This window comes from Manis pentadactyla, chromosome 9 (genome assembly GCF_030020395.1).
Source record: "Manis pentadactyla isolate mManPen7 chromosome 9, mManPen7.hap1, whole genome shotgun sequence".
Taxonomy (NCBI): domain Eukaryota; kingdom Metazoa; phylum Chordata; class Mammalia; order Pholidota; family Manidae; genus Manis; species Manis pentadactyla.
In genome coordinates this window covers 19,814,145-19,948,428 of record NC_080027.1, presented here as the reverse complement: position 1 = coordinate 19,948,428, position 134,284 = coordinate 19,814,145, and the positions used below count along the sequence as shown (strand labels likewise).

Here is a 134,284-nt window from a genome sequence, read left to right as displayed (position 1 = left end):
ATATAGGTTGGTCATGGGGACAGTAGTACAGCATGGAGAATACAGTTAATGATCTGTAACATATTATGACATTGATGGACAGTGACTGCACTGGACAGGGTGAGGACTTGATAATATGGGTACGTGTTGAACCACTGTGTTGTGTATCTGAAACCAACATAAGGTTGTATATCAATGATACATTGATTTTAAAAATGCAAAAAAAAGAAAGATTTGTGTTTATATAATATGTACTTATATATATATATTATAGATGTTTTTCACAAGTTTTCTAAACTGCCTGAAACATAATTTACCCATAAACAAAATTCCCCATTAAGTACCTTAATATGCACATATGGTTTGAAGTGCTTTCAAAGCCAGCACAGAAATGTCAGCACAGAAAAATTAATTTCTCTGAGATTCAGGCTTTTCATCTGTAAGAAACAGATTTAATATCTATATTACAGGGATATTATAAGTGTTAAATAAACTTTATTTTTCCTTGATAATGAATATGGATATCTATTTGTAAATGCTTAGCCTTTTGTGGCTATTACCTAATAAACACTCAAGAGATGATAGTTGTAGGACTGAGACAGTCGCAAATGTGTGTGCTTTACCACCAGGTAATGTAAAGAATATGTGAAACTGTAGCTTTTAAAGTTCTTTGTAATTTGCTTTGCTCTTCTGCAGAAACCCAATTCAGCTGAGCAGAGAGATGGTAAACAGGATTTTTAATTATGTCTTTTATAGTAGAGCGACTTTAAAACCAATTGATCTTTTCAAATTTAGGAAAATCCAGGGATAACTTCAACTGCCGAATGATGACCTTAGAAGGTCATCAACGATGGGTCAATTTTCATAAGACTGGTGAACAAATTTTAAATTTCTATAATGAACAAAATCTATCACCTTATGTGAGGAAATAGAATTTCCTCAGTAACCATTAAAACATAAATCCTTCTAACCAATATATTTAATGAAGGATTTTAACAGCATCATGGATTTACAACCAAGTGTTATAAAATATGATATAATTATAATAGTACAGTACAGCTTTTATCCATCTCAACAAACTAAATAGAAATGCATATCTGAATGACAAAATAAAGAGTATATATGGATTGTTTTTGTATCGTTTTTAACTAGTGCGATTTTTGCCTGCCTGACAAGTTATTTTATTTATTCTTTGTGTGTTTATGGCAACAGGTGTATAAATACTGATTTCTCTGTTACATTTTCAGGAAAGAATTGTAATTATCAAATATATTTAATTACCGTATTACCTGGGTCCTATGTCAAGACATAATTATACATCATGTGGACTTGAGAAGTATGGCCTTCTTTTAAACACTAGCTTTGGACTTACAACAGTCAATAATTTCAATGAACTCTATTGGTTGATCTTTCTCATTATATAAATGCCCAGTCCTTCATATTTTAATCCTTTTTGCCTCTTAGGATTTATGAGACCGCCCACCACTGGAGAAGGGAGGCTTGGTTCTGTAACCATTGTCTCCATGCTTCTCTCTGGTCTTTATTGGTCTCCAGTCTGCATGGGTGCTGCTTGCTCTGCTGTCATCCACGTACACATGCATCTTGGGGTCATTGCTGTCTTGGCTGGACACAGCCTGCGAATCATTCCTGGTGAAGCAGCTGCATCTTGACACTTGAGGGACCTACAGATGCACCTTGGATCTGCCTCTTAAATTCTTTCCGACCTGGCCTGGGACGTCCACTGCGTAGTATTCAGTCCATGTGCTGGTGCAACACAGCCCCTCACCAAAGTCTCAGATATTTTATACTCCCCTATTAGGGCCATGCAGCAATTTGGGGATGTGGGTACTGTCCATGCCCCAAGGAGACTAAAGAAACTGTGGGAACATTAGCCCAAGTCCAAATAGGACCTGGACTTGAGGAGGTTGAGCCCAAAGTTTTCTCTGCTTTGGCAACTGAAGTTGATTCAGGGCCAAAGCCTAGAGCAAGGAGAGAGGGACGACCTGTCTCTGATTGACCTAACGCCTTAAATCATTTGTTTTCCTCTAGTCTCTCATCAGTGTGCCCTTGCCAAAAATCCAGGCTTTGATTTCTTTACTTTCTCTGTCATAATCTATCACTTTTATGTCAAGATGGACTTCTGGAAAGGAAGATTGTCTACTCATATGAAAAATATAACACTGTTATATTTTTTTATTATTCATAATGGTATTTTTATGAATTTGGTAGAGAAATACTTGGGCTTTACTCTGATATCAATACCGGTGTAGATAAAACCTGAAGAAAAATTATTATATGAGTCAGTATATATCAGGAATCATAAACTAAACATACATTTGTTTAAGTGGGCCATGCAAATAATTTCACTTAACCTGACTTTTCAATTACATCTGAGAGTCCTAAAAACTTATTCCCTGCAATTTATACTTTAATTCACAAGAAGAAATGATCTTAGATTACTCATGAAGATAAGATAAACTACCATTTGCATGAAGTCACTAGGTCACTAACCTCTGCCGAGCATCACTTGTCAATTATTCATGCAATAACTTTTCACTAAACATTAACTGCACCTAAAATGTTGTGCAGTTCTCCAAGGAGATATCAAATGAAACTGACATTAATTCTGTCCTCAGAGCCCTTACCACCCTGTAAAATAAAGAGAAAAGTTATAAAGGGAGATGGATAAATGACACAAGAAGAGGCAGAGAAAGCCACCATGGAAATTCAGAGGAAGGAAAATCTATTTCAGCTGTGAATATGATGAGACGAGTCATGGCAAAGGCCTTTTATTGTAAAAAGGCAACACCTTTTTATCTGCCCTCGAATAAATCCTGGTATCAAAATGGGTACTATACTTACTGTTTTTACATTTAATTAAAGACTCGGTGTGCATCTAATGACTAATCCGTAAATTAGGATCCAATCCATTAAGGTGTGACTTTTGAAAACACCTCCAGAGGAAAATCTAATGATGAAATCCCAGAAGGGATTTCTTGATGAACGCTTCAGGGATGAGTCTTTCAAAGTTTGCCTTTCAGGTATGAAGCCTCTCACTCTGGGGACCTTTGGAGATGTTAAGACATCTCCCTCCACAGATAAGTCTGACAGTTCTGAAAACCAAGAACTCATAAGAAATGTTGTTTGATTTCTTACTATCTCCTCTTTTCAACATAAAATGAAATTTGTAGTGATTATAAAAACTATCATGCTAAGACATCCAGAGAGAGACCCCAGACTCTTTCTGACAAAGACAGAAGGTGACTGTCTCAGGAGGTCAGACAGGCCTTGCAACCATCCCGACCTTACATACAGATGCATTTCACAGTACAACTGAGATCTGGAGTAAGCTCACATGTTGAGCTTTAGCCAGTTCTTGGAATTTGAAATCTCAGACATCCTACTTCCCTCTGATATTCTCCTTTTCCAAGCCTAAAGCTTTTGAATTTGGCACAGAGAAATATACTCTCACTCCCTTGGCACTCAATGATTTTATGCATTTATTATTCAGAGAAAATTTTAAAGGGATTCAGATAAATGAGTGTAAAGATAAGGGTGAGAAAGGAAAAATTAGATGTGAACCTTCCTCACTTCTCCCAGGTTTTTCCAGTTCAGGTTTGCATTGATAAGCGATGGCATTGCTGTGTCCAGGATGGCTGAAACAGGTTGTCACGTTTTCTTCAAAGGAAATGTACTTTTCTGTGCTGTGTTTCTATCCCTTCCCTCCACTGCCATGGTTTTTATTGATGTCTCAGCTGAAGCATCCCACTTAGTCAAACTTCTCAGAAAAGATTCTCTAGGACTTGAAGTGTTTTGATTTTTGTCCCCCTGTGTTGTACATAGATCTTTACTTTTTACCTGTGCTAAGCATTACTGTGGTTCTTTTCAATAATTGTATTATCTGAATGGTAATGACTTTGTACATGTAATCATGATCTTCTTTTGGATTACCCTTATTCCTCTATTATCTCACTCTCCTTCTTGAAATGAGAAAAGTCCTGAATGCAGAGCAGGGTCTCTCAATGATTTGGAATGTATACATCATCTGGTGGAAGGGACTGTCACTGTGGGCTATGCTTTGTGATGTGTGACTGCAAAACTCTCAGACACAAACAATCTGCCCTGGCATTTCCAAAACTCTGATCACTCTAGCGAGAATGACTATACCTGAGTCCTTTTCGCCCACTCCTTCACTTTAGGTCATAATTTGAAATGTTAACTTTATTATATCTACCTTCACAATAGGTGTTTATACATATATGTCAGAAGTCAAACCTGGACTGTGTGTAATAAATAATGGAAAGTTACAATCCTTAATGAGAAAGGTTACTTCCTTTTCCTTCTATTTCTTGAGTGGAAGGAGACTTGAGATAAGATATATGATTTCAGTAAATCAATAGGGTTATTCTTTAAAGGGTATGAGCTTTCTATGTCCTTCTGGTTTTGCAAAATTTGCTATAGTGATTAAAGCTTAACTCATTTTTTTCAGTCCCAACCTGTTTCCAACAGTCCAACCTGCAAGTTTTAACCATGGATTATCAAGGTTTTCAGCCAGGTAGCATTAGTACTAACCTGTGTTATAAAACAACCCCTAATTGTGCTCTTCTTGTATATTGTTTAAGTGGCAGCTACACTGTTTGTAGTAACTTAATCTCCAATGGTAATATCAAGGAGGTATGAAATCTAAGTTCCATGAAAAATCAGCTGATGTGTGTTGAAAAAAAATTACTTCATTGCTTTATCCACTTATTCAAATAATGGTCACTGTATACTGACTATGATTCAAGCATTGGACCAAGTTCTGGGCATATGGCACAAATAAAATTCTTGCTCTTATGTGGCTAACATTCTAATGAAAAGGGCAGACAACAAGCTATGTAAATAAATTAATACATTTAAATAAGGAATAATTTCAGAAGTGATACATGAAATGAGGAAAAATAAATCATGGTTTATAATTAAACTGCTATTTGGAATGGAGAGTAACTCAACCAGGTAGCCAGGCAATCCCTTTCAGAGGAGGTCTTATTAGAAGAGAGATCTAAGTAAAGTGATGAAATAAGTCACTGCAAACTGATGGGAGTACTTTCTAGGCAGAGAGAACAGTATATGCTAAGTCCATGCAGTAAGAATGTATGCGGCATGCTCAAGAAACAACCAGGTCAATTAGGCAGGAGAGGAAGGACAAAAGAGACAGTGGAGAAGGGGATAGGAAGATATCACTCAAGTCCTTCTAGACTCCAGTAAGAAATTGAGATTGAGCTCAGATGTGATGGAAAATCTTGGGCCATTTTACCGAGTCACTAACATGATGTGAGTGGTGTTTATAAAAGATCACTGGCTGGCCTTGGAGGATAGCTTTCAAGTGTGGAAGAAGGAAAATATTGTAGTAGCTTAAGCAAGAGACAGTTTTGTCTTAAACCTAACTAGGAACATTGGAAATGCTCATAAACTCTTTTAAGATTCAATAAGTAATATTCTGACAGTGCATCAGACAAGACTTCCTGATAGTGAAGATATAAGGGGTGAAGACAAAGGTATGAGATTACTTAAAATAGGAATGTGAAACATATATATGAAATATAAAATAAATTGGGATATTGTGAATAAAAAAAAAATGATTGATGAGATCAAGGGGATATTAAGTGAAGAAACAACCCAGACAATTAGTGGTTGATTTGGGATAAAGAGTAAGTGAAAAATAAGGAAGAAGGGGAACCTGAATAAATGCGCATCAGGCTCTCTAGAGTACATGCTGCTCTACTTACAGAAGGTTGGCCTCCCTAACAACGATAGAAACAGTCTACAGAGACTCTAGTCTCCCCATCCCTGGATCAAGCATTGATGTCCTGATCAGACCAGGGCAGAAGCCATGTTTGAGCCTCAGAGGCTCTGATTTCATAGCCTAAATGGGGGCACCAAAGAGCGAAATCAAATTCCATATGCCAGCCAAGGTAAGGTGGGAGTTGCAAAACATGCTAGCACAGTGTGGTAAAAGGACCTCAAAACATGTTTTTCAAATATATTTTTCATTTTCTTTTTTTTCCTTTTTTTTTTTTCCAAGGTAGAAATGCCAGGGTAGAGGCTTTTATTTAGAAATAAAGTGAGAGGAAAGAGTTCCTGGCTCACACCAGGAGGGGACAAGAGAGCCCCTATATTTTCCATTTTCATCAGCACCACTAACTGCCTGAAGGCATCTTTAAAACTCTTGAATCTTTAAAGGAAATATCAATTTATTTAAAATTCTCTTTTCAAAAACCAGTTTGTTTTAGCACCCATTTATTTTGTCTATTCTTTGATTGCATACAATGTTTCTCTTTCTATCTGAAAAATTATTCTGCTCTTATTAGAGAATATGAAGATGAAGAGAATTCCCTAGCAAAATGGCATAGAAGCAACTGAGTTTATTGTGCCGGGACTGACTAGCCAACAAGAGCTACAGCCCACCCTGTGGAGTTTCTCCTCATTTACCCCCATCACCCTCATGGGAAACTTCGAGATGATTATATTACCCAGACTTCCTCCATGGCTGCAAACCCCCATGTACTTTTCCCTCACCCTGTTAATGGATATTTTGTATTTCACTAATGTCTCTCCGCAGATGCTTGCTAATTTCTTATCTGAGAAGAAAAGCATTTCCTACCCAGGCTGTCTGGACAAGTGTTTTGTTTACACGACTCTGCTCCTTCCGGAGTGTGACATGCTCGGTGCCCTGGCAAGGCAGGCCCCCAGCAGTCCGCAGTGCCTTGCATTATAGCTGCAGACTGTGCAGGCACTTTGTGTCTGCCTGGTCACCCCTCTCCTTCTGGAGCCCTATGGTGGGCACAGTGCAGGTAGTACCGGCCTCTTGCTTGTCTTTTTCTGGACCCAACACCTCCAACCATTTCTACTGCACTGACCCACCCCTCCTGGTGTTGACATGTTCTGACACAGAAAGCAAACTGCCTTGGTTGTGTCCACAGGGATCAGCCTCCCGGGTTCCCAACTCATCATCTCACCTCCGACATCTTCAGTTTCATCACGATTACAAGGATCTGTTCCAGGGAAGGGCCACGACACAAGGCCTTCTCCACCTGTGGCTCCCACCCTAGACTTGGCACTAGTTCTCTGGGCCCTATTCTGCATGTATCTAAGACCAGCAAATGAGCAGGCTGTGGAGCAAGGGGAAATCGTGGCAGTGTTTTGTATTTCTGTGAGTCCTGTGTTGAATCCATGTATCTACAGCCTGTGGAACAAAAGTTTTTGAAAAGGGAGTTTATGAGAAATCTTGGAACAATGAAGAAAAGTTCTATTTCAACAGTTCCCCCAATTAAAATAAACAAACAACAAAAAAAATCTCAACCACAATAAAAAGTAACCCTCATTGGTTGTGCCTGAATGTAATTCTCTGGAGTAACTATAAAAATTTTTATGTACGCATAGCTTGGAACCAAGTGAGAACCTAATGGAAACAACGAATTGGGAAAGAGGTTTGGAACTGATGATTGACCCGGAAGATGACAGTAGGAGTCAATCATTTATGATTAATCAGGGTTGTGTTTTAAGTGTCACTTGAGAACTCATTTCCACTTGCTTAGTTAGCAGATAATTTCTTCCTTTCACTTCCTACACCATCAATGTTAAGTATTGCTGAGCTATTCTTCTCGGCAAAATGAAGTGCTTTACCATTTATTTCCTGAATATGAAAATGATTTACTCTCACACAATATATTATAGTTTCCTTCAATGTATGTGCTTGTTTTAACCCACCAAAAACCCTTATATTTCACATTTCAACAGCCCAGTTATTTCATTAGGTTCCTTTAATAAAAACAGATGCCCTAACTAATGGGAGAATGCATTCCTGATTTAGAATTCTCATTGCTTACGTAAGAGGTTTATATCATTTTGTCCAGACAATATTAGTTATTAGTTTTACAACTTTAAATATTATATTTTATTTCTTATCTACTCACAAACTTTATTTCAAAATAACAGCTACTCTAATAAGTATGAAAACTTGATTCAGTGTTTTGCTAAATTGTAGCATTAGCTCATTCTAGAGTGCTTGACACTCTGAAATTAGTCTTTACTTAGGTGTGTAATGTAGCTTCACATTTCAGTACATCCCTTCCTTTTGATATTTAGGGAGCTTTTATTTTTCCCTCTTTAGGAAAATATTTATGCACAGAAGTTACAGCTTCTGATGAGTTATTATTTAAGGAAGATTTCCATACTTTTATTTTTAAGACTTCTATTTATTTTTTTTAAGCACTGCTGTGTAAAATCGCTGTCAACAAATGGGGGCCCAAATTTCCTGCCATCTTCAAATGCATTTGGAGTGTTCATTGCATTATGTGGATGTGTAGACATAGTAGATATAAAATCGTCACAGAAAACATTGAACCATCAGGTTCATTCTATTGGAATTGAAATTTGTGCACTTCATATACTAGTTGCAGTGATGGTGGTGCCCCAGATAGAGAAGAAAGCTTCTTTTCTTGGAGGAAGTTTCTCTTGAGAAGTATACTTCTGAATGAAAAAAAAGCTTGTTTTCCTGATCAAAGTTGTGCAGATAGAGATATTGATATGCACTTTCCCAAAACCTTACTCCTAATAAACAAATAAACATAGCTTTGCTCAAATTAATCTGAAGGACAATATTTTTAAGAGGAACAATAACAGCAGCTTGAATTAAAAGGAACCAGGATGATCATCAGTTCAATGACTATTATAAAACAGATTTCGAACCCATGCTCTTCTATTTTCATATTAGAATTGTAACATTAATATATAAGATCTTCTAATTTTATATTGTGGGATCTGGACCATACTGGAAATACACAGCTTTTTGTTTGCTTGTTTTCTTACTTCTTAAAGAAATAATTACATATTATAGAGAGTACATTATAATATTTACCCCCAAACAAGTAAAGACATTAACATTTACAGAGAGTTTAAACCTATGGATGAGTCACATATTTATATAGTATGATATATAGTATTATTTACTACTGTATAGTATTATACAGAATTATAAAATACCATTTATTCTCAGAGTTTCTTTGACAGAGAAAATATTTTTCAATTTCAATACTAAAGTTATTATTAAAACAATTTGTCTTGAAGGGCTCAGTTTTGAGGAGAAATTAGCTAATGTCATCAAACTCTCATGAAGATAAAGAAATCGGACTATAAAGCAATAGTTTTATCCTTTGAAGGGAGTCACTATGTTATCACAGACACTTAATAGTTCCAAATAAACAGATCCCTACATTGCAATTTTATGAAAGAGATTTGCCTTCACCATTTGCTGCATGGCATGGAACACATCCTTGTTCCACAGGCTGTAAATCAATGGGTTCAACATTGGACTCAAAAAAGCATAAAAGACGGCAATTATTTTGGACTCCTCTACGGACTTCTCAGATGCAGGTCTTAAGTACATGCAGAAGAGGGTCCCATAAAATGTGGTGACAGTTGCCAAGTGGGAACCACAGGTAGAAAAGGCTTTGTGTCTGCCTTCAGCAGAGCAGATCCTCAGGATGGCCACAAGGATGAGAAGGCAGGACAGGAGGATGATGAAGAGAGAGCTTGAAGAAGTAAAGCCAGCCACTGCAAATATGGCCATCTTTTTGACATGGGCTTCGGAGCAGGCCAGCATCATCAGGGGAGGGTGAGCACAGTAGAAATGATTGATTTCCAGGGAGCCACAGAAGGACAAGTGGAAGGTCAGCAGCGCCTGGGACAGTCCATTCAGGAAGCCACAAGCGTAAGGGACCGTGACTAGACAGATGCAGAGGTTCCTGGACATTGTGGTCCTGTAATGTAAAGGGCTGCAAATGGCTGCATAGCGGTCCATTGCCATGGAAGCAAGCATGTAAAACTCGGTGATGACCAGGGCGATGAAGAGAAGACACTGTGAGAAGCACCCGGCATAGGAGATGGTCTTCTTGTCTGAGAGGAGGTTGGACAGCATGTTTGGAGTGATATTGGAGGAATAGCAAATGTCTACGAAGGAGAGGTGGCTCAGGAAGAAATACATGGGTCTCTGGAGGAGGGACGTGGTCCTGATCAGCACTATCATGCACAGGTTCCCAGCCAGGGTGATTAGGTAGATCAGCAGAAACACCCCAAACAGGATCTTCTCCAGCACTGGGTCATCTGTGAGTCCCAAGAGAATGAATTCCATCCCTGTGGTGCGGTTTGCAGAAGACATTTCTTATCCCTTGTGAACTGAAAGTGACGAAGAGATGGAGGATTTTTGTTTGATCCAGATTCCACATTTTTCCATCCATTTTATTATTTACTCTTTGATCTACTCATCTATGAGAAAATTAGTCTTTTCTTTTTAACAAACAGAAGAATGTGTACATAAATATTTTCACTATATATCTCTATGTTATCTATCTCTTTCTATATCTGAAACACACACACAGTCTCTTTTACTTGTACCTTATATAAGTGTGTATATCTATATGTATATATATACACATATATGTATACCTGTCTTCTTGATGAACTCCTTATTTGTATTTTTTTCTAATTTCGTGAAAAGAAAGAACAGGATATAAAATCAGACACAAAAAACAGCAGGTTATGGGGGATCACAGGGTGAACAGTGTATCACAGAGAAGGGACATAGTGGATCTCTGGCAACTTGCTGCACTGATGGACAGCGACTACATTGAGGTATGGGTGGGGACTTAATAATATGCGTAAATATAGTAACCACATTGTTTTTTCATGTAAAACCTTCATAATAATGTATATCAATCATACCTTAATAAAAAATTTTTAAAAACAGCCGGTTACTCTCAGCATTCAAATAGAAAACTGAAGGAAATTGGATTTCTAGGATCCTTCCAGACCAGTTATCCTATCTTTCAGATAACAAATAGAAGATAAACATTCAGTACAGCATTTTCACTTGAAACCCATAGTTATCTGACTTAATTTCATTCATTCTGAATTGAATTAGTAAGTTTATCTCTTGATATATGGCTATAAGGTACAGAATGAAGAATTGTTTGCTTTGTAAATTCACCCACTCTTTAATTCATAAACACAACCAAGATTGATATTTTTTTGTTCTAGATTCTGTGGTTACATCCAACAGTGAACATATTCCCTATTCTCATGAAGCATATATTGCAGGTGAAGGGACAGATATTGAACACATAGACAAAGATACATAACATAATGTCAGTTGGAAACAAGTACTCTGAAGAAAAGAAGGTAGTATGATTTTAGATGGCCATTCAGAGAAGACATAATTTCAACAGTAAATAAATAATCCAAGTATCTAGATAAGAATGCATTTTTTTGTTTCTATTTTTTGTGCAAGTAACTTATGTGAAGTATTTGCTTAGGGAAAAGCACAGATAATATTTAAACAAGAACTTAGCTTCTAGCTAGAATCTAAATCTCTCAAATTGTTGGAAAACTAAGATGTAACTGGAAAAATCATTTCTCAAGAATTGAACCCTAAGGTTATTTTATTTTTCATATGTACATCAGAGAAGCTTGCATATAATAATTGGGTTTTTTAAAGATATTATGAAATGTTAACATATAAATAGAAGAACAAAGCACAATTGATGAAAAGTTTTCCACATTGGTGAGATATTAATCTTCACACGTAGAAGCAAGCATATTTTTATTGAACAAATGCAGAAAATAACCTACCTAGAAAAGGTCACTTACCGTATTTTGTGAAAACAAGATGCAATGATTTATAATGTATTTCATGGGTATGTTCCTCAGGGTATTTTTAATATAATTGTAAAGAACCAGTAAAATAGTCTTTGTTCCTCAAAGGCATAATTTTAATTCTGTGCCTTGAGATCCTAGATTCTCTTTTGAGACCAAAATCTCTACCTAACATTGATGTACCTTGCTTGGTTCTAATACATGAGATATTAAACACAGAGAAATTAGCCATCTCTTTTGGTATATGGAAAGAACAAAGTATGGGTAGGTAAGTTTTGTATTTTTAGTATAGTAAGAAGGAGAGGATTCTCAACAAACGGCATCCAAGTTTCTCTATAAACACTGAAGTAAGGTCATTTAATAACATGAGGAAAAGGAAGATAAAGTCAGTGTGAAATCTGAGGAACAAAAAGATTTTAGAGAGCAGAAGAATGACACACCCAATAGAAGGAAGTAGATGCAGTGGTCAGAAGAGAGCACCCTTTGGAGGGTGGGCATTATGGATTTACACTGGAACCAACTTGCCTGCTGTTAATTTCATCAAAATGCTAGGAATCAAATATAGCTCTGAGAGCCAGATTCTGCACTTTTTTTTAATTGATAATACATAATATTGATGGTTCATTAAGTTGGTGAATTAGGGGGAGGGTTTAAAGTAGAAAAAATGATATTTTAATATTGGGGCCACATTTATTAGAGAATAGAGGAATCCAGAAATACTTTACTAGTCTGTATCTTCCACTGCACTAATTGTTCCAGGCAAGTACAATCAAATAGATCAAAGTGTAGACTTATTAAGATGAGAGAGCCATCTTACATTCTGCTAGGTCTCCAAATGATGGGTTCCACTGTGAGAAATCAGTAGATGAGATAAAGCTGTATATCAATATCAAATGGTAGATTATTATCAACGCACCACATTTGAGAATATTTGAGCATTACCATGTATTTCTTTTCAAAGTGAAATAGAAAAATTTCTCTACCTCAATTTTTATCTCAGTTTTCATCCTGATTCTTTGCCCTAATGAAATTTAAAGAATAAATTCTACTGTTTAAGTAATTCCATGAAATTAAAGATTTTATAGATTGTCAAGCCCTGAGTTTTTCCTCACCCTGTGATGTGGAGCCCCTTGTTTTACATAAAAATAGTTGAAGATGGGACCCATCTTTAAGCAGAATGTCAGCTTTTACTTTGAAGAAAATTTGTCCTAAAGTATTTTTATATTTTCTGATATATCTTAATTTTTTCTGATATATTTTAACATATAACATTAAAAATGATGACTTACAAAACAGACTTTTCAAACAAGAAATAAGACTTACTTAATGTAACTGAATGGGTAGGCAAAAAGTAGTGAATTAGCTCTTTCAGATCTGGAAAGGCAAAGTATCCATAGTTTTTACTATAGGATTAGTTAGATCAGAAGTCCACACATAAGAAGTTTATGTTCACTTATTCACACAACAACAAATAAAATTAGAGAGCATAACTTTCCCTAAATATATAATGCTAACACAAAGAACAGTTTTATATATTCTTATCTTCTTTCCTAGAAAGCCTTTAGAAGACTGTGTTTATACTTGAAAACATAAAATCGGCTTCAATTGCAAAGGTTAATTGATAAATATGTGCTAAAAGGACACGACTGACTTAAACTATACAAATGTACCAATAGAAGATATTGAAAAAATCCTGGCATTTTTGTGTAAGTTTTGTATTTCAGCGGAGATAGTAAAGTTTAATCCTTTGGGATCCAGAGGCAATATATACTCTTCATTTTCAATTAAACTGTGATACTACTTTTTAAGAAATGCATTAATATTAAACAATATTTTATAGTATAAATTATAGTTCAAACACTGTAGCAAAACAAGCTAATACAAAGAAACAAAATCTTTTCCATGGATTTCTTTGAATTTAAAAGAAAGGTGTTTTTCCAGGTCTCAAGTTTTTCTAGCAGTAGGCTGTTTTCCCTGCTCCCTGACTTGAGAAATTTAGGTCAATTTAGACTTCAGATTTTGCTAACCTCAAGAATTTTTTCAGAGCTTCTTTCACATCTTTATTCCTCAGGCTATGGATCATGGGGTTCAGCATGGGGAACACCCAGTGTGTAAAATGTAGACACTATTTTTTCCCTCCCAAGGGAATAGCTGGAACCGGGGTGAGAGTAGATGTAGAGAATGGAGCCGTAGTACAAGGTGACAGAGATCAGGTGGGAGGAGCATGTGGAGAAGGCTTTGAGGCGGCCCTGGGTGGAGCGGATCCTCAAGACGGCGGCTATGATGAAGAGGTAGGAGGCGAGGATGAGCACAGAAGGGGTAATGACATTGGAGGCCAGGAGGAAGAAGAGCACAGCCTGGTAGGTCTCTCTCACACCACATGCCAACTTTACAAGGGGTGGGACATCGCAGAAAAAGTCATCAATGACACTGTCACCACAAAAATCCAATGTAAATATGTTGCTGGTGAGTATGATTGAGTTAACAAAACTTCCAAAAAGGAATGTATAACCAAGCAGATGCACAATCTCTTTGACATGGCCTGAGCATAAAGCAGCGGCTTAGAGATGGCCACATAGCGGTCATAAGCCATGGCAGCCAGCAGGTAACACTCACTGTACGCCAGCCCAGCAGAGAAGAAGAACTGAGCTACACAGCCAGCAAAGGAGATGCTGTTGTCCTTAGAGATGCAGATCATTAGGATTTTAGGCGTGTAGACAGAGAAATACCAGAGATCCAGAAAAGACAGATTCCCAGTGAAAAAATACATGGGCGTGTGCAGCCGGGAGTCACTGTAGATCAGCACCATGAGGGTGATATTTCCTACCACGGTCACAGAGTACACGACCAGGAATACCACAAAGAGGACGCACTGCATCACAGGGTCTGTGCTGAAGCCCAGCAGGATGAACTCTGTCACCGTGTGGTTGCTCCTCTCCATGGCCTAAAGACACCTCATCTACAAATGTAAGAGTGAAGACTTTAATTCCCTCAAACAACACTAAATGAGGGCATTCTCTGTGATTGGCCCATGAGATGTGTTTGAGGCTATGGATACTGAGTAAGGGAGGTCTGAGCAGAAATCTTTCCTGACCTGGGGAGCTAATGGGAATTTTCTGAGCCTCAACATTCTTACTTCAACAAAATGCATTTACTAATAGGAAAGCTTGAGTGCTAATGGGGGGTTATTCAGTTTTTAAGATAATATTTCTTGAGACCCAGGTGCTGTCTAGTCATTAGAATACAGCAGTGCACTTGATATTCCATGTAGATTTTATTAAGAAGGGAGATATACATAATAAATAAGCAAGTATAGAAATATTTTCAGTTATTGTTAGATGATGTTAAGAAAATAAAATTGTGTAGTGGGGTGAAATGGAATAGGAGAGGTGCTAATTAAATTTAAGTACTGAGAGGAAAAACTCTCTTCCCCATTTCCCAGTAACAAATAGACAAGTTGCTCAAGGCCCATGAAAAATACGAAATTCTCTGTGAGTTAGAACATGGTGACATTTAATGGGAGACACAACATACCACCCCCAAAATATGCCCTTTTTGGCTTAGGATTATTTTGAGCTAGTAGCATTAAAAAAAAGACCAGCAGGCAGAACATGGACACTCTGAGTTACCTTTCTTCCTGAAAACAGGGGACAAAACTCTTATATGAGAGCTGCCTTCCTTATGCCAGGAGGAAAGAAGCAGTCTTATTATCTAGGACTGGAAGTTGAGATGAAAACAATTCTGCACAAACAAACCTTATTAATGTACTTCTTTTTATAAGTGTTGTAGTATATATTGTTACTTCATTCCCTTGTATTCCCAAATAATATTCCTTTATATGGATATACCATTAATTGTTTACTCATTCAGGGAACATTTCATTTCAAAACTATGAATATTCTTGTACAAGTTTTGTATGGACATATCTTTTAATTTATCTTGAGTAGGTACCTAGAGTACAATTGTTAAGTCACAAGGTGAATCTATTGAGGAACTGCCAAACTGTCTTTCTAATTAGCTGAACCATGTATCAACCCCACTACCAAAGAAGGAGGATTTTTCCTTATCATCACCACAAGTATTGTCTATCTTTTTTATTTTAGCAGTCCTAGGAGGTATGCAGTAGTATAATAATGTGCTTTTGATTTATTTTTTCCTAATGACTAATGATGTTGAGCACCTTTTCATGTGCTTATTGTCTATTTTCTTTGGAGAAATATGTATTCAAGTCTTTGGCTCATCTTTTATTAGTCATTTTTGTCTAACAGATTTTAATTTAATGAAGTCCAATTTATTCTTTTTCTTTTCTTGCTTTCTTTTGCCATTTGATTTAAAATACCACTGCCTTATCTAAGCTCACAAAGATTTGCTCTGTTTTCTTATAAGATTTCTATAGTTTCAGTTCTTACATTTAGTGCTATGGTCCATTTTAGTTATGGACCTGACATTGTGTCAGGTGGGAGTCCAACTACCTTCGTTTGTGTGTGAAGTCCAGTTATCTCAACACTGTCTGTGGAATAACTACTTTTTCACCAATGAATTATCTGGGCACCCTTGTCAAAAATCAGCTCACCATTGTTTTAGTTTCCCATTGCCACAGTAACAAGTTAACTCATATTTAGTGTCTTAAAACAACACAAATACAAAATCTTGCAGTTCTGAATATGAGAAATACAGCATGGGTCCAACTCTGCTGAAATAAAGATGCTGGCAGGGTTGTGTACCTTTCTGGAGGCTCTAAAGATGAATCCATTTCCTTGTCCTTTCCAAGTTCTATAGGTTCCCCCATTCCTTGTCATGGTCTCTCTTCATCTTCAAAGCCAGTGTCATTGTCTCTCTCTGTTTGTTCCTCAGTCACACCTTTCTCAGAACCATGAACTTGTTTGTCTCTCTTTTCAGATTCCAAATTGAGAATCAGGGTGAAATTTCAGAGTGGACCCCCAGTAAATTAATCCATCTGGTTATGCCACGTAGAAAAATATATGGTCATTTCATGCCTTTTATAATCTAAAACCCTGGGACTTAGCATTACTTTCCAACTTTTATAAATACCCTGTAAAAAAGACATTTATCCTGATTTGATATCATATGTAGTAAAGGTTCTCCATGTTATCACATTCAAAACTCCCACTTTATAACATTTTAATGCATCCTTCATAGTCCTAAAATGGAATTAAATATAACCTACCTACAAGCATGCATACACACACACACACAGACACACACACAGACACATAAACATCCCAATTCTAGTGTAAAGATGACATAAGGAAAAGTAGTACACAATACAATTTTTACATGGTAATAGTTACAGGATTTATTTGTAGAATAATGTGAATTTCCATATGTCAATGCTGGAACAATTAGTGAAATGGAGAACTATAAATGTAGAATCATAACCAGTGTGTTGGTAATAAATATGAAAAATGGTATTTACATTGGTAATAATATTTTCTGACAAGGTGAATAATTCTTGATAAAGACCCAAACAAAACAAAAGACATTTTTCCAGCAATTTTGAATTCCTAGGTAAGTTCATGTAGAATAAAGCCTTGCAAAATACACTTTAGTTAGTTTGTAAAGTGGTGTAGATTTTAAACTCACATAATTGTAAAGATGTGTTTTCAATGCGCACATGTCTATCAGAACACTGGAGGCAGAGGGTGGGACATTTTTCTCTGGATGGGACCATTCCTCGATGCAAAACATTTCATCCCTGTCTACTACATATTAAAGGGGAAGTAGGGTCTCCGATCTTTGTGGCAGTCAAAAATCCAACCACACAACTTAAAAATGTTCCTTAAGGATATTATCACTCTGTTAAGAAACTCTACAGGTTTGTATTTTATACTCAGACTCCATAGGATTCCTCTAGGAATTATGTGAAGGAATAAGAGATAGCAGGACAATATATCTGACTGGTAAAACCACCTGTGGTGATAGAGCATCCCATCCACATGTTCGTGGGTCTAAATATGCTAAGATGGGATGAAGCTAAGATACAAGCTAATTAAGGTCTAAACTTATGGAGGAAGGATTTTGTCTGTTGCATTCATTATTACATGCCCAGTGCCAAGAATAGTACCTGGCATATAAAAGACACACAATAAATCTTCCATGAATGAATGAATGCATTTTCTACTTGCAATACAAGGGAAATAAACCAGTAGAACTGATTTTCTGTGTGACTTCTAATGATGTCAATGTACCCTTAAATCATCAGCAGAATTGTTTGATATCCCACATGCATTTCCTGACACCTGTAATTGCTGCCCATTTGTGTTATGTGCAAACAGAAATAGGAAGATATAAAGAAATCTGCCTACAGAAGTTGTTTTTCACATCAGGGACAGATTTTCTGCCCTCATATGTCATGATGGGTAGGAAGTATGCCATTCAAATCACAGCTGACTGCTCAAACCAGACACCCGAGACGTCATAGAAAAGACATTTGACATTTAGGTAATTAACAATTGATCTGACAGTGTTCATTCTACTGGGCAGGATGATTAATCCCAATTACCAAAGATATATTAGTCAGTGTTACTAAATGAGATCAAGAAGAATTATGTTTGGAATCCAGAGGATTTAGCAGTATAGCTCTTAGAATTCCCTTAACCTTCCCTTTCAAAGTACTGCAATCATATAAACACAAAGTGACCAAAGACTCAAATCAAGCATTAAGGAAATTTGAATAGCTGCCCAAATAACTCACTCAACTGAGTTGCTATTAAAGAGTGAATGGACAGGACACCTGAAAGGAGGTAGGTAGAGACTAGTTTCCATTTGTGATTATACAATAAGAAGCTATAGAAGTAGTTGATTTGTAAATTTCTGCTCTACAGATCCTTGTTACTCCCCACTATTTTTTTATGGCACACAACTGATTGTGAATGTAAGAACCGTTATAGAATGATTTGGGGCATATCATGAGTCCTGCTACCCAGAAATGCCCACTGCTCATCATCTCTGCTATGAAATGCCAACAAGAGTTCATTTTTTAATTAAAAATGTAAGTCTGAGACATTTGCTGCAAAGAGGAGAACAACTATAAATATGTGTACTTTTAAAAAGTGTTTATTAGAATTAATTTGTCTAAAAGAAACAACTTTGTAGTTTCCTAATCAATATTAAATAACTGATTTTCTGCCACTAAGATACACCAATTAGATCTGTTAACATTACTTAATAAATACATTTTATAGGAATAATATTATTAGTGGGAAATATAGAGACATTTTTTAGAAAATGAGAGTCAGCACTGGCATAAATGGCTTTCTGCTCTAGGATGTTGTCTACGTCTAGCATCTTGGTTTTAATCAGCTGTGCCTGAGTCTACTAGGTCTCCATGTCACCCCTAGTACTGAGCGTTCACTTGGGATTTACTTTTCAGGTTAGTTGAACCACTACGAGTGCTGGTCATGCTTTCCTGCTCTGCCTGGAGCAACTACATTTTGGGAAACTACTTCCTTCAATTTCATTTTCTTCTGTATTTTTATTACTGTTTATACTGATAGAAACATGGACATATTTATGTTTTATCAACATAAATTATATAAACATTGCCTCACTTTTTAAAATCAAAATTAAATACAACTCATTACCTTTTGTTTACTACCTGTATATATTCGCTATATAGATTTTTCTCTTATAAGTAATGTGAACTCATAGACCTAATACGCTGATGGACAGTAACTGTAATGGGGTATGTGGGGGGACTTGATAATAGGGGGAGTCTAGTAACCATAATGTTCAAGTAATTGTACATTAAGATACCAAAATTAAAAAAAAATTCTCAGATTATTTCACCTCACTATAGTAATTACTTTTTATCACAATAATAGTGTTTTGATGCTCAGAATAATACAACTTGGGTGTGGAATTCCTCATAGGTTCACCCCTATAATGACAGAGGAACCTGGTAGTAAAAGAGTGATTCAGAAAATCATATATACCGAAACTACTCAGATTTTTTCTTAATTGAGAACATATGTAAGAGATAGAGATTGGACAGGTCATGTCCGTAGAAGGGGAGAATCATGATTTATTTGAAGACTTTATTCAGAGCATCCTTCACATCCTTATTCCTCAGGCTGTAGATCATAGGATTCAGCATGGGGAACACCACAGTGCAAAATAAGGAAACTATTTTGTCCATCTTGAAAGAATAGCTAGACCGGGAATGAGTGTAAATGTAGAGAATGGAGCCATAGTACAAGGTGACAGAGGTCAGGTGGGAGGAGCAAGTGGAGAAGGCTTTGAGGCGGCCCTGGGTGGAGCGGATCCTCAGGATGGTGGTGATGATGAAGAGGTAGGAGGCGAGTATGAGCACACAGGGGCTAATGACATTGGAGGCCAGGCAGAAGAAAAGCACAGCCTGGAAGCCATCTTTCCTGCCACAGGCCAACTTCACTAATGGAAACAAATCACAGAAAAAGTCATCAATGACATTGTCTCTACAGAAATTCAAGACAAAAATTTTTTTAGCAACGATGAAACAGTTAATAAAGCCACCAAAATATGAGGCCACTACCAAAAATGCACACAGCTTTATGGACATGGCCTGTGAGTAAAGCAGCGGCTTAGAGATGGCCACATAGCGGTCATAAGCCATGGCAGCCAGCAGGTAACACTCACTGTACCCTAGCCCACCAGAGAAGAGGAACTGAGCCACACAGCCAGCAAAGGAGATGCTTCTGTCCTCAGAGACGCAGATCACCAGGATCTTAGGCGTGTAGACAGAGGAATACCAGAGATCCAGAAAAGACAGATTTCCAATGAAAAAATACATGGGCGTGTGCAGCCGGGAGTCACTGCAGATCAGCACCATGAGGGTGATATTTCCTACCATGGTCACAGAGTACACGGCCAGGAATACCACAAAGAGGACGCGCTGCGTCACGGGGTCTGTGCTGAAGCCCAGCAGGATGAACTCTGTCACCGTGTGGTTGCTCCTCTCCATGGCTCTAGGGAATGTCACCTGGGAGGGGAGAAGAGGAGAGTTCAGCCTGAATCATTGGGCTGAAGTAATAAATGTTTGCTCAGTATATAACCTTGTACCACTAGTAAACCTTGAAATCTAGGATCCAACAATATAAGTGCTCATTTTAGAAAGAGGTTTCATTTTGCAGCAATCCATTTAGACCTCAGTTACATATTGTTAAAAGACACTTTTGATCATTAAATTTTTTCATGATTTTATTTGAGGAAACATCCATTGAAATCATGCAGGACCAACTGCTAGGAGCTGTCTACAGACAGGTGCAAGGGGAGAAGTTTGTATACAGAAATGAGAGCAAAGCAAAGAAATAATTCAATTTTCAATAACTTCAATGGTTGTCTTATTTGGGAGTGCCTTTTTGGCAGTTTTGAAGGGTAATTCTTAGTTTTCGTTTTCTGGATTTGTTGACTCTGGCTCAGGTTGGTTAGCTTACATAGGTACAAAAATATGAAATCCAGCTCAGTCCAATGGTCTCCTGTTAATGACCATAGCAATATTGAATTACAAATTTCAAGTTGATCATTTATATTTCCTTCTAGGAATGATTGGTGGTCTAAAGTATAGATCTACAATTAATGTTTTCTTGTTCTTTTGACTACTTCATAATGTCCGTTAGTTCTTTGCTAAATGTTTCTTCTCAGATTATATCGTTACTTGTCTGTATCTGAAATAGAGAAATTTTCCTATTTTAATATATTTTTAACGATGAAGTGTTTCTCCTTTCAGTTCTTCCATACACTGGGACACCCTACAGGCAGTTTAAATTCATATCTCATAATCAAATCTACACACAGAAGAAAATACTCAGAAGAGTAAAAAAAAAATACTTGATATGCTTGACACAGTCAAGTTTCAGGAAAAATATACACCAAAGGATGGAATACAGTGATGGAAATACAAAGTTCATGAGATTATTGTTAAAAAGAAGAAACCTCAACCTAAAATGGAGACTTTATTCCCCCCACCCCTCCGGGTGCCCCCCACAACTCTTATACACCCAAGACTACAAAAATAGCCTGAATTACCATTTTTAACATATCCAGGAATGTGACCATTTGGTGGGCAATTTGACATTTCATGACAGGCACTAGTGAGGGACTCTGCATAATAATACATTCTGCTGTTCCCTCCCCCTAAGGAAGATGCCCTGGCTTCCAATAATTCCTTCTTTTCTGTTGTTTATAACTTCCTTGTCCTTCTCTCTTGTCTACACACACCTTGCATTCTGTGCAGCATCTCGTGGGTATGTCTACTTGCTCATTAAATACTGCCATTCAGGAAAAACTTAACAAAGCCAGTTGAATTTTGTTATTTATAACTATACTCTTTCCCATGTGCTTTTGCTGGAAATCATGGATCAGTCCAATCTTTATCTCATCTTAGTGTGTTGCTTATTTTGAGGTGTTATGGGCTATTTATTTTCAGTGAATCGCTTCACACTCTCAGGGCCCAGAGCAGGCTGTCCTAATGTTGTGTTGTGATATGCAGAAATTTGTTGGTGAAACCATCAAAGGCCAAAAGCCCCAGGAGATGCTTTGATCTCCCCAGAGCACAATGTGTACAGAGAATTTAGATGGGGGAACTACTCCACTAGGAGGGCTTTCACCATAGATGGCTGTATTATAATGTACCCCTTATATACAATGATAGACAGGAAGATATGCCACAAAGAGTGTTTGTTAAAACTTCTCTCTGTGCCCCATTGTTCCTCTGTGACCCATCAAGTATTTTCTTTACCACACATTTACTCTTTTCATACTCCTGAGAATCACATCCATTTTCCTTTGAAACTCAGGCCCTTCCCCCTTCTCCTTAATTTAGGATTCCATATATATCTCATTCTCCCTGTCTTTGGAATCTATGGATTCTCCGTATGTATGTAATTAACTTTGATATTTTTCTCCTTTAATCCATCTCATGCCAATTTGAAGCTGAAATCAGCAGAAGAATCTTGAGGGGTACTGAAAGTCTTCCCTCGCAACAATATAAACAAAACAATTTTGTGCTGGGCAAAATTGTTGATAACAGGGATCCATGAGAACTGCTGAGATAGAGCAGGGAAATGGGACAAAGGTCATGACATTGTAAAAATCTACTTACCCTGCAGAACAGGACCCGCTTATTCTTTAATTTAGTCTACACGCTGTTCTTCCTCTTCTTCCAGGCCCTAAATCAATTAAGTAACTTTGTACATGACAAGAGACAGACCTCCAGGGTGTAAATGAATCTACATGGGTAAAGAAGGCAGAGATCCATATCAAAACAGTCACCTAAATAACCCTATTCTTAGGGCAGAACTTCAAAGGAATTATTAACCACCTCTATGCCTCATGCCTTATGCTGACCCCTACCTGAAAGGCCCTATAAAACCAAAACCTAAACAGTTACATGCACCTTGTCTCAGAGGTTGCCCACACTCCCATTTGAGTTTGTACTGTTTACCACATATTTATAGTGCTTCATAAGCCTATTACACTTTGTCTCTGAAGTCTTTTTTCATGATAAAGAAAAAACTTGCCAACCTCCACGTCTGGTGCTAAGTGTCTCACTTTACTATTCCCATTCAGCTTTCTAGTTTTAACATAATCCTTTTCTCTCTCCCCATTTTATTTCATACCAGTAGGGATATGGACATAATCTCACTCATGTGGTGCACTGCAACTCCCCCAAGTCCTGGGGAGGTAGGGACATAATGCCTACACCCTGCAGATGAAGTGGGTCCTGGACGTCAGGGGTCTCTGGCTTTATGAGTTGGAAAAGGGTTTGCCCTGTGCAGCCAGGGGTTCAGTGAACTTTCCTTTTCTCCCCCTGTTCTTCCTTGCTCTCTACTGCATACACAGCTGCTGACATGATCTTCTACTCTTGATTTTGATGAATTCCTTTCTTGCTGGCACTTGTTCAACCCGAGCATGAATTCTTTCCCAAGCTGGGTTGAGAGCCCTCCCTGTCCTGGTCAGTTTCCCCTCGTCTGCAGGGAGAGACGTCCCCATATGTGGCTACGTCGAAACACTGCAAGGGGCTTCACGTGGGAAAAAGCTGAAAACACCAGACCTCAGTCTTAAACTCAGTAACACCTGATCTGATTAGTCTCTGAATCTCATAATTATTCCTGAATTTGATTATTTATAAAAATAATGACTGAAAATTTTGAACAGTTTACTCAGACTCAAGCACCATGCTTAGTATTTCACAGGCATCATGTTAAGATTCCGCCCACATCCATCAAAACTATAGCTAAAGATTAAAAGAAATAATTTTGCAGATTTTAACAAATAACTAATAATTATATAATTTCCACATGGTCCTCTCCTACTCCAGAGACATGTTACTTAAGCATTATAGAACATCCTCTCATATCTGATATTAACCAATGCTTGTGGGCTCCATTGGGCCCTATCTTTTTGGTTATAACCTTCTCTAAAACCTAATGGAATAATTTTGAGAAATTCAGTGATGTTACAGATAAGTATCTTGTACATGTGGGCCACATAAGTGCTTCTAAGTAGCACCTAAGTCACCTTCTGGCAGAGTCTTGGGTTTCTTAGACTTACAACCAACCCTGATGATGAGAAGAAACATTGCTCACCTCTCCCAGGACCAGGACACTCACAGTTCCTCCCAGCAAAGCCACCCCTTGGATCCAGACAACTTATACCTGCTCAGGCTCCCCAGGGCATTTCCTGCCTTGGAGACCACAGGGGTTCATAGCTTAGAAAGTGTCTAAAAAGACAATTAACCAAAAATTGTGTTAACTTTATTCAAGAGAATCTTGCTCAATGTTGAAAAGGAGAATGATTTCAAAAGTAATGATAATAATTACTATATTTTACAACACTACTCCTTGCAAAACAACCTTTCCAGGAACTTTATTTAATTGTCAAACAACTCTGTGGAGCACATACTGCAGTTCTTATTATGGAAAAATAATAAGCTCACAGCATATCATTAATTTGCCCAAGGTAAACTCAGAAGTAAGTGCAGTCAGGAATTGAACTCAAAGCATTTTGAATGTAAAATTCATATTCTTTCCCCTACAGAAAGTGTTCTCCAGGGAGGCATAACCCTTGTGTGTCTATTCAATTTAACTGTAATTCTTTAAGCCTTCGACTCCCCTTGTCCTGAGTGCTATACAGGTTGATTTGGTAACAAACATATTCAATCTCCCTTTAATCATTTTCAGCTTATTTCCCAATTTTTAAATGACAAGAAGAGTATCATATTTCCCAATGTCCTTAAAAGCAATTCATCAAGCTTTGTTGTTATGATAATAATATTCACTGAGTGCTTAGTATGTGCCTGGCTGTCCACTGAGTGCTTTAAAAGAATCATCCCATTTTACCTTTCACAATAACCTTCTGAATGTGATTATTATACCCATTTTAAAGAAGAGCTGAATCATAGAAATAATTGACAGATAAGCTGAGATTTATATTATTCAAGGTCTAAAATTGTGAGGCTTACAGGGTCAAGATTCAAAAGCAGATCCCTCAGAGCTCATCCTCTGTCCCCCAGCCTGCACACTGATCTAACATTTACTGTGTCCTAGAGACTCTGCCAGGTGCCTTGGACAAGAGAGACAACTAAGGCATGGGGACTGACCTCCAGGTGGGAGAAACCAAACCTCTGTAAACACTGTAATAGGTTATGACAGGATTCCCTATGTACTTGCTGGTGGAGGCAGGCCAGCGGGAAGAGCTTGTTAGGGGCCACGAGGGAAGCGCTGTGTCTGCTCTGAGAGGGCTTACACAGGAGGGAGACACATGTACGCGTGCCTGAAGATGCCTGGGTAGGTACCATGTGGGAGGAAGGCCTCTCTGTCAAAGGAAAAGAAACTACAGGTGCCGGGGCACAGAAGCAGGAAATGGAATGAAGGGCCGAGGGACTGTCCCAAGTTTGTCCATCTGTCTGCCATATAGAGAGTGTTGACTGGAAGGATAGTTGGTGAGATTGCAGAGGGATTTTATGCCACACTCAGAATATTCTCAGAGACAATGGCTTAGCCTGGACCAATGTTAACATGCTTGAAAGGTCAGGGGCTGGGGCAAAAAGCATGGTGCTTAGGGAAGCAACTGGCTGTGCCTGAATCAGTTTTTTGCTGAAGGCCTGAGTAGTTAGCCCTGAACATGCTACTCCCCACTCCTCTGGGATCAGGAAAATGAGGAAAGAGGGACCCTCCTAATAGTGCAGTGGCACTACTGGGGATTGTAAGGAGAATCAGCAGGCTTGGCTGAGTCTAACCTCAGTGTCTCTGACCCGAAATCCTGTGCTCTTTCTATTCCAGCAAATTCCTCCTGCACCTTCTTCTGCTGACACATAAATACCCCCTCATTTATGTGTTTTTGCTGGTAGTCACATCCTGAAATAATCCTTGTCTTCCTGAGCCTCATGCCCTAATCCACCTGTCCTTGTGTAAGGGTGCACAATAATCTGGTGAGCGGGGAATATAAGTAGCAATGAGACAGCTGTGCAACACAATGGGACATTTTTTCTCCAGGAACCTCTTGGCTATAAATGCCTGTATTTCCCCACATGAACTCCACACAGTGTTATGTACACAACACATTTTATTTGTAGTTCAAAGGACATTGGCATTTGAAATATTTGCACTTGCTTTTCATTCTGCTGAAACATTTTGTACTTCCTTTTGTTGCTCAAAAATGTATCACCATCTTAAAGAGATCTTCCCCATGACCCTTCACAAATTTGTTCCTGCTTCACAGCACTCTCTGTACTTTTTCCCTGCCTTATTCTTCTCCAGAACACTTATCTTCTGGGTTACCATGTAATCGACTTAATTATTGCATATGCTCCCCATTACTAGGACATGCTTATAATAAGGGCATGTTTTGCTGTGTCTGTATTTTTTGCACTGCTGGATGCCTGTGCTTAGAACAGACTCTGCCTCAGAGGAGGCTCACGTGACATTTGCTGAGTGGGTGAACTGATGGACTGCCCTAATTCTCAAGGAGCATATCAGTCAAATGCACAGTCTGGTCTGCTCTGACGATGACACTGAAGCCTCAAAGGATTTGGTCATTATTCCACATTAGTTACTGTAACCAGAAATCAATGACCATTCTGTGCTACTTGCAGGCATGTACAAGAAAATCCACAGGCAAACATAGTCACAGAACACGCAGTCTCACCACTGAAACATACAGACAAATCGTATTTCAAAATAGAGTATATTTGTGAGGGAGGTAATTTCCATGTAAGCAGCATTCCTTCATGTGGAAGAGCTATTAGGCACCGTATCTTGGGAATTGAAGGAAGCTCTGATTAGAAGTTAGACAAACTAGAGGCAGCACTGGGCCTTCAGGCTGAGGACATGGATTCAAGTTCTCTCTCAATGCTTCTCAGCTGTCAGAAGACCTTACACAAATGACAGTTATGTTAAGTCTCGACTCTCTTACCTGTAAAACAAATGTAAGAATTGTAGCTACTACACAGGGCTGTTGTAAAGATCAGGAATATAATGTTTTTAAACTAATTAGGGGAGGGCTTGACAGATGGAAAAATTCAGTACATCAGAGGCCCTCTAACCCCGAGAACATAAGCACCACCTGACATCTGACTAAAAATGCAAGTTCCTGGGCCTCATCCTGTAGAGACTAAATTTAGCAGGAGTTCCAAGGAACTCTCCTAGAATGCCACACTTATCAGAATGATAGCAGTCCTATTTTACAGCATGTGAAGGTTAAATGAACTAATGTACAAATATCCAAAGGCATTTTGCAGGGAGATATGCAACGCTTGTTGGAAGGAATATGGACTATTGAGCATGAGATGTGGGGTCAGAAAGACCTGAACTGATCTGATTCCAATTCTTACTGACTTGGTCATCTTTGAAAACTTATTTAAGCCTCCTGAAAATCAATTTCCCCATCTGTAATATATTTCTCATTAGAAATAATGAGATGACATAATCTTAAAGGATTTTTGGTGTGTATTTTTAAGGAAATTAGAAGTATACTCGATGTCCAATAGACATTACATGTTGAACATTTAATATTATGTTGGATATTAATGTCATTTAATTATAAAGTTGTGTATTTGTTATTATTATGAAAAAGAGGGAGGATGGTAAACTTGGTGGTCACAGGGCCCCTTTTTACTGGGACTGCTTCCCTCTGCTAGTTAAGCACGCTCTCCTTTGGTGCAGAGCTTTCCTGATGAGTCCAAATTGTCCATTATGGTACCTTAGCCCATCTTCCATTGACTTCTATATATGTTTGTCTTATGTGTCATTAATTGTGAAATAATTATGAACTTTCTTTTTACATTTGCATGTACTTCATTGTTTTATTGTAAGTTATTTATTTATTTATTTATTTTTATCAAATAATCATTGATGTACAATATTACAAAGGTTTCACATGAGCAACATTGCGGTTTCAACAGTCACCAATATTATCAAGTCCTCACCCCACCAATGTATTCACTGTCTGTCAGCATAGTAAGATACTATAGAGTCATTTCTTGTCCTCTCTGTACTGTCCTCACATCCATGCTCCAGGGCTACGGTTAGGGTTAGGTGTTCAGTAAGGTGTACTGGGAGGAGAGGGATACGGTTAGTGTTAGGATCCCGCTCTGATGTGAAGGCAAGGATGAAATTGAGCTTCAAGTTTATGGTGAATCATGGGAGATGTCGATGGTGATGGTGAGGGTCAGGTCCAAGGTCCAGGGGTAGGGTTATGGTTAGGTGTTTGGTAAGTTGTGCAGGGGAGGTATAATTACGGTTAGAGTTAGTGTCCGGCTCTGATGTTAGGGCGAGTGCGTGTATAAACTTCAGGGTTATGGCGAAGCATGTGTTACATCAATAGGGGCATAAGGGTTCAGGTCCATGCTAAAGGGCTAGTGTTAGGATTCAGTGCTAGGTAAGGGGAACGGGGAGATACTAGTATGGTTAAAGTTAAGGTCTGGCTCTGAACTGAGGGCGAGGACGAGATTGAAATTTAGGGTTACTGTGAGGCATGGGTGACATCCATGGTGACGGTGAGGCATCAGGTCAAGGCTCCAGGGCTAGGTTAGGGTTATGTTTCCCAGTAAGGTATACTGGAACGATAGGGTTACAGTTAGAGATAGGGTCCAGCTCTGATGTGAGGGCTACAGAGAGATTGAGCTTCGGGGTTACGGTGAGGTGTGGGTGATGTTGATAGGGATGGTGATGTTTCCGGTCCAGTGGCTATGACAAGTGTTAAGGTTAGGTGTTCAATAAGGTGTATGGGGAGTATAGCATTATGGATAGAGATAGGGTCCAGCTCTGTTGTGAGTGCAACAGAGAGATTGAGTCTCAGGGTTATGGTGATGCATTGGTGATGTCGATGGTGATGGTGGGGAACAGTTCCATTGTACAGGGCTAGGGTTATGGTTAAGTGTTTGGTAAGGTGTCCGCGGGCTAGATTTCAATTCTCACTTATGGTGGGGCATGGCGGACGTTGATGGTGACAGTGATGCATCAGTTAGAGGGTCCAAGGCTAGGGTTAGGGAAAGGTGTTTGGTATGGTGTACTGGGAGGATAGGGTTTCAGTTACAGTTAGAGTCTGGCTTTGAACAGAGGGGAAGAGTGAGATTGAGTTTCAGGGTTATGCTGAGGAACAGGTGACATTGATGCTGACGGAAAGGTGTCACGTCCATGCTCCAAGGCTACGGTTAGGGTTAGGTGTTCAGTAAGGTGTATTGGGAGGAGAGGAATACAGTTAGTGTTAGGATCCTGCTCTGATGTGAAGGTGAGGATGAAATTGAGCTTCAAGTTTATGGTGAATCATGGGAGATGTCGATGGTGATGGTGAGGGTCAGGTCCAAGGTCCAGGGGTAGGGTTATGGTTAGGTGTTTGGTAAGTTGTGCAGGGGAGATATGGTTATGGTTAGAGTTAGTGTCTGGCTCCGATGTATAAACTTCAGGGTTATGGTAAAGCATGTGTTACATCGATAGTGACGTAAGGGTTCAGATCCAGGTGCCAGGGCTAGGGTTGGGGTTAGGTGTTTGGTAAGGTGTACAGGGAGTATAGGACTACAGTTAGAGATATGGTCCAGCTCTGTTGTGAGTGAGTGCGACAGAGAGATTGAGCTTCAGAGTTACAGTGATGCGTTGGTGATGTTGATGGTAATGGTGAGGGAACAGGTCCATTGTACAGGACCAGGGTTATGGTTAAATGTTCGGTAAGGTGTACATGGTGGATAGGGTTAAGGTAAGACTTATGGTCAGGCTCTGATGTGAGGGCGAGGGATAGATTGAGGTTCTGATTTATGGTGGGGTATGGGGGACATTGATGGTGATGGTGACAGGTCAGGAACAAGGGACAGGGCTAGGGTTAGGATTAGGTGTTTGTTAAGGTGTGCTGGGAGGATAGGGTTTTGGTTACAGTTAGGCTCCATCTTTGAATTGAGTGGGAGAGCGAGATTGAACTTCAGGGTTATGGTGAGACATGGGTGACATTGATGCTGATGTTGAGGGGTCAGGTCCATGCTCCAGGGCTATGGTTACGGTTATGTGTTCTTTAAGGTGAATGGGGAGGATAGGGTACCGGTTCGAGTTAGGGTCCGAATGTAATGTGAAAGTGAGGGCAAGATTGAGGTCCAGTGTTACGGTTAGGTGACAGTGACTTCGATGCTGTCAGTGAGGGGTCAGCTCCAGGGTCCAAGGCTAGAGTTAGGAATTGGTGTGTGGTAAGTTTTGCACAGAAGATAGTATTATGGTTAAAGTAAAGGTTCTGAAGTGAGGGCGAGGGCAAGATTGAGCTTTCGGGTTATGGTGAGGTGTAGGTGATGTTGATGGTGATGGTGAGTGTTCAGGCTAGGGGCCAGGGATAGATTTAGGACTAGGTGTACGGTAAGGTTTTCTGGGCATAAAGGATTTCGGATACACTAAGGGTCAGGTTCTGAAATGAGGGTGAGGGTGAGATTGAACTTCAGGGTTCTGGTGAAGCATGGGTGACATCAATGCTGATGGTGAGGGGTTAGGTCCAGGCTTCAGGGCTAGGGTTACGGTTAGGTGTTCGGAAAGGTGTACCAGGAGGATAGGGTTACAGTTTGAGTTAGGGTCCGGCTCTGATATGAGGGCAAGGAAGAGGCTAAGGTTCAGGTTACAGAGAAACGAGTATGACTTCCATGGTGACAGTGAGGGTTCAGGTCCAGGCACCATTACTAGGGTTAGGATTATGTTTTTGGTAAGGTGTGCTGAGAGGATAGGGTTTTGGTTAAAGTTAGGGTCCAGCTTTGAACTGAGGGGGAGAATGAAATTGAGCTTCAGGTTTAGAGTGAGGCATGGTGATGTCGATGCTGACCATGTGGGGTCAAGTTCAGTCTCCAGGGCTAGCATTAGTGTTAGGTGTTCAGTAAAGGTAATGGAGAGGATAGGGTTCTGTTTAGAGTTAGGGTCCAGCTGTGATGTGAAAGTGAGTGCGAGATTGAGGTTCATTGTTGCGGTTAGGTGGGGATTACATCATTGCTGTCAGTGAAGGTTCAGCTCCAGTGTCCAGGGCTAGGGTTAGGGTTAGGTGTCCGGTAAGCAGAACCAGGAGGAAAGCATTATGGGCAGAGGTAGGGTCTGGTTGTGATGTAAGGGCCCATGTGAGATTGAGCTTCAGGTCTATGGTGAAGCATGTGTGATGTCGATGGTGACTTTGAGGTGTCAGGTCCAGGGGCTAGGCCCAGGGTTATGGCTACTTGTTCTGTAAGGTGTATTGGGAGAATAGGGATACAGTTAGAGTTAGGATCTGGCTCTGATTTGGGCAAGGACGAAGTTGAGCTTCAGGTTTACAGTGAATCATGGGAGATGTCGATGGTGATGGTGAGGGTCAGGCCCAAGGTCCAGGGCCTGGGATAGATTTAGGTGCTTGGTAAGTTTTAAGGGGAGGATATGGTTATGGTTAGATTTAGTGTCCAGCTCTGATGTGAGGACGAGTGCATGTTTAAACTTCAAGGTTACAGTGTATCTTGGGTGTTGTCGATAGTGACATGAGGGTTCAGTTCCAGTGGCCAGGGCTAGGGTTAGGGTTAGGTGTCCGTAAAGGTGTTTGGGGAGGTTAGTGCTATGGTTAGAGTAGGATCCAGCTCTGATTTGAGAACAAGCATGAGACTGGGATTCAGGCTTATAGTGAAGGCTGGTTGATGGTGATGGGGATGGTGAGAGCTTATGTCCAGGGGAGACGTCTAGGGTTAGGGTTAGGTGTTCAGTTAGGTGTACAGGGAGGATAACAGTGCAGTTACAGTTAGGGTCTGCTTCTGATATGAGGTCGAGGGCAAGATGGAGCTTCAGGGTTACAGTGAAACATGGATGTAACTGATGATGACAGTGAGGGCTCAGGTACTGGGGCCAGGGCTAGGTGTATGGTTAGGTGTTTGGTAAGTTGTATTCAGAGGATAGGGATACTACTAGAATTAGGATCGGCTCTGATGTGAGGGCGAGGGTGAGATTGAGGTACAGTGTTATGGTGAAGTGTGGGCGATGGCAATGATGATGGTGAGGGTTCAGGTCCAAGGGAAAGGCTGAATTTAGAGTTAGGTGGTCAGAAAGCTGTATGGGGAGGATAGGGACCCAGTTAGGGTTAGGGTCTGGCTCTGATGTGAAGGCCAGTATGAGACTGAGGTTCAAGGTTAATGTGAAATGAGTGTGACATCTGTGGTGTCAGTGAGAGGTCATGTGGAGGGTCCAGGTCTAGGATTAGGGTTAGGTATTTAGTAACTTGTACGCAGAAGATTCTCTTACGGTTAAAGTTAAGGTCCATCTCTGAAGTGAGGACCAGGGCGAGATTGAAATTTAGGATTACTGTGAGGTACTGGTGATGTCGATGTTGATGGTGAGGGGTCAAGTCAAGGCTCCGGGGCTAGTGTTAGGGTTAGGTGTAGGGTTAGGTGTTTGGTAAGTTGTATGCAGAAGATACTCTTGTTGTTAAAGTTAGGGTCTGACTCTGAAGTGAGGGTGAGGGTGCAATTGAAAGTTAGGGTTATTGTGAGCCATTGGTTATGTCCATGGTGACAGTGAGGGGTCAGGTTCAGGCTCCAAGGCTAGAGTTAGAATTATGTGTTCTGTAAGGTATACTGGGAGGATAGGGTTACGGTTAGGGATAGGGTACAGCTCTGTTGTTAGTGCAACAGAGAGATTGATCTTCAGAGTTCCAGTGATGATTTGGTGATGTCGGTGGTAATGGTGAGGGAACAGGACCATTGAAAAGGACAAGGGTTATGGTTAAATGTTTTGTAAGGTGTACACGGTCGATAGGTTTAAGGTTAGACTTATGTTCAGGATCTGATGTGAGGGCGAGGGATAGATTGAGGTTCTGATTTATGGTGGGGCATGGGGACGTCAAAGGTCAGGTACAGGGAACAGAGCTAGGGTTAGGGTTAGGTATTTGTGAAGGTTTACTGGGAGGATAGGGTTTCGGTTATAGTTAGGGTACGTTTTTAAACTGAGTGGAAGAGTGAGATTGAACTTCAGGTTTTCAGTGAGGCATGGGTGACGTCGATCCTGACGGTGAAGGGTCAGGTCCATACTTCAGGGCTAGGGTTATGGTTATGTGTTCGTTAAGGTGAATGGGGAGGATAGGGTACCGGTTCAAGTTAGGGTCCAGCTGTGAGTGAAAGTGAGGGCGAGATTGAGGATCAGTGTTACGGTTAGGTGGGGGTGATTTCGATGCTGTCAGTGAGGGGTCAGCTCCAGGGTCCAGGGCTAGGGTTAGTGTTTGGTGTTTTGTAAGGTGATAGGGGAAGATTGTGTTATGCTTAGAGTTAGGCTCAGGCTGTGATGTGAGGGCATGTGCAAGATTGAGCTTCAGGGTTATGAGGAAGCATGAGTGATGCCAGTGGTGACTTTGAGGGGTCTGGTCCAGGGGCTATGACTAGGGTTAGGATTAGGTGTTCGGTAAGATGTATTGGGAGGATAGGGATACTGTTAGAGTGAAGATCCGTCTCTGATGTGAGGGCAAGGATGAAATTGAGCTTGAGGTTTACGGTGAATCATTGGAAATATCAATGGTGATGGTGAGCGTCAGGTCCAAGGTGCAGGGCTAGGGTTAGGGTTAGATGTTTGGTAAGTTTTATGCAGAAGATACTATTGTAGTTAAAGTTAAGGGCCGGCTCTGAAGTGAGGGCGAGGGCGAGATTGAGCTTCCGGGTTATGATGAGGCATAGGTGATGTCGATGTTGATGGTGAGGGGTCAGGCTAGATGCCAGGGATAGATTTAGGGTTAGGTGTATGGTAAGATTTTCTGGGAGTAAAGGATTTTGGATACACTTAGGTTCATGTTCTGAAGTGAGGGAGAGGATGAGATTGAACTTCATGGTTATGGTGACGCAGGGTGACGTCAATGCTGATGGTGATGGGTTAGATCCTAGCTTCAAGGCTAGGGTTAGGGTTAGGTGTTCAGTTACGTGTATTGGGAGGATAGGGTTACTGTTAGAGTTAGGATCCAGCTCTGATGTGAGAGCAAGGGCGAGATTGAGGTACAGTGTTATGGTGAAGTGTGGGGGATGACGATGATGACCATGAAGGTTCAGATCCAAGGGAAAGGCTGAATTTAGAGTTAGGTGTTCAGAAAGGTGTATGGGGAGGATAGGGTCCCAGTTAGGGTTAGGGTCTGGCTCTGATGTGAAGGCAAGTATGAGATTGAGGTTCAAGGTTAATGTGAAACAAGTGTGACATCTATGGTGTCAGTGAGAGGTCACAAGGAGAGTCCAGGTCTAGGGTTAGGGTTAGGTGTTTAGTAAGTTGTACACAGAAGATACTATTATGGTTTAAGTTAAGGTCTGGCTCTGAAGTGAGGGTGAGGGCGAGATTGAAATTTAGGGTTACTGTGAGGCATTGGTGACGTCAATGCTGATGGTGAGGGGTCAGGTCCATGCTCCAGGGCTAGGGTTAGGGTTAGATGTTTGGTAAGTTGTGTGCAGAAGATACTATTATGGTTAAATTTAGGGTCCGGCTCTGAAGTGAGGGTGAGGATGAGATTGAAATTTAGGGTTACTGTGAGGCATTGGTGATGTCCATTGTGACAGTGAGGGGTCAGGTACAGGCTCCAGGGCTAGGGTTAGGGTTATATGTTCTGTAAGGTATACTGGGAAGATAGGGTTACCATTAGGGATAAGGTCCAGCTCTGATGTGAGGGCTACAGAGAGATTGAGCTTCAGGGTTACAGTGAGATGTGGGTGATGTCAATGGAGACCCTGAGGGTTCCAGTCCAGGGGCTATGGCTATTGTTAAGGTTACTTGTTTGGTAAGATGTACGGGGAGTATAGGGTTAAGGATAGAGATACGGTCCAGCTCTGTTGTGAGTGCTGAAGGGAATTGAGCTTCAGGGTAACAGTTATGCATTGGTGATGTTGTTGGTGATGGTTGGGGAACATGTCCAATGTACAGGGCTAGGGTTATGGTTAAGTGTTCGGTAAGGTGTATGCAGTGGGTAGGGTTAAGTTTAGATTTAGCTTCAGGCTCTGATGTGAGGTCGAGGGCGAGATTCAGGTTCTGATTTATGGATGGGCATGGGAGACATCGATGGTGATGGTGATGGTCAAGTACAGGGGACAGGGCTAGGGTTAGGGTTAGGTATTGGTAAAGTGTACTGTGAGGATAAGGTTTTGGTTACAGTTAGGGTCCAACTTTGGACTGAGGAGGAGTGTGAAATTGAGCTTCAGGGTTATGGTGTGCATGGGTGTTGTCAATGCTGACTGTTAGGGGTCAGGTCCAGGTTCTAGAGCTAGGGTTAGGGTTATGTGTTGTGTAAGGTATACTGGGAGGATAGGGTTATGGTTAGGGATAGTGTCCAGCTCTGATGTGAGGGCTACAGAGAGATTGAGCTTCAGGGATACAGTGGGGTGAGGGTGATGTCCATGATGACAGTGAGGGATCAAGTTCAGGCTCCAGGGCTAGGGTTAGGATTATGTGTTCTGTAAGTATACTGGGAGGAAATGGTTACAGTTAGGGATAGGGTCCAGCTATGATGTGAGAGCTACAGAGAGATTGAGCTTCAGGGTTATGGTGGGGCATGGGTGATGTCCATGATGATGGTGAGGTGTCAGGTCCAGACTCCAGGGCTAGAGTTAGGGTTGTTTATTCGGCAAGGTGTATTGAGAAGATAGGGGAACTGTTAGAGTTAGGATCCGACTCTTATGTGAGGGTGAGGAAAAAATTGAGTTTTAGGTTTTACAGTGAATTGTGGGAGATGTCAATGATGATGGTGAGGGTCAGGTCCAAGGTCCAGGGCCAGGGTAAGGGTAAGGTGTTTGGTAAGTTGTGCAGGGAGGATATCATTATGGTTAGAGTTAGTGCCCAACTCTGATGTGAGGGTGAATGCGTGTTTAAACTTCAGTTTTATGGTGTAGCTTGGGTGACTTCAATAGTGACGTGAGGGTTCAGGTACAGGGGACAGAGATAGGGGTAAGGTTAGGTGTTCGATGAAGTGTTTGGGGAAGATAGTGTTACAGTTAGAGTAGGATAAAGCTCTGATTTGAGAGCGAACATGAGATTGAGATTCAGGCTTACCATGAAGACTGGGTGATGGCGATGGTGTCGGTGAGAGCTCATGTCCAGGGGTGAGGACAAGGGTTCGGGTTAGATGTTCAGTTAGGTATACGGGGAAGATGACATTATGGTTACAGTTAGGTTCTGGTTCTGATATGAGGTTGAGGGCGAGATTGAACTTCAGGGTTCTGGTGAAGCATTGGTGTAATTGATGGTGACATTGAGGGTTCAGGTACTGGGGCCAGGGCTAGGTGTAAGGTTAGGTGTTCGGTTAGGTGTATTGGGAGGATAGGGTTCCTGTTAGAGTTAGGATCCAGCTCTGATGTGAGGGCGAGTGCTAGATTGAGGTACAGTGTTATGGTGAAGTGTGGGGGATAACAATGATGACTGTGAGGGTTCAAGTCCAAGAGAAAGGCTGGATTTTGAGTTAGGTGTTCAGAAAGGTGTATGGGGAGGATAAGGTTCCTGCTAGAGTTAGGGTCTGGCTCTGATATGAAGGCAAGTACGAGATTGAGTTTCAAGGTTAATGTGAAACGAGTGTGATGTCTATGGTGTCAGTGTGAGGTCACGTCCAGGGTCCAGGTCTAGGTTTAGGGTTAGGTGTTTAGTAAGTTTTATGCAAAAGATACTATTATGGTTAAAGTTAAGATCCATCTCTGAAGTGAGGATGAGGGAACAATTGAAATTTAGGGTTACTGTGAGGCATTGGTGATGTCGATGCTGACAGTGAGGGGTCAGGTCCAGGCTCCAGGACTAGGGCTAGGGTTAGGTGTTTGGTAAGTTGTCTTCAGAAGATACTATTATGGTTAAAGTTGGGTCTGGCTCTGATGTGAGGGTCAGGGGGTGATTGAGGTTCTGATTTATGGTGTGGCATGGGGGACATCAATGGTGACAGTGACGGGTAAGGTAAAGGGGCCAAGGCTAGGGTTAGAGTTAGGTGTTGGTAAAATTTACTGCGAGGATATGGATTTGGTTACAGTTAGGGTCTGACTTTGAAATGAGGGGGAGAGCGAGATTGAACTTTAGGGTTATGGTGATTCATGGTGATGTTGATGTTGATGGTGAGGGATCAGGTCCATACTCCAGGGCTAGGGTTATGGTTAGGTGCTCAGTAAGTTGAATGGGGAAGACTGGGTACTGGTTAGAGTTAGGGTCTGGCTGTGACGTGAAAGTGAGAGCGAGATTGCGATTCAGTGTTACGGTTAGGTAAGGGGGTGACATCGATGCTGTTGGGGAGGGGTCAGCTCCAGCATCCAGTGCTAGAGTTAGGGTTAGGTGTTCAGTAAAGTAAGGGGAGAATTGCCTTACAGTTAGAGTTAGGGTCCAGCTGTGATGTGAGGGCATGCACGAGATTGAGCTTCAGGGTTATGGTGAAGCGTGAGTGACACTGATGGTGACTTTGAGGGGTCAGGTCCAGGGGCTAGGCCTAAGGTTATGGTGAGTTGTTCTGCAAGGTGTATTGGGAGGATAGGGATATGATTAGAGTTAGGATCTGGCTCTCATGTGAGGGTGAGGACAAAGTTGAGCTTGAGGTTTACTGTGAATCATTGGAGACATCAATGGTGATGGTGAGGTTCAGGTCCAAGGTCAAGAGCTAGGGTTAGGGTTAGGTGTTTGGTAAGTTTTACCCAGAACAGACTATTATGGTTAAAGTTAAGGTTCTGAAGTGAGGGCGAGGGCGAGATTGAACTTCAGGGATACTGAGAGGCATGGGTGATGTTGATACTGATAGTGAGGATTTAGGTCAAGGCTCAAAGGTGAGGGTTAGGGTTAGGTGTTCGGAAAGGTGTACCAGGAGGATAGGGTCACAGTTAGAATTAGGGTCTGGCTCTGATGTGAGGGCAAGGAAGAGACTGAGGTTCAGGTTACAGTGAAACTAGTGTGACTTCCATGGTGACAGTGAGGGTTCAGGTCCAGGGGCCAGTACAAGGGTAGGGTTGTGTGTACGGTAAGGTGTACTGGGAAGATAGGGTTTAGGTAAAAGTTCGGGTCCGGCTTTTAATTGAGAGGGAAAGCAAAATTGAGCTTCAGAATTATGGTTGGGTGTGGGTGATGTCGATGCTGATGGTGAGGGGTTAGGTCCAGGCTCAAGAGCTAGGGTTAGGGTTATGTGTTCTGTAAGATATTCTGGGAGGATAGGGTTCCTGTTAGGGATAGGTTCCAGCTCTGATGTGAGGGCTATTGAGTGATTGAGCTTCAGGGTTACAGTGGGGCATGGATGATGTCAGTGATGACAGTGAGGGGTCATGTCCAGGCTCCAGGGCTAGGGTTATGGTTAGTTTTTGGTAAGGTGTATTGGGAAAATAGGGATATGATTAGTGTTAGGATCCGACTCTGAAGTGAGGGCCAGGACGAAATTGAGCTTCAGGTTTTACAGTGAATCATGGGAGATGTCGATGGTGATAGTGAGAGTCAGGTCCAAGGTCCAGGGCCAGTTTTAGGGTTAGGTGTTCTGTAAGGTATACTGGGAGGATAGGGTTATGGTTATGGATAGGGTCCAGTTCTGATGTGAGGGCTACAGAGAGATTGAGCTTCAGGGTTACAGCGAGGCATGGATGATGTCCATGATGACGGTCAGGGGTCAGTTCTAGGCTCCAGATCTAGGATTAGGGTTAGGTGTTCTGTAAGGTATACTGTGAGGATAGGGCTATGGTTAGGTATAGGGTCTACCTCTGATGTGAGGGCTACAGAGAGATTGTATTTCAGGTTTGCGGTGAGGCATGGGTGATGTCCATGATGGCAGTGAGAAGTCAGGTCCAGGCTCCAGGGCTAGGGCTAGGGTTATGTGTTGTGTAAGGTATACTGGGGGGTTAGGGTTATGGTTAGGGATATGGTCCAGCTCTGATGTGAGGGCTACAAAGAGACTGAGCTTCAGGGATATGGTGAGGAGTGGGTAATGTCCATGATGATGGTGAGGGGTCAGGTCCAGGCTCCAGGGCTAGGGTTAGTGTTACTTGTTCAGTAAGGTGTATTGGGAAGATAGGGGTACAGTTAGCATTAGGATCTGACTCTAATGTGAGGGCGAGGGCTAGATTGAGATCATGATTTATGATGGGGCATGGAGGATGTCAATAGTGACGGTGGCAGGTCAGGGCCAGGGCTAGGGTTAGGGTTAGGTGTTTGCTAAAGTGTACTGGGAGGATAGAGTTTCAGTTACAGTTAGGGTCCTTCTTTGAACTGAGAGGGAGAGCGAGATTGATCTTCAGAGTTACGGTGAGACATGGGTGACTTCGATACTGATGGTGAGGGGTCAGATCTACACTCCAGGACTAGGGTTATGGTTAAGTGTTCGGTAAGGTGAATGCTGAAGATAGGGTACTGGTTAGAGTTAGGGTCCGGCTGTGATGTGAAATTGAGGGTGAGATTGAGGTTCAGTGTTATGGTTAGGTGGGGGTGACATCGACACTGTCGGGGAGGGGTCTGCTCCAGCTTCCAGGACTAGGGTTAGGGTTAGGTGTTCAGTATGGTGATAGGGGGGAAGAGCATTATGGTTAGAGATAGGGTGTGATGTGAGGGCACATGCGAGATTGAGCTTCAGGGTTATGGTGAAGTGTGAGTGATGCCAATGGTGACTTTGAGGGGTCAGGTCCAGGGGCTACACCTAGGGTTAGAGTTAGTTGTTCTGTAAGGTGTATTGGGAGGATAGGCATACAGTTAGTGTTTGGATCCAGCTCTAATGTGAGGGCAACAACAAAGTTGAGCTTGAGGATTACGGTGAATCGTTGGAGATGTCAATGGTGATAGTTAGGGTCAGGACCAAAGTGTGGGGCTAGGGTTAGGGTTAGGAGCTTGGTAAATTTTATGCAGAACCTACTATTATGGTTAAAGTTAAGGTTCTGAAGTGAGGGCAAGGACGAGATTGAGCTTTCAGGTTATGGTGAGGAGTGGGTGATGTCGATGGTGATGGTGAGTAATCAGGCTAGGGGCCAGGGATAGGTGTAGGGTTAGGTGTATGGTAAGGTTTTCTCAGAGTAACAATTCTGGATACACTTAGGGTCAGGTTCTGAAGCGATGGCGAAGGTGAGATTGAACTTCAGGGATACTGTGAGGCATGGGTGACGTCGATGCTGATGGTGAGGGGTTAGGTCCAGGCTCCAGGGCTAGGGTTAGGGTTAGGTGTTCGGAAAGGTGTACCGGGAGGATAGGGTTACTGTTAGAGTTAGGGTCCAGCTCTGATATGAGGGCAAGGAAGAGACTGAGTTTCAAGTTACAGTGAAACTAGTGTGACTTCCATGCTGACGATGAGGGTTCAGGTCCAGGGGCCAGTGCTTGGGTTAGGATTATGTGTTTGGTAAGGGAGGATAGGTGTTTAGTTAAAGTTAGTGTCCGGCTTTGAACTGAGGGGGGGAGCGAAATTGAGCTTCAGGGTTACAGTGAGGTGATGGTGATGTCCATGATGACAGTGAGGGGTCAGGTCCAGGGGCCAGTGCTTGGGTTAGGATTATGTGTTTGGTAAGGTGTACTGGGAGGATAGGTGTTTAGTTAAAGTTAGTGTCCGGCTTTGAACTGAGGGGGAGAGCGAAATTGAGCTTCAGGGTTACAGTGAGGCGATGGTGATGTCCATGATGACAGTGAGGGGTCAGGTCCAGGCTCCAGGGCTAGGGTTAGTGTTACTTGTTCGGTAAGGTGTATCGGGAATATTGGGATACAGTTAGAGTTAGGATCAGCTCTGATGTGAGGGCGAGGATGAAATGGAGCTTCAGGTTTACAGTGGATCATGGGAGATGTCGATGGTGATGGTGAGGGTCAGGTCCAAGGGCCAGGGCCAGGGTTAGGTGTTTGGTAAGTTGTGCGGGGAGGATATGTTTATGGTTAGAGTTAGTGTCCAGCTCTGATGTGAGGGACTGTGAGTGTTTAAACTTCAGGGTTAAGGTGTAGCTTGGGTGTCATTGATAGTGACGTGAGGATTCATGTCCAGGGGACAGGGATAGGGTTAAGGTTAGGGGTTCAGTAAGGTGTTTTGGGAGGATAGTGTTATGGTTATAGTAGGATCCAGCTCTGATTTAAGAGTGAGCACGAGTTTGAGATTCAGGCTTTCAGTGAAGACTGGGTGACGGCAATGGGGACAGTGAGAGCTCATGTCCAGGGGCGAGCACTAAGGTTCAGGTTAGGTGTTCAGTAAGGTGTATGGGAGGATAACTTTACAGTTACAGTTAGAGTCTGGATCTGATATGAGGTCAAGGGCGAGATTGAGTTTCAGGTTTAAGGTGAAGCATGGGTGTAATTGATGGTGACAGTGACGGTTCAGGTACTGGGGCCAGGGCTAGGTGTATGGTTAGGTATTCGGTAAGGTATATTGGGAGGATAAGGATACTGTTAGAGTTAGGATCCAGCTTTGATGTGAGGGCAAGGGCGAGACTGAGGTACAGGGTTTCGATGAAGCATGTGGTATGTTGATGATGACCATGAAGGTTCAGGTCGAATGGGATGGCTGTATTTATAGTTAGGTGTTCGGAAAAGTGTATGGGGAGGATAGGGTCCCGGTTAGGGTTAGGGTCTGGCTCTGATGTGAAGGCAAGTATGAGATTGAGGTTCAAGGTTAATGTGAAATGAGTGTGACATCTATGGTGTCAGTGAGAGGTCACGTGGAGTGTCCAGGTCTAGGGTTAGGGTTCAGTGTTTAGTAAGTTGTACGCGGAAGATACTATTTTGATTAAAGTTAAGGTCTGGCTCTGAAGTGAGGGTGAGGGCGAGATTGAAATTTAGGGTTACTGTGAGGCATTAGTGACATCGATGCTGATGATGAGGGGTCAGGTCCAGGCTCCAGGGCTAGGGTTAAGGTTGTGTGTTCTGTAAGGTATACTGGGAAGATAGGATTATGGTTTGGGATAGGGTCCAGCTCTGATGTATTACAGAGCAATTGAGCTTCTGGGTTACGATGAGGTATGGGTGACATCGATCCTGATGGTGAGGAATCAGGTCCACGCTCCAGAGTTAGTGTCGGCTCTGATGTGAGTACGAGTGCATGTGTAAACTTCAGGGTTATGGTGAAACATGGTTTACGTTGATAGTGACGTGAGAGTTCAGGTCCAGGGGCCAGGGCTAGGGTTAGGGTTAGGTGTTCGGTAAGGTGTACTGGGAGTATAGGGTTACAGTTAGAGATAGGGTGCAGCTCTGTTGTGAATGAGACAGAGAGATTGAGCTTCATGTTTACAGTGATGAGTTGATGATTTCAATGGTAATGGTGAGGGAACAGGTCCATTGTACAGGACAGGGATGATAGGGATACAGTTAGAGTTAGTATCCAGCTCTGATGTGGGGGCTAGGGTGAGATTGAGGTACAGTGTTACGGTAAAGCATGGGGGATGTCAATTATGACCATGAAGGTACAGGTTCAAGGGAAAGGCTGAATTTAGAGTTAGGTGTTCATAAAAGTGTAAGGGGATGGTATGTTTCTGGTTAGGGTTAGGGTCTGGCTCTGATGTGAAGGCAAGTACGAGATTGAGTTTCAAGGTTAATGTGAAATGAGTGTGATGTCTATGGTGTCAGTGAGAGGTCACGTGGAGGGTCCAGGTCTAGGTTTAGGGTTAGGCGTTTAGTAAGTTTTATGCAAAAGATACTATTATGGTTAAAGTTAAGGTCCAGCTCTGAAGTGATGGCAAGGGCAAGATTTAACTTCAAGATTACTATGAAGTATAGGTGATGTCTGTGACAGTGAGGGGTCAGGTCCTATGGAAAGGGCTACTGTTAGGGCTAGGTGTTCAGTAAGGTGGACAGGGAGGAAAGGATTACAGTTACAGTTAGGGTCTGGCTCTGATGTGAGAGTGAATGTGAGATAGGACTTTAGTGTTATGGTGAAGCATGGGTGATGTTGATGATGATGGTGTGGAGTCAGAACCATGGTCCAGGGCTAGGGTTATGGTTATGTGTTCAGTAAGTTTTTCAGGGAGGATAGGGTTATGGTTAGAGTTAGGGTTCATGTCTGATGTGGGGGCGAGGGCGAGTTTTAACTTCAGGGTTATGGTTAGGCATGGGTGACATCGATGCTGATGCCGAGGGGTCAGGTACAGTGGCCTTGGCTAAGTTTAGCAGTACATGTTCAGTAAGATGTACTGTGAGGATAGGGTTACACTTAAAGTTAGGTCCAGTTCTGATATGAGGGTGATAGTGAGAACGAGTTTCAGGATTATGGCAAGGCATGGGTCATATCAATGCTGACAGTGAGAGGTCAGCTCCAAGGTCCAGGCCTAGTGTTAGGTGTTTGGTAAGGTGTACAGGGAGGATAAGTTTACAGTTAGAGTTAGGATCCCTTTCTGATGTGAGAGCGAGGGCAAGATTGAGCTTCAGGGTTGCAGTGAAGCGTGGGTGACGTCAATGGTGACAAAGAGGGGTTAGGTACTGGGGCCAGGGCTAGGGTTAGGGTTAGGTGTTTGGTAAGGTCTATTTGGACAATCGAGATATGGTTAGAGTGAGGATTCCACTCTGATGTGTGGTCAAGGGCAAGATTGAGCTTCAGTGCTACTGTGTAGCATGGGTGACATCGATGATGACTGTGAGGGCTCAGGTACAATGGGAGGGGCTTAAGTTAGGGTTAGGTGTTCTTTAAGGTGTACTGGGAGGAAAGGGTTCCAGTTAAAGTTAGAGCCTGGCTCTGATGTGAGGTCTAGGGTGAGACTGAACTTTAGTGTTACAAAGAGGCATGAGGTACGGCTATGCTGACAGTGAGGTGTCAGGTGCATTGGCCTGGGGTAGAGTTAGGGTTAGGTGTTTGGTAAAGTGCATGGTGAGGATCAGATAATAGTTTGAGTTAGGGTCTGGTTCTGATGAGAGGGCGATATTGAGCAAAAGCTTCAGGGTTATGGTGAGCCATGGGAGACGTTGATGCTGACAGTGAGGCATCATCGCCAGGGGTCAGGGCTAGGTTTAGGTTAGGTGTTCCCTAAGCTGTAAGGGGAGGATAGTGTAACGTTTAGAGTTAGGGTCCGGTTCTGATGTGCAGTCAGTCGCATGTGAGATTGAGCTTCAGGGTTACAGTGAAGTGTGGGAGTCATCGATGGTGATGGTGAGTGGTTAGGTCCTGGTGCCATGGCTAGTGTTAGGGTTAGGTCTTCAGTAAGGTGTATTGGGAGTTAGAGTTAGGTTAGAGTTAGGATCTGGGTCTGATGTGAGGGCAAGGGCGAGATTGAGCTTCAGTGTTACAGTGAAGCGTGGGTCATGTTGATGATGACCATGAGGGTTCAGGTCCATGGGGAAGGGTTAAGGTTAGGGTTAGGTGTTCATTAAGGTGCATGGGGAGGATAGGGTTCCAGTTAGAATTAGGGTCTGACTCTGATGTGAGTTCAAGGGCAAGAAGGTGCTTCAAAGTTACAGTGAAGTGAGGTTGACATTGATGGGGATGATGGGGGGTCAGGTCCTGGAGCCAGGGCTAGGATTAAGGTTAGGGGTTTGGTAAGGTGTATTGGGATGATAGGCAAATGGTTATAGTTGGGTTCCACCTCTGATGTTTTGGTGAGGGCGAGATTGAGCTTCAGGGTTATGGTGAAGCTTGGAATATGTTGATGGTGATGGTGAGGGGTCAGGTCCAAGGTCCAGGGCTAGGGTTATGGTTAGGTGTTTGGTAAGTTTTATTAGGATTATAAGGTTATGGTTAGACTTAGGGTCCTGCTCTGATGTGAGGGTGAGAGCGAGTTTGAACATCAGGGTTCAAGCAGTGTAACATGCATGATGTCGTTGGTGATAGTGAGGGTTCAGGTACAGGGGCGAGGGTGAGGTTTGGGTTAGGTGTTCAGTAAGATGTACAGAGTGGATAGGGTTATGGTTAGAGTTTGGGTCTGGCTCTGATGTGAGGGTGACTGCAAGATTGAAGTTCAGATTTACTCTGAGGCATGGGTGACGTCGATGGTGATGGTGAAGGTCAGGCCAAGGTCTCAGGCCAGGGTTTAGGTTAAGTGTTCAGTAAGGTGTACTGGGAGGAAAGGGTTTCATTTACAGTTAGGGTCTGGCTCTGATGCAAGGGCTAGGTTGAGATTGAATTTCTGGGTTATGGTGAAGTGTAGGTGTCGTCAATGATGATGGTGATTGATCAGGTCCTGTGGAAAGTTCTAGGTCTTGAAATTTGATAAGTTGTATAGGGCATAAAGGTTTATGGTTACAGTTAAGGTCCTGCTCTGATGTGACAGCTAGGTCGAGATTGAACTTCAGTGTTATGGTGAGGCATGGGTGAAGTCGATGATGCCGGTGAGGGGTCAGGTCCAGGTGCAGGGATAGGGTAGGGTGTGATGTTTGGTAAGGTGTATAGGGATGACAGGGTTATGGTTACAGTAGGGTCCAGCTCTGATATGAGAGTGAGAATGTGACTGAGATTCAGGGTTAGGATGAAGCCTGGGTGACACTGATGGGGACTATGAGGTGTCAGGTACAGGGTCGAGGGCTAGGGTTTAAATTACATGTTCCGTAATGTGTATGGGTTGGACAGGGTTATGGTTAGAGTTAGAGTCTGCCTCTGATGTGAGGGTGAGGGCGAGATTGAGGTTCAGGTATATGTTGAGGCAAGGGGGACATCTATAGTGATGGTAAAGGGTCAGGCCACGGGCCAGGGCTTGTGTTAGGGTTAGGTATTCGGTAAGGTGTACTGGGAGGACAGGGTTATGGTTACAGTTAGGGTTCAGCTCTGATGTGAGGGCGAGGGTGAAATTGAAATTCAGTTTTATGGTGAGGTGTGGGTGATGTCTATGCTGATGGTGAAGGGTCAGGTACAGTGGCCAGGGCTGGGGTTAGGGTTTCATGTTTGGTCAGGTGTACACTGAGGATATGGTTATGGTTAGAGTTAGGGTCCAGTTCTCATGACAGACCAATAGCGGGAAAGAACTTCAGGGTTATAGTGAGGCATGGGTAACATCGATGCTGTCGGTGAGTGGTCAGCTCGATTCCAGGGCTAGGATTATGGTTAGGTGTTTGGTAAGGTGACTGGGGAGGATAGCATTACAGTTAGAGGTAGGGTCCGGCTGTGATGTAAGGGTGCATGTGAGATTGAGCTTCAGGGTTATGGTGAAGCATTCATGATGCTGATGGTGACTTTAGGGTGTCAGGTTCAGGGGATAAGCCTAGGGATAGCGTTAGTTGTTCAGTATGGTGTATTGGAAGGATAGGGATATGGTTAGAGTTCAGATCTGGTCTGATATGAGGGTGAGGACAAAATTGAGCTTCAGGTTTACAGTGAATCGTGGGAGATGTCGATGATGGTAAGGGTCAGGTCCATGGTCCAGGGCTAGGGTTAGGGGAGGATAGCCCTGCCCCCTAGACTGGACAACTCATCATCACCATCATCATCACTCATGCTTCACCGTAACCCTGAACCTCAAACTCGAACTCACCCTTACATCAGAGCCAGACTCTATGAACGTAACCCTATCCTCCCCATACCCTATTGAACACCACATCCTAACCTAGCCCTGGCCACTGGGACTAATCCCTCACCCTCATCATTGACATCACCAACGCCTCACTGTAACCCTAAAGTTCCATCTCACTGTCACCCTCACATCAGAGCCGGACCCTAACTTTAACCATAACCCTTTCCTCCAAGGACACATTAATTCACACTTAAGGATAACCCTAACCCAGGCCGCTGGACCTGACCCCTCACAGTCACCATCGATGTCACGCACACCACACCATAAACCTGAAGCTCAATCTCACTCTTGCCCTCAAATGAGAGCTGGACCCGAACTTTATCCGTAACCCTATTTCCCCAGTACACCTGAGCGAACATCTAACCCTAGTCCTTGCCCAAGGACTTGAGCCCTCACCATCAGCATAGACATTCCCCACCTACCATAACCCTAAATCTCAATCTCGCACTCACCCTAAAATCACAGCTGGATCCTAACTCTAATCATAACCCTATCCTCCCAGTACATCTTACCAAACACATAACCCTAACCCTAGCCCTGGCCACTGGACCTGACCCCTCACCATCATCATCGACTTCACCCATGCCTCACCACAACCATGAAGCACAATTTTACCCTAGCAGTCACATCAGAGCAGGACCCTAACTCTAACTGTAACTATATCCTCAATGTACACCTTACCGAACACCTAACCTTAACCCATGTCCTGTCCCCTGGATCTGACCTCTTACTATAACCATTGACATCACCAACACCTCACCATAACCTTGAAGCTCAATCTCACCCTCGCCCTCACATCAGAGCCAGATCCTATCTCTAACCATAACTATATCCTCAATGTACACCTTACTGAACACCTAACCCTAACACTAACCCTGGCCCCTGGACCTGACCCCTCACTGTCAGCATCGACGTCACCCAGCCTAACAGTGACACTGAACCTCAATCTCGCCCTCACCCCCACAACAAAGCAGGATCTTAACTCTAACCTTAACCCTCCCCTCCCCGAAACACCGTACCAAACACAGAACCCTAACCCTAGCCCTGGCTTCTGGACCTGACCCCTCACTGTCACCATTGATGTCACCCACGCTTCACCATAATCCTGAAGCTCAATCTCACCCTCACACTCACATCAGAGCCATAACCTAACTCTAACCATAACCTTATCCTCCCAGTACAACTTACCAAACAACTAACTCTAACCCTAGCCCTGGCCCCTAGACCCGACCCCTAATGCCACCATCGACATCACCCGTGCTTCACGGTAACCCTGAATTTCAATCTTACCCTCGCCAACACATCAGAGCCAGACACTAACTCTAACGGTGAACCTATAGCACCCATACACTTTACCGAATACCTAACCATAACCGTAGCCCCAGTCACTGGACCTGACCCCTCACTGTCATCATCAATGTTACCCACACATCACCACGAGTCTGAAGCGTAATCTCACCCTGCCCTCATCTCAGCACCTGACGTTAACTCTAACTGTAACCCTATCCTCCCTGTAAACCTTACTGAACACTTAACCCTAACCATAGCCGTGGAGCCTGGACCTGACCCCTCACCATCACCATTGATGTCACCCATGCCTCTTCGAAACCCTGAGCTCAATGTTGCCCTTGCCCTAGAGCGCTTCTAAGTCTTCCATTTATTCCTCAGGATTGACTGCCATCCTTGGCCTCCCTGTGCTCCGCTCCAGGAGACCCACCTGTACCAACCTTATCAGTGAATTGGCCAATTGGTAGAGGAGCCAAAAGGAGAGACAGGACTGGGTTCACAAGATTTATTCCACACTCTATGTGTGCACAGCCCATGAAGGCCACATTAACTTCCCTCAACACAAAGGGCTCTGATAACGGCCCTTCTCCCTTCTCCCTTCTCCCTTCAGGCCTGGATGTAGTAAGATGCTGTGCCAAAGCATCTGGTCTACCCTTTGTGGCTTTGCTATACTTGGTTCATGGCTTTTTAAAAAAATCCTGTATTAAGTTCTCCTCATGTTGCCCAGTTTGAGTGAACATCTGTTTCCTGGCAGGACTCTGCTTGATAGAGAGATTAATATTAGGAGTAGCCCTAGAGTCAAAACTTTATACTTGGCCTCTGGCATTATTTTGTTCACATATTTAAAGAATATTCAAATGTATAACTTGCTGGGTGGGGACACTGGTAAATCATGGCATGTAGTGGCATCTGATTAATTTAAATTGTCACCAGTACTATCCTAGCATGAAATGTAGCCAGAGAGAAAAGCAATGAAAGATCAATTATTAGCAGCACTGATCACAACCACTATAAGGGAACACAAATTGATGCTATGGCATGTGGATTATTTCAGACAGATTATTATTTTTTTTTCAGGCTGATTATTTTTAAGAAACAGAAGAATCAAGAAATTTTTCTTCTGTGCCTCCCTCTTACTGCCTAAAATAATTAAGTAAAATATCTGTTCCCGGGAGGGAGCTTTCACCATGGAGAACTACACTGCAATGTTAGGAGCACTCTGGGGGTTGTGACACCTGGTGGGAATCTAATCTGGGAGTCTCCAACTTTATCAAAGTCAAATAGAATTGGACATTCCAAAAAGTCTTAGATTGATATGTTGCTTCACCTTGGTGTCTGCTTCTTAGAGGACTCTGACAGCCTCTTTTATTATTACATGAAATAAATGACTAGGAGTTAATCCCCCTACCCACAATCTTTTATTCAGTATATTTGGAGGTCTATGTGCACAAGGGTAAGATGCTTCCCCAAAGGAACACCCTGAATGCTCTGATCATTTGGAATCTGGAATACTGGAGCCATTTGGGGCTCCTCATGCATTGATCTGCTAGTGGTCATTCCACTGTGCAGGGTGATTAATTCCAATCACTACAGAGACATTAGTCGGTGCTAGAAAATGACATCAAGAATTATTTTCGGTACCCAGAGGATTCAGCAGTTTAGCTCTTACAGTTCCCTTAGCCTTCTCTTTCAAAGTACTGCAGCCGTATAATCACTAGATGATCAGGACTGAACAATTAGACTGAACAATAAGAAAATTTGGACAGTTTACCAGGTATCCCACTCAACTGTGGTCCTGAGAAAGAGTCAATGGACCACAGTCATGCAGGAGGTGGGTGAAGAGTGATTTGTATTTGTGATTATCTAGTGGGAAGTTATAGTAGTAGTTACTTTCATAAGTTTCTACTATACAGATCCTTATTCCTATGACCTCTTGTTTTTTTCTAACTAGACACAAAGCTGAATGTGACTCTAAGGGCCCTTATAAACAGATTTGGGGCATATCACCAGTCCTGCTACCCAGAAATGCCCACCGCTCATCATCTCTGCTGTGAAAGACCACCAAGAGTTCATTTTTATAAGTTAAACATGTAAGTCCGAGAGATTTGTTGCATGGAGGACAACATCCACGAACACGTGTACTTTTAAAAACTGTTTATTAGAATTCATTTGTCTAAAAGATGCAACTTAGAGACAACTTTCCAGTTTCCCTTAACTGACACTAAATAACTGATTTTCTACTGCTAAGGGACACCAATTAGATCTGTTCACATTACTTAATAAACATATTTTATAGAAATAGTATTGCTAGTGGGAAATACAGAGATACCTTTTGGAAAATGAGAGTCCTCTCTGACATAAATGGCTTTCGGCTCCAGAACATTGTCTACATCAAGCGTCTTGGAGTAACAATCTGTTGTGCCTGTTGCCTGTGTCTGCTAGGTCTCCACGCCACCCCTGCTACCGAGTGTGCCCTTGGGATTTACTTTTCAGGTTAGTTGAACCACTGCTGGTGCTGGCCAGGCTTTCTTGCTCTGCCTGGAGCACCTACATTTTTGGAAACTACTTCCTTCAATTTCATTTTCCTCTTTATTTTTTTATTTCTGCTTACTGATAGAAACATGAGCATATTCATGTTCTATCAGCATAAATTACATTAACATGGCCTCACATTTAAAAATCAAAATTAAACACAACTCACTTTTTTTCACTAGCTGTATTATGTTTGCTATATAGATTTCTTTCTTTTAAATAATGTGAACTCATAGACTTATTTCTCAGATTGTTTCTTCTTAGTAGAGATATTCCTTTTTATCACAACAACGGTGTTGGGAAGCTCAGAATCTCACCACTTGGGCATAGAAGTCCTCATAGGTTCACTGCTATAAAATGAAAGGGGAACCTGTATTTAAACAGTGATTCACAAAATCATTACTATGAGAACTTCTTTGATTTTTCCTTAATTGAAAACATATGTAAGAGATAGAGATTGGACAGATGATGCTTACCGAGTCTAATTGCACAGAGCTGTTTTGTGGGTACCTCTGGGTCTTTGTCTAATGCTTCTGTTAGAAAAAATATACAAAAATTCTTAAAAGATTCTCTTAAGGGAATGGAAGTGGTGATTTCAAATAGCTAATAGTCATAGAAAAATATTAAAAGTTAATTCAAAATATTTGTTCCTATTTCTAAGAAATAACTACAAGCAACATTCTTATATCTATCAGGTAGCTAAAAATACTTTTATGATAAAGGAGTGCATCTATCAGTTTATGGAGGAAGGAGTAAGCATCAGATTTAAAGTTTGTTTTTAATCTAGAGTAACATGAAATTCAGTAGAGGTCCTTATGTTTTATGTTAAATTTCATCTTCTAAATTGCCCTTATGTTGTCAGTTTAGGTCTCTTGAATTGGATTGTAGGAAGGGTGTAAATTCTGTAACCAGCATTGTAAGAACTCTTGATCATGATGGAGCACAATGGCAGCTCTTCTTGAAATGTAATAACATGACCAAAATTATCTGCATGACCTTAGAAAGAGAATCATAATTTACTTGAAGACTTTATTCAGAGCTTCTTTCACATCCTTATTCCTCAGGCTATAGATCATGGGATTCAGCATGGGGAACACCACAGTGTAAAATGTGGAAACGATTTTGTCCGTCTTGAAAGAATAGCTAGTCCGGGGACGAGCATAAATGTAGAGAATGGAGCCATAGTACAAGGTGACAGAGACCAGGTGGGAAGAGCATGTAGAGAAGGTTTTGAGGCGGCGCTGGGTGGAGCGGATCCTCAGGATGGTGGTGATGATAAAGAGGTAGGAGGCGAGTATGAGCACACAGGGGGCAATAACATTGGAGGTTGTGAGGAACAAAAGCACAGCCTGGTAGTTATTTTTCCTGCCACAGGCCAACTTCACTAAGGGAAGCAAATCACAGAAAAAGTCATCAATAATATTGTCTCCACAGAAATTCAAGGCAAAAATTTTTTTAGTAATGATGGAACAGTTAATAAAGCCACCAAAGTATGAAGCCACTACCAAAAATGCACACAGCTTTATGGACACAGTTTGAGCATAAAGCAGTGGCTTAGCGATGGCCACATAGCGGTCATAAGCCATGGCAGCCAGCAGGTAACACTCAGTATACGCCAGCCCCCCAGAGAAGAGTAACTGAGCTACACAGCCAGCAATGGAGATGCTTCTGTCCTCAGAGATGCAGATCATTAGGATCTTAGGCGTGTAGACAGAGGAATACCAGAGATCCAGAAAAGACAGATTCCCAATGAAAAAATACATGGGCGTGTGCAGCCGGGAGTCACTGCAGATCAGCACCATGAGGGTGATATTTCCTACCACGGTCACAGAGTACACGGCCAGGAATACCACAAAGAGGACGCGCTGCGTCACGGGGTCTGTGCTGAAGCCCAGCAGGATGAACTCTGTCACCGTGTGGTTGCTCCTCTCCATGGCTCTAAGGAATGTCACCTGGGAGGAGAAAAAAAGGAGAATTCAGCTTGAATTTCTGTTCTAAAGAAATAGAGCATTTGCTCAATATATAATATTGTAACCCTAGTAAACCTTGAAGTCCAGGATCCAAGAATATAAGTGCTCATTTTAGAAAGTTTTTATTTTGCAGCAATCCATTTATACCTTACTTATATATTGTTAAAAGATACCAAGGCACATGGAGGTTTCCAATAGTTTATCTGAACAAACATCCATTCAAATCATGCAGCACCAAACTGAAGGAGGCTAGGAGCTGACAATGGACAGGAGCAAGAGGAGAAGTGTGTTTAAACATATGGGAGCAAAGCAAAGAAATAATTTGATTATCAGTAGCTGAAATGGTTGCCTTATTTGGGAACACCTGGTTGGCTTTTTTGATTGGTAGTTCTTAGGTTTAATTTTCTAGGATTCATTCACTCTGGTTCAGGTTTTGGTTAGTTTACATGGGTTCCAAAGTATGAAATCCAGCTCTGTCAAATGGTCTCCTGTTAATGACTATAATAATTTTGATTCATTAATTTCAGGTTGATTATTTATTATTATAGGAATGATTATTCATCTAAAGAAAGTGTAGATTTACAATTAATAGTTCCTTGTTCTTTTGTCTACTTCATAATGTCCATTTCTTCTTTGCTAAATCTGTTTCTTCTCAGCTTAAATTGTTACTTGTCTGTATCTGCAATACTGAAATTTACCTATTTTAATATATTTTTTAATGATCAAGTGTTTCTCCTTCAGTTCTTCTGTATACTGGGACACCTTACAGGCAGTACAATTTCATATCTCATAAGAATATCTATACAATTTCATATCTCATAAGAATATCTATAAGAAAATACTCAGGAGAGTAAAGAAAAAAACTTGATATACTTGATACAGTCAAGTTTCAGGAAAAATACACAGCAAAGGATGGGATACAGTGATGGAAATACAAAGTTCACAGTATTATTGTTAAAAAAAAAAAAAGAAACAACTGGCCTAAAATGGAGACACCATGCCCATCACCAACCAGGACTACAAATGGAGCCGGAACTACAGTTTCAACCTATCCCAGGAATGTGACCTTTTAGTAGTTAATTTGAAATTTCATGATTGGAACTAATGAAGAAATGGGCATGATAAAAATCCTGCTGTTCCCTCCCCCCTAAAGGAAAATGTCCTGACTCACAACAGTCCTTTCTTTTGTATTGTTCATAACTTCCCTGTCCTCCTCTCTTGTCTACACACACCTTCCATCCTGTACAGCATCTTTGGGTATCTGTCTACATCTCTGAATACTGTGCGTTCATGGAAAGCTTAACAAAACCAGTTGAATTTTGTTATTTATGACTATACTCTTTCCCATCTGCTTTTACTGGAAAACATGGATCAGTTCAATGTTTATCTCATGTTAGTGTGTTGGTTATTATGAGATATTGTGAGCTGTTTATTTTCAGTGAATCACTTCACACTGTAGGGGCCAAGAGCAGGCTTTCCCAGTATGTTGTGCTGTGACATGCAGATATTCTTGGTGAATAACATTCAAGGGCCAAAAGAACCGGGGAGACGTTTTGATCTCCCAGACCACATGTAAAGAAGGCCAAGACCCACACCAAAACAGTCATGTATAAAACATTATTCTTAGGATAAAACATCAAAGAAATTATTAACCACCTCTGTAGCTCATGCCTTACACTGACCCCTACCCCACAGACCCCATAAAACCCCAAACCTAAAACCTAAAGTGCTCCCTGTCCCTGAGATCACCCACACTCTCATCTGAGTTTGTACAATTTACCAAATAATTATTTTGGTGTATAAGCCTATGACACTTTTTCTCTGAACTCTTTTTCATGATGAAGACCAAGTTCTGTAACCTCCACCTCCAGGGCTAAGTGTCTCTCACTTGCTGTTTCATTCAGCTTTCTAGTCTTAACCCAACCTTTTTCTCTCTCCCCATTTTATTTCAGACCAGTAGGGATGTGGACATGATCTCACTCATCCAGTGCACTGAGGCTCCCCCCACTTCGTGGGAGGCAGGGATGTAATTACCACACCCTGCAGGTCAGTTGGGCACTGGGTGTCAGGTGTCCCTGGCTTTATGAATTGGCACAGCATATGTCCCGTGCTGTCAGAAGTTCGGTGAACTTGCCTTTTCTCGCTCTGCTCACCCCTGCTCTCTCCTGCATTCACAGCTGCTGATATTACCTTCTATTCTTGCTTTAATGAATTCCTTTCTTGCTGGTGCTTGTCTGACCTGATCACAGATTCTTTATCCATTAGGGTCGAAAGCCGTCCCTTCTCCTGGTTCAATTTACCTAGTTTGCAGGGACAGATCTCCCCAGACATGGATGCCTGACAATAGTATGAAGGGCTGAGTGTGGGGGAAACGCTCAATCTCAGTCTTAAACTCAATATCTTCTGATCTGTTTAGTCTCTGATTCTCATAATTATTCCATAATATGATCATTTATAAAAATAATGTCTAATAATTGTTAATACTTTCCTTGGAGTCAAGCACTGTACTTAGTATCATGTAATGCATTCACACAACATCCTTCATAGATATTTTTAAAGATCAAAAGCAATAGTTTTGCAGGTGACCAAACTGAGTTTTAACAAGTAGCTACTAATATAATATAATTTGTGCATGGTACTGTCTTACTCTAGAGTTCTGGCACTGAAGCATTATATCACCTCCTTTCATATTTGATATTAGCTTAACCAATGCTTGTGGGCTCCACGGGTCCATGTCCTTTTGGTTATAACACCTTCACTCAAAACCAACAAAATAGTGCTGAGATATTCAGATGGTGTTACAGGTAAGTGCCTTGTACATGCGGGGCCACATAAATGCTTCTAAGTAGAACCTAAATCATCTTCTGGCAGAGTCTTGGGTTTCTTAGCCTTAAAACCAACCCTGATGATGAGAAGAAACATTACTCACCTCACCCAGGACCAGGACACTGACCTGACCTGAAGCTCACAATCACACTCAACAAAGGGCCACCCCTTGGATTCAGACAACTTGTACCTGCTCAGGCTCCCCAGGGCATTCGGTGCCTTGAGCACCACAGGGGTTCAAAGATTTGAAATTGTCTAAAGAGGCAATTAACCAAAAATTATGCTACCTTTATTCAGGTGAATCTTGCTGTGTACCAAAGATGATAATGATTTCAAAAGTAATGATAACAATTATTGTATTTTGAAACACTACATGCAAAACAACCTCCCCAGGAACTTTATTTAATCGTCTAACAACTCCATGGAGTATATACTGCCATTCTTACTATCAAAAAAAAATAAGCTCACAGCTCGTAATTGATTTGCCAAGATAAACTCAGGAGTAACTGCAATCAGGAGTTACTGCAATCAGGAATTAAACTCAGAGCATTCTCATTTTAAAATTCATATGATTTCCCCTTCATGTACTTTGAAGAGACATAACTCCTTTGTATCAATTCAACTTTCACTGTAATCCTTTAAGCCATAGAGTCCCCTTGTGTCTATACAGGTAAATTTTTTTAACAAACATATTCAATCTCTCATTAGTCATTTTCAGCTTAATTCCCAATTTTTAAATGACAAGAAGGGCATCATATTGCCTAATGTTCCTAAAATCAATTCTTTAGGCTTCTCTTTTATTATGTTAGTATTAAATCTTGAACACTTAACATGTGCCAGGCTCACTGCTGAGTGCTTTAATGAGTCATCCCAATTTAACCTTCATAATAATCTTCTTAATGTGTTTATTATACCCATTTTATAGATGAGCTCTAACATAGAAATGATTTACAGATGAGCTGAAACTTACATTTTTCAGGGTCATAAGTTGAGAGGCTTATACAGCCAAATTCAAAAGCAGGTCTCTCAGAGCTCATCATCTGCACTCTAACCTGCTTATCAATCTAACATTTGATATATTCTGGATATTCTGCAAGGAATAACGGAAAAGAGAGACAACTAAGGCATGCAACCAACCTCCAGAAGGGTGTGGTTTATTGGAGAAACTAAACCTGTGTGAACACTGTGATAGGTTATGACAGGATTCCCTATGTACTTGCTGGCGGGAGGCAGGCCAGCGGGGAGAGCTGGTTAGGGGCCACGAGGGAAGCGCTGTGTCTGCTCTGAGAGGTTCTACACAAGAGGGAGACACACGTACGTGTGCCTGAAGATGCCTGGGTAGTTACCACGTGGGAGGAGGGCCTTTCTGGCAAAGGAAAAGAAAGTACCAGTGTGGAGGCACAGAAGCAGGAAATGGAATGAAGGGCGGAGGGGCTGTCCCCAGCTTGTTCCGTCGGACACGGTTAGAGAGTGTTTGTTGGAATGATGGTAGGTGAGACTGCAGAGGGCTTTTATGCCACACTCATAATATTCTCAGAGACAGTGGCTTAATCTGCACCACTGTTAAAATGCTTGAAAGGTCAGGGGCTGTGGCAAAAAGCATGGTGCTGAGGGAAGCAACTGGCTCTGCCTAAATCAGTTCTTTGCCGAAGGCCTGAGTAATGAGCGCGTAAACACGCTACTCTCTGCTCCCCTGGGATCAGAAAAATGAGGAAAGAGGGGACCTCCTAATAGTGCAATGGCACTACTGGGGATTGTAAAGCAAATCAGCAGGCATGGCTGAGTTCAAAACTGAATGCCTCTGACTCTGCATTTTGTGCTCTTTCTACTCCAGCAAATTCCTCGTGCGCCTTCTTCTGCTGAGACATAAATCCCCCTCATTTAGATGTTTTTACTGGTAGTCACATCTTGAAATAATCCTTGTCTTCCTGAGCCTTATGCTCTAATCCACCTGTCATCGTGTAAGGGTGCATGATAATCTGGTGAGGGGGGGAACATTAGTAGCAATGAGACAGCTGTGCAACACAATGGGACATTTCTCTCTCAGGGAACCGTTTAGCTAATAATAACCGTTTAGCATTTTTCTACACTAACTCTACACACTCATGTGTACACACACATTTTATTTGTAGATCAAAGGATATTCACATTTGAAAATGTGCACTTGTTTTCATTCTGCTTACAACATCCTTTTACTTCCTTTACTTGCTCAAAAATGTAACATCACCTCAAAGAGGTTGAGCCCCATCACCCTCGTCCTTTGTACCCCACACACCTGCCACCACCATTCTCTATTCTTTTCCATTGCTTTATTCTTTTCTGAGTTTCCATATAATTGACTCAACTATTATATTTGCTGTCTGTCCACAACACTAGGACATGCTTATAATAAGGGTGTGTTTTGTTTTTTTTGCACTGTTGGATGCCTGTGCTTAAAAAGGACTCTGGCTCAGCATAGGCACACATCATATTTGTTGAGTGGGTGAATAGATGGGCTGCCCTAATTCTCTAGGAGCATATCAGTCAAATGCACAGGCCAGTCTGCTCTGACGATGGCACTGAAGCCTTAAAGGAATTGGTCGTTATCCCACATTACTTACCATAACTAGAAATCTTGGACCATTCTGTGCTACTCACAGGCACATACAAGAAAATCCAAGGGCAAACATAGTCACAGAACACACAGTCTGACCAGTGAAATATACAGACAAATTTTATTTCAAAATAGAGTATATACGTGAGGGAGGTAGTCTCCATTTAAGCAGCAAATTCCCTCATGTGGAAGAGCTGTTAGGCACTATATCTTGGGAATCAAAGGAAGCCCTGATTAGAAGTCAGACACACTAGAGGCAGCACTGGGCCTTCGGGCTGAGGACATGGACTCAAGTTCCCTCTCGCCGCTTCTCAGCTGCCAGAAGACCTTACACAAATGACAGTTGTGTTAAGCCTCGACTCTCTCAACTGTAAAACAAACATAAGAATTGTAGCTACTACACAGGGCTGTTGTAAAGATCAGGAATATAATGTTTTTAAACTAATTAGGGGAGGGTTTGACAGAATGAAAAGTTCAGTACATCAGAGGCCCTCTAACCCCGAGAACATAACATATGGGTAAAGCTGCATCTTCGTGGGCCTTATCCTGTACAGACCAAATCTAGCAAGTCAGAGTTTCAAGAAACTCTCCTAGAATGCCACATTTATCAGAATGACAGCAGTCCCACTTGACAGCAGTGTGAGGTTTAACTAGTGTGTGTATGTCCAAAGGCATTTTGCAGGAAGGTACACAATCATTGTGGGAAGGAATATGGACTATTGAGAATGAGATGTGGGGTCAGTGAGACCTGAACTGATGTGATCCCAACACTTGCTGACTTTGTCATCTTGGAGAACTTACTTAATCTTCCTCAGAATCAATTTCCTCATCTGCTCATTTTTAAAAGTTAAAATGATTTGTTGCATCGAGGAGAACAGCTCTGAACTTGTGTACTTTAAAAATTGTTTATTAGAATTCATTTGTCCTAAACACAATGTAGAAACAACTGTTTTCCCATAATGATTTTCTGCCACTAAAGTACACCAATTTGATCTGTTAACAATTTAATAAATACATTTTACAGGAATAATGTTATTAGTGAGAAATACAGAGATACCTTTTAGAAAATGAGAGTCTGCACTAGCATAGATGGCTTTCTAGAACATTGTCTACACCAAGCATCTTGGAATTCATCTTCTGTGTCAGCTAGGTGTCCGTGTCACCCCTAGTACTGAGTGGGCACTTGGCATTTACTTTTCAGGTTAACTGTGAACCATTGCTTGTGCTGGTCAGGCTCTCTTGCCTGCCTGGAGCTTCTGCAGTTTTCTAAACTACTTCCTTCAATTTTATTTCCTTCCTCTTTTATTTTGATTAATGTGCATACTGATAAAAACATCGCCATATTCATGTTCTATCAACAGAAATTTTATTAGTATTGCCTCATTTTTAAAAATCAAAATTAAATGCAACTCATTACCTCTTTTTCACTACCTTTATATATTTGCTATATAGATTTCTCTCCTTTAAATAATGTGAACTCATAGACTTTTATTTTTCAGATTGTTTCATCTCAATGGAGTTATTACTTTTTTCACAGAAATGGTGTTTAGATGCTCAGAATCTCACAACGTGGGGATATAACTCCTAGGTTCACCTCTACACAATGAAAGAGGAACTTGTAGCTAAATAGTGATTCACAAAATTGTGTTTCTGAGAACTTCTCTTATTTTTCCTTAATTGGGCACAGAGATAGAGATAGAGATATGTCTGTCTCTTAAGACATAGAGACTGAACAGATCATGCTTACTGAGTCTAATGGCTCTGGGTTACTTCGTGGTGCCTCAGGTTCTTTATGCTAATGCTTCAGGGATAAAAATATATACATAAGTTCTTAAAGGATTCTGTTAAGAGAATGGAAAGTGATGCTTTCAACCAGTTAATAGTTATAGGAAAATATTAAAAGTTAATTCAGAGTATTTGTTCCTATTTCTAGGAAATATCTCTATAAATACTACTCTTAAACATGTGAAGCAGCTAAATATATTCTTATGGTAAAGGAGTGGTTCCGTCAGTTGTTTTAAAAAGGGGCAAGATCAGTTTTTCATCTAGGGTAACATGAAATTCAGTAGAAATATTTATACTTTATATTATATCTCACCTCCTAAATTTCCATTATTTTCTCTTCTTAGGTCTCTCAGGTTGTATTGTATTGAGGGTGCTTTCTATAACTAAATTTGTAAGAATGCTTGATCATGATGGAACACAATAACAGCTCTTCTTGAAATATAACCTGACAAAAATTGTTGCATGTCCTTAGAAGGAAAAAATCATGATTTATTTGAAGAGTTTCATGAGAGCATCCTTCACATCCTTATTCCTCAGGCTGTAGATCATGGGATTCAGCATGGGGAACACCACAGTGTAAAATGTGGAAATTATTTTGTCCCTCTCCAAAGCATTGCTGGATCGGGGATGGGTGTAAATGTAGAGGATGGAGCCGTAGTACAAGGTGACAGAGGTCAGGTGGGAGGAGCATGTAGAAAAGGCTTTGAGGCGGCCCTGGGTAGAGCGGATCCTCAGGATGGTGGTGATGATGAAGAGGTAGGAGGCAAGGATGAGCACACAGGGGGTAATGACATTGGAGGCCAGGCAGAAGAAAAGCACAGCCTGGAAGCCATCTTTCCTGCCACAGGCTATCTTCACTAATGGAAACAAATCACAAAAAAAGTCATCAATGACATTGTCTCTGCAAAAGTTCAAGAAAAAAGTTCTTTGAGTGATGATGGAACAGTTAATAAAGCCACCAAGGTATGAGGCCACTACCAAAAATGCACACAGCTTTATGGACATAGCCTGTGAGTAAAGCAGCGGCTTAGAGATGGCCACATAGCGGTCATAAGCCATGGCAGCCAGCAGGTAACACTCACTGTACGCCATCCCACCAGAGAAGAAGAACTGAGCTACACAGCCAGCAAAGGAGATGCTTTTGTCCTCAGAGATGCAGATCACTAGGATCTTAGGCGTGTAGACAGAGGAGTACCAGAGATCCAGAAAAGACAGATTCCCAATGAAAAAGTACATGGGCGTGTGCAGCCGGGAGTCACTGCAGATCAGCACCATGAGGGTGATATTTCCTACCACGGTCACAGAGTACACGGCCAGGAATACCACAAAGAGGATGCGCTGCATCACGGGGTCTGTGCTAAAGCCCAGCAGGATGAACTCTGTCACCGTGTGGTTGCTCCTCTCCATGGCTCTAGGGAATGTCACCTGGGAGGGGAGAAGAGGAGAGTTCAGTCTGAATCACTGTGCTGAAGAAATAGAAAGTTTGCTCAATAAATCACACTATAATCTTGCTTGGCAACTGAGCCTGGGAAAGAAAAGCACTGAGACAAGACCCAATAAACTGAGCAGTGTGAAGGTTTCATTTAAAAGTATGCACTTACAGGGGAGTGTGAGCAAATTCACAGGAGATGTGCAGTGAAAGATTATTGTAAAAAAAGAAACAGCTAGACTAAAATGTAGACATTGTTCCCCCAATGCTCCTCCACACACACCCAAGACTACATACAGAGCCAGAATTACATTTTCTACCTACCCCAGGAATGTAACCTTTTGGGAGGCAATTTGAAATTTCCTGACAGGTGTTAGTGACGGAATCTCCATAATAAAAATCCTACTGTTTCCCTCCCCCTAAAGGAAGATATCCTGGCTTACAACAATCCTTTCTTTTGTTTTGTTCATAACTATCTTGTCCTGCTTTCATAACTACAAACACCTTCCATTCTGTGCAGCAATTTTGGGTATCTGTCTACTTGCTTGTTAGATACTGTCCATTTAAGGAAAACTTAACAGAGCCAAGTAGAAACTCAGTTTTACTGGTTGAATTTTGTTTTTTATCACTGTGCTCTTTCCCATGTGCTTTTGCTGGAAAACACAGATTAGTTCAATGTTCATCTCATCTCAGTGTGTTGGTTATTATGAAGTATTGTGGGTTATTTATTTTCAATGAATCGCTTCACACTCTTGGGGCCAAGAGCAGGCTGTCCCAATATGTTGTGTTGTGATACGCAGATATTTGGTGGCAAAAACCATCAAGGGGCGAAAAACCCAGGGAAATTCTATGACCTCCCTGGACCACAGCTTGTAAAAAGAATTTCCATGGAGGAACTACTCCAGTAGGAGGGCTTTCACCATAGATGGCTTAATTATAATGTATTATAAATGTACCCCATTATATACAATGACAGACAGGGAAGGATGCCACAAAGCGTGTTTGTTAAAACTCCTCTCTGTGCCCCATTGTTCCTCTGTGACCCATCAAGTATTTTCATTACCACACATTTACTTTTTTCATACTCCTGAGAATCACATCCATTTTCCTTTGAACCTCAGGTCCCTTCCCCTTCTCCTTAATTTAGGATGACAAATATACTTCATTCTCCTGTCTCCAGAATCTATCTATGGATTCACCCTATGTATGTAATTAACTTTGATTTTTTCTCCTTTAATCCATCTCATGCCAATTTGAAGCTGAAATCAATAGAAGAATCATGACGGGTACTGGAAATTCCTTCCTCCCCAAAAATACAAACAAAACAATTTTGTGCTCTGCAAAAATGTTGATAACAGGGATCCATGAGAACTGCTGAGATAGAGCAGGGAAATGGGACAAAGGTCATGACGTTGTAAAATCTACTTACCCTGCAAGAACAGGACCCGCTTATTCTTTAACTTAAGTCTACACGCTGTTCTTCCTCTTCTTCCAGGCCCTAAATCAATTAAGTAACTTTGTACATGACAAGAGACAGACCTCCAGGGTGTAAATGAATCTACATGGGTAAAGAAGGCAGAGATCCATATCAAAACAGTCACATAAATAATCTTATTCTTAGGACAGAACTTCAAAGGAATTATTAACCACCTGTATGCCTCACGCCTTATGCAGACACGACCCCTATCCCAAAGGCACTATAAACTGAAACCTAGGCAGTTAAATGAGCCTTGTCTCTGAGGTTACCCACACACCCATCTGATTTTGTAGAGTTCAACAAATAACTGTCTTGCTGCATAAGCCTATTATACTTTGTCTCTAAACTCTTTTTCATGATAAACACAAAACTCGCTGACTTTCACCTCTGGTGCTAAGTATCTGTATCATTTTGCTATTCCCTTCAGTTTTCTAGTCTTAACACAATCCTCTTCTCTCTTCCCATTTTATTACAGACCAGTAGGTATGTGGACATAATTTCACTTAAGAAGTGCACTCAGTCACCCCAAACCCTGGGGAGGTAGGGATGTAATTACCACAGGCTGCAGATCAAGCAGACACTGGATGTCAGGTGTCCTTGGCTTTATGAATTGGCCAAAGGTTTGCCCTGTGCTTTCAGTAATTCAATGAACTTCCCTTTTCTCCCTCTGTTCTTCTTTGCTCGCTAATGAATGCACAGCTGCTGACATTTAACTTCTACATTTGCTTTAATGAATTCCTTTCTTACCGGCTCTTGTTCAACCTGGTAACATTCTCTCCCAAGCCTAGTCGAGAGCCCTTCCTGTCCTGCTTGAATTTCATTTACTGTGCAGGAAGAGACCTCCCCAGACGTGGCTGCCTCACAGCACTATGAGCACAATCTTAAACTGAATATCTTCTGATCTGATTAGTCTCTGATTCTCATAATTAATTCAGAATATGATTCTTTAAAAAAATAATGCCTGAACATTTTAAACAGTTTACTCTGACTCAAGTATTGTGCTTAGCATTTCACAAACATTATGTTATGCATTCCCACAAGATCCTTCATAGACATATTTAAAGATTAAAAGCAATAATTTTGCAGATGACCAAATTGAGTTTTAACAAGTAGTCACTAATTTTAAAATTTGTACATGGTACTGTCCTACTCCAGAGACCTGGTCCTTAAGCACTCTATCACCTCCTTTCATATTTGATATTAAAGTAACCATTCATTGTGGGCTCCATGGGGCCTCTCTTTTGGTTATAACACCTTCACTAAAACCCAATGGCATAATGCTGAGAAATTCAGTTGGTGTTACAGGTAAGTACCTTGTACATGTGGGGCCAGGTAAATGCTTCTAAGTAGCACCTAAATCACCTTCTGGCAGAGTCTTGGGTTTCTTAGTCTTACAACCAATGGTGATGATGATCACAGAAACATCGCTCACCTCTCCCAGGACCAGGCACTGACCTGAAACTCACAATCCCTCCCAGCAAAGGGCCACCCCTTGGATCCAGACGACTTATACCTGCTCAGGCTCCCCAGGGCATTCGGTGCCTTGGACACCACAGGGGTTCATAGCTTTGAAAGTGTCTATAAAGGCAATTAACCAAAAATTGTGTTAACTTTACTTAAGGGATCTTGTTCAATTGTAAAAGAGGTAGATGACTTCAAAAGCAATGAAAATAATTACTGTATTTTGAAAAAGTACTTCTTGCAAAACAACTTTCCAAGAAACTTAATTTAATTATCAAACACCTTATGGACTATATACTGCAGTTCTAATCATAGAGAAGAAAATAAACCCAGAGCACATAATTAATTGCCCAAGGTAAAGTCAGAAGTAAGTGCCATCAGGAATTAAACTCAGAGCATTCTGACAGTAAAATTCATATTCTTTCCCCTACACCAAGTGTCCTCAAAGGGACATAACCCTTCTGTCTCTGTTCAACTTTGACTGTAATTCTTTAATCCATACAGTCCCCTTATCCCGAGTGTCCATGGGTAAATTTTTCTAACAAATATACTCAATTTCCCTTTAGTCATTTTCAGCTCACTTTCCAATTTTTTTCCTTTTATTAAGGTATTATTGATACACACTTTTATGAAGGTTTCACATGAAAAAACAATGTGGTTACTACATGTACCCATATTATCAAGTCCCCCCCACCCCAATGCAGTCACTGTCCATCAGTGTAGTAAGATGTCACAGATTCACTATTTTCCTTCTGTGTGCTACACTGTTTTCCCTGTGACCCCCCACACCATGTGTACTAAACATAATACCCCTCAATTCCCATCTCCCTCCCTCCTGACCTGCCCTCCCAGACCCCTCCCCTTTGATAACCACTATTTCCTTCTAGGGGTCTCTGAGTCCGCTGCTATTTTGTTCCTTCAGTTTTGCTTCATTGTTATACCCCACAAATGAGGGAAATCATTTGGCACTTGTCTTTCTTTGCGTGGCTTATTTCACTGAGCATAATATCCTCCAGCTCCATCCATGTTGTTGCAAATGGTAGGATTTGTTTCTTTCTTATGGCTGAATAGTATTCCATTGTGTATATGTACCACATCTTCTTTATCCAATCATCTACTGATGGACACTTAGGTTGCTTCCATATCTTGGCTACTGTAAAAAGTGCTGCAATAAACAAAGGAGTGCATATGTCTTTTTGAGTCTGAGAAGTTGTATTCTTCGGGTAAATTCCAAGGTCACTTCCCAATTTTTAAATGACAAAATGGGCATCATATTGCCTAATGTCTGCAAAATCAATTCTTCAAGCTTCTCCTTCATTATGGTAATACTTTTTTAGTGCTTAGCATGTGCCAGGCTCTCTATTGAGTACTTTAATGAATCATTCATATTTTGCATTTATAATGATCTTGTGAATGTGATTAGCATACCCATTTTACAGAGGAGCTGAATCATAGAAATTAGTTACAAATGAGCTGAGATTTATATTATTCAAGGTCTAAAATTGTGAGGCTTGCAGGGCCAAGATTCAAAGGCAGATCCCTCAGAGCTCATCATCTGTCCCCCAGCCTGCACACTGATCTAACATTTACTGTGTCCTAGAGACTCTGCCAGGTGCCTTGGACAAGAGAGACAACTAAGGCATGGGGACCAACCTCCAGATCAGAGAAACCAAACCTTTGTAAACACTGTGATAGGTTATGACAGTATTACCTACATACTTGCTGGTGGGAGGCAAACCAGTGGGAAGAGCTTGTTAGGGGCCATGAGGGAAGCGCTGTGTCTGCTCTGAGAGGGTTTACACAGGAGGGAGACACATGTATGTGTGCCTGAAGATTCCTGGGTAGTTACCACGTGGGAGGAAGGCCTTTCTGGCAAAGGAAAAGGAACTACAGGTGAGGAGGCACAGAAGCGGGAAATGGAATGAATGAAGGGCGGAGGGGCTGTCCCCAGCTTGTCCATCTGTCTATAATAAAGAGAGTGTTTGTTGGAATGATGGTAGGTGAGATTGCAGAGGGATTTTATGCCACACTCAGAATATTCTCAGAGACAGTGGTTTAGCTTGGACCAATGTTAACATGCTTGAAAGGTCAGGGGTTGTGGCAAAAAACGTGGTGCTGAGGGAAGCAACTGGCTCTGCCTGAGTCAATTGTTTGCTGAAGGTCTGAGTAATGAGCCCTGAACATGCTACTCCCTGTTCCTCTGGGATCAAAAATGAGGAAAGCGGGACCCTCCTAATAGTACAGTGGGAATACTGGGGATTGTAAGGAGAATCAGCAGGCTTGGCTGAGTCTAAAACTGAGTGCCTCTGACTCCGCATTTTGTGCTCTTTCTACTCCAGCAAATTCCTCCTGCGCCTTCTCCTGCCATGACATAAATCCCTCTCATTTAGGTGTTCTTGCTGGTAGTCACATTTTGAAATAATCCTTGACTTCACGAGCTTTATGCTCTAATCACCTGTCCTCGTGTAAAGGTGGTTGATGCTCCAGTGAGAGAGGAACATAAATAGAAATGAGTAGCTTTGCAGCAAAAATAGACATTTCTTTCTCAGGGAAACTCTTCGCTACAAATGCCTAAATTTTTCCACATGAAATCTACACACTCATATGTACACACACATTTTATTTGTAGCTCAAAGCACATTCCCATTTGAAATATTCACACTTGCTTTCATTCTTCTGAAAACATCTTTTTACTTCCTTTAGTTGCTCAAAAATTATCACCATAACAAAGAATTCTTCCCTGATCACTGTCTTCAAATCTGTGCCACTCAGTCCCACCTCCAGCGCTCTGTATTCTCTTGCCTGCTTTATTCTTCTTCAGAGTTACCATATAATGGACTTAATGACATTATTGGCTGTCTGTCCCCACTCTCCAAGACATGCTTGTATTGAGTATGTTTTGTTATTTGTTTCTTGCATTGCTGGATGCCTGTGCTTAAAAGGACTCTGGCTCAGAGAGGCACACATCATATTTGCTGAGTGGATGAATAGATGGGGTTTCCTAATTCTCAAGTAGCATATCAGTCAAATGCACAGTCTGGTCTGCTCTGACAATGGCACAGAAGCCTTAAAGGAACTGGTCGTTATCCCACATTATTTACCATAACTAGAAATCTCTGACCATTCTGTGCTACTTGCAGGTACATACAAGAAAACGCAAAGGCAAACATACTAACAGAATGCACAGTCTGAACACTGAAATATACAGACAAATTGTATTTCAAAATAAGGTATATTTTTGAGGGAGGTAGTTTCCTTTGAGGAGCAAATTCCTTCTTGTGGAACTCCAATTAGGTACCATATCCTGGAAATTAAAGGTAGCCCTGATTAGAAGTTAGACTAACTAGAGATAGCACTAGGATTTTAGGGTAAATAGCATGGACCTCAGGTCTCTATCATTGCTCACCGGCTGTCAGAAGACCTTATAAAATGAATTAATTATGTGAAGCCTCGACTCTCTTATCTGTAAAACAAACATAAGAATTGTAACTACTAGGAGGTGGAGCCAATATGGCGGCGTGAGTAGGACAGTAGGAATCTCCTACCAAAAACATATATATTTTTGAAAATAAAACAAATACAACTAATCCTAAAAGAGAGACCAGAAGACACAGGACAACACCAAGAGTACATCCACACCTGTGAGAACCCAGCACCTGGTGAAAGGGGTAAGATACAAGCCCCAGCCCGGCAGGACCCGAGCGCCCCGCACCCCAGCTCCCGGCGGGAGAAGAATAGGCAGAGCAGGAGGGAGACGGAGCCCAGGACTGCCGAACGCCCAGCCCTAGCCATCCGGGTCAGAGCGCAGACACAGTGCATGCATGGGGTGCTGGAAACTAGGGAAACAGGGCAGCAAGATCTGTGAGCGGGTCCTGAAGCTGGGGCATGTGTGACAAAGAAAAGCGAGTGCATTTTGAAAGTCTTAAAGGGACAGGGACGCCACAGTTGGATGGAAACAACACAGGTCACAGTCCAGAGCTGCAAATTCCAGAGAACTCTGGGCACACTAATACCCTGGGCAACAGCTCTGAGACCCCTCACGGAGGTAAACAGCCAAACAGCCCCCCGTCCATTATCCCTCCGGGGCCCCGCCATAGCAGAGCAGCAGCCGGAGTCTGGCCACGCCCACAGCAAGGGAGCTTCCTTCATACCAGCTGCGCAAGATACAAAGACCCAGTCTACACACAATTGCCCAACACAAGCCACTAGGGGTCGCAGTTGTCCCAGTAAAGAAAGGCCAGGAGCAAGTGGAAAGCCTTGACTCTCCTAGCTGACAGAAAGTCAATAGCTCACCATTGCACCTATCACCGTGAGAAGGCAAAAAAATTTGACCCAGACAAGACTAACCCGGACAGCTTTGACATCTGCTACATCTTCCCCTGAGAAGGAACCTGCAAGATAGATCTAACCAGTCTTCCTGAAAAAGAATTCAAAACAAAAGTCATAACCATGCTGATGGACTTGCAGAGAAATATGCAAAGACTAAGGAGGGAGAATACAGAAATGAAACTAGCTCTGGAAGGACGTTAAAACAGAATGGACGAGATGCAAGAGACCATTAATGGACTAGAAAACAGAGAACAGGAACGCAGACAAGCTGATGCAGAGAGAGATAAAAGGATCTCCAGGAATGAAAGAATTCTAAGAGAGCTGAGTGACCTATCGAAACGGAACAATATCCGCATTATAGGGGTACCAGAAGAAGAAGAAGAAGAATGGAGAAAAAGGAATAGAAAGTGTCTTTGAAGAACTAATTACTGAAAACTTCCCCAAACTTGGGGAAGAAATGGCCTCTCAGACCACAGAGGTACACAGAACTCCCATGACAAGGGATCCAAGGAGGGCAACACCAAGACACATAATAATTAAAATGGCAAAGATCAAAGACAAGGACAAAGTATTAAAGGCAGCCAGAGAGAAAAAAACGGTCACCTACAAAGGAAAACCCATCAGGCTATCATCAGACTTCTCAACAGAAACCCTACAGGCCAGAAAAGAATGGCATGATATACTTAATGCAATGAAACAGAAGGGCCTCGAACCAAGATTACTGTATCCAGCACGATTATCATTTAAATATGAAGGAGGGATTAAACAATTCCCAGACAAGCAAAAGTAGAGGGAATTTGCCACCCACAAACCACATCTACAGGGCATCGCATCTTACAGGGACTGCTCTCGATGGGAGCACTCCTAAAAAGAGCACAGAACAAAACACCCAACATATGAAGAAGGGAGGAGGAGGAATAAGAAGGGAGAGAAATAAAGAGTCATCAGACCATGTTTATAATTGCTCAATAAGCGAGTTAAGTTAGACAGTAAGATAGTAAAGAAGCTAACCTTGAACCTTTGGTAACCACAAATGTAAACCTGCAATGGCAAGAAGTACATACCTTTCAATAATCATCCTAAACGTAAATGGACTGAATGCACCAGTCAAAAGACACAGAGTAATAGAATGGATAAAAAAGCAAGACCCATCCATATGATGCTTACAAGAGACTCACCTCCAACCCAAAGACATGGACAGACTTAAAGTCAAGGGATGGATAAAGACATTTCAAGCAAACAACAGAGAGAAAAAAGCACGTGTTGCAATACTAGTATCAGACAAAATAGACTTCAAAATAAAGAAAGTAACAAAAGATAAAGATGGACATTACATAATGATAAAGGGCTCAGTCCAACAAGAGGATATAACCATTATAAATATATATGCACCCAATACAGGAGCACCAAAGTATGTGAAACAAACACTAACAGAATTAAAGGAGGAAATAGAATGCAATGCATTCATTCTGGGAGACTTCAACACACCACTCACTCCAAAGGACAGATCCACCAGACAGAAAATAAGTAAGGACACAGAGGCACTCAACAACACACTAGAACAGATGGACCTAATAGACATCTATAGAACTCGACATCCAAAAGCAACAGGATACACATTCTTCTCAAGTGCACATGGAACATTCTCCAGAATAGACCACATACTAGGCCACAAAAAGAGCCTCAGTAAATTCCAAAAGATTGAAATCCTACCAGCCAACTTTTCAGACCACAAAGGAATAAAACTAGAAACAAACTGAACAAAGAAAGCAAAAAGGCTCACAAACACATGGAGTCACAACAACACGCTCCTAAATAATCAATGCATCAATGACCAAATCAAAATGGAGATCCAGCAATATATGGACACAAATGACAACAACACAAAGCCCCAACTACTGTGGGACACAGCAAAAGCAGTCTTCAGAGGAAAGTATATCGCAATCCAGGCATATTTAAAGAAGGAAGAACAATCCCAAATGAATGGTCTAATGTCACAATTATCGAAATTGGAAAAAGAAGAACAAATGAGGTCTAAGGTCAGCAGAAGGAGGTACATAATAAAGATCAGAGAAGAAATAAGTAAAACTGAGAAGAATAAAACAATAGCAAAAATCAATGAAACCAAGAGGTGGTTCTTCAAGAAAATAAACAAAATAGATAAGCCTCTAGCCAAACTTATTAAGAGGAAAAGAGAGTCAACACAAATCAACAGAATCAGAAATGAGAAAGGAAAAATCATGACGGACCCCACAGATATACAAAGAATTATTAGAGAGTACTATGAAAACCTATATGTTAACAAGCTGGGAAACCTAGGAGAAATGGACAACTTCCTAGAAAAATACAACCTCCAGGACTGACCCGGAAAGAAACAGAAAATATAAACAGACCAATAAGCAGCTACGAAATTGAAGTGGCAATAAAAAACTAACAAAGAACAAAACCCCCGGGCCAGATGGATTTACCTCGGAAATTTATCAGACACACAGAGAAGACATAATACCCATTCTCCTTAAAGTTTTCCAAAAAATAGAAAAGGAGGGAATACTCCCAAACTCATTCTATGAAGCCAACATCACCCTAATTCCAAAACCAGGCAAAGACCCCACAAATAAAGAAAACTACAGACGAATATACCTGATGAAAATAGACGCAAAAATACTCAACAAAATATTAGCAAACCGAATTCAAAAATACATCAAAAGGATCGAACACCATGACCAAGTGGGATTCATACCAGGGATGCAAGGATGGTACAACTTTCGAAAATCCATCACCATCATCCACCACATCAACAAAGAGAAAGACAAAAACCACATAATCATCTCCATAGATGCTGAAAAAGCATTCGATAAAATTCAACATCCATTCATGATAAAAACTCTCAACAAAATGGGTATAGAGGGCAAGTACCTCAACATAATAAAGGCCATATATGATAAACCCACAGCCAACATCATACTGAGCACTGAAGAGCTGAAAGCTTTTCCTCTGTGATTGGGAACAAGACAGGGATGCCCACACTCCCCACTGTTATTTAACATAGTACTGGAGGTCCTAGCCATGGCAATCAGACAAAACAAAAAAATACAAGGAATCCAGATTGGTAAAGAAGAAGTTAAACTGTCACTATTTGCAGATGACGTGATATTGTACATAAAAAACCCTAAAGACCCACTCTGAAACTACTAGAGCTAACATCGGAAGTCAGCAAAGTTGCAGGATACAAAATTCACACACAGAAATCTGTGGCTTTCCTATACACTAACAATAAACCAATAGAAAGAGAAATCAGGAAGACAATTTCATTCACAATAGCATCAAAAAGAATAAAATACCTAGGAATAAACCTAACCAAGGAAGTGAAAGACCTATAACTTGAAAACTACAAGACACTCTTAAGAGAAATTAAAGAGGTAACTAACAAATGGAAACTCATCCCATGCTCCTGGCTAGGAAGAATTAATATCGTCAAAATGGCCATCCTGCCCAAAGCAATATACAGATTCAATGCAATCCCAGTCAAATTGCCAACAGCTTTCTTCAATGAACTGGAACAAATAGTTCAAAAATTCATATGGAAACACCAAAGACCCCGAATAGCTGAAGCAAACCTAAGAAGGATGAATAAATTGGGGGGATCTCACTCCCCAACTTCAAGCTCTACTACAAAGCCATAGTAATCAAGACAGTTTGGTACTGGCACAAGAACAGAGCCACAGACCAATGGAACAGACTAGAGACTCCAAACATTAACCCAAACATATATATGGTCAACTAATATTTGATAAAGGGGCCATGGACATACAATGGGGAAATGACAGTCTCTTTAACAGATGATGCTGGCAAAACCGGACAGCTACATGTAAGAGAATGAAACTGGATCACTGTATAACCTCATACACAAAAGTAAATTCAAAATGGATCAAAGACTTGAATGTAAGTCATGGAACCATAAAACTCTTAGAAAAAAACATAGGCAAAAATCTCTTAGACATAAACATGAGTGACCTCTTCTTGAACATATATCCCTGGGCAAGGGAAACAAAAGCAAAAATGAACAAATGGGACTATATCAAACTGAAAAGCTTCTGTACAGCAAAGGACACCATCATTAGAACAAAAAGGTATCCTACAGTATGGGAGAATATATTCGTAAATGACAGATCCGATAAAGGGTTGACAATCAAAATATATAAAGAGCTCACACACTTCAACAAACAAAAAGCAAATAATCCAATTAAAAATGGGCAGAGGAGCTGAATAGACAGTTTTCTAAAGAAGAAATTCAGATGGCCAACAGACACATGAAAAGATGCTCTACATCGCTTGTCATCAGAGAAACGCAAATTAAAACCACAATGAGATATCACCTCACACCAGTAAGGATGGCTACCATCCAAAAGACAAACAACAACAAATGTTGGTGAGGTTGTGGAGAAAGGGGAACCCTCCTGCACTGCTGGTGGGAATGTAAATTAGTTCAACCATTGTGGAAAGCAGTATGGAGGTTCCTCAGAATGCTCAAAATAGAAATACCATTTGACCCAGGAATTCCACTTCTAGGAATTTACCCCAAGAATGCAGCACTCCAGTTTCAAAAAGACAGATGCACCCCTATGTTTATCGCTGCACTATTTACAATAGCCAAAATATGGAAGCAGCCTAAATGTCCATCAGTAGATGAATGGATAAAGAAGATGTGGTACATATACACAATGGAATATTATGGAGCCATAAGAAAAAAACAGATCCTACCATTTGCAACAACATGGATGGAGCTAGAGGGTATTATGCTCAGTGAAATAAGCCAGGCAGAGAAAGACAAATACCAAATGATTTCACTCATGTCTGTAGTATAAGAACAAAAGAAAACTGAAGGAACAAAACAGAAGCAGAAGCACAGAACCCAAGAATGTACAAATAGTTACCAAAGGGAAAGGGACTGGGGAGGACGGGTGGGAAGACAGGGATAAGGGTGGGAAAAAAAGAAAGGGGGCATTAAAATTAGCATGTATAGTGTAGGGGGGTCACGGGGAGGGCTGTGCAACACAGAGAAGACATGTAGTGATTTTGCAGCATCTTACTATGTTGATGGACAGTGACTGTGAACCAGTATGTGGGGAGGACTAGGTGAACTGGGGAGCCTATTATACATAATGTCCTTCCTGTAATTGTAGATTAATGATACAAAATAAAAATTTTTTTAAAAAGAGTAAAATAGCAAGGAATAAACCTAACCAAGGAAGTGAAAGAACCTATACCATGAAAACTACAAGAGACTCATGAGAGAAATTAAAGAAAATACCAATAAATGGAAACACATCCCGTGCTCATGGATAGGAAGAATTAATATTGTCAAAATGGCTGTTGTGCTGAAAGAAATCTACAGATTCAATGCAATTCCTATCAAAATACCAACAGCATTCTTCAACGAACTAGAGAAAATTGTTCTAAAATTCATATGGAACCACAAAAAACCCTGAAGAGCCAAAGCAATCCTGAGAAGGAAGAATAAAGCTGGGGGCATTATGCTCCCCAACTTCAAGCTCTACTACAAAGCCACAGTAATCAAGATAATTTGCTACTGGCACAAGAACACACCCATAGACCAGTGGAACAGACTAGAGAGTCCTGATAGAAACCCAACCATATATGGTCAATTAATATATGATAAAGGAGCCATGGACATACAATGGGGAAATGACAGCCTCTTCAACAGCTGGTGTTGGCAAAACTGAACAGGTACATGCAAGAGAATGAAACTGTATTATTGTTTAACCCCATACACAAAATAAACTCGAAATGGATCAAAGACTTGAATGTAAGTGATGAAACCAAAGACTCTTAGAAGACAATGTAGGCAAAAATCCCCTGAATATAAGCATGAGCAACTTCTACTTGAATGCATCTCTGGGGCAAGGGAAACAAAAGCAAAAAAGAACTCACAGTACTACATCAAACTAAAAAATTTCTTTATGGCAAAGGACACCATCAACAGAACAAAAAGGCATCCTACAGTATGGGAGAATATATCTGTAAATGACATATCTGATAAGGGGTTAACATCCAAAATATATAAAGAACTCCCATGCCTCAACACCCAAAAAGCAAATAACCTGATTAAAAAATGGGCAGAGTATATGAACAGACAATTCAGGTGGCCAACAGACAAATGAAAAGATGCTCCAGATCACTAATCATCAGGGAAATGCAAATTAAAACCACAATGAGATATCACCTCACACCAGTAAGGATGGCCAGCATCGCAAAGATTATGAACAACAAATGCTGGCGAGGATGCGCAGAAAGGGCAACCCTTCTAAACTGCTTGTGGGAATGTAAGCCAGTTCAGCCATTGTGGAAAGCAATATGGCGGTTCCTCAAAACACTAAAAATAGAAATACCATTTGACCCAGTAATCCCTCTCCTTGGAATTTATCCAAAGAATACAACTGCTCAGATGCAAAAAGACATATTCTCACCTATGTTTATCGCAGCACTATTTACAATAGCCAAGATATGGAAGCAACCAAAATGTCCATCAGTAGATGAATGGATAAGGAAGATGTGGTACATATACACAGTGGAATACTATTCAGCCATAAGAAAGAAACAAATCCTACCATTTGCAATACATGGATGGAGCTAGAGGATATTATGCTCAGTGAAATAAACCAGGTGGAGAAAGAGAAGTGCCAAATGATTTCCCTCATTTGTGGAGTATAACAATGTAACAAAACTGAAGGAACAAAATAGCAGCAGACTCACAGACTTCAAAAAGGGATTGGTGGTTGCCAAGGGGGAGGGGCGTGAGGGCAGCTGGGGAGGGAGGGATAAGGGGATTAGGGGTATTATGTTTGGTACACATGGTGTGGGCATTCACAGGGAAAGCAGTGTAGCCCAAAGAAGTCAAACAGTGATTCTGTGCCATCTTACTACACTGATGGACAGTGACTGCGTTGGGGTGTGGGTGGGGACTTGATGATATGGGTGAATGTAGTAACCACATTGTTTTTTCATGTGAATCCTTCATAACAGTGTGTGTCAATAATATCTTAATAAAAAATTAAAAAGAAAATCTATCTGTATAGACACTCAGGACGTAGAGTCTAAGTTGAACAGATACAGAGGTTATGTGTCTCTGAAGTATACTTGGTGTAGGGAAAAGAGTATGAATTTCATAATCAGAATACTTTAATTCCCAACTGTGCTTACTTTTGAGCTTACCTTGGGTAAATTAATTATGTGCTCTGGGCTTATGTTCTTCTCTATAATAACTGCAGTATATACTCCATAGAGTTGTTTGATAATGAAAATTCCTGGGAAGGTTCTTTTGTAAGGAGTAGTTTCTCAGAGTAATTATTCTCCTGTTTTTCACTGAGAAAGACTCTCGTGAATAAAGTTAACACAATATTTTGTTAATTGCCTTTTTAGACATTTTCAAAGCTATGAATCCCTGTGGTGCGCAATGCAGGAAATGCCCTGGGGAGCCTGAGCTGCTATAAGTTGTCTGGATCCAAGGGGTGGCCCTTTGCTGGGAGAGACTGTGAGTTCATGTCAGTGTCCTGGCCCTGGGTGAGGTGAATAATATTTTTTCTCATCATCAGAGTTCGTCTTAAGACCAAGAAAACAAAGACTCTGCCAGAAGATGATTTAGGTGCTACTTAGAAGCATTTATGTGGCCCCATATGTACAAAGTACTTACCTGTAAACCATATGAATTTCTCAGTATTATTAAATTGGTTTTAGTTAAAGTGTTATAACCAAAAAGAGAGGCTCCATGGAGCCCACAAGCATTGGTTAACTGAATACGAAATATGAAAGGAGGTGATATAATGCATAAATACAGGTTCACTGGAATATGATAATACCACATACAAATTTTATAATCAGTACTTACTTGTTAAACCTCAATTTGGTCACCAGCAAAATTATTGCTTTTAATCTTTAAAAAATATCTATGAAGGATGTTGTGGGAATGCATAACATGATGCCTGTAAAATACTAAGCACATTACTTGAGTCAAAGTAAAGTATTTACAATTTTCAGGCATTATTTTTATAAATAATCAAATTCTAGAATAATTATGAGAATCAGAGACTAATCAGACTGGAAGATATTGAATTCAAGATTGCGGTCAGAATCTTTCAACTTTTTCCCACATGAAGCTCCTTGCAGTGTGCTTAGGCAGCCATGTCTGGGGAGACAACTCCCTGCACACTCAGTGAACCCTCAGCCAGGAAGGGGAGGGCTCTGGACTGAGACTGGGAAAGAACTCATGAACAGGTCGAACAAGTGTCAGCTGGAAAGGAATTCGTTAAAGCAAGAGTAGAAAGTAATGTCACCAGCTGTGCAGGCAGCACAGCGCTAGGAAGAGCAGAGGGAGAAACGAGAAGTTCCTGGAACTCCTAACAGCATAGGGCAAATCCTTTACCAACTTGTAAAGCAAGGGACCCCTGACATCAGGTGTCCCCTTGACCGTCAGTTTGTGGAAATCACATCCTTACCACCCCAGAATAGGGGGATGCTGTGGTGCACTGGAGAGTGAGATTCTGTCCACATCCTTACTGGGCTGAAGTAAAACAGGAAGAGAGAATAAAATTGTGGTTAGACTAGAAAGCTGAATGGGACAGATAATTGATAGAGACACTTACAGGAGAGGTGGAGGTTGGCCAATTTGTTCTTTTTCATGAAACAAAAAACGCAGAGACAAAATGTAATAGGCTTATGCAGCAAGATTATTATTTGGTAAACTGTACAAACTCAAAGAGCTCAGAGACACATAATTTAGGTTTGGGGTTTTATAGGGTCTTTGGGGTAGGAGTTGACATAAGGCATGAGGAATACAGGTGATTATCAATTCCTTTGAAGTTTTGTCCGAAGAATTGGGTTATTTAGGTGACTGTATTTATACAGGTATCAGCATTCTTTAGCCATGTACATTGATTTACACTGTGCAGGTCTATCTCCTGTCGTGTATACCAATTTACTTCGTTGATTAAGGGGTAAAACAAGAGCATACAGACTAAGTTAAAGAATAAGCTGAGCTTTTTTTCACAGGGTAAGTAGATTTCAAAATGGCTTGCCCCTTGCCCCATTTGCCTGTCTATCTCAGTAGTCTCATGAATCCATTATCACCAATTTTGCCCAGCACAAAATTGTTCTCAGTTTGTGTTGCTGTGGAGGAAGCAACTTTCAGTGCCCCTAAATATTCTTCTGCCGGTTTAAGAGTCAAATGGACATGAGACTGATTACAGGAGAAAAAAATCAAAGCTTGTTACGTACATGTGGGGAATCCATAGACAGATTCCAAAGACAGGGAGAATGAGATATATACGTCATCATAAACTAAGTAGAAGAGGGAGGGGTCTGAGGTTCACAGGAAAATGGATGTGAGTCTCAGGAGTATGAAAAGAAAAAAAATGTTTAGTAAAGAAAATACTTGATAGGCCACAGAAAAACAAGGGGGCACAGGGAGAAATTTTAACAAACAGGCTTTGTGGCATCCCTGCCTGTCAATCACCCCTGGGTTACATTATGATATAGCTATTTATGGTGATTGCTCTCCTGCCAGAATAGTTCCTCCATCTGAATTCTTTTCACACATTGTGGTTGAGGGAGGTCCAAGCATCTTTCTGGGTCTCCTGGCCCTTGATGGTTTTCAACACCAAAATCTGCACGTTACAACACAACATACTGGGACAGTCTGTTCTTGGACCTGACAGTGTGATGTGATTCACTGAAAATAAACAGCCCACAATATCTCATAATAACCAACACACTAAGATGAGATAAACATTGAACTGATCCATGTTTTCCAGCAAAAGCACATGGGAAAGAGCACAGTGATAAAAAACAAAATTCAACCAGTACAGCTGAGTTCTACTGGGCTTTGTTAGGCTTTTCATGAATGGACAGTATCTAATGAGCAAGCAGGCATACCCAAAGATGCTGTACAGAATGGAAGGTGTGTGTAGACAAGAGGGTAGGACACGGAAGTTATGAATAAAATAAAAGGAAGAATTATTGCAAGCCAGGACATCTTCCTTTAGGGGGGAGGTAACAGCAGAGAGATTTATCATGCAAATTAACTCACTTGTGCATATCAGGAAATTTCCAAATGACTACCAACAGGTCTCATTCCTGGGATAGGTTGAAACTGTAATTCAGTGTCTGTACTTTTGTTGTGGGGGAAGGTGCACAATGCATCATTTTAGGGTTGTTGTTTCTTTTCTCAACAGTAATCTTGTGAATTTTGTATTCCCATTATTGTATTCCATTCTTTGGTATACTTTTTTTCCTAAAATTTGACTATATCAAGTTTTTTATTTAATCTCCTGAGTATTTTTTATATGTATTGATATTTCCATGAAATATGAATTTACAATGGCTGTAGGGTGTCTCAATATATGGAAAAACTGAAGTAAAATATTTGATCTCTAAAAAAGTATATTAAAATACATAAATTTTAAATTTCCAGATACACACAAGCAACACTACAGACTGAGAAGAAACACCTTCAACAAAAAAATAAATGGATATTACAAAGTAGACAAAAAAACAAGAAAATATTAATTGTAAAAAAAATCAATCATTCCTAAAAGAAATAACCAATAACCAACATGAAATTTATAATTCAATATTGCTATAGCCATTAACAGGAGACCATTAGACTGAGTTGGATTTTATACTTTGGCACCTATGTAAGCTAACCAAAACCTGAGCCAGAGTCAATGAATCCCAGAAAATGAAACCTAAGAACTATCAATCAAAACAGACATTTACTAATAAGGCAACCATTTAAGTTATTAATAATCAAATTATTACTTTGCTTTGCTCCATCTTCTGTATACAAACTTCTCCCCTTCCTCCTGTCTGTAGACAGCTCCTAGCCACCTTCAGTTTGATCCTGCATGATTTGAATTGGTGTTTGCTAAAAGAAAGTCTTGGAAACTTTCATGTGCCTAAGTATCTTTTAAGAGCATATAAATGGAAAATCTAAATGGATTCCTGCAAAATGAAATTTGTTTCTAAAACAAGCAATTACATTGCTGGATCCTGGACTTTAAGATTGACTAGTGGTACAATGTTATTTCTTGAGCAAAATTCCATTTCTTCAGAACAGAAATTCAAGATGAACTCTCCTTTTTGTCTCCTCCCAGGTAACCTTCCTTAGAGCCATGGAGAGCAGCAACCACACAGTGACAGAGTTCATCCTGCTGGGCTTCACCACAGACCCCGTGATGCAGTGGCTCCTCTTTGTGGTATTCCTGGGCATGTACTCTGTGACCGTGGTAGGAAATATCACCCTCATGGTGCTGATATTCAATGACTCCCAGCTGCACAGATGCATGTATTTTTTCATTGGGAATCTGTCTTTTCTGGATCTCTGGTATTCCTCTGTGTACACTCCTAAGATCATAGTGACATGCATCTCTGAGGACAAAAGCATCTCCTTTGCTGGCTGTGTTGCTCAGTTCTTCTTCTCTGCTGGGCTGACATACAGTGAGTGTTACCTATTGGCAGCCATGGCTTATGACCGCTATATGGCCATCTCTAAGCCGCTGCTTTATTCACAGGCTATGCCCATAAAGCTATGTACATTTTTGGTAGCAGCCTCATACCTTGGTGGCTTTACCAACAGTTGCATCATCACTAAAAGAACTTTTGACTTGAAATTCTGCAGTGACAATGACATTGATGACTTTTTCTGTGATTCATTTCCATTGCTCAAGTTGGCCTGTGGCAGGAAAGATGGCTACCAGACTGTGCTGTACTTCCTCCTGGCCTCCAATGTCATTATCCCTTCTGTGCTCATACTCGCCTCCTACCTCTTCACCATCACCACCATCCTGAGCATCCGCTCCACCCAGGGCCGCCTCAAAGCCTTCTGCACATTCTCCTCCCACCTGGTCTCTGTCACTTTGTACTATGGCTCCATCCTCTACATTTATGGTTGTCTCCGATCTACCTATTCTTTTGATTGGGACAAAATAGCTTCCACATTTTACACTGTGGTGTTCCCCATGCTGAATCCCATGATCTACAGCCTGAGGAACAAGGATGTGAAGGATGCTCTAAAGAAACTCTTCAAATAAATAGAGATTCTCTCCTTCTGAGGACATGGAAAGACAGTTTTGGTCAGGTTAACATTTCAAGAAGAGCTTCCTTTGTTTTCCGTCATGATCAAGAATTCTTATGATGCCAGTTAAAGAATTAGCAAATTTTGAGACAATACAATCCAAAAGATCTAAAATGACAATATGAGGACAATTTAGATATGAGAAATTTAAGCATAAAAGCTTAAGATTCTACTGAACTGCATGTTACTCTACATTACAAACAAACTTTAAAATGAAATTTTAACTCTGGGGCAAAATGTATTCCCATCCCAAGGCAAATAAACCTTTAAGCCAAAATCAGTCAAAGGGAAAAGTAAAGTAGGAGAGATCCGTTTATTACCTACAAGAAGTCGTCTACTCCTGTTCACCTGTGTCTCTCTAGACCCAGCTGTGAAGGGCCTCCAAAAACCTCTGTGGACCCTGCATACACTCACCTCTCCACCCCGTTATAATCTCCTATCTATATGGAGATGCACTCCTTCTCTTCACCCCTTGGACACACCTTTTGATATGGAGGTGCACTAAGGCCAGGGAAGAGATTCTGGAAATACTGCAATTTTACCCACACAAAACTTGCCCCTTTTTCATAAACTGACAGAACCACTTTTTTATCATAAGAATATATTTGGCTGTCAGATATATGTAAGAATAGTATTTATGTAGTTATTTCCTAGAAGTAGGACCAAATATTCTGAAGTAACTTTTAATATTTACCTATGACTACTAATTGAAAACATTACTGTGCATCCCCCTAACAAAATCTCTTAAGAATTTTTTTTGTGTTTTTTTTTTACCCAGAAGCATTTGCACAAAGACCCAGAAGCACCTGAAATAACTCAGTACAATTAGACTTAGTAAGCATGATCTGTCCAATTTCTAACTCTTACATAGGTTCTCAATTAAGGAAAAATCAGAAAAGTTCTTACAGATATGCTTTTGTGAATCACTGTTTAACTCCCAGGTTCCTATTTTCTTTCATAGGGGTGAACCTGTGAGGATTTCAGCACCCGAGTTGTGAGATTCTGAGCATCAAAACACCATTATGTGTTATAAAGTAATCCCTATAGTGAACTGAAGCAATTTGAGAAATAAAAGTCTATGATTTCACATTACTTAAGAGAAAAGTCTGTATACAGAATATATACAGGTAGTGATAAAAAAATAATGACTGAGATGCATTAATTTTGTTTTTTGAAAGTAAGATAGTGATAATATAATTTATGTTGATAAAACAGTAAGTCCTTGTTTCTGCTGGTAAAAGCAGTAATTACAAAATATGAAAGAAAATAAAATGGAAGGACATTGTTCTAAAAAATGTAGGCACTGCAGGCAGAGCAGGGAGCCTGATCCGCACCAGCAGTGGTTCACATGAACCTGAAAAGTAAATCCCAGGTGCACACTCAGCACTAGGGGTGACATAGATCGCTAATGGGACAGGCACAACTGTTTAATTCCTATATGCTAGATGCAGACAACACTGTAGAACAGAAAGCCATTTATGCCAATGCACTCTCATTTCCTAAAATAAATTTCTGTATTTCCCCTAATAATATTATTCCTATAAAATTTATTTTTTAAGTAATATTAACAGATCTAATTGGTCTACGTTACTAGAAGAAAATCAGTTATTTAATGTCAGTTAAGAAAGACTAGAAAATACATTATTTCAGAGGGAAACATCTGTAACTAATGTAAATTTGGTATAATGAACCTATCTTAAAATATCTTACTACCATAAATCCTAATACAGAACCACCAAGGAGATGATCAGCCTACTGGTCATGAACTCCTGTTTTGATTCTTTTTAGAGAATCAACCAAATCTCTTCACTAAATAATTATCAGCATATACCAGATACTGTAACTTTCATTGGCTTAAGTGTAGAGTCCTATTATTTTCTCTATGGAAAAGCTATCTCAACTCCAGAATCAAGTCTAGTCTAGTAAGAAGATAAAGTATAGCTAATAATAATTTCAGAAAGACAGAACAATCAATAAGAACATAATAAAGTCTAACTAAACATATTTTAGAAAAGACTTTACAATGTTGAAATGTAAGTTTGGCAGTAAGTTTTACTCACTGTTGGAAATATTTCACCTGCAGTTTATGGTTGGGAGGGATTCAAAAGAATCTTCCATATTAATTTGAAATTACACTTTAAAGTCCTAAGGGAATTTTATTACTCATATCATAATTTAAATTTAAAGTCTTAAAAGAAAGGTTTTTCTAAGGTGCCTTTTAGACAAATGAATTCTAATAAACATTTTTTAAAAATACATGTGTTCTTGAGTGTTCTCATTCATGCAACAAATCTCTTGGACTTTACCTGTTTAATTAAAGAAAATGAACTCCTGGTGGTATTACACAGCAGAGAGGATGTGTAGTGGGCATTGCTGGGTTAGCAGGGCTTGTGATATGCCCCACATAATACTATTAGGGTGTTTATATTTATGTTCGGCTTTGTGTCTAGAAAAAAAGAGAGGCGGGGGGTAGAATAACGATCTATATCGCTGAAACTTACAAAATTACTACTATAACTTCCCATTGGATAATCACAAACAACTCTCTACCCACTTCCTTAAAAGACTGTGGTCCATTCACTCTTTCTTAGCACCACATTTGAATAAGTTACCTGGTAAGCTGTACATTTTCTTATGGTTAGATTTGAGTCTCTGATCATCTTGTGTTTATGTGGTTGCAGTAATTTTTCTTTGAAAGAGAATGCTAAGAGAATTTTAAAAGTTATACTACTAAATCCTCTGGGTTCCAAACATAATTTTTCATCTCATTTTGTGTCACTGACTAATATCTCTCTGGTGATTGGGATTAATCACCATACCCAGTAGAATGACCTCTGTCAGATCAAAGCATGAGGAGCCCCAAATGTCCAGAGTATATCCAGATTCCAAATGACCAGAGCATTCGGGGTGTTCCCTTGGGGAAGCATTCCACTCTTGTGCACACAGACTTCCAAATGAGATTTTATGGGAATACAAGCTTATGGTTAGGTGGATCAGTTTACAGTAGACTATTTCATGTAATAATGAGAGGCTGTCAGAGTTCTCCAAGTAACAGACACCAAGGTGAAACGAAATCTGCAAGGGTTTTGTTGTGGAAAACCACTGTGCTGGAGGAAGAGAAAATAGAAAGGGAGCCAGAATAAGTAGCAGTACCATCAAATCATGATACAAGAATGACCGCAGTGAACAGTAGAGAGAAGGAAGGATGGGCAAAAACATACTAGACCATTGTTCAGTCTTAGATTGCTTCAACAAGGTCATCACTGGGAGATGCTGGAGCCAACATTAGCAATCAGGGGAGCCTAGTGTCTAACAGAAATGGTCCTGCCTTGATGTTCCTGGTGTAATTACTCATGAGTTGGGAATGGGGAAATGTGTTTCAGATATCACCACCTAAGTCCTTTGCACAAATACACTCTCTGTATTTAAAACACTGAAAGGCTCATTTAGCTGGCTGCCACAGGGCCCAAGGCCACATCATCCCCTTGGTTCATAGAGATATTGCTTCTTGATAGCAGGAAGATATAGTCATATTGGCTGCTGTTTTAAACCATGCAATATACTTAGTGGAAACTTGAGCAATCATGGTTGAGCATTCATATAGCTATTCCTTGATTTTATTAGGATAATTAACTTGTGAATGATGGGACGAGTAACAGAAGCAATCATTTATGTAGATTGGAGGAGACTGTTATGATGCCTTTGCCATCTAATGTATTTTTTCACAGAGGTAATGTTTTCGGGGATACCATGTTCATGAAAAGGATATTATGTAGATCTACATCCACAGACACTAGCAGAACCAAGTTGCTGTGAAAATGCTATGTAAACAAAATAAATCCCACAAAACGTGATTATTGCTGAGAGGAAAGTCAGTACCTCTGCTATTCTGGATTAATAAGAAGTACTCTCATTTAATCACTATATAACCCTCTTGTTCATAGTAATCCCAGAGAGTTATGGGTTATCAGAGGCATAGAGGCAGCCTCCGCTATTGACATGCGGCACACTGACAGTAGAAGTAGCCGACTTGGTCTTGGTGAGAAGAAAACCATGCTGCTGAGCCCAGTCCACCTGCTTTCTTTGTTTGTAGAAAAGCCCATTGAACATGAATTGGGTTTGTAGGGAAAGAGCCTGGCTAGTATTTAGAGTATGTCACTTCAACCACCTGGTTAGTAAGAGCCCCTTAGTATATGTATGTGTGGACACAATTGTGTGCATATGTCCGCACATAAGGAGGTTAGACATCTTCTAAACAAAGTCTCAGATTTTGAAGACTGAATAAAATGTAAGTCTTTCAGCCTCGTCCACACAGGCAGTGACTTCAAAGTAGATTATCTATCCCTGAATGGCCACAATGTCTTCATTTATTGTGATTCTGCTTAATTACACAGTTCTTGAGGGTATAAATTTGTTTTGGCTCCAATCTGATTCTCTCTACTTCATTTCCCAACATGAAAGTTACTATTCCTGGATGCTTTATCCAAGTTGCTTACCTGTAATACTTCTTCACTCCTGACCTCCATCTTGAAGACCCTCAATTCCTTTCCCCTCAGACAAAGGAATGAATGCAAGGTGAGGAATTGGGGTCCCACCCTTGCATCTTTCAAGTCTTTAAAGAAAACACCAATCTCTGCATATCTCCCCAGGGCTGTGATATTGCATTTTCTTTACTATCTCAGTTATGTTTAGGGGTAGCAGTTTAGCTTCTACTTGACCTTCTAACAATAATAGTCTTCCTTCCAAGGGTCAGGAATGGATAATTAAAATCAATATTCTGTATTTCTTAACCCATGTGATTTCTGTCCTGGTAAATAATGAGTGGCTACAAAGCCAGTCCTACTGAACCCTCCCTGGCCAAAAATATCTTTCACATCATTTCCATTAGCCTCACTGGAAAGTATGTACCTCTGGTGTTTTCTATCTCTGCAGTTTAATGTTGGCTCAGAGCCAGTATCCAGGAATTCACAGAAGATCTGGGTACTTCCCTTTTCCCGGTGTAGGTTTAACCTCACAAATATTCACAAGCCAACCACAAGAAGGATTGAAGGATGATGTACCTTCAGTGTCCCACTTGGCTAACTTTCAGGATTCTTCCTCAAAGAGAGACTTTGCTTCACCATCAGTCTATGGTCTCAATGGCTATGAACTAACTTAGGTCAGAAAATTATGTAAGAAGTTGAATTCACAACATCTGTAGCTAGTTCACATCCAAGAAAGATGTTACCTTGGTTGGTTTTCTAACTACTTCATTTGTAAGAACCAGCTAATGAATGAGACATTGCCACAAATATCTGGACAACAAAATACCTGGTAATATCTGTAGTACGTGGTATTTTGGGTAATTACTCCCATGCTGTCTCTGATAACTAGGCACTGCCATCTGTCTTTCTGGCTCTCTTTCAGTAGGGTAGTCCTGGTTTAAGTTTCACTAGAAGCCAACTCACCACATGGTATTTAATATATTATTTGCATGCATCTGTGCTGCAGAAAATTTATCACTAAATGCCTTCTCCTCCACCTGTCCTTTATTCCATAATGTCACTGTTGATCACTTAGGTAAGTTTTACACTGCTGGATGACATGAATTACCAGTGTCCCATTTCCCAGTACAGTGCATTTATGTGTCTAATCTTCAAATATGTAAAACATCCAATCCCACTTAAATAGTATTTCTTTGAACTACTTCTAGAAACAGTATCAGTTATGAACCTGGCAGATACCAGATGTCCACTTAAACAAGTTAATTTGAGGGGGATCTATTAAAGATAGTATTATGAAGGATTGTGCCTGTTATAGACAACTCCCAAGAAATAGTGTAATAACTGTAGAACTAATAACTTCTGAGAATTATTAACTCGTCTATTCCTGAAGATGATAGAAGTGAAAGAGGTTATGAGCAATGGAGATAGAGCTTTGAAGTGGGTCACTTTGCAGGAGCTAAGGTCTAGGTCCACGGTGGTATTTCAGTACTGTGATTTAATAACAATAACACAGTATTGTTTGCTTTAAAATGCAGATATATGCATATGAATGTGTATATATAATATGCATAATGTATGTGCACAAATGTTTACTCTACCTTCTATACAACTCAAGAGAGAATGCAAACGCAAATTATGAATGATTACATTTTCACCAGAGAATTGTAGTTAAAAATCTTTTTTTCCACATTATGAATTACTACACAACTTTGTCAACATTCAGTTTTATTTAATTGTCTTGTTAGTCATTTCCCTAGCCTATGAAATCCCATGAGATTTCAAGAATCTACAAACCCTGGGCGTCCAGAAGCAGATACAAAAGATCCTGGTAAAGGCAGATTTGAATTCTGTTGACGCTGTTGCTGAGAATTTTAGGTAAGATACCTAATTCATCTATGAGGGGTAGGGTGAAAATTTCACTTGTTCCTTATAACCAGTACAAAGGTCATTAGCACACTAAGGTATTGTAAGTGCTAAAGAAAAGACCTCTTGAGATATCTTCACCATCTTCCTATCACAGTGTTTAAACTTCTGAGAGTTCACAGGAAGAAGTAGCATTTCTCATTATTAGATGTGAAGAAGAGCGATTAATATTGCAGACGAGGATGTAGGAGGAGAAAAACTGCACAAAGAAACAAGCAACTCTCAGGAAGCACTTACGGAAGAAACAGCGTTGTGAATATCCAAAAAGCAACTGGGGCAGCAGCAGAAGGGATTACTGGAGGTTACTAGTCTAAAGTCCAAAAGACATCCAAAAGAGTTTAACTTTCTTTCAGTTTGATATTCTTTAGGAAAGCACAAAGGCAGATGATATTTTTGAGAAGAATTCCAGACAAGAGAAGCTTATCTCTAAATACAAAACATTATATTTTTTTCTAATATGGGATGGGAAATGAATTCTTTGACCTAAAAATACAAAAATGCCACCTTAGTTAGGAAGCATAACACGGTAACTGATTAGCAGGCCCAGCCAGGTTGCCATCATCTTCTGGCTCTGATGAACAAAAACAGAACTCAGTTCTTCAAGCCAGTCTCTGCCCAAGGATATGTGTGCCCTGTCGTTTCGGTGTTGGTGTTAGTATTCAAAGTAGATCTGTTCATAGCTCATCTTCATAATGTATTCATAGTATGCAACATATCCTTACATTTGTAAACTTGAGTTTTCACCACATTGTAATGCAGGCAAGATTCCTGTGATAAAGAATAAGAATACAACTGATGTTTATTTCAGTATTTCTCAGATGTGATCTATAGACAACTTACCTCATAAGCACTCAGAATGCTTTAATGAAAGCAGGTTCCTGGGCCCCACCCACAGCCTGATAAATTAGGAATTTGGGTATGGGTGGGTGATTCTAAGGTGCATGAATTTGAGAACAAAGGGTTGAATGTTTATGATGTGCCTGGTGTTGCCTTTAGTCCTTACTTAACTATCTCCTTACAACAACCCTAAGGAGAGGTAAGTTATTCTTGTCTTACATATGAAGAAAATGAGGCTTTACAATGTTGACTAGTGATGGAGAACTTGAAACCTTGTTAATCACCTGAATGTCAAATGCCTTTTCTATGACATCCTAGGTGTCTGGTTTGAGCAGTCAGCTGTGATTTGAATGGCATACTTCCTATCCATCATGACGTATAAGGGCAAAAATGTGTCGCTGATGTGAAGAACAACTTCTTACAGACCCCCTCCATTTGGGCAAAGATTTGGTAAGGCTGTTTTGTAGGCTGATTTCTTTATTTCTTCCTATTACTGTCTGCAAAGGATACAAATGTTCAGCAATTACTGGTGTCAGGAAGTGCGTGTGGGATATCAAACCTGCTGGTGGCTTAAGGGTAAACTGACATCATTAGAAGCCACACAGGAAATCGGTTCTACTGGTTTGTTTCCCTCCCATTGCAGGTAAAAATGCATTCGTTTATTCATGAAAGATTTATTGTGTGTCTTTTATATGCCAGGTACTATTCTTGGCACTGGGCATATAATAATGAATGAAAGTGATAAAAAAAATTCCTGCTCCATGGAGTTTACATCCTAATGAGCTCCCGTCTCTGCTTGATTCCAGTGACCTAGTAGACCCACAAACATGCGGATCGGATGCTCTATCACCACAGGTGGTTTTATCACTCAGGGATATTGTCTGATTATTTTCTATTCCTTCACATAATTCCTACAAGAATCCATAGAATCCCAGTGTAAAATACAAAGCTGTAGAGTTTCTTAACAGAGTGATAATATCCTTTAAGGAACATTTTTAAATTGTGTGTTCGGATTTTTTGACTGCCACAAATATCAGAGACCCTATTTACCATTTAATATGTAGTAGACAGTGATGAAATGTTTTGCATCCAAGGGACAATCCCAGAGAAAGGATAATGTCCCACCCTCTACATCCAGTGTCTTGATAGACATGTGTGCATTGAAGAAACATCTTTACAATTATGTGAGTTTGAAACCTACTCCACTTTACAAGTAAACACAAAGTATATTTTGCAAGGTTTTACTTTACATAAGCTTGCCTAGGAATTCAAAATTGGGGGAAGATTGTCATTTATTTTGTTTAGAGCTTTATCAAGAATCATTCACCTTGTCAGAAAAATCTTCTTACAATGTAAATACCACTCAATATTTATTACCAATACACTGGTCATGATTTTACATATGTAAGTATCCATTTCACTAAGTGTTCCAGCATTGATATTTGGAAATTCACATTATTTTACAAATAAATCCTGTGTCTATTACCATGTAATGATTATATTGTGAAGTACTTTTTCTTGTATCACCTTTACACTGGAATTAGGATGTTTTTGCTTACATAGACATACACAGTTTTGTAGGTAGGTTATATTAACTTTAAATATCATGTTAGGACTATAATAGTATAAAGTGGAAGTTTTGAATGTGATAGCATGGAGAACTTTACTACATATGATATCAAATTGGGATAAGTGTCATTTTAAGCATTGTACATGGCTAGTTATAAAAACTGAAAAGTAATGCTAAGTCCAAGGTTCTTAGACCCCAAAAGGAATGCAATGATATCATACATTCTTCAACATGGCATAACAAGATAATTTATTTAGGATCCACTGTGAAATTTCATCCTGATTCTCAATTTGGAATTTGAAAAGAGATGCAAAGAGTTCATGGTTCTGAGGGAGGTGTGACTGAGAAACAGTCATAGAGATACAATGATGCTGGTTTTGAAGATGGAGAAGACATGACAAGGAATGTGGGCAACCTCTATAAGCTGGGAAAGACAAGGAAATGGATTCTTCTTTAGAGCCTCCAGAAATTAACACAACCATGTCAGCATCTTTATTTCAGGACAACTGCACCCATGTTGTACTTGTAATCTACAGAACTGTAAAATAATATATCTGTGGTGTCTTAAGCCACTGAGTATGAGTTAATTTGTTACTGGGGCAATAGAAAACTAAAATAAATAGTGAACTGATTTTTGACAAGGGTGCCAAGATAACTCAGTGGCAAAAGATTAGTTTTTCAACAAATGGTGTTAAGATAACTGGACATTCACCTGCAAATGAATGAAGTCAGACCCCCACCTGACACAATGTACAAAAACTCAAAATGGATCACAGGACCAAATATAAGAACTAAAACTACAGAAATCTTAGAAGAAAACAGGACAAATCTTTATGTGCTTAGGTTAGGCAGTGGTATTTAAATAAGACACCTTTGAAAGCAAGAAAAGAATAAAAACAGAAATAGGATTTTATTAAATTAAAAACTTTGTATATCAAAGGAGACCATCAAGAAAGTAAAAAGTTAACCCAGAGAATGGGAGAAAATATCTGCAAGTTATATACCTGATAAGGGACTTCTATCCAGAGTATAGAAGAATTCTTAAAATTCAATAATAAAAAGACAAAAACAACTAATTAAAAGATGAGCCAAGAAAATGAATAAACATTTCTCCAAAGAAGGTAAATAAATAACCAATAAGCACATGAAAAGATGCTCAACATCATTTGTCATTAGAAGCTAAATCAAAGCCACAGTATTATATTACTGCATACCTACTAGAATTGCTAAAATAAAAAAGACAATAACTTGTGATGTTAAGGAAAAATTGGGATATTCATATTTTGCTAGTTGGGCTGAAAAATGGCACAACTAATTTGAAAGGCAGTTTGGCAGTTTCTCAATAGATCCACCATGTGACAGAACAATTCTTACTCAAGATCAGTGAAAAGATATGTCCATACAAAACTTGTCCAAGAACCCTTAGAGCAACTTTGTTCATAACTGCCAAAAAATAGAAACAACGAAATGTCCATTGACTGATTAATGAATAAAGAAATAATGGTATATCCACTTAAAGGAATGTTATTTGGTAATAGAAGGAAATGAAGTAATGATGTAAGCTACAAAATGGATAAAAAGAGTATTTAGCAAGGTTTTTTTTTTGTACAGAGAAATATGGTCTCAATTTCCTGTCGTTGAAAATAAGAATGTTTCTTTTCTTCTGGCGTAGGAAGGGCAGCTCTTACATGAGACTTTTGTCTCCTGTTTTCAGGAAGAAAAGGGTTCCTCAGAGTGTGCCTTTTTTATCTGCTGTTTTTTTTTTATTTCTAATGGAAAAGTTCACAATAATCCTAAGGCAAAAAGGCATCTTTTCGGTTGGGATATTGTGCCACCTTTCAAAAGTCACCAACTTCTAACCCACAGGGAATTTCCCATTTCCCATTGGCTTTAAACAACTTGTCCACTTGTAGCTGGGAAATGGGGAAGAAATATTTTTCCCCTCAGTATCTAAATTTAATTAGCACCACTCCTATTTTGTTGCACACAATTATACAATTTTATTTTCTTAACATCATCTAACATTAACTGAAAATATTTATGTGTTCATTTGCTCACTTATTATCTCTATCTCCCTTCTAAATAAAATCTCCATAGAGTGTCAGCTGCACTGCTGTATTCCAGTACCTAGAAAGCACCTAGGGCTGAAAAATGTTTTCTTAAAATCTGAATAACCCCCCATTAGCACTAAAGCTTTCCTATTAATAAATGCATTTTGTTGAAATTAGTATGTTGAGGCTCAGAAAATTCCCATAAGCTGCCCATGTAAGGCAAGATTTCTGCTCAGATCTCCCTTACTTTAATATCCATAGCCTTGAACACATCTCCTAGGCCAATCACAGAGAATGCCCTCATTTGGTGTTGTTTGAGGGAATTAAACTCTTCACTCTTCCATTTGTAGATGAGGTGTCTTTAAGCCATGGAGACGAGCAACCACACGGTGACAGAGTTCATCCTGCTGGGCTTCAGCACAGACCCCGTGACGCAGCGCGTCCTCTTTGTGGTATTCCTGGCTGTGTACTCTGTGACCGTGGTAGGAAATATCACCCTCATGGTGCTGATCTGCAGTGACTCCCGGCTGCACACGCCCATGTACTTTTTCATTGGAAATCTGTCTTTTCTGGATCTCTGGTATTCCTCTGTCTACACGCCTAAGATCCTAGTGATCTGCATCTCTGAGGACAGAAGCATCTCCTTTGCTGGCTGTGTAGCTCAGTTCTTCTTCTCTGCTGGGCTAGGGTACAGTGAGTGTTACCTGCTGGCTGCCATGGCTTATGACCGCTATGTGGCCATCTCTAAGCCGCTGCTTTATGCTCAGGCCATGTCAAAGAGACTGTACATCCGTTTGGTTATATATTCCTTTATTGGAGGTGTTGTTAACTCAATCATACTCACCAGCAACACATTCACATTGGATTTTTGTGGTGACAATGTCATTGATGACTTTTTCTGCGATGTCCCACCCCTTGTAAAGTTGGCATGTGGTGTGAGAGAGACCTACCAGGCTGTGCTCTTCTTCCTCCTGGCCTCCAATGTCATTACTCCTTCTGTGCTCATCCTCTCCTCCTACCTCTTCATCATAGCCGCCGTCTTGAGGATCCGCTCCACCCAGGGCCGCCTCAAAGCCTTCTCCACATGCTCCTCCCACCTGATCTCTGTCACCTTGTACTATGGCTCCATTCTCTACATCTACTCTCACCCCGGTTCCAGCTATTCCCTTGGGAGGGAAAAAATAGTGTCTACATTTTACACTGTGGTGTTCCCCATGGTGAATCCCATGATCTACAGCCTGAGGAACAAAGATGTGAAAGAAGCTCTGAAAAAACTCTTGAGGTTAGCAAAATCTGAAGTCTAAATTGACCTAAATTCCTGAATCAGTGAGCAGGGAAAATGGCCTACTGTGAGAAAACCTTGGAAACCTGGATTTAAAAACACCTTTTTTCTTGGGATTAAAAGAATTCTAATGAAAAATAGTTTGTTTCTTTGTATTAGTTTCTTTTGCTACAGTGATTGAACCATAATTTCTATGTAAAAGATATATTTAATATAACTTTAATATAGTTCTTAAAAAGTAGTATCGCAGTTTAGTGGAAAACAGAGTATATATTACCTCTGGATATCACATTAAATTTTACTTTACTATCTCTTCCCTGATATTTTACCAGTTTTTTTCCCCTCTTCCTGATGGGCATTCTGGAATATAAATAAAATGTAATATAGACTCTGGACATATGTAGACTGCATGCCTAATTCTTCTTGTCTAGTGCTTACAGAAATTCTATGTAAATGGAAGAATAAGGAACATTAGAATATTGTGATGAAAAGAGAGAGGATAGCATGTGTTATTTAATGTATGCGGATGGAAAGGAAGATCAGAATATCAATGTTAATACAAATGGCCAAGTGGCTACAATGATATGTTCTGAAATTTTTATTTAAATTCACTTTTTTAATGTGCTCATTACAGTCGCTATAATCTTCAATAACAAAATTGACATCTGAGGTACAAGCTACTCCTTCATAAAATGTAACAAAATCTTAATAATCCTTAATTTGTAGGGCTGCTGTAAACAGTTTTATAAAAAATATCAAATAGACCTGTCATGTGCTGAGTATTGAGTTTTACGTTTCTTCATCCTTCAAATCTCCTGCTCGAAAAATAAGAAGTAGCTTTATTGGCTCTAGAACATAGTGGGTGTTGCTGGTTGGTATGTTCATTTCAGTTTGTTCACCTTGGTGCTGATATTTTCCTTCATGGGAATATGTGGTGGCATGAAATGAGGGAAAGAATGGCAGAGTGCTCATTCTCTGTGGGTAGATGACTCTTTCAGGGTGACACCCAATTATGGAGACACATTTTTCTCCAAGAATTTAGAAAGATATTGGATTGTTTGTGTAATCCACACATCTGAAGCCTTTTGTTTCAGGCAATTGAACCATTCCAGATCTCTTACATACTCAATAAACTTGGCTCAGCAAACTTCAAAGTCAAACTATGTGTGCTAACCCATCCGATTCCTCTATTCTTTTCAGAGCTTCCCCAGGGCAATCTAGAGGACACATTGTATGAAACTCTAGTTCTGCAAAGAAGCCAAATATAATCTTGTGGATTATCAATCCACCCAATATTATGGGTTTAAAATAGTTTAATCACAACAAAATAATTTTAAAAATTAAGAGTGGTTTCTTCAATGTGTCATTGTTTTAAGACTAAGTCATATTTACTTAAAATACAGCAATGTTTACAAACAGGTGTATAAGCCAATAATTTGGATAGTGCAGTCAGAACATTCTGCAGGAAGATCACATTCATCTCCATGCCCTTATGATCTGCATTGCTTTCCGTAAGGCATCCTTGACATCTTTGCTTCTCAGGCTATAGATGAGAGGGTTGCGCAATGGGTTAACAACGGTATAGAATAGGAACGCTAATTTGTCTCTTCCTAGGGAGTAAGTGGAACTTGGCCTTGAGTACGTGAAGAGTAAGGATCCATAGAAGAGCATGACAGATGAGGTGAGAAGCACAGGTAGAGAAGGCCTTGCATCTTCCTGAGGCCGAGTGGATCCACAGGATAGCACGAAGGATGTTCACATAGGAAATCAGGATGGCAAGAAAGTTGGAGAGGACTGTGAAGCCCACCATACCAAGGAGGACTTTTTCGTAGACATGGGTATCAGTACAAGACATTTTTACCAATGGTGCTACGTCACAAAAGTAGTGGTCAATGATATTCTTACCACAGAAACTCAGGCGGAAAGTGTTGGCAGTATGGGCTATGGCATTCAAAAACCCTCCTATGTAGGAGCCAGCAACGAGTGCAATACAGAGAGAACTGGACATAGCACTTGAATAAAGTAGTGGGTTACAGATGGCCGCGTGGCGGTCATACGCCATGACAGCTAGGAGGTAACACTCAGTGTAGGTTACAGCACAGGAGAAGAAAAACTGGGCCTCACATCCTGCTAAGGAGATGTGCTTATCTTCCGAAACACAAATGGCCAGGATTTGGGGAGTATACACAGAGGTGTACCAAAAATCCAAGAAAGACAGATTGCCAATGAAAAAGTACATAGGTGTGTGCAGGCGGAAATCAATACAGATTAAGAAAACCAGGGTCATGTTCCCCTACAAGGTTATCAAGTAGAGCATCAGAAATATTCCAAAGAGAATCAGCTGCCACTGGGGATCTGCTGAGAAGCCCACCAAGATGAATTCAGTCAGGATACTGAGATTTCCCACTTCCATGTCCATAAAGGAGAGAGCCTGATAAAGGCTCAAAAGACTTTTTCCTGAAGTGTAGTTTATATACAATATGATATTGGTTTCAAGTATACAACAAAGCTATCTTCATTATTAGATGCTCACCCTAACTATTGTAGTTGCTATGTGTGAACATAGTTGTTACAGATTTATTGTATTCTCTCTGCTGTGCTTTCATCCCCACGGCTAATGACTCTCTAAATTGATAGAAATTCAGCCTGTGACTTGGTAAGACCATAGGAATTGGTGTTAGAATTTGATTTTTGAATTAGAGCTTTCACTTTGTCATTGTTTAGTGCAGGGCATGTCTCATAGTCTAACCAAACAGTCAAGAAAAATGATGCCCCTCACAGCTTGGCTGATTGAGTAAAAGAGATATTCATAAAAACACCCAGGCCAGCTTGCCACACAGAGAGGAAAGCTTGTTTGAAGATGCTGTATGCAATCCAGGAAAACAGTCCTCACCAGGAGCTGTGTCAGTTGTCAACTTGATCATACACTTCCAGCATCCAGAACTGTAGGCAGCTGATCCAAAGTATCTCCCGAAGCGAATTCCATGAACACCACAAAATGCCTGTATAAGGAAAATTCAATGCCAATATGCATCCTTAATTTGTGAAAGCTAGCCAATGTCATGTGAAACATGAAACTGCTGAGCTTTACAATTCTGGAGAAAATCTATTCTGTCTGTGACAATTCCCTTACCAGGTTGATGTTTTCATGAAAGTCTAGGAGAGGAAGGATTAAAGATGGTGGCATGAGAGGTGAGACAGAGACCACATATAATATAAAAATATAATTAATACAACTAATCCTGAAAAAGCAACAGGAAAGAAGTCTGTGCCAGACTGCATACACCTGCAGGAAAAAACAGACCTCACAGAGCACTAGAGGGGCACCACATACAAATATGAAACAGCAAAAGAACCTGGTTCAAAGCAAAATCTCAATACCACCAGAAAAAGGATCAAGTGAGACTGAAGTAATAAATATTCCTGAAAGACATTTCAGAATAAAAATCAGAAACATGCTCCTGGAGGTACAGAAAAATTTTAATGTACCAAAGCTGTGATCAGGTGGGACCCATACCCTTCCATCTCACCAGCTCATGGGCAGGAGAAAGAAAAATGGAGCTGGGGGGGAGTGGAAGCCTGGGACTGCGAACACCTAGCCCTGGAGATCTGCTCTGGGAGCACAAACCTACATTGCATGGTGCTCTGGTGATTAGTGGGGTTGGAAAGCTAAAGCAGGTGGAGTACCTGGAGAGACTGAGATTACAGCTGCTTGTGGAAAACAGGGATCCTTATCTGGCTGATTTGGATGGACAGTCTGAGATACTTCCTAAAAGCGAGAGGGCTGCTAAAGGGACAAGGATTGCACAGAGCTTAATGCTCAGGAGAAAGGACAGGTAAACAAAATTGTCCTGGTACACTGTGCCCAGCAGGTTGGGAACTTTCATGATCTCCAGGCACTCCATCCCCCCGGGCTGGCTATGCAGCTCCAAGGCACCCTACTATGATATGCAGCCTTCTGTGCCTTCCTCCCTGCCAGTCCACACTTGGCTCTCAAACTGGCAAACCCTGCCCTGGTGTCAGGCCAGCCAGAGGTAAGCCCTGCCTATAGCAGCTACAAGCACAAAGCACAGAGGCTTATACCTGTATGCTTGGCCCACTGATTCTGGTAGCAGAGACAGGCATAGTAGCCAGGAAGCAGGAAACAGCTCTTTCCTTCCCCCAGGCACCAGCACCACTCCCCTGCAACCTCCAACATTGCTCCAGGGCCTGAGCAGCTCCGGAGAGTAAAGCTTCTGGGCACTAGAGGGCACCACATACAAATATGAAACAGCAAAAGAACCTGGTTCAAAGCAAAATCTCAACACCACCAGAAAAAGGATCAAGTGAGACTGAAGTAATAAATATTCCTGAAAGAGATTTCAGAATAAAAATCAGAAACATGCTCCTGGAGGTACAGAAAAATTTTCAAGAACTCAGGAATGAACATAGGACTGAGATCCAATTGTTGAGGAATGAAATGGATGGTATTAAAAGCAGGTTAGATATGGTGAAGCAGACAATGAATGAACTAGAAATTAGAGAAGTGAAATACAAAGAAGTTGAGGTACACAGAGAAAAAAAAGAATCTCTAGGAATGAAAGAATACTGAGAGAACTCTGTGACCAATTCAAATGGAACAATATTTATATTATAGGGGTACCAGAAGAAGAAGAGAGAAATAAAGGGATACAAAGTGTCTTTGAGGAAGCAATTGGTTAAAACTTCCCCAATCTGGGGAAGGAGATAGTCTCTAAGGCAATGAAAGTGCACAGACAAGGGACCTAAGGAAGACAACACCAAGACTTATGATAATTAAAATGGTAAAAATCAAGGATAAGGATAGACTATTAAAACAGCCAGAGAGAAATAAGATCACCTACAATGGAAAACCCATCAGACTATCATCAGACTTCTCAGCAGAAACCTTACAGGCCAGAAGGGACTGGCATGATGTATTTAATGCAATGAAGCAGAAGGGCCTCAAACCAAGAATACATTACTGGAAAAGATTATCATTCAAATTTGAAGGAGGGTTTAAACAATTTCCAGATAAGCAAAAGCTGAGAGAATTTACCTCCCACAAAGAATCTCTACAGTGTGTTTTGGAGGGACTGCTATAGATGGAAGTGTTCTTAAGGTTTAATAGCTGTCACCAGAGGTAATAAAACCAGAGAAAAGAAAGTAGAACAGTTCATTACAAAGCAAGAACTAAGAACAGTTAATTACTATCCCCAAAGTCCATCAAGGGATAAACAAAGAGTACAGAATATGATACCTAACATAAAGAATGGAGGAGGAAGAAAAGGAAGACAAAAAAAGAACCTTTAGATTGTGTTTGTAGTAGCATATTAAGTGAGTTAAGTCAGACTTTTAAATAGTAAAGAGGCTAACCTTGAAACTTTGGTAACCACAAATCTAAAGCCTGCAATGGCAATACATACATACCTATCGATAATCAACCTAAATGTAAATGGTCTGAATGCTCCAAACAAAAGACATAGAGTCACTGAATGGATAAAAAACAAGACCTATCTATACGTTGCCTACAAGAAACTCACTTTAAACCCAAAGACATACACAGACTAAAACTGAAGGGATGGGAAAAGGTATTTCTACAACTAATAAGAGGAAAAAGCAGGAGTTGCAGTACATGCATCAGACAAAAATAGACTTCAAAACAAAGAAAGTCACAAGAGACAAAGAAGGACATTACATAATGATAAAGGGGTCAATCCAACAGGACTACATAACCATTATAAATATCTATGCACCCAACACAAGAGCACCTAAATATGTGAAACAAATACTAATAGAATTAAAAGGGGAAATAGATTGCAATGCATTCATTCTAGGAGACTTCAACACACCACTCACTCCAAAGGACAGATCAACCAGACAGAAATAAATAAAGAGACAGAGGCATGAACAACACATTAGAACAGATGGACCTAACAAAGACCTACCGAACTCTACACCCAAAAGCAGCAGAATACACATTCTTCTCAAGTGCACATGGAATATTTTCAAGAATACATTATATACTAGGCCAAAAATAGAGCCTGAGTAAATTATAAACATTGACATCATACTCCTCAGTTTCTCAGAACACAAAGGTATGAAACTAGATATAAATTATGCAAAGAAAATGGAAAATCCCACAAACACATGGAGGCTTCACAACATGCTCCTAAATAATCAATGGATCAATGACCAAATAAAAACAGAGATCAAGTAGTATATGGAGACAAATGACAACAATAATTTGACACCGCAAAATCTGTAGGATGCAGTGAAGGCCATGCTAAAAGGAAGGTATATTGCAAAACAAGCCTACCTCAGGAAAGAAGAACAATCCCATTTGAATGGTCTAACCTCACAATTAAAAAAACAAGAAAAAGAAGAACAAATGAGGCCCAAAGTCAGTAGAAGGAGGGACATAATAAAGATTAGAGCAGAAATAAATAAAATCGAGAAGAATAAAACAATAGAAAGAATCAATGAAAGTAAGAATGGTTTCTGCGAGAAAATAAACAAAATAGATAAAGCCGTAGGCAGACTTAGCAAGAAAAAAAGATAGTCTATTCACATAAACAGAATCAGAAATGAGAAAGGAAAAATCACTACGGACACCACAGAATTACAAAGAATTATTAGACAATACTATGAAAAATTATATGCTAACAAACTGGATAACCTAGAAGAAATAGACAACTTTCTAGAAAAATACAACCTTCCAAGGTTGAAAAGGAAGAAACAGAAAATTTGAGTAGACCATTTACCAGCAAGGAAATCCAACTGGTAATCAAAAACCTATGTAAGAACAAAAATTCTGGACCAGATGGCTTCACCGCTGAATTTTATCAAACATTTAGTGAAGACCTAATACCCATCCTCCTTAAAGTATTCCAAAGAGTAGAAGAAGAGGGAATACTTCCAAACTCATTCTATGAGGCCAGCATCACTCTAATATCCAAACCAGGCAAAGAGACCACACACACAAAAAGATTACAGACCAATATCCCTGATGAAAATAGACGCAAAAATACCCAACAAAATATTAGCAAACAGAATTCAAAAATACATCAAAAAGGTCACCCATTATGATCAAGTGGGATGTATTCCAGGGATGCAAGGATGGTACAACATTCGAAAATCCATCAACATCATCCACCACATAAACAAAAAGAAGGACAAAACCACATGATCATCACCATAGATGCTGTAAAACATTTGACAAAATTCAACATCCATTCATGATAAAAACTCAACAAAATAGGTATAGAGGGCAAGTACCTCAACATAATAATGGCTATATATGACAAGTCCACAGCCAACATCATACTTAACAGCGAGAAGCTGAAAGTTTTTCCTTTAAGATCGGGAACAAGACAAGGATTCCCACTCTCCCCACTTTTATTCAACATAGTTCTGGAGGTCCTCGCCACAGCAATCAGACAACACAAAGAAACGGTATCCAGATTTACAAGGAAGAAGTTAAACTGTCCCTGTTTGCAGATGACATTATATTGTACATAAAAAAAACCTAAAGAATCCACTCCAAAACTACTAGATCTAATATCTGAATTCAGCAAAGTTGCAGGATAAAAAGTCAATACACAGAAATCCAATGCATTCCCATATACTAACAATGAACTAGTAGATAGAACAATCAGGAAAATAATTCCATTCACAGTTGCATCAAAAAGAGTAAAATACCTGAGGCAGAGCCAAGATGGCAGCATGCGTAAAACAGTGGGAATCTCCTCCCAAAAACATATATGTTTTTGAAAATACAACAAATACAACTAATCCTAAATGAGAGACCAGAAGACACAGGAAAACACCAAGACTACATCCAAACCTGCAAGAACCGAGCGCCTGGTGAAAGGGGTAAGATACAAGCCCTGGCCTGGTTAGACCCGAGCACCCTTCACCCCAGCTCCCAGCGGTGGGAGAGGAGTCGGAGCAGGGAAGGAGAGGGATCCCAGAACTGCTAAGTACCCAGTCCCAGGCATCCGGACCAGAGCGCAGACACAGGGCATGCGTGGAGTGCTGGAAACTAGGGAAACAGGGCAGCAAGATCTTTGAGCGTGTCCCGAAGCCGGCGCCCCTGTGACAAAGAAAAGCAAGTGCTTTTTGAAAGTCTTAAAGGGACAGGGACAACACAGCTGGAAGGAAGCATCCCAGGTCACAGTCCAGCAGCTGGAAATTCCAGGGAACTCCGGGCGCACTAACCCCCTGAACAACAGCTCTGAGACCCCTCAAGGAGGTAAACAGCCAAACAGCCCCCCGTCCATTACCCCTCCGGGGCCCCGTCATAGCAGAGCAGCAGCCGGAGGCTGGCCATGACCACAGCAAGGGAGCTTCCTCCATACCTGCCAGGCAAGATACAGAGAACCAGTCTACACACAATTGCCCAACACACGCCACTAGGGGTCGCAGTTGTCCCAGTAAAGAAAGGCCAGGAGCAAGTGGAAAGCCTTGGCTCTCCCAACTGACAGAAAGTCAGTAGCTCACCAATGCACCTATCAACATGAAAAAGGAAAGAAAATGTGATCCAGACAAGACTAACCCAGACAGCTTCGACATCTGCTACATCTTCCCCTGAGAAGGAACCTGGAGAGATAGATTTAACCAGTCTTTCTGAAAAAGAATTCAAAACAAAAGTCATAACCATGCTGATGGACTTGCAGAGAAATACGCAAGAACTAAGGAGGGAGAATACAGAAATAAAACAATCTCTGGAGGGACTTCAAAACAGAATGGACGAGATGCAAGAGACCATTAATGGTCTAGAAAACACAGAACAGGAACGCAGAGAAGCTGATGCAGTGAGAGATAAAAGGATCTCCAGGAATGAAAGAATTCTAAGAGAGCTGAGTGACCAATCGAAATGGAACAATATCTGCATTATAGGGGTACCAGAAGAAGAAGAGAGAGAAAAAGGGATAGAAAGTGTTGTTGAAGAAATAATTGCCGAAAACTTCCCCAAACTAGAGGAGGAAATGGCCTCTCAGACCACAGAGGTACACAGAACTCCCATGACAAGGGATCAAAGGAGGGCAACACCAAGACACATAATAATTAAAATGGCAAAGATCAAAGACAAGGACAAAGTATTAAAGGCAGCCAGAGAGAAAAAAAAGGTCACCTACAAAGGAAAACCCATCCGACTATCATCAGACTTCTCAACAGAAACCCTACAGGCCAGAAGAGAATGGCATGATATACTTAATGCAATGAAACAGAAGGGCCTCGAATCAAGACTACTGTATCCAGCATGATTATCATTTAATTATGAAGGAGGGACTAAACAATTCCCAGAAAAGCAAAAGTTGAGGGAATTTGCCACCCACAAACCACATCTACAGGACATCTTACAGGGACTGCTCTAGATGGGAGCACTCCTAAAAAGAGAACAGAACAAAACACCCAAAATATGAAGAAGGGAAGAGGAGGAATAAGAAGGGAGAGAAATAAAGAATCATCAGACCATGTTTATAATTGCTCAATAAGTGAGTTAAGTTAGACAGTAAGATATTAAAGAAGCTAACCTTGATCCTTTGGTAACCACAAACTTAAGCCTGCAATGGAAAGAAGTACATACCTTTCAATAATCACCCTAAATGTAAATGGACTGAATGCACCAATCAAAAGACACAGAGTAATAGAATGGATAAAAAAGCAAGACCCATCCATATGCTGCTTACAAGAGACTCACCTCAAACCCAAAGACATACACAGACTTAAAGTCAAGGGATGGAAAAAGATATTTCATGCAAACAACAGAGGGAAAAAAGCAGGTGTTGCAATACTAGTATCAGACAAAATAGACTACAAAATAAGGAAAGTAACAAAAGATAAAGAAGGACATTACATAATGATAAAGGGCTCAGTCCAACAAGAGGATATAACCATTATAAATATATATGCACCCAATACAGGAGCACCAACGTATGTGAAACAAACACTAACAGAATTAAAGGAGGAAATAGAATGCAATGCATTCATTCTGGGAGACTTCAACACACCACTCACTCCAAAGGACAGATCCACCAGACAGAAAATAAGTAAGGACACAGAGGCACGCACTGAACAACACACTAGAACAGATGGACCTAATAGAAATCTACAGAACTCGATATCCAAAAGCAACAGGATACACATTCTTCTCAAGTGCACATGGAACATTCTCCAGAATAGACCACATACTAGGCCACAAAAAGAGCCTCAGTAAATTCCAAAACATTGAAATCCTACCAGCCAACTTTTCAGACCACAAAGGAATAAAACTAGAAATAAACTGAACAAAGAAAGCAAAAAGGCTCACAAACACATGGAGTCACAACAACACACTCCTGAATAATCAATGGATCAATGACCAAATCAAAATGGAGATCCAGCAATATATGGAAACAAATGACAACAACAACACAAAGCCCCAACTACTGTGGGATACAGCAAAAGCAGTCTTAAGAGGAAAGTATATAACAATCCAGGCATATTTAAAGAAGGAAGAACAATCCCAAATGAATGGTCTAATGTCACAATTATCGAAATTGGAAAAAGAAGAACAAATGAGGTCTAAGGTCAGCAGAAGGAGGGACATAATAAAGATCAGAGAAGAAATAAATAAAATTGAGAATAAAACAATAGCAGAAATCAAAGAAACCAATTGCTGGTTCTTTGAGAAAATAAACAAAATAGATCAGCCTCTAGCCAGACTTATTAAGAAGAAAAGAGAGTCAACACAAATCAACAGAATCAGATACGAGAAAGGAAAAATCACGACAGACCCCACTGAAATACAAAGAATTATTAGAGAGTACTATGAAAACCTATATGCTAACAAGCTGGGAAACCTAGGAGAAATGGACAACTTCCTAGAAAAATACAACCTTCCCAGACTGACCCAGAAAGAAACACAAAATCTAAACAGACCAACTACCAGCAATGAAATTGAAGCAGTAATCAAAAAACTACCAAAGAACAAAAACCCCGGGCCAGATGGATTGACCTCGGAATTTTATCAGACATACAGAGAAGACATAATACCCATTCTCCTTGAAGATTTCCAAAAAATAGAAGAGGAAGGAATACTCCCAAACTCATTCTATGAAGCCAACATCACTCTAATTCCAAAACCAGGCAAAGACCCCACAAAAAAGGAAAACTGCAGACCAATATCCCTGATGAACGTAGATGCAAAAATACTCAACAAAATATTAGCAAACAGAATTCAAAAATATATCAAAAGGATCATACACCATTACCAAGTGGGATTCATCCCAGGGATGCAAGGATGGTACAACATTCGAAAGTCCATCAACATCATCCACCACATCAACAAAAAGAAAGACAAAAACCACATGATCATCTCCATAGATGCTGAAAAAGCATTCGATAAAATTCAACATCCATTCATGATAAAAACTCTCAACAAAATGGGCATAGAGGGCAAGTACCTCAACATAATAAAGGCCATATATGATAAACCCACAGCCAACATCATACTGAACACTGAAGAGCTGAAAGCTTTTCCTGTGCGATTGGGAACAAGACAGGGATGCCCACACTCCCCACTGTTATTTAACATAGTACTGGAGGTCCTAGCCACGGCAATTAGACAAAAAAAAGAAATACGAGGATTCCAGATTGGTAAAGAAGAGGTCAAACTGTCACTATTTGCAGATGATGTGATATTGTACATAAAAAACCCTAAAGACTCCGCTCTGAAACGATTAGAGCTAATATTGGAATTCAGCAAAGTTGCAGGATATAAAATTAACACACAGAAATCTGTGGCTTTCTTATACACTAACAATAAGCTAATAGAAAGAGAAATCAGGAAGACAATTCCATTCACAATAGCATCAAAAAGAATAAAATACCTAGGAATAAACCTAACCAAGGAAGTGAAAGACCTATACCCTGAAAACTACAAGACACTCTTAAGAGAAATTAAAGAGGTCACTAGCAAATGGAAACTCATCCAATGCTCCTGGCTAGGAAAAATTAATATCGTCAAAATGGCCATCCTGCCCCAAGCAATATACAGATTTGATGCAATCCCTATGAAATTACCAGCAAGATTCTTCAACAAATTGGAACAAATACTTCAAAAATTCATATGGAAACACCAAAGACCCCGAATAGCTAAAGCAATCCTGAGAAGGAAGAATAAAGTGGGGGGGATCTCACTCCCCAACTTCAAGCTCTACTACAAAGCCACAGTAATCAAGACAATTTGGTACTGGCACAAGAACAGAGCCACAGACCAATGGAATAGAATAGAGACTCCAAACATTAACCCAAACATATATGGTTAACTAATATTGGATAGAGGGGCCATGGACATACAATGGGGAAATGACAGTCTCTTCAACAGATGGTGCTGGCAAAACTGGACAGCTACATGTAAGAGAATGAAACTTGATCACTGTCTAAACCCATACACAAAAGTAAATTCAAAATGGATCAAAGACTTCAATGTAAGTCATGAAACCATAAAACTCTTAGAAAAAAACATAGGCAAAAATCTCTTAGTCATAAACATGAGTGACCTCTTCTTGAACATATCTCCCCGGGCAAGGAAAACAACAGCAAAAATGAGTAAGTGGGACTATATTAAGCTGAAAAGCTTCTGTACAGCAAAAGACACCATCAATAGAACAAAAAGATATCCTGCAGTATGGGAGACCATATTCGTAGATGACAGATCCGATAAAGGGTTAACATCCAAAATAAATAAAGAGCTCACACACTTCAACAAACAAAAAGCAAATAATCCAATTAAAAAATGGGCAGAAGAGCTGAACAGACAGTTCTCTAAAGAAGAAATTCAGATGGCCAACAGACACATGAAAAGATGCTCCACATCGCTTGTCATCAGAGAAATGCAAATTAAAACCACAATGAGATATCACCTCACACCAGTAAGGATGGCTACCATCCAAATGACAAACAACAAATGTTGGCGAGGTTGTGGAGAAAGGGGAACCCTCCTACACTGCTGGTGGGAATGTAAATTAGTTCAACCATTGTGGAAAGCAGTATGGAGGTTCCTCAGAATGCTCAAAATAGAAATACCATTTGACCCAGGAATTCCACTTCTAGGAATTTACCCCAAGAATGCAGCACTCCAGTTTGAAAAAGACAGATGCACCCCTATGTTTATCGCTGCACTATTTACAATAGCCAAAATATGGAAGCAGCCTAAATGTCCATCAGTAGATGAATGGATAAAGAAGAGGTGGTACATATACACAATGGAATATTACTCAGCCATAAGAAAAAAACAGATCCTACCATTCGCAACAACATGGATGGAGCTAGAGGGTATTATGCTCAGTGAAATAAGCCAGGCAGAGAAAGACAAGTACCAAATGATTTCACTCATATGTGGAGTATAAGAACAAAATAAAACTGAAGGAACAAAACAGCAGCAGAAACACAGAACCCAAGAATGTACTAATAGTTACCAAAGGGAAAGGGACTGGGGAGGACGGGTGGGAAGGGAGGGAAAAGGGTGGGAAAAAAAGAAAGGGGGCATTACGATTAGCATGTATAGTGCATGGGGGGCATGGGGAGGGCTGTGTAACACAGAGAAGACATGTAGTGATTTTACAGCATCTTACTATGTTGATGGACAGTGACTGTGAACGGGGATGTGGGGGGGACTTGGTGAAGGGGGCAGCCTAGTAAACATAATGTCCTTCATGTAATTGTAGATTAATGATACCAAAATAAAAATTAAAAAAAAAAAAAGAATTGTAACTACTAGACAGGCCTGCTTTGAAGATTAGGAAAATTATGTTTGTAAACTAATTAGGGGAGGGCTTGACAGATGGAAAAGTTTTCAAAAGAATTCCTACTGTTTTTGTAGTTTGGGGGCATGGCAAACAAGGTAATTAAACATTAGGGACCCTCTAACTCCGAGAGCATAACACGACCTGACATATGGTAAAGCGGCAGCTTCCTGGGCCTCATCCTTTAGAGACCAAATTTAGCAAGTCAGAATTCCAAGGAACTCTCCTAGAACGCCACACTTGTCACAATGACAGCAGTTCTACTTTACAGCATGTGACGGTTAAATGAACTAGTGTGTGTATATCCAAAGGCGTTTTGCAGGATGATATACAACACTTGTGGGAAGGAATATGGATTATTCAGCATGAGATGTGGGGTCAGAGACACCTGAACTGATCTGATTCCAACCCTTCCTGATTTGGTCATCTCAGAAAACTTATTTAAACCTCCTGAGAATCAATTCTCCTCTGAAATAATGAGATGAGATAATCTTACAGGATTGTGGGTGCGCATTATTAAGGAGATTGGAACTATAATTGACATCCAACAGATATTATATGTTTAACATTTAATATTATATTGGTTATTAATATCATTTAATTGTAGAGTGTGGTTATTATGCAAAAGGGTGAGCATGATAAAATTGCTGGTCACATGGCCCCTTTCTATCAGGACTGCTTCCCTCTGCTGGTCAAGCATGATGTCCTTCGGAGCAGAGCTCTCTTGATGAGTTCGAATTGTCTATTATGGTACCTTTCCGCATCCTCTATTGACTTCTTCATTTCTCTGTTTTATGCACCATTAATTTTAAAATAATTTTGAACTTTTTTGGGGTTACTGATAACTACGGAAACTGAACTCTATGGATATTGAAGATGTTGAAATCCATAACAAACAAAATAGTGTTTTTGTAAGGTAATTAACAAGGTAATTAAACAGAACTAAGCACAAATGTTCATTGCATTTCCCTTGAGGCTTAAACATGGAATATAGGTCACAAGTGAAAGTTTTACTTTCAGAAAGCAATTCTCTTCGGGCCAGTCTTACCAGGGACAATGGCAGCCCAACAGGACAGATAAACTGTCACCTAACACTTTATACATGTATCTTTTGTCTTGTTCCTTGTTGGGACAAAAATAAATTTTTAAAAACCTGAATTTTTCATGATTTATTTTCAACGTGAGTATAGATTTTGCTTTTTAGTCTGACTCCTTGTAGGGCCATTGAGATAGTCACAAAAGCTTATTCCTTTAGTAAATAATTCTCTAAGGCTATTTTTCTTTCATGATTGTGTCAACTGTATGATTTCATCTTTCATTCATTCTTTAAATGTATATTATCCATTCTTATCATAAATTGGGGAAACTGTCCCCCTGTGTACTCTCAGCAGTTTCAGAAACTGCCATGGATCGTGACGGGACATCAAAATGAGGCTTTGTAGTGCCTGTCATATAACAGAATGTAAACTGCTGTTGAGTCATTGTGGGAAAATAAACTAAATTTCTATGCCACCAGTAATACCTGAATTATCCAATTTATCAAAATGTGTAGCAAGACCTCTTACCAAGATTCTAATATTCAAACCTGTGAGTTTCAGAATCCTTAACAAAAATTAATAGCGTCCATTGAAAAGAAAACCTCAGGTCCCAAGTGGAGTCACTTAGGTTAAGGCCCCATGTCAGCAAACCAAGACTTCGTACATCACCTGACTGCTGTTCCAGCCCCCCAGGAAGGTAACCTTTAACCAGTCAGCGTGAAATTACCTAGTCAGTCCTAGCGAGATAATCTGCCTGATAGGTTCCTGCCATCCTCCTTGGGTAGGCTAATGTATTCTTTCCTAATAATTTCCTTTTGTCCATCCCCTTTCCACCTTTAAAATCCTTTTCTTTCCTACATCCTAGTGGAGCTCCTTTCTATTTGTTAGCTGGGATTCATGTATCATTTCGTATAGCTGATTTGATCTGTTAAATTACTCAGTTGAATTTTTGTTGTTTAACAATCCCAAGGGCTTTATACCTATGGATTTCCTTCTGGTTTGGTAGTTTGGGGGCATGGCAAACAAGGTAATTAAACAGAACTAAGCACTGACAATGTAATTTAATGAGACTCAGTTTTTGTTTAGAGATTGTGACTCCCCTGTGATAGATGCATGCAATGGTAATTTTCATTCACATTTTCTTCTGGATTGGGCTGAATTCAAATATACATATAACTGAAATGTGTCCACATGTGTACATTTGAATATTGATAGACACATAGGTACTGATATTTCTGTAGAGTGCTTGTAATTCTTCCATTTATCCCTCAAGACTGACTGCCCTCCTTGGCCTCCCTGTGCTCCGCTCCAGGAGACCCACCTGTACCAACCTTATCAGTGAATTTGGCCAATTGGTAGAGGAACCAAAAGGAGAGACAGGACTGGGTTCACAAGATTTATTCCACACTCTAAGTCTGCACAGCCCATGAAGGCCACATTAACTTCCTTCACCACAAAGGGCTCTGATAATGGCGTTTCTCCCTTCTCCCTTCTCCCTTCAGGCCTGGATGTAGTGAGATGCTGTGCCAAAGCATCTGGTCTATCCTTTGGGGCTTTCCTATACTCGGTTCACAGCTTTGTAAAAAATCCTGTATTAAGTTCTCCTCATGTTGCCCAGTTTGAGTGGACATCTGTTTCCTGACAGGACTCTGCTTGATGTAGAGATTAATATTAGGAGTAGCCCTAGAGTCAAAACTTCAAACTTGGCCTCTGGCATTAGTTTGCTCACATATTTAAAGAATGTTCAGATGTATAATTTGCTGGGTGGGGACACTGGTAAATCATGGCATGTAGTGGCATCTGATTAATTTAAATTGTCACCAGTACTATCCTAGCATGAAATGTAGCCAGAGAGAAAAGCAATGAAAGATCAATTATTAGCAGCACTGATCACAACCACTATAAGGGAACACAAGTTGATGTGATGGCATGTGGGTTATTTCAGGCTGATTATTTTTAAGAAACAGAAGAATCAAGAAATTTTTCTTTTGTGCCTCTCTCTTACTGCCTAAAATAATTAAGTAAAATATCTGTTCCCGGGAGGGAGCTTTCACCATGGAGAACTACACTGCAATGTTAGGAGCACTCTGGGGGTTGTGACACCTGGTGGGGATGGAATCTGGGAGTCTCCAACTTTATCAAAGTCAAATAGAATTGGACATTCCAAAAAGTCTTAGATTGATATGTTGCTTCACCTTGGTGTCTGCTTCTTAGAGGACTCTGACAGCCTCTTTTATTATTACCTGAAATAACCTACTAGAACTTAATCCCCCTACCCATCATCTTACATTCAGTACATTTGGAAGTGATTATGCACAGGGTAGAATGCTTCCCCAAAGGAACACCCTGAATACTTTGATCATTTGGAATTTGGATGCACTCCGGCCATTTGGGGCTCCTCACGCATTGATCTAACAGTGGTCATGCCACTGGGCAGGGCAATTAATCCCAATTACTAGAGAGATATTACACAGTGCTAGAAAATGAGATTAAGAAATATGTTTAAACCCCAGAGGCTTTAGCAGTATAGCTCTTAGAATCCCCTTAGCATTCTCTTTCAAAGTACTGCAGCCGTATAAACACTAGTTGATCAGGATTCAGAATTAACAATGAGAAAATTTGGACAGTTTGCTGGGTAAGTCACTCAACTCTGGTCCTGAGAAGACTGAACAGACCAGATTGGTGCAAGGAGGTGGGTAGAGAGCGGTTTGTGTTTGTGTTTATTCAGTGGGAAGTTACAACAGTAGTTAGCATTGTAAGTTTCCACTATACAGAACTCTGTTACTACGCGCGGCTCCTGCCCAGGCTTTTTGTTAAGTAGACACAAAGCTGAATGTGAATATAAGAGCCATTAAATTTGGGGGATATCATGAGGCTTGCTACCCAGAAATGCCCACTGCTCATTATCTCTGCTGTGAATACACCAGGAGTTCATTTTTTAAAATTGAACACGTAAGTCCAAGAGATTTGTTGCAGGGAGGATCACACCCATGAACACGTGGACTTTTAAAAAATGCTTATTAGAATTCATTTGTCTAAAAGACACAAATTAGAAACAATTCCCTTTTAAGACTTCAAATTTCAATTGCGATAAGAGTAGTAAGATTCCCTTAGGACTTAAAAACTGTAATTTCAAATTAATATGGAAGATTCTTTTGAAACCTTCCAAACCATAAACTGTAGATGATTTATTTCCAACAATGAGTAGAATTTTCTGCCAAACTTGTACTTGAACATTCAAAACTTTTCTAAACATGTTTAATTATAATTTATTATGTTATGTCTTCCTAAGATTATTATTAGCTTTACTTTATCCTCTTAGTGCACCAGGTAATGTTATTTAGACTGGATTCTGGAGTTGAGATAGCTTTTCCATACACAAAATATTAGGACTCTACACTTAGGACAATGAAAGTTACAGTAGTTGGTAGATATTGGTAATTATTTGGTGAATGAGATTTGATTATTTCTCTTAAAAGGATCAAAATAGGAGTTATTGACTGCTAGGCTTAACATCTCCTTCGTAGTTAAATATTATGATAGTAGGATGTTTTAAGAGTAGGTTCATTATACCAAACTTACTTTTAGTAACAGATGTTCCCTCCAAAATAATGTATTTTCTAGTTTCCCTTATCTGACATTAAATAACTCATTTTCTTCCAAGGTACGCCAATTATCTGTTAACATTACTTAATAAATACACTTTATAGAATAATATTATTAGTGGGAAATACAGACATATCTTTTAGAAAATGAGAGTCTGCATATGTGTAAATGGCGTTCTGCTCTATAACACTGTCTACATCAGGCATCTTGGAATTAACCTGCTGTGCCTGTTCCCTGTGTCTACTAGGTTTCCATGTAACCCTGGTCCTGACGGTATACTTGCACTTACTTTTTAGGTTAAAATGAACCACTGTTAGTGCTGATCAGGCATTCCTATTCTGCCTGTTCGGGAGATCCTACATTTTGGGGGACCATTTCCTTCAATTTTATTTTCTTTCATTTCTTCTATTAGTTTTTACACTGATAGAAACAGGAGCATATTCATGGTTTATCAACATAAATTATGTTACCATCGCTTCACTTTATAAAATCAGAATTAAATGCAACTCATTACCTTTTTTCACTACCTGTATATATTTGCTGTATAGATTTCTCTCTTCCAAATAATATGAACTCATAGACTTTTAATTCTCAAATTCTTTCATTTCACTATAGTTATTACTTTTTATCACAGTAATGGTATTTGATGCTTGGAATCTCACAGCTTGGGGATAGGATTCCTCATAGGTTCATCCCTATAAAATAAAGGAGGAAACTGGGAGTTACACAGTGATTCACAAAATCATATCTATAAGAATTTCTCTGATTTTGCCTTAATTGAGAACATGTGTAAGAAACAGAGATTGGACATCATGCTTAATTAGTCTAATTGTACTGAGTTATTTTGTGAGTGCCTCTGGGTCTTTGTGCTAATGCTTAAAAAATACACAAAAATTCTTAAGAGATTCTGTTAAGAGAATAGAAAGTGATGCTTTTGACTAGTTAATTGTCATAGGAAAAGATTAAAATTTAATTCAGAATATTTGTTTCTTTTTCTAGGAAATAACTATAAATACTATTCATATATACATCGGGAAGCTAAAAATATTCTTATGATAAGGAATGTTTCTGTTGGTTTATGAAGGAAGGGGCAAGATTTAATGTTTGGTTTTAATCTATAGTAACATGAAATTCAGTAGAAATCCTATGTTTACATTTAAATTTCATCTCCTAAATTTCCCTAATTGTCTCTTCTTGGGTCTATGGAGATTCTATTATATCAAGATGCAAATTCTTTAACTGGCATCATGAGAATTCTTAATCATGAAGGAGTACAATGCCAGCTCTTCTTGAAATATACTAACCTGAGAAAAATTGTCCTTGCATATCCTTAGAAGAAGAGAAACTTGATTTATTTGAATAGTTTAGTCAAAGCATCTTTCACATCCTTATTCCTCAGGCTATAGATCATTGGATTCAACATAGGGAACACCACAGTGTAAAATATGGAAACTATTTTTTCCCTACCAAAAGCATAGCTAGATTGAGGATGAGTGTAAATGTAGAGAATGGAGCCATAGTACAAGGTGACAGAGGTCAGGTGGGAGGAGCATGTAGAGAAGGCTTTGAGGCGGCCCTGGGTGGAGCGGATACTCAGGATGGTGGTGATGATGAAGAGGTAGGAGGCAAGGATGAGCACACAGGGGGTAATGACATTGGAGGCCAGGAGGAAGTATACCAATGCCTGGAAGCCATCTTTCTTGCCACAGGCCAATTTCAGTAAGGGAAAGAAATCACAGAAAAAGTCATCAATGACATTGTCTCCACAGAAGTTCAAGGAAAATGTTCTTTTAGCACCAATAGAACAGTTAATAAAGCCACCAAGGTATGAGGCCACTACCAAAAATGCACACAGCTTTATGGTCATAGCCTGTGAGTAAAGCAGCGGCTTAGAGATGGCCACATAGCGGTCATAAGCCATGGCAGCCAGCAGGTAACACTCACTGTACGCCAGCCCACCAGAGAAGAGGAACTGAGCTACACAGCCAGCAAAGGAGATGCTTCTGTCCTCAGAGATGCAGATCACTAGGATCTTAGGCGTGTAGACAGAGGAATACCAGAGATCCAGAAAAGACAAATTCCCAATGAAAAAGTACATGGGTGTGTGCAGCCGGGAGTCACTGCAGATCAGCACCATGAGGGTGATATTTCCTACTACAGTCACAGAGTACATGCCCAGGAATACCACAAAGAGGACGCGCTGCGTCACGGGGTCTGTGCTGAAGCCCAGCAGGATGAACTCTGTCACCGTGTGGTTGCTCCTCTCCATGGCTCTAAGGAATGTCACCTGGGAGGAGAAAAAAAGGAGAGTTCAGCTTGAATTACTTTAACTCTTGGGGGGAAAATACCAGGGCAAAATACCTCTAAAACTGAAGTCAGTCAAAGAGAGAAATAAAGTTAAGAAAACCTTTTATCTGTTACAAGCACTCATTCTGTGTCTCTCTTGACCTGGCTGCAGCAAAAGAGAGCTCCACCCAACTTCTCTGGTCTAAATAAACCGATGCACACTCTTGTAATTATCTATTGATATATAGATGGCCCACTCTATCCCTTGGAAACACCTATTGATATACAGATTCACTAAAGTCAGGCGAGAGATTCTGAAAATATTACAATTTTACCCACAATTACTTTGCTGAAGAAATAGAAATTTTGCTGAATAAATAACATTGCTCCAGTAGTAAACCTGAAGTCTAGGATCCATCAATGTAAGTGCTCATTTTCGAAACAGATTTCACTTTGCAGCAGTCCACTTAGACTTTGCAATTACATAATTTTAAAAGATATTAGCCACATTAAATTTTTCAAGTACTTTTTGTAGAAAGCAATAATTCATATCATGTAACACCAAACTAAAAGTAGTGAGGAGTTGACTATAGACAAGAGCTAGAGGAGATATTTTTATACAGAGGTGGGAGCAAATCAAAGAAAGGATTTGATAATCTACAGTTAAAATGTTTGCCTTATTTTGAAGAGACTAGTTGGCTGTTTGGGATTGTTTTTTCTTAGTGTGGCTTGGGAACTGTGTCTTGGAGGTCTCTCCCTGTGCACCAAGTGAAACCACTTGGGGGAGGGTTCTTGACTCTGAAAAAGAAAGAATTCTCAAGCAGGTCAGAAGAGTTTAGGTAAGGAAGGAATTCATTTGAGCAAGAGTAGAAATGAATGGCGGCTGAGAAAAGTGCAGAAGGAAAGAGGGAAAGTTTGCTGAACATTTTCTTGGTATAGGCAGATGCCCTTGCCATTTCTCAGAGCCAGGGTCACTTGGTATCCTGTGTCCACCTGGATCTGCACTGCACGGGGCCAGCCCCAACCACCCTGGGATTTGGGGAGAACACAGGATGGAGTGAGACTATGTTCTGAGATCTTCCCAAGAAAAGATTTTCAAGTAGGCTCCTGCAGTTGCAGTTGCATCCAGGTCACCCAGGTGAAGGGAACTTGCAGGCCCAAATCTGAGCTCTCAGCAGCAGCCCCTACTTATCAGGAGTAAAGCACTCATTAAGTTTCTTTTTCACCAATTTATTGACTCTGCCTTATGTTTCGGTTTGCTTACACAGTCTACCAAAGTATGCAAACCAGCTCAGTGTGAAGGACTCCTTGCTAATGACTTTAACAATAGTGAATTTCAAATTTCTGGGTTGTTCATTATTTTTCATTTAGGGAAAACTGTTCAACTACAGGAAGTATAGACTTATCATTTCTGTCTTCTGGACTTTGGTCTTCTTCATAAGAACAAATTGCTTTTTGATAAATCACTCCTCATCTTAAATTGTTACTTGTCTATATCTTAAATATTGAACTCCAGTTATTTTTAATGGTTTTTAGAGAATCAAATATTTTCTTTTCAGTGCTTCCATAAACCTGGACACTGTACAGCCATTACAAATTCCTATCTACTAACAGTATCTGTACACATAAGAAAATACTCAGGAAATTATAGGAAAAAAAACAGGATAGAGAGTTTTAGGAATAATATGTATAAAAGGATGAAATAAAACGATAAGATTATAAAGTTCACAGAGCTATTGCTAAAACAAAAGAGCCCCAAATGGAGTCCTTGTGCCCCCTCCCACCCCGCCACACACAATCACAGGATCCAGGATCTGGAAGGGAGGGCTGCCGGTTTGAATAAGCCCACCCACCGTCTCAGAGAGACCTGGGTGTCATCTTACTTAGGCTACAAGCATTCTCCAGAGGACACCTCAGCAAGCCACAGGCACACCTTTCCCCTGACCCCTCCCTTCAAAAAACCTGCCAAAAAACCTGGCCATGAAAAGCTTCTTAGCCTGTAAAAGACACCTTCTTTGTTCTGCGGCCAGAAAAGAGGGGTCCCTATCAGGTTTAGTAATAAACCTGCTTGGACTGTTGAGATCGCATCCCTTTCACACAAGACTGCAGAGACTGAATTACAGTTTCAACCTATCCCAGGAAAGTGACCTCTCAAGTGTCAATTTGAAATTTCCTGATAGTCACTAGTGAGGTATCTACATGACAAAAACCCTGCTTCTCTCTTCCCCAAAAGAAGGTGTCCTTGCCTGAAACAATCCTTTCTTTGGTTTTGTTAATACCTTCCTTGTTCCATCCTCTTTTGTTATAAAGACTCTCTATTCTTTAAAGCATCTCAGGCATCTGTGTCCTTCCTAGTGGGATACTGCCATTCATGAACTGACAAAGCCAATGAGATCTTCAAATTTACTCAGATGAATTTCGTTTTAACACCTTTAGGGTAGGGAGCAAGCTACCCCAACATATTGTGCTGTGACATGCAGATATTTGAAGGTGAAAACCATCAAGGCTCAAAAGACTCAGGAAGATGATTTGGCCTCCCCCGCTACAAATGCATAAAAGGAATTCAGGTGGAGGACCGACTGCAGGAGCAGAGCTGTCCCTGCACATGGCTGGACTATAGTGTGACCCGGGAGTGACCAACAAGAAGGGGTGCACAGAGCCTGTTTGTTAAAAGTTCCCTGTGCCCCATTGTTTCTGTGTTACTGTAATTCGGGGGGCAAAATCCCAGGGCAAAGTACCTTTAAAACCAATATTAATCAAAGGGAGAAATAAAGTGGGAAAAACCCATTTATTTCTTACAAGCAGTCATCCCATATCTCTCTCGACTAGGCTGCAGAAGAAGAGAGAACTCCACCTGACCTCTCAGGTCCAGATATGCCCTTGTTTGCCCATCTAATTACCTAATGATATAGAGATGGACTTCTCTCCACCCCTTGGAAACACCTATTGATATGGAGGTGCCCTAAAGCCATGTGAGAGATTCTGGATATATTGCAATTTTACCCAGTTGCCCATCAAGTATTTTCTTTTCCAAAACTTTGCTCTTTTCATATTTCTGTGAATTACTTCCATTTTCCTCTGAAGCCTAAAAATCCTACACCTTTTTCCTTGGTTCAGGATGACATTTAGACCTCATTTTCCCTGAATGTCTTTGGAATCTAAGTCTATGGATTCCCTGTATCTACATAAATAAACTTTGGTTTTTTTTTTTCTCCTTTAATTTGTCTCCTGTCAATTTAATCCTTAAGCCAGCTAGAAGAACCTCAAGGGGTAGAGGAAATTTCTTCTTCCTCAACAATACAAACTGAGAAAAATTTTCTGTTGCACAAAATTATTATTAAAAGGGATTCTTAAGAAATGAAAGGGGTTTCCAATGGCAAAACATTGAAAACTCCTGGACTCCATCTTACAGTCAATATTATCTGGTCATAATTATTCTGAAATTTGATTATTTATAAAAATGATAGCTGAAAATTGCACATACTTTCCTCTAAGTCAAGCACTGTGCTTAGTATTTCAGAGGCAACATGTTGTGCAGTCCCACAACATCCATCCAAATTGAGTTTTAACAAGTATCTTGTAACTATATAATTCGTAGGTGGTGTTTTCTTATTCCATAGTCCTGGTACTTAACCAGTGTACCACCTCCTTTCATATTTGATGTTAAACATTTTTTGTGGGACCCATGGGTCCCTCTCTTTTTGGTTATAACATCTTCACTCAAAACCAATACAATAATGCTGAGAAATTCAGATGGTGTTGCATGTGGATACCTTTTAAGTATGGAACCACATAACTGCTTCTAAGTAATACCTAAATCATCTTCTGACAGAATCTTGTGTTTCTTAGTCTTATAACCAATCCTGATAATGATCACAGAAACATTACTCACCTCACCCAGGACCAAGACACTGATCTGACACATATAGTCACAAGCAGCAAAGGGACACACCTTGGATCCATACAACTTATACCTGCTCAGCACCTGCCCCCCTCCCACATATTTGATGCCTTAGGCAACTCAGGGGTTTACAGCTTTGAAATTATCTAAAAAGGCAATTAATCCAAAACTGTGTTAACTTTATTTGGAGAATCTTGCTCAATGCAAAAGATGAGAATGATTATTTTGAGAAACTACTCCTTGCAAAACAACTTTACTGGGAGCTTTATTTGTCAAACAACTCTATGGAGTATATATAGTGCTGCAGTTGTTATAGACAAGAAAATAAGCCCAGAGCACATAATTAATTTACCCAAGGTAAACTCAAAAGTAAACTCAGTCAGGAATTAAACTGAGAGCAATCTAATTATGGAATTCATATGCTTTCCCCTACGCCAAGTGTAGAGACATAACCATTACGAATCTGTTCAACTTTGACTATAATTCTTTAAACATAAACTCCCCTTGTCCTGAATGTCTACACAGATAGATTTTTGAAACAAACATATTCACTCTCCTTTTAATCATTTTCAGCTCATTTCACAATTTTTAAATGACAAGAAAATTGATATTTGCTCATGTCTCTAAAAGGAATTCCTCAAGCTTCTCCTTTATGAGAATGATATTTATTGAGTGCTTGTATGTTAAAACCTCTCTTCTAAGTGCTTTCAGAGTCATCCCATCTTAACCTTCACAGCAATCTTGTAAATGTGATTGTTATACCTATTTTACAGATGAGCTGAATCATAGAAATGATTTACAGAGGTGCTGAGACTTAGATTGTTTAAGGTCATAAACTGTGAGGCCTGTAGAGCCAAGACTCAAAAGCAGATCTCTCAGTGCTTATCATATGTCCCCTAATCTGCATATCAATCTAACATTTACTATGTTCTAGAATAGTCTGCGAGGCACTATGGACAAAAGAGACAGCTAAGGCCTGGAGACTGACCTCAAGAAGGGCAAAGTTTACTGAGAGAAACCAAACCTTTGTAAAAAAATATCATAGGTTATGATAGTGTTGGGGAGAAGTTTGGTTTGGAAATGCAAGAAGTCAGAATGGAAAGAATTCACTAAAGTGAGACTAGCAGGGAATGGCAGCTGGCTTGTAGGCAGCAGAAAGGAAGGAAGAACAGAGAGAGGAAGGGAAGCCCATTGAACTCCTGATTGGCATTGGGCAAATCCTTTGCCAACTCCTAAAGCCAGGGTTACCTGGCATCCAGTGTCCGCTTGAATCTACACAGTGAGGCAACTAAATTCCTACCACCCCAGGATTTGGGGGAGCCACAGAGCACTGGATTGAGTGATATTATGTTCTGAGAACTTCCCAACGGTAAAGAAAGGAGTTTTTCAGGCAGGTATTAAAAAGCATGATTGCACAGCTGCAGTCACCCAGGTGATGGGAACTTGCAAAGCCAAATCAGAGCTGTGAGTAGTCCCTCCCTATTACCTAGAGTAGAACAAAGACAGAGTGAAAACTGGTGATACACTTAAAGAAAGGGAGTGCAGGCAACCTCAGAGAGGAGGTGCACTTGAGGGTTTGGGGATTTAGAGCTCCTTTTGGGTAGGGGTCAGCATAAGGCATGATGTATACAGGTGATTCATAATTCCTTTGAAGGTTTGTCTTAAGAATAGGGTTATTTAGGTGATTGTGTTGGTCCAGATCTTGGCATTCTTTATCCACGTAGGTTTATTTATATTTTGGTGGTCCATCTCCTGTCCTTGTTATTTAGTTACTTACTTAAGGGGCTGAAAGAAGAAGTACAACATATGGCTTAAGTTGATGGTTAAGATGAGCCATTTTCTTAGGCTAAGTATAGTGTAAAATGGCATGACCCTTGTCCTATTTCACTGCCACTTGAAACTTCAACTAATTAACTAATTAACTCCTGACTCCTTTCTGGCTCTCTGGTTTTATCTGGTTAACTCTTTGGGTCCCTTTTAGTGGGCTTTACTGGCTTTATTCTCTTTCTACCTGCTCATCTTTCTATTTCTGCCTCAAAATAGGATTACCTATGTCCTTGCTTGTGGGAGGCAGGCCAGTGGGAAGAGTTCTCTAGGGACAATGTCAGAAGCTTTTTGTGTGCTCTGAGAGATTTATGCAAGAGGGGGAAACATGTATCTGTGCCTAAAGATGCATGGATAGCTGTCCAGTGGGAAGGAGACATTTCCAGCAAAGGAAAAGAAACTATGAGCATCAAGGCATAGTAACAGGAGATGGAATGAAGGGTGGAGGAACTGTCTAAAGCTTGTCCAGTCTAACTGAAGTATAGAGAGTATTTGTTGGAATGATGATAGATGTGATTGCAGAAGGATTTTTTTTTTGTCACACTCAGAATATACTCAGAGACAATGGCTTAACCTCACCAGTGTTAACGTGCTTGAAACATCAGGGATTGTGGCAAAAAGCATGGGGGGGAGGGTCCCAAGTGGTACTACCCAAATCAATTGTGCATGGCAGGCCTGAGCATTGAGCCCTGAACACACTACTCCCTGCTCCTCTGGGATCAGAAAATGAGGAAAGGGGGACCCTCCTAATAGTGACATAGGACTACTGAGGATTGTAAAGCGAATCAGCTGGCATGGCTGATTCTAAAACTCAGTGCCTCTCACTCCTCAATCTGTGCTCTTTCTACTTGAGCAAATCCCTCCTGCACCTTCTTCTGCCAAGACATAAATCTCCCTTCATGTAGGTGTTTTTGCTGGTAGTCACATCTTGAAATAAATCTTCACTTTCTGAGCCTCATGCTCTAATCCACCTGTCCTCTTGTAAGGGTGGTTGATAATCTAGTGAGAGGGGAACAAAAGCAGAAATGAGATAGTTTGCAATGCAAAGGGACATTTCTTTCTCAGTGAATCTCTTGGCCAGAAATGCCTGTATTTTTCCACATTAAATCTACCCTCTCATATTTCTTCACACATTTTATTTGGAGCTCAAAGGACATTCATATTTGAACATTTGCACTTGCTTTTCCCTGGCTGAAAACATCCTTTCACTTCTTCTAGTTGCTCAAAAATGTACCACCATCACAGCGAGGTCTTCCCCATCACCCTCCTCAAATCTGGGCTCCCTATCCCCATCTCCCTGACTGTCTATTCTCTTCCTCTGCTTTATTCTTCTTCTGGGTAACCATATAATTGACTTGATTATTTCTTTTGCTGCCTGTCTGCACTCACTAGGACATGCTTATAGTAAAGACATGTTTTGCTGTTGTTTTTTCCACTGCTGGATGCCTTTGCTTAAAAAGGACTCTGACCCAGAGTAGGCACACGTGCTATTTGCTGAGTGGGTAAATAGACAAACTGCCCTAATTCTCAAGGAGCATATCAATCAAATGCACAGTCTGGTCTGCTCTGATGATGGCACTTAAGCTTCAAAAGCACTTGTCATTATCCCAGATTACTTACAGTAACTAGAAATCTCTGACTGTTTTGTGCTACTTGCAGGCATGTACAAGAAAATCCAAAGGCAAACATAATCATAGAATACACCATCTGACTTTCTGATGTTTTGTTTTCAAAACAGAGTATGTTTGTGAGGAGGATAGTTGCCATTTGAGCAGCAAATTCCTTAATGTGGAAGAGCTATTAGGTACCATATCTTTGGAATCAAAGGTAGCCCTGATTAGAAATTAGACAAACTAGGGACAGCACTGAGCCTTCGGGCTGATGACTTGCACTCAAGTTCTCTCTCACTGCTTCTCAACCGTCAGAAGACCTTATACAAATGCCTTAGTTATATTAAGCCTCAACTACTAAACATGTTTATTGTAAAGATCAGGAATATAATGTTTGTAAACTAATCAGGGGAGGGCTTGACACATGGAAAAGTTCAGTACATCAGGGACCCTCTAACTCTGAGAGCATAAGCACCTCTGACATATGGCTAAAGCTGCAACTTCCTGGGTCTCTCCCTGTAGAGACCAAATTCAGCAAGTCAGAGTTCCAAGGAGCTCTCCTGGAATGCCACACTTATCACACTGACAGCAGTCCTACTTTACAGCACGTGAAGATGATATGAATTAGTGTGTGTATAAAGGCATTTTGCAGGTGAGTATACAATACTTGTGGGAAGCAATATTGTCTATTCAGCATGAGATGTGGGGTCAGAGAGACCTGAACTGAATTCCAAGTCCAAACCTTTCTGACTTAGTCATCTTGAAAAATTTATTTAAACCTCCCGAGAATCAATTTCCTCATCTGTAATATATTTCTCATATGAAATAATGAAATCACATCTTATACGATTGTGGGTATATTTAATAGAGACAACTTATTTTTAAGTAGATTAGAAGTATATTTGACATCCAATAGATATATGTTGAACATTTAATATTATGTTAGTTACTAATGTCATTTAATTGTAGGGTTGGGCGTGGAGTTATTATTATGCAAAAAGTGAGGATGGTAAAATTGATGGTCACCGGGCCCCTTTATATCAGGACTGCTACCCTCTGCTAGACAAGCATGTTCTCCTTTGGCGTAGAGCTTTCTTGATGAGCCCATATTATCCATTATGGAACCACACCCCATCTTCCACTGATATCTTTATTTCTCTGTCTGATGCACCATTCATTTATAAATAATTATGAAATTTTGGTGGGTTACTGATAACTAAGAAACCTGAACTCTGTGGATCTTGAAAATGTTCAAATCCACAAACACAAACAAAGTAGTTTACATGTGTTCATTGCAGACTTAAACATGAACTATAGGTCACAGGTGAAAGCATTTCCATAAGAAAGGATTTCCCTTCTCGCCAGTCTTAGGGACTGTGGCAGCCCAAGAGTAATAATAGAGTAATGATGATCTGCCATCTAACACTTTATATATGTATCTTTTATCTTGCTCCTTGTTGGGAAAAAATAAATATAAAAAATTGAACTTTTCATGATTTATTTTCATCCTAATTATAGATACCTCTCTTTATTCTACCTCCTCCTAGCCTAGGGCCCATAGTCAAAGGAGATCATTCTTTTGGAAAATGATTCTCAATGGGTAGTATTGTCTTCCATTTTTGTGTCAGTTCTATAATTTCATGTTCCACTCCTTTGTTAAATGTAAATTGTACTTTCTCACCACGAATTGAGAAAACTGTCCCCCGTTTACTCTCAGCAGCTTCAGAAGCTGCCATGGAATCTTGGTGGGTATGAAATGAGGCTTAGTTTTGCCTGTCAAGTAACGGAGTGCTGTGGAGTCATTGTTTGAATCAAACTAAATTTCTATGCCACCAGTAATACCTGAATTACCCAATTTGCCAAAATTTGTAGCAAGACCTCATTCCAACATTTGAGAATTCAAATCTGTAAGTTTGAGAATCTTTTATAAAGTTAATAGAGTCCATTGAAAAGAAAGCCACAGGCCGCAGATGGAATCACTTATTCAGGCCCCCCATCAACAAACTAAGACTTCATAACTTCATATCAGACAAGATGGAAGAAATTGTCTAAAATACCACAAACTGTAGATGATCATGGCAGATTTTTATGTTCAGACATTTGTAGCAAAGTCTTACACATTCGCTGGTTTCTAAGAATGAAATATTTGGGAAAACAACCAATGTAACTTTTTTCTTGTAATGAAAACACTTCTTTTTTTTGGGTACTTGAACAAATACTAGCTCAAGATGTTCTAAATACAACTCTTACATAATCCTTTGAACTAAGTTAGGTTTTAGTCACTGAGACCACAGACTGATGGTGAAGTCCCTTGGAGGAACAATCCAGAAACTGAGCCGAGGGGTACACTGAGCGGCTCCCTTTAAGCGTTCTTGTGCTTGGCTTGCAACCATTTGTGAGGGTGATCCTACACTAGGAAAAGGGAGGTGCTCAAAAGTCCTGTGGGTTGTTGGACACTGGCTCTGAGCTGAAATAAACTGCAGACATAGAAAACCCCAGAGGTGTGTACTTGCCAGAGGAAACAGTGTGAAAGACAGTTCTGGCCAGAGTGTGTCTTTCAGTAGGTCCAGGGGGACTGGCTAGGTAGTTGATCATTATTTACCCAGACAGAAATCAGATGTGCATAGATATAGAGAATAAAAGAGAACCTTCATTTTAATTTTCTGTTTAGACACTTGGAAAGAAGATTTTTATTTTCTTAGAAGGTCAAGAAGAAGCTAATTTGCTACCTGTAGACACTGTTTACTGAGACGGTACAGGATATGCAATATCACAGCCCTGGAGGAAAGTTTAATGAAAAGTCCTGAACTTTTCATTAAAGACATGAAAGATGCAAGGGTGGGAACCTCAATTCCTCACCTTGTATTCATCTCGTTGTCTGAGGGGAAAGGATTGGGGCTTTTCGAGACGGCGCTCATGAGTGAGCAAGTATTTCAGACAGACAGGTTGGAGAGGCACCCAGGAATAGGAACTTCCATCTGAGAAATGAAATAGAGGCAGGTGGGTGCTAAAATGAATTTATATCTTCAAAAACTGTACAGTTGAGCAGGCTCACACTAGAATGAAGCCACTGTGGCCTTTGAGGCATAAATCATGCATTTGAAGTCACTGGATGTGTAGAGGAGACTGTAAGGCTTACATTCATTGAACATTGAAAGTCACATACATTGATTAGAAGATGTTGTAAACTCTTTATGTTCACAAAGATGCACACAATTCTATCCAGACATTCATATATTAGGAATCTCTCACTAAATAGTGTGCTGAAGTGGCATACTGAAAATAAGAAAAGATCTTACAGTAAGGACATTTGGGCAGCTTACCAGCTAAATCACTCAACCGTGGTGCTGTGAAAGAGTGAACGGAGCAGAATCGTGCAAGGAGGTGGGTAGAGAGTGGTTTGTGTTTGTGTTTATCCAGTGGGAAGTTATATAGTAGTTAGCTTTGTAAGTTGCTACTATACAGATACTTATTCCTTCCCAACAGCCCCCTTTTATTTTTAACTAGACACAATCTGACAGGGACAATAAGAGCTTTACACTATAATTTGAGGCATATCACAAGTCCTGCTACCCAGAAATGCCCACTGCTCATCATCCCTGCAGTGAAAGACCAGCAAGAGTTCATTTTTAAAAGTTAAGCATGTAAGTCCAAGAGATTTGTTGCATGGAGGAGAACACCAATCAACATGTGTACTTTTTAAAATGTTTATTAGAACTCATTTGTCCTAAACACAACTTAGAAACAACTTTCCATTTTCCCATAATGATTTTCTGCCACTAAGAGACACCAATTAGATCTGTTAACATTACTTAATAAATATATTCTACAGAAATTATATTATGAGCAGGAAATACAGAAGTATCTTTTACGAAATGAGTGTCTGCACTGGCATAGATGGCTTTCTAGAACATTGTCTACATCAAGCATCTTGGAACTAATCTGCTCTGCCTGTGTCTGTTAGGATTCCAGATCACCCCTAGTACTAAGTGTGCACTTGGGATTTTCTCTTCAGGTTACTGCGAACCACTGTCAGGGCTGGTCAGGCTCTCCTGCTCTGCCTGGACATCCTACAGTTTTAGAAACTACTTACTTCAATTTCACTTTCTTCCATTTTATTTTTTGATTAATGCCCATACTGATAGAAACACGGACCTATTCATGTTCGATCAACAGAAATTATATTAACATTGCCTCACTTTTTAAAATCAAAATTAAATGCAACTCATTATCTTTTTTCACTACCTGTATATATTAATTATATAGGCTTTTCTCTTTTAAATAATATTAACTCGTACACTTCTTTTTCTCACATTGCTTCATCTCACTATAGTTATTGGTTTTTATCATAATAATGGTGTTTTGATGCCTAGAATATCACAACTTGAGGATAGAATTCATCATAGGTACACCCCTATAAAATGAAAGAGGAACCAGGTAATTCAACAGTGATTCACAAAATCATATCTATGAGAACTTCTCTGATTTTTCCTTGAATGAAAACATGAGTAAGACATAGAGATTGTGAAGATCATGCTTACTGAGCATAACTGTTCTGACTTATTTCATGGGTGCCTCAGGGTCTGTGCTAATGCTTCAGGGTGAAAAAATATACAAAAGCATTGAAGAGACTCTGCTAAGGGAATGGAAAGTGACCCTTTCAATTAATTAAGTGTCATAGGAAAGTATTCAAAGATAATTCAGAATATTTGCTCCTATTTCCAGGAAATAGCTATATAGATACTCTTCTTATAAATTTCGGGCAGTTAAAATATTGTTATGATAAAGAAATGGCTCTTTCATTTTTTGAGAAAAGTGTCAAGACTTTTGGATTTAAGGTTTGTTTTTAACCTAGAATAACTTGAAATTCAGTAGAAATCTTTATGTTTTATGTTTAAAATTCATTTCCTAAATTTCCCTAAGTTTCTCTTCTTAGGTCTCCTGGATTGCATTATATCAAAAGAATACTAATTCTTTGACTAACCTTGCATGAATTCTTGAGTATGATAGAGCACAATGACATGAAATATAAAAGCTGACCAAAATTGTCCTTTCATGTCCATAGAAGGAGAGAATCATGATTTTCTGAAGACTTTAGTCAGAGCTTCTTTCACATCCTTATTCCTCAGGCTGTAGATCATGGGGTTCAGCATGGGGAACACCACAGTGTAAAATGTGGAAACGATTTTGTCCCTCTCCAAAGAATAGCTAGACCGGGAATGAGTGTAAATGTAGAGAATGGAGCCATAGTACAAGGTGACAGAGGTCAGGTGGGAGGAGCATGTAGAGAAGGCTTTGAGGCGGCCCTGGGTGGAGCGGATCCTCAGGATGGTGGTGATGATGAAGAGGTAGGAGGCGAGGATGAGCACACAGGGAGTAATGACATTGGAGGACAGGGAAAAGAATAGCAAAGCCTGGAAGCCATCTTTCCTTCCACAGGCCAATTTCACTAATGGAAACAAATCACAGAAAAAGTCATCAATGATACTGTCTCCACAGAAGTTCAAGGAAAAAATTCTTTTAGCAACAATGGAACAGTTGATAAATCCACCAAGGTATGAGACTGCTACCAAAAATGCACACAGCTTTATGGACATAGCCTGTGAGTAAAGCAGTGGCTTAGAGATGGCCACATAGCGGTCATAAGCCATGGCAGCCAGAAGATAGCACTCACTGTATGCAAGCCCACCAGAGAAGAGGAACTGAGCTACACAGCCAGCAAAGGAGATGCTTCTGTCCTCAGAGATGCAGATCACTAGGATCTTAGGCGTGTAGACAGAGGAATACCAGAGATCCAGAAAAGACAGATTCCCAATGAAAAAGTACATGGGCGTGTGCAGCCGGGAGTCACTGCAGATCAGCACCATGAGGGTGATATTTCCCACCACAGTCACAGAGTACACGGCCAGGAATACCACAAAGAGGACGCGCTGCGTCACGGGGTCTGTGCTGAAGCCCAGCAGGATGAACTCTGTCACCGTGTGGTTGCTCCTCTCCATGGCTCCAAGGAATGTCACCTGGGAGGGGAGAAGAGGAGAGTTCAGCCTGAATCACTGTGCTGAAGTAATAAATGTTTCCTCAGTGTATAACATAGTACTGTTGCCGGACAGCCGAGTCTGGGGAGGTCTCTCCCTGCTCACTAGGTGAAACTTTAACCTGAATAGAGGAGGGTTCATGGCTCTTAACGAGGAGAATTCACTAGCAGATGGACGAGTGTAGGTAAGGAAGGAATTTCTTTAAGCAGTAGTAACAAGGGATGGCAGTTGCCTTGCAGGTGGCTGAGAACAGGTGAGTATAGAGGGGATGTTTGCTGAACTCGTCCTCAGCCTAGGGTAGATACCCCTGCCAACACCTAAAACCAGGGTCACCCAGAGTCCCATGTCTGCTTGCATCTGCATGGCATGGGGACTAGCCCCTACTGCCCCATGATTTGGGAGAGCCATGGAGCATGGAATGGAGTGAGATTATGTTCTGAGAACTTTTCTAAGAAAGTGCATTTTCAGGCTGGCTACTAGGACAGATCATGCAGCTGCAGTTCTACAGCCAGTATATATTCATATCTCATAACAATATCTATACACATAAGAAAACACTCAGGAGAGTAAAAGAAAAAAAGTTGACGTAGTTCATATAGACAAGTTTAAAAATATATATACCAAAGAATGGAATACAATGATGGGAATACAGGGTTGCCAAAACTATTATTAAAAAAAGAAACAACTAGAATAAATGAAGACTTTGTTCTTCCCCTCCCCCCCACACGCAAGACTGCAAACAGAGCCTGAATTACAGCTTCAACCGATACCAGAAGTGTGACAATTTGGTGGCCAATTTGAAATTACATGGTAGCACCAGTGAGGGAATCTGCATGATGAACATCCTGCTGTTCCCTCCCCGTAAAGGAAGATGCCCGGGCTTCCACCAGTCCTTTCTTTTCTTTTGTTCATGACTTCCTTGTCCTCCTCCCTTGTCTACACACCCCTCCCCGTCCTGGTTGAATTTCATCTACTATGCGGGGGGAGACCTCCCCAGACGTGGTCGCCTCACAGCACCTTGTGGTGCTTCTTGTGGGAAGAAGTTGAAAACGCCTGACCTCAATCTTAACCTCAATATCTTCTGATCGGATTAGTCCCTGATTCTCATAATGATGTCAGAATATGATTATTTATTAAATAATGGCTGAAAACATTAAATATTTCATGCTGAGTCAAGCACTGTATTTAGTTATTTCACAGGCGTCATGTTATGCATTCCCTCATCATCCTTCATAGATATTTTTAAAGATTAAAAGCAATAATTTTGCTAATGACTAAACTGAGATTTAATAAGTAGCTACTAATTATATAATTTGTACATGGTACTGTCTTGCTCCAGAGTCTTGGTACTTAAACATTATATCACCTCCTTTCATATTTGGTGCTAAGTAAACCAGTGCTTGTGAACTCCATGGGGCCTCTCTTTTTTATATAACACTTTTCCTAAAACCAATGGCATAATGCTGAGAAATTCACATGGTATTACAGATAAGTACCTTGTAAACGTGGGGCCGGTTAAATGCTTCTAAGTAGCACCTAAATCACCTTCTGGCAGAGTCTTGAGTTTCTTAGTCTTACAACCAACGCTGATGATGAGAAGAAACATGGCTCAGGACCAGGACACTGAATGAAACTCCCAATCCCTCCCAGCAAAGGGCCACCCCTTGGATCCAGACAACTTATACCTGCTCAGGCTCCCCAGGGCATTTCCTGCCTTGGGTACCACTGGGGTTTGCAGCTTTGAAAGTGTGTAAAAGGCAATTAACCAAAAATTGTGTTAACTTTATGCAGGAGAATCTTGCTCAAGGCAAAAAGAGGAGAATGTTTTTAAAAGTAATAATAACAATTATTTTATTTCAAAAAATTGCTAAACAACCTTCCAGAAAGTTTAATTATCAAACAAATATATGGAATATCCAGTGCAGCTCTTGGTATCAAAAAAGAAAAAAGAGCCCACAGCAAGTAATTAATTTGCCTAAGATAAAATCAGAACTCAGTGCAGTCAGAAATTAAGCTCAAAGCATTCTGATTGTAAAATTCATATTCTTTACACTATACCAAGTGTACTTCAAAGAGGCATAACCTTTGTGTATCTATTCAACATTGATTACAATTCTTTAAACAGTAGACTCCCCTTGTCCCAAGTGTCTATACTGGTTGATTTTGTAACAAACATATTCACTCTACTTTTAACCATTTTTAGCTCATTTCCCAATTTTTAAATAACAAGAAAGGCATCATATTGCCCAGTGGCCCTAAAAGCAATTCTTCAAGCTTCTCCTTTATGATGATCATAATATTTCTTGAGTGCTTAGAATGTGCCAGGCTCTCTGTTGAGTGTTTTAAAGACTCATCAAATTTTGACCTTCACATTTATCGTGTGAATGGGATTAGTATACCCATTTTACAGATGAGCTGAATCATAAAAATGACTTGCAGATGTGCTGAGACTTACTGTGAGGTTTGTAGGTCATAAACTGTGAGGTTTGTAGAACCAAGATTCAAAAGCAGATCCCTCAGAGCTCATCCTCTGTCCCCAAATCTGCATATCGCTGTAACATTTAATGTGTCCTAGACACTCTGCCAGGCACCTTGGACAAGAGAGAAAACTAAGGCATGGGGACCGACCTCAAGAAGGGGGTGGTTTACTGGGAGAAACCAAACCTGTGTGAACACTGTGATAGGTTATGATAGGATTCCCTATGTACTTGCTGGTGGAGGCAGGCCAGCGGGGAGATCTTGTTAGGGGCCACGAGGGAAGCACTGTGTCTGCCCTGAGAGGGCTTACACAGGAGGGAGACACATGCACGCGTGCCTGAAGGTGCCTGGGTAGTAACCAAGTGGGAGGAGGACCTTTTTGGCAAAGGAAAGTAAACTACCAGTGCGGAGGCACTGACTCGGGAGATGGAATGAAGGGTGGAGGGACTGTCCCCAGCTTGTCCATCTCTCTGTAGTACAGAGATTGTTTGTTGGAATGATGGTAGGTGAGACTGAACAGGGATTTTATGCCACACTCAGAATATTCTCAGAGACGATGGCTTAACCTGGACCAGTGTTAACATGCTTGAAAGGTCAGGGGCTGTGGCAAAAAGCGTGATGCTGAGGGAGGCAACTGGCTCCGCCCGAATCAATTGTTAGCTGCAGGTCTGAGTAAGGAGCCCTGAACATGCTCCACCCCGTTCCTCTGTGATCAAACATGAGGAAAGAGGGACCCTCGTAATAGTGCAGTGGGACTACTGGGGATTGTAAGGAGAATGAGCAGGCATGGCTGAGTCTACCCTCAATGCCTCTGAGTCCGCATTCTGTGATCTTTCCACGTAAGCAAGTACCTCATGCGCCTTCTCCTGCCATGACATGAATCCCCCTTCATGTAGGTGTTCTTGCTGGTAGTTACCTCTGCAAATAACCCTTGACTTCCTGAGCATCACGCTCCAAACCACCTGTCCTCACGTAAGGGAGATCAATAATCTGGTGAGAGGGAAACATAAATACAAATGAGCAGCTTTGCAATGCAGTGGGACATTTCATTCTCAGGGAAGCTCTAAGGTACAAATGCCTGCATTTCTCCACTTGAACTCTGTGCACTGATATACACTCACATATTTATTTGTAGGTCAAATTTCAGTTTATGTAAAATATTTGAAATTGCTTTTCATTCTGCTTAAAACACTTTTTTACTTTATTTAGTTGCTCAAAAATGTATCACCGTCTCAAAGAGTTTTCCCCAGTCACACTTCTAAAAGTTGTGCCTCCTGCCCCCAGCCTCATCACGGGCTATTCTCTTCCTCTGCTTATTCTTTCTGGGTAATCATGTAATTAATGCAATTATTTCATTGGCTGCCAGTCCACATTCATGGAAAAGTTCAGTTCATCACGGGCCCTCTAACCCCGAGAACATAAGCACCACCTGACATATGGCTAAGCTGCACCATCCTGTAGAGACCAAATTAGGACATCAGAGTTCCAAGGAACCCTCTTAGTATGTCACATTTACCAGGATGACGGCAGTCCTACTTTACAGTATGTGAAGGTTAGATGAAAACTAGTGTGTGCATATCCAAAGGCATTCTGCAGGAAGGTGTACATACTTGTAAAAGCAAAATAGACTATTCACCATTCATATATTAGGAATCTCTCAATAAATAGCTGGCTAAAGTGGCACGTTAACAATAAAAGATTTCCAATAAGGAAATTTGGGCAGCTTACCATGTAACTCACTCAACCGTGGTGCTGTGAAAGAGTGAATGGACCAGAATCGGACAAGGACGTGGGTAGAGAGTGGTTTGTGTTTGTGTTTATCCAGTGGGAAGTTATATAGTAGTTAGCTTTGTAAGTTGCTACTATACAGATCCTTATTCCTTCCCAACACCCACCTTTTATTTTCAACTAGACACAATCTGACAGGGACTGTAAGAGCCTTTATACTATAATTTGGGGCATATCACAAGTCCTGCTACCCAGAAATGCCCACTGCTCATCATCCCTGCAGTGAAAGATCAGCAAGAGTTCATTTTTAAAAGTTAAACATGTAAGTCCAAGAGATTTGTTGCATGGAGGAGAACACCAATCAACATGTGTACTTTTAAAAATGTTTATTAGAACTCATTTGTCCTAAACACAACTTAGAAACAACTTTCCATTTTCCCATAATGATTTTCTGCCACTAAGAGATACCAATTAGATCTGTTAACATTACTTAATAAATATATTCTACAGAAATTATATTATGAGCAGGAAATACAGAAATATCTTTTAGGAAATGAGTGTCTGCACTGGCATAGATGGCTTTCTAGAACATTGTCTACATCAAGCATCTTGGAACTAATCTTCTCTGCCTGGGCCTGCTAGGATTCCAGATCACCCCTAGTACTAAGTGTGCCCTTGGGATTTACTCTTCAGGTTACTGCGAACCACTGTCAGGGCTGGTCAGGCTCTCCTGCTCTGCCTGGACATCCTACAGTTTTAGAAACTACTTCCTTCAATTTCACTTTCTTCCATTTTGTTTTTTGATTAATGCTCATACTAATAGAAACATGGACCTGTTCATGTTCTATCAACAGAAATTATATTAACATTGCCTCACTTTTCCCTATATAGGCTTTTCTCTTTTAAATAATATGAACTCGCAGACTTCTTTTTCTCAGATTGCTTCATCTCACTGTAGTTATTAGTTTTTATCACAATAATGGTGTTTTGATGCCTAGAATATCACAACTTGAGGATAGAATTCATCATAGGTTCACCCCTATAAAATGAAAGAGGAACCAGGTAATTCAACCGTGATTCACAAAGTCATATCTATGAGAACTTCTCTGATTTTTCCTTGAATGAGAACATGTGTAAGACATAGAGATTGTGGGGATCATGGTTACTGAGCATAACTGTTCTGACTTATTTCATGGGTGCCTCTGGGTCTGTGCTAATGCTTCAGGGTGAAAAAATATACAAAAGTACTGAGGAGACTCTGCTAAGGGAATGGAAAGTGACCCTTTCAATTAGTTAAGTGTCATAGGAAAGTATTCAAAGATAATCCAGAATATTTGTTCCTATTTCCAGGAAATAGCTATATAAATACTCATATATATCAGGCAGCTAAAATATTGTTATGATAAAGAAATGGCTCTTTCATTTCATGAAGAAAGGGCAACAATTTGGGATTTAAGGTTTGTTTTTAATCTAGAATAAATTGAAATTGAAGTTCAGTAGAAATCCTTATGTTTTTATGTTTAAAATTCATCTCCTAAATATCCCTAAATTTCCCTTCTTAGGTCTCCTGAATTGAATTGTATCAAAAGTACTAATTCTTTAACTAGCATTGTACGAATTCTTGACTATGATAGTGCACAATGGCATGAAATAGAATAACCTGAGCAAAATTGTCCTTGAATGTCCTTAGAAGGAGAGAATCATGATTTTCTGAAGACTTTATTCATAGCTTCTTTCACATCCTTATTCCTCAGGCTGTAGATCATGGGATTCAGCATGGGGAACACCACAGTGTAAAATGTAGAAACGATTTTGTCCGTCATGAAAGAATTCCTAGATCGGGAATGAGTGTAAATGTAGAGAATGGAGCCATAGTACAAGGTGACAGAGGTCAGGTGGGAGGAGCATGTAGAGAAGGCTTTGAGGCGGCCCTGGGTGGAGCGGATCCTCAGGATGGTGGTGATGATGAAGAGGTAGGAGGCGAGGATGAGCACACAGGGGGTAATGACATTGGAGGCCAGGCAGAAGAAAAGCACAGCCTGGAAGCCATCTTTCCTCCCACAGGCCAATTTCAGTAATGGAAACAAATCACAGAAAAAGTCATCAATGACGTTGACTCCACAGAAGTTAATGGAAAATGTTCTTTCAGTGGCGATGGAACAGTTAAAAAAGCCACCAAGGTATGAGGCCATTACCAAAAATGCACACAGCTTTACGGACATAGCCTGTGAGTAAAGCAGCGGCTTAGAGATGGCCACATAGCGGTCATAAGCCATGGCAGCCAGCAGGTAACACTCAGTATACGCCAGCCCACCTGAGAAGAGGAACTGAGCTACACAGCCAGCAAAGGAGATGCTTTTATCCTCAGAGATGCAGATCACCAGGATTTTGGGAGTGTAGACAGAGGAATACCAGAGATCCAGAAAAGACAGATTCCCAATGAAAAAATACATGGGTGTGTGCAGCCGGGAGTCATTGCAGATCAGCACCATGAGGGTGATATTTCCTACCACGGTCACAGAGTACACAGCCAGGAATACCACAAAGAGGACGTGCTGCGTCACGGGGTCTGTGCTGAAGCCCAGCAGGATGAACTCTGTCACCGTGTGGTTGCTCCTCTCCATGGCTCTAGGGAATGTCACCTGGGAGGGGAGAAGAGGAGAGTTCAGCCTGAATCACTGTGCTGAAGTAATAAATGCTTCCTCAGTGTAACATAGTACTGTTGCCAGACAGCCGAGTCTGGGGAGGTCCCTCCCTGCTCACTTAGGTGAACCTATAAGCTGAATGGGGGAGGGTTCCTGACTCTGAACGAAGGAGAATTCTGTAGCAGATGGATGAGTGTAGGTAAGAATGGAATTTCTTTAAGCAGGAGTAACAAGGGATGGCAGTTGCCTTGCAGGTGGCTGAGAACAGGTAAGTATAGAGGGGATGTTTGCTGAACTCCTCCTCAGCCTAGGGTAGATTCCCTTGCCAACACCTAAAGCCAGGGTAATCCAGAGTCCCATGTCTGCTTGTATCTGTATGGCATGGGGACTAGCCCCTACTGCCCCATGATTTGGGAGAGCCAGGGAGCATGGAATGGAGTGAGATTTTGTTCCAAGAACTTTTAAGAAAAAGTGTTTTTTCAGGCAGTCTATGAGGACAGATCATGCAGCTGCAGTGCTGTCCAGGTTACCCAGGTTACAGGAACTTTCAGGTGCAAATCAAAGCTCTCAGGAGCCCCTCTCTACTTATCAGAAGTAAGGCAGAGACAGAGTGAAGACTTTGAATTAGAATGAAATAGCGGATACAACAGAGACAGTACTGGAAGAGCGCCAAGGCAAGACTTAATAAGTGGGGCAGTGTGAAGGCCTCATTGAAAAGTATGCACTTAAAAGGAGGGCTTTGGGCCTGCAATGGCAATAAGTACATACCTTTCAATAATCATCCCAAATGTAAATGGACTGAATGCACCAATCAAAAGACACAGAGTAATGGAATGGATAAAAAAGCAAGAACCATCCATTTGCTGCTTACAAGAGACTCACC

The 134,284-nt window shown here is 40.5% G+C and overlaps 9 protein-coding genes and 2 pseudogenes across 9 annotated transcripts; 2 read left to right on the top strand and 9 right to left on the bottom strand.

Annotated features, from left to right (window-relative positions):
- Positions 1-9,229: 9,229 nt before the first annotated feature.
- LOC118908088 (olfactory receptor 5M10-like) lies at positions 9,230-10,177 on the bottom strand. Its single transcript, XM_036877147.2, has one exon. It carries the CDS (start codon positions 10,175-10,177, stop codon positions 9,230-9,232), a length of 948 nt encoding a protein of 315 aa, XP_036733042.2.
- A 3,498-nt stretch (positions 10,178-13,675) lies between these two features.
- Positions 13,676-14,611, bottom strand: LOC118908100 (olfactory receptor 1013-like; annotated as a pseudogene).
- Positions 14,612-19,714: 5,103 nt separating this feature from the next.
- On the bottom strand, positions 19,715-20,644 carry LOC118908096 (olfactory receptor 1013-like). Its single transcript, XM_036877154.2, has one exon. It carries the CDS (start codon positions 20,630-20,632, stop codon positions 19,715-19,717), a length of 918 nt encoding a protein of 305 aa, XP_036733049.2. The 5' UTR covers positions 20,633-20,644.
- A 30,668-nt stretch (positions 20,645-51,312) lies between these two features.
- On the bottom strand, positions 51,313-52,230 carry LOC118908086 (olfactory receptor 1013-like). Its single transcript, XM_036877146.2, has one exon. It carries the CDS (start codon positions 52,228-52,230, stop codon positions 51,313-51,315), a length of 918 nt encoding a protein of 305 aa, XP_036733041.2.
- A 7,729-nt stretch (positions 52,231-59,959) lies between these two features.
- Positions 59,960-60,889, bottom strand: LOC118908082 (olfactory receptor 9G1-like). Its single transcript, XM_036877143.2, has one exon. The coding sequence runs from the start codon at positions 60,875-60,877 to the stop codon at positions 59,960-59,962; it is 918 nt and encodes a 305-aa protein (XP_036733038.2). The 5' UTR covers positions 60,878-60,889.
- An 18,463-nt stretch (positions 60,890-79,352) lies between these two features.
- LOC118908106 (olfactory receptor 9G1-like) lies at positions 79,353-80,270 on the top strand. The gene has a single exon (XM_036877162.2). The coding sequence runs from the start codon at positions 79,353-79,355 to the stop codon at positions 80,268-80,270; it is 918 nt and encodes a 305-aa protein (XP_036733057.2).
- An 11,277-nt stretch (positions 80,271-91,547) lies between these two features.
- LOC118908009 (olfactory receptor 1013-like) lies at positions 91,548-92,483 on the top strand. Its single transcript, XM_036877076.2, has one exon. The coding sequence runs from the start codon at positions 91,548-91,550 to the stop codon at positions 92,481-92,483; it is 936 nt and encodes a 311-aa protein (XP_036732971.2).
- A 1,454-nt stretch (positions 92,484-93,937) lies between these two features.
- On the bottom strand, positions 93,938-94,880 carry LOC118908008 (olfactory receptor 9G4-like; annotated as a pseudogene).
- A 17,365-nt stretch (positions 94,881-112,245) lies between these two features.
- On the bottom strand, positions 112,246-113,163 carry LOC118908094 (olfactory receptor 9G9-like). The gene has a single exon (XM_036877152.2). The coding sequence runs from the start codon at positions 113,161-113,163 to the stop codon at positions 112,246-112,248; it is 918 nt and encodes a 305-aa protein (XP_036733047.2).
- Positions 113,164-125,590: 12,427 nt separating this feature from the next.
- LOC118908011 (olfactory receptor 9G9-like) lies at positions 125,591-126,514 on the bottom strand. Its single transcript, XM_036877078.2, has one exon. The coding sequence runs from the start codon at positions 126,512-126,514 to the stop codon at positions 125,591-125,593; it is 924 nt and encodes a 307-aa protein (XP_036732973.2).
- Positions 126,515-132,456: 5,942 nt separating this feature from the next.
- Positions 132,457-133,380, bottom strand: LOC118908012 (olfactory receptor 9G1-like). The gene has a single exon (XM_036877079.2). The coding sequence runs from the start codon at positions 133,378-133,380 to the stop codon at positions 132,457-132,459; it is 924 nt and encodes a 307-aa protein (XP_036732974.2).
- Positions 133,381-134,284: the final 904 nt, after the last annotated feature.

Excerpts from the sequence above, each read along its gene's own strand:
- LOC118908009 (XM_036877076.2), top strand. The coding sequence starts at position 91,548 with ATGGAGACGAGCAACCACACGGTGACAGAGTTCATCCTGCTGGGCTTC.
- LOC118908088 (XM_036877147.2), bottom strand. The coding sequence starts at position 10,177 with ATGTCTTCTGCAAACCGCACCACAGGGATGGAATTCATTCTCTTGGGA.
- LOC118908082 (XM_036877143.2), bottom strand. The coding sequence starts at position 60,877 with ATGGAGAGGAGCAACCACACGGTGACAGAGTTCATCCTGCTGGGCTTT.
- LOC118908094 (XM_036877152.2), bottom strand. The coding sequence starts at position 113,163 with ATGGAGAGGAGCAACCACACGGTGACAGAGTTCATCCTGCTGGGCTTC.
- LOC118908011 (XM_036877078.2), bottom strand. The coding sequence starts at position 126,514 with ATGGAGAGGAGCAACCACACGGTGACAGAGTTCATCCTGCTGGGCTTC.
- LOC118908106 (XM_036877162.2), top strand. The coding sequence starts at position 79,353 with ATGGAGAGCAGCAACCACACAGTGACAGAGTTCATCCTGCTGGGCTTC.
- LOC118908012 (XM_036877079.2), bottom strand. The coding sequence starts at position 133,380 with ATGGAGAGGAGCAACCACACGGTGACAGAGTTCATCCTGCTGGGCTTC.
- LOC118908096 (XM_036877154.2), bottom strand. The coding sequence starts at position 20,632 with ATGGAGAGGAGCAACCACACGGTGACAGAGTTCATCCTGCTGGGCTTC.
- LOC118908086 (XM_036877146.2), bottom strand. The coding sequence starts at position 52,230 with ATGGAGAGGAGCAACCACACGGTGACAGAGTTCATCCTGCTGGGCTTC.